Source organism: Lepus europaeus, chromosome 8 (assembly GCF_033115175.1).
Source record: "Lepus europaeus isolate LE1 chromosome 8, mLepTim1.pri, whole genome shotgun sequence".
NCBI classification, from domain to species: Eukaryota; Metazoa; Chordata; class Mammalia; order Lagomorpha; family Leporidae; genus Lepus; species Lepus europaeus.
In genome coordinates, this window is record NC_084834.1 from 56666132 (window position 1) to 56810310 (window position 144179).

Below are 144179 nucleotides of genomic sequence, written 5' to 3' on the forward strand. Positions count from 1 at the left end.
AATTATGGGGGCTGGTGATGTAGCATAGTACACTAAGTACACTAAGTAGTAAACTAAGCCTCCACCTGTGGTGCCAGCATTCCAACTGTTCCTGTCCTGGCTGCTCCTCTTCTGATCCGGCTCTAAGGTATGGTCTGGGAAAGCAGTAGAAGATGGCCCAAGTGCTTGGGTCCCTGCACCCGCATAGGAGACCCAGAAGAAGCTCCTGGCTCCTGGCTCCTGGCTTTGGATTGGTCCAGCTCCAGCCATTGTGGCCATTTTGAGAGTAAACCAGTCTGGATGGAAGACCTTTCTCTGTCTCTCACTTTCTCTCTGTAACGCTGCCTCTCAAATGAATAAATTATTCTTTTTTAAAAAATTGAATTATGAAATTAGAAGTTAAGTTTATCTTAGTGTAAAAAATTTGAATTCTGTGCCTAGTTTTTTTTTTTTTTTAAATAATGTGCACTTTCCAAGAACTTTCTGAAGGCCCCACAGATTTGGAGAAACAACTGCTCAACTTGGTAAAGATGTCAGTTCCAATCAAAATTCCAGCAAGGATTCTGAACACATAGACAAGCTTTTTGTAAAAGTGTATGACTAAGCATGGAGACTACAGATGCTCCAATAATTTTGAAAACTAAAAGTAAAGTAAGAGAAGCCAGTCTTAAAACTAGAAAGAACCCCAAGTTGACAGCAAATGAATGAGATCATTCAAGGAGAAAATGGACAAAATACTTGGAAGACATTTCACTGAAGGAGGCACTGATGGTCTACACACACAGGAGAAGTTCAATGTTGTAGCCACTAGGGAAAGGCAAAATAAGACCCCAGTGAGGTGTCACTGCACACCTATTAGAATGGCAGAAAAGGAAAAAGAAAATAACACTACTGAGTGCTGGCAAGGATATGGAGACACTGAATCTCTGATGCATTGCTTGCAGACAGGTCAAGTGTTAAAGGCATTTTGGAAAGCAGATTGGCAATTTCTTGCAAATTAAACATACACATCACAGACTCAACAACTGAATATCTTGGCCTTTTCCATTTAAATGAAAACCCTGTAGGGGCCAGCTGCCATAGTGGTGCAGTGGGTAAAGTCCATGCTAACTGCAGGTAACTTATATGAGCACTGGTTTGTGTCCCCACTGCTCTGCTTCTGACCCAGCTTCTTACTAATGGCCTAGAAAAAGCAGCAACAGATGACCCAAGTGCTTGGGCCCCTACCACTCTCATGGGAGACCCTGATGGTATTCCTGGCTCCTGGCTTCAGCCTGGCCAGACCCATCCATTCAGGCCATCTGGGGAGTGAGCCAGTGGATGGAAGATCTTTCTCTCTCTCTCTCTCTCTCTCTCTCTCTCTCTCTCTGTGTGTGTGTGTGTGTGTGTGCAACTCTTTCAAATGAATAAATAAATTTTAAAAAGACTCTGTACAGAAAACACTGCACATGGTTCTGCACAGCAGCTTTACTTGTAAAAAGCCCAGTCTGGAAATAACCCCAATGTACTGCAATAGGTGAATGGTTAAGTAGACTGTGGTGCACTGCCAGACACAAAAGAAACAGCTGTTAATGCAGGCAACAACGTGAATGAATTTAAAGGGCATTATGCTGAGTGAAAAAAAAATCAAAAGGTTATATAGAATATGATTCCTTTTACATACCCTGTGGGAAAAGGCTAGAGATGCAGAACAGGTTAGTAACTGCCAGGAGTTACATTTGGTAGAAAGAGGGGCTGGACTGCCTATAAAGAGGTTGCAGGAGGGAGATTTTTGTAGCTATAAAAGAGTTTTAATTTTGGTGGTAGTTACATAAAGTGAGGCAGAACTCCACGACCGCATCAAACCTATGTGCAATTCCCGGTAGCACCATGTAACCAATGGGGCAACCTCTGCAAGACCTCACCCTACTCTCTTGGCAACTTCCTACGTGCAAAAATCATTGTGTTAAACTACGGAAAATAACTAAAACCTCTTTGTGCCTGGGGTAACTGTGGCCCATACTATTTCTCAAAAAGAGAAACCATGAGACCGAGGGAGAGCCCACTATCCATTTTCTCCCCCAGAAACCTCTTATTTAAGGAATACAAACTTCATGCTTTTCATAAATACAACTTTAGGAACACAGTGATTTTTCTCACTATACTCACCTTCCCACCCTTCTACCTCTTCTTTCTCTTATTCCCATTCTTATTTTTTGCTAAGATCTATTTTCAATTAACTTTTTTTTGTTGACAGAGTTATAGACAGTGTGAGAGAGAAAGAGACAGAGAGAAAAGTCTTCCTTCCGTTGGTTCACTTCCCAAATGACCGCTACAGCCGGCGCTGCGCCAATCCGAAGCCAGGAGCCAGGTGCTTCTTCCTGGTCTCCCATGGGGTGCAGGGCCCAAGCACTTGGGCCATCCTCCACTGCCCTCCCGGGCCACAGCAGAGAGCTGGACTGGAAGAGGAGCAACCAGGACTAGAACCCCACGCCCATATGGGATGCCGGCGCTACAGGCAGAGGATTAACCAAGTGAGCCACGCTGGCCCCTTCAACTAACTTTATACACATAGAATTAACTGTACTAAGTAAAGGCTTCAACAAATTGTATGAAAAACAAACAAACAAACAAAAAACACCACTGTTCCTCAATAGTTGAGAAAAGGAGCTGTCCAAAGTCATTCTTAGAACCGAAAGGCGCCTGCAGCAGAAAGGTGGGGACTGCGGATGCATTCCCTTGCTTGTGGGGAGGGGCGCGGAGGCGGTGCCCGCACTGCGGGAGCCAGGAGCTCAGTGGCGGTGGCCCAGGTCAGCCCCACCCTCCGCCTCTCCCGGAGCGAGCGCCCAGCACCGCCTGGCCAGAAACCAGAGGCGCTCCCAGCCTCGCCCTGGCGCAGCGCTCGCCTCGGAGAGGGGAAGAACTTTATTTAAACCGCAAACATTTTTGGTCAGTGGGATTGAGTGAGTGTGCGGTGATTTGGATTCCCGCTGGATCCCGTCTCCACTTTCCTGCTCCCAAATCTGCAGGTGCAGCTGGGCGCCGCCGCGGGAGCGCGGCGGCTGCCCGATTGGTGACCCCGCCGTGTACCTTGAGCCCAGATGTGGATGGACAGGCGCTAGGGAGCGGTGCTACGGCGCGGGGCGAAAAAACGGCATGCAGGCGCTCAACATCACCCCAGAGCGGTTCTCCCAGCTGCTGCGGGACCACAACCTGACCCGCGAGCAGTTCATCGCGCTGTACGGGCTGCGGCCGCTGGTGTACACGCCCGAGCTGCCCAGGCGCGCCAAGCTGGCCTTCGTGCTCACCGGAGTGCTCATCTTCGCCCTGGCGCTCTTTGGCAACGCGCTGGTGGTCTATGTGGTAACCCGCAGCAAGGCCATGCGCACCGTCACCAACATCTTCATCTGCTCCTTAGCGCTCAGCGACCTGCTCATCGCCTTCTTCTGTATCCCGGTCACCATGCTCCAGAACATCTCCGACAACTGGCTGGGGGGTAAGAGTTGGCGCCACGCTCCTTGGCCAGGAACCCGCGCTCTGGGGTCCCCAACTGCGCACTCCGCACTCACACATCACCCTTGTGCCTCTCTAATGCTTCCTTCCTTATCACATGCATCCTGTGCCATTTCTTAGAACTTTTCCACCTATGGTCACTTGGAGATAAGTTATTTTGGGTGGGGTGGGGAGGTGTCCTTTCTCATTTGGTCCAGCGTTTCCTCCTTGTCCTGGAGAGGTGTGGGTCAGAGAAAGATTTTGAAAACATCCCGAAAGTGAGGTGAGGAGTTGCACTCTCTTCCACTTATTTTTGCCCCCATTCTCATCATTGCCATATTTTGACCCCTATTTTAAAGTAAGATAAAATATTTCAAATACATTTTTTAAAATTTGATTTAAAAAATCTTATTTCTCTCATTCCCCTAACTTCCAGTGGCTTTCCAGTTGCTTGTGTGGCTACCAGTAAGCACAAGAATATATATGGACCTACAAACTTTTTAAAACAAACAGAATCCATTTATAGAAAAATGTGTTGGATTAGTTCTTCTGAAAAGTCATATGAGCAGCCACACAAAGAAAGGGGTACAGAAAGCATATCCCCTCCTGAATTTCTTCTCTCTCCTTAGAGAGGCAGCAGGAGAGAGCTGCTTGGAGCCACTGGGTTAGGAGTGTGTAACCACTGGGAGAAAGAATAGATGCTGTGCTTCTCCAAATAATCAGCTCTTTTCAGAGACTGCTAGAGTGTGTCCTGAGGTGTTCTCCCCTCTGCTTACAGAGCACCTTGGTGCGGGGCTGGGGGATGCGCCCCATTTCCACAGATGAATGTATCCTTGTGGACACTTCAAAATTCTCAGAAAGTAGTTGGGAATATGAGACAAAGGAGACATTATTCCTTCAGGTTCTGTCACTTACAACCCTTTAAACTCTCAGAGGGCTGCTTTGTCCCTACCATTCTAAGTGGGATCTGCAGTTATTTCTCTGGCATTGTTTTTTGTTTTTGTTTCTTACCTGTTAACCTACACCAAGTTGTTGTTCCTGGATCAAGATACTAAAATCTCCTGTTCCTGTCTCATTTATAATACAAGTATTTCCCAAAAGAACGTTAAATATGGAGCACAATAGCCTTGACTTGAAGGTGACACAGAGTGTGGGATATTGTAAATTGCTATGGGACTTCTTATAAACTCAGATGAAGTCTTTGTGTTTGAGCATTTTAAAGTTGTCCAGTGCAACCAACTCAATAGAATTAATGGGAGAACAGTGTTTTGATCGTCATGAACTTGTTTTTCAAGAAAGAGAAGCAACAGTTATGTTGTACATGTTTGTGAAGGCAGTGGTGTGAAGTCCGTGTGTACTGCTGGATGATTTTAGCATCGTTGGAAAAGGTGAACACGACTAAATGAAATGTGTCCAAAGACCTGGAAGACTACTGTGGTTCTAATGCACATTAATTCTGCATGTCTGGGCTTCACATGTTGAATAAAGCATTAGGGATTAGAGAAGTTGGACAGTACAGTGAGGCAGGCATATAGCAGCCAGCCGTCCTGAGGAGTGGTTCCCAGAGGGCCACAGAGTGAATCTCCAGGGCTTTTGTAGGCACTACCAAAGGTTTTCTCAAGATTTCTCTTCTCCTTGTTTCCTCTTTGTGGGGGAACATTTCACTTGAGCATAAAGTGTGTCTGGGAAAATGCTTTAGAAAAATTTAGTCATACCATGAAATCATACGGTATTAGTTCTTTTCATGGAGTGTTTAACTGGGGTGTCCTAATGTTCGTCTAGGACCAGTTCAAAGGAGGGGAGAGAGCCTGCAGAGAGGCTGGGGCTAGGTATGGAAAGAGAATCAAGTTACATGTTATAGAGTAGAATAATAATTACAAAACTCCTAGATAAATTAACAAAAGGGAGTTTAAGAAAATGTAATTTAACAGTGAAACTGAGTGCATAGTTTATTATTTTATAAAGCTACTGCCAATGTCCTATGTGGCGAACCACTGTAGCCTGAGAATGCAGAGATGAACAAAGCTCATCTTCACTCTTGAAGGCCTCAGAGAGTAAGAGACACCTTTGAGAAACAAGAATAGGGTTTGATGGCAGAGGAGCTGCTTTGGCATAGGAGCCTGGAAGTCAGGAAGGAGTCCCCAGGTGGGCGGTGTTCATTCAAGCTGTGCTTTGAAGAACAGCTGAGACTGTCTTCGGCTGAGAGGAACGGAGCGAGTGTGTTCTGGGAACACGGAGCAATCCACAGTTGAGAAGAAAGATGATGATGGGTTCTAAGAACCCACGGGAATTTCGTAGATATCATCAGCTACAAAGTAGGCCTAGTAAAAGATTTAAACAGTCATTTTCTGGCCGGCGCCGTGGCTCACTAGGCTAATCCTCCACATGTGGCGCCGGCACTCCGGGTGCTAGTCCCAGTCAGGGCACTGGATTCTGTCCTGGTTGCTCCTCTTCTAGTCCAGCTCTCTGCTGTGGCTCAGGAGTGCAGTGGAGGATGGCCCAAGTGCTTGGGCCCTACCCTCGCATGGGAGACCAGGAGAAGCACCTGGCTCCTGGCTTCGGATAAGTGCGGTGCACTGGCCACAGCAGCCATTGGGGGGGAGGGGTGCACCAACGGCAAAAGGAAGACCTTTCTCTCTGTCTCTCTCACTGTCCACTCTGCCTGTAAAAAAACACACACACACACACAATACAGTCATTTTCTTACACACCAGTGATCAAAGACATTGAGTATCCTTGTGACAGTGTAAGGCAGTTCACCAACAGTGTATGTGTGGGGAATAGTGGGAAATGAGACACAGAGGTGGGTTAGTGTAACTGGGGAGGACAATTTATATTGAAATGATGGAAAAACCTAAAATGTGAATGCTACTCAGATGCCTGCAGGGAGGAGGTAAAGATCACCAGGAGGCAGAAGCAGCAAAAAGAAGAGTCTGCCCTTGCCTTAGAGGCCGGATAGCTGCCTGCAGGGGTGGCCGAGGTGGTGGTGGCAGTGGCTGTGGCCCTGGGGGCAGGGCTCTAGTGGTGTCACTTCTTCTCTAGAGGTTGTTAGTGTTTCTTTCTCCACTCACCACCCCCCATGGAGAAACGCTGAGAATACAGACTTCTATTGGCTTGTAACTGAAATTGAACATGTAAAGTGGAATTGGGTAAAAGAAAAAAATAATTTAGGACTGTGAGTTTGTGACTTCTCTGCAAAGCCTCGCCTTGTCAGAAATCCCTGACAGTGGTTGGGCTGTAAATGACTGGCTTTCTCTCAGTCCACATGTGTCTCTTGCTAGGGATCATCAACACCTCCTGGGTCAGAACCCACATGTCCACTAGATCACTAGGTAAGCCATTTGCATTTTGCAGTCTGACAAGAACTCAAGTAGCTAATGGTTCTCTCGCCTGGCTACATGGAGTCTCCTAAAGGCTTTAAACAGGTGTCTGTGCCAGTGCCAGTATAGACCAGTTAAATTAGCACTGACTCACAGAGCCCACTAATCATCCTTCAGATTGGTCCCTGTAAGAGGTATTTATTTCATGGAAATCAGCAGCTACAAAATAGGCCTAGTAAAAGATTTAAGCAGTCATTTTCCTACACACTATTGATCAAAGACATTGAGTATCTTGTGACAAGAGTGATAAAATGTGTCCCTAAACATTCAGCTTATATATATGAACTGATCCACAGCATATAAGAGTCGCCTAACAAGAAGACAGCTGGAATATAAGCCCTCTTATGCACCTTGTGTTACCCTTACATTAGCAGCTTATCTTTTATTTGCCAGTTGACTCTGACATCACTCCCCAGGACGTCTTGCAGTGTGGCTAGAAGGAGTCGGGGATTCTGTGGCCCCAAATGCTATAACTAGCATATGCTTCTAACTTTTCTTTCATCCCTTACATGAGTATAGGGTTGTGTTGCCATGATATTTGGGAGTCAGACCTGGGAAGTTCTCTCCGTTCTCTCCTCTGATCAACTTGTTCAGATGCCAGCAATGATTTTTCTCTTTCACCCTATTAGGGCAACCAAATTTGCCTATCCCTATCTGCAGCCTGCTTCTCATTTTTTTAAAAAAGATGTATTTATTTATTTGAGAGGCAGAGTTACAGAGAAGCAGAAGCAGAGAGAGAGATCTTCCATTTGCTGCTTACTCCCCAAATGGCCGCAAAGGCCAGAGCTGGGCTGATCCGAAGCTAGAAGCCATGAGTTTCTTCCGGGTCTCCCACAAAGATGCAGGAAGCACTTGGGCCATCTTCAACTGCTTTCCCAGGCCATAGCAGAGATCTTGATCGGAAGTGGAGGAGCTGGAACTCAAATAGACACCCAAAAGGGTTGCTGGCACTCCAGGCGGCTACCTTACCCATACGCCACAATGCTGGCCTCTGTTTCTTCTCATTTTGACTTACAATCCCTCCTTGTTTTCTCTCACCCTTCACATATCTGCATGCTCCTCCACATTCCATCATCAAACATGTTCTCTTTCTCCCAGCTGAACTCTAAACAAATTCATTAAGTAATGAAGATTAATTGATTTTATTTCTGACCAATGCTGCAGAACACTGCTTTCTAGGTTTCCATAAACTTCTATGTCCTTTCTTTTTTGTTTGTTTGTTCTGTATTTGTCTTTATGTTCTACCTTTTGATGATTTTCATGCTTTCTCTTATTTTTGCAAGTGATTGTCTGATGAAGTTTAGTATGCAATTTCTTTATTTTATCATTAATTTTTGCATAGAGGCTATGATTAGGATTCCAATTGCTTGGCTAATTAATCTGAAATCAACATGTAATCATTATCTTAAGCCATAGTCTTTCACCAGGTCTGAAGACAAGTTATTTACACATGGATATCAGCATCTGAGTCTCTCTCTCTCTCTCTCTCTCTTTTTTTTTTTTGCCCAGAGTCTAAGATATTATTAATGATGCTATGAGTCTTTTTAATATTCAGCAATTCCTAGGTAGCTACCACGTGTGTGAGGATATTGCAGGTGTTGAGAAAGCTGTGTCCTTGTGGAGCAGTCAGGATTCCATTAGATCAAGAAGGGGACAGAAACAGTCAAAGGAGTGATGAAGAACACAGGGGGTTTTGTATATATCAGAGTTCCAAGGTGCAAAATGCAAGCATTGGGCAGTAGGGAATCTTGGGTAAGATAGGAGGATATCCAGAGCCTGATGGATTTGAGTCCAAGAGTCTGGGGAGGGTCTAGGAGAGTAGAACTCAAGATATCTTGATCTCAATTAAAACTTTAGGCAGAGGGGGGTTAATTCTAAAGAACTCTGAGGTGGTAGAAAATTGTGTCTAATTGTTGCCTCCTTAGTGACTGAGCATTGCTAAGTTGATCTGTGGAGTACTTGGAGGAGAGGGTTGCATTAGTGGTCTTATTAGGAGCCAGCATAGTTCTGTGCTGACTTTCACCCTGCTGTGGGTACAGCTAGAGTCAAGGCAAGGAATGGTTTTCTCTGTGGGTGCACATAGAGTTCTGTGGCTTTTCACACAATCCTGCTGTGGGCAATGAAAAGAATTTTCCAAATGGTAGCTGACAAATGGACTTAAAGCAATTCCGGAAGAGGAGTTCCAAAAATATCCTAAGTAATGGCAGCACCAGTGAGAGAAGTTCACAGCCATATACACTTACACATATGAAGAGTACTTACTTGGGTAAGAAAATTAACTTTGTTAGAAGTTGATGAGAGAATTCTCCATCGGGCGGTGGTTCTCAATCTTGGTAATACATGGAAATCCACTGAGGAGCTGTTAAAAACACACGTGCCTGGTTCTCACTCCTAGGAATTCTAATTTAATCGGTCTAAGTGTGATGACAGGTATAGCATTCTCAAAAGTTCCCCAAATTAAAAAATACTGCAGCCAAGTTTGAGAACCACTGATGTAGTATAAGTGCTGACAGCATCAACATCAGGACCACTAAAAAGGCTGAAGGAAACAACGGATGTGAAGTTTTGGAATGGCACAGTGCTAACCACATGTACCAGCTCAGTATAGGCATTATAGTTTGAAAAGGAGCAAGGGGAGTCAGCTAGCCTGGAAAATGCAGAAGTGGGTTGTACAAGGAGTCCAACAGGAACTCTGAGGCAGTTATCCCGTGTGTTGTCTGTTACATCTTTGCTAATGCCATTTGGAAAGGTATAACATGATGAAGAGGTTGGAATATAAGGCATACAAGGAAAGACTAGAAACTGTTCTCTTGACTAGAGCTTAGAATTCCAGTTATAAATGAGCACATCTCATAACAAAGTTTTCCAGCTCTGTTTACCCAGGGCCCATGACTGGTGTCAGTGTGTGATGGAGTAGGTGAGACTCCCTAGCTTTGTCAGAACAGAACTTGTCTCTGTTTTAGTAAATCAAGTTTATTTTTTTAAAAAGGATTTTACATTATATGACCAGGATTTTACTAGAAAGAAGGGAGAGAAAGAAATGGCACTTACTGTACACAGCATGAAAAGTTAGGTGTGGTTTTAGAACTTCAGAGATGACAAATTGTGAAATGGGTAAGAGCAGGTTGTTGAATGTTTATTTGATGAAAAGATCTTAATTTTGGGGGGTAGTTTAGAGTGAAAGGCTCAACCTGAAATTTCTAAAGTTCCATTTTATTGTTCTTTTTGTGATTAGAAAGCATCATTTACAATTATTATCATAATTTTCCCTTTTCTATGATATTCCAGAGTTACTAGGGAAATTCAAATGTGATGAAATCGATGTAAAATTTGAAAGTACTGTGGGCTTTAGAAATATCTGTTAACAAGGGTAATCAAAGCTACATATAAAGAGAAGCATCTTTAAAGTGGAGAAAATATATAAGAAAACAAAGAGAGGCCCAAGAGCGATTGTACTTTAGAAGTAAAACCAGGAACTGTGCCACAGGGCTAGCCTCCGGGTGACATTCTGTAGAATCAATTCTATGCACACTTTGGAAAGAAAAGATGCTGTAAGTCAAGAAAATCACTAAATTCTCATGGGAGGTGAGAGGGTGGCAGTAGTGGCAATGAGATTTATGGAAAGATCATAGTTACCTAGACCAGCAGTGGCTTGCATTTAAAATAATGACAGAAAAGAATTTAGCAGTAAGAAAGTCTGAAATTTTTCACTGTACACTTAGGACGCATAAACAGAATCCTATTTTTAATTTGCTTTTCTAGAACATAGCTCAGCATGTTCCTTGGCCAGTGGCTGGCTTATTAGAATTCTTGTTTACAAGTAGAGAAGCCCAGCTTAAGCCCACATCCCATATTGTACAGGAGTGCCTGGATTCAAGTCCCAGCCCCTCTTCCCATTCCTGCAATGCTCACTCTGAGGGGCAGCAGGTTACTGCTCAAGTACTTGGGTAGCTGCTACCTACACAGTGCACCAGGATTGAAGTCCCAGTTCCTGGCTATTACAGGCATTTGAGGTGTGAACCCAGTGGGTGGGAGATTGCTCTCTGTCTTTCATAGAAATAAACTTTGTTTTAAAAAGGCTAAAATCATATGTTTCATGTTCTATGTTTTACCACAATGAAAAATAATTGAAAATAAAATTCCTGAGCTCACAAGGTGACAGAAGATACTTTCTGAAAATTCTGGGAGGATTCCCTCCAGTTTAGTCTCTCTTTCCGATAGAACCAAACATTGTGGTCCAAGCTGTGAAATCTTCTGCTCATGCCTTGGTCATGTGTTCCATAATGGGGGGTGCCTTGGGAAGACAGGAAGGAAGACTCAGAGGGTCAGGGAGGGCGGGCAGAATCACTCCTACCTGAATGACCTGGAAAGAGTAGGTTCACTATGGGAAAATACAGGGGACTCTCCATCAGGGCACTCTAGCACCCTGCATGTCTCCACAGAAACTACCCAGGGAAAGCTTAACCACTGGCTCACCTGAGTGTCAGTCAAATGCCTGAGGATACCTCCTCACAGTTTCTTAACCCTGTCTCACGGAGACTGACTGGTTCTCACACATCTGCTTAGTTTGGTTTCAGTTGAGCCCAGAACCTTCCACCTTGTATCCACTGAAGGCACACCTACAGGCTGTTGTGCACATCTGTAAGAATGCTTGGCTGGGTTTACAGATGGCTGCTCCCCAGCAGAGTGACCTGTTGCCCATGCTGGTTGTCAGTTTGCCCTTCAGACTTGGGGTCTTGCCTGTGGGACAAGGGCCAGAGGAAGCTGACACTGCATTGGTCTTGCTTCCTTGTATATGTAATCAACTTGCTGAATCCATTTGGGCCCATTGTCTCCTGACTGATTGTATGGAAGTGTGTTACAGCTTATGTTCCTCTTAGCCTCCAAACTATGGGCACACTTGACCACCAGACAGGAAGTCCTCCTGAAGGAAGGCATGTGGGGCCAACAGATCTATTCCATGGAGCCTGCCTCATATTTCTACTGCACTGAGTCCAGCCAATGGGGACTGTAAACTCCTTGAGCTTATGTCCTCTGTCTTTGATGTCTTCCCATATTGCCTAAGCCCTGAACTAGGGTTTTCAGGATGAACCTTTCCGTGTCTAACCTTTCCTCATTTGGAATGGTGTGGGCAACTCCCTCTGCTGCTCCCATTGTGTTTATATGTGGGTGCTTCAAAAGTTTCATGGAACCATAGATTTCAAATTAAACTTATATTTTAATTCCATTTTCCATGAACTTTTTAAAGTGCCCCCATACACTTCAAGGTAGACCAGCTTCCATCCTGCCAGTGGCCCCTGGTGCTGGGATTGCACCCCCCCCCCCCTCTGCTGAGGAATTATTAGAAAGCCTTAAATGGGGAGAGGCGGCAAGATGGCGGAATAGGCAGGAAGCACACTTAGTCCGGGGGGAGAGAAAGTTCAATATAAGTGGAGATACTGCAGGGTCAAGGAAGAGTAGCGGATGAAACAGCAGAGGAAACTCTTCCGGAACTAGTGATTCACAGTGGACCTGCGTGGAGAGCGTGGGAGCCCAAGTTCGGGACACCAGCGGCAGACTCAACGCACCAGCGCTGGAACGCGAGGTGAGCCGAACCTCCATAGCCCGAGATACCAGCAGGCAAGCGGAAAGAGGAGGCTAGAGGGAACGAGGCTTGAAACTCCGTGGGGAAAAGTTCACCAGGCTAACTAGAAGAGAGAGAAAAAAAAATAAAAAAAGTGACTGATACGGACACAAGTTTCTCTCTCTCCGCTCACCTCTCAAAGGCGAGCAAGACAGAGCAGGCGCCATTTTGGACATACGTCATAAGCAGGGCGACCTCAGGTCTGCACCAGCCCTGAGCCTAGCAGAAAAACCTGACTCTGTGGGGAGGGGTGAAATAACAGGAGATTAGGATCTAACTTGGCAACCCAGTGGGAGACTGCAGGAGAATTGGAGCCCACACTGAGGGCAAAAGAGATTCCCTGTGTGGCCCTCGGGAAAGAGCTTCCGATCTCTGGCTCCTGTGGGTATATCATTTGCCTGCTAACTACCTCCAATTACGTTCAGCTGTGCGGAATTACTTCCCTTTTAAATCAAAAAAAGAAAGAGAGATTTACCACACCTAACCTGGGAGTGTCATCCTTGACACACCCTCAACCCTGAGGAACCAAACACAGCTCTCAGTCCACACTCATCTCAAGCCTCTAAGGCTCCACTGAAAGCAGACAGTCCACTTAATATAGAGCCATAGTGTAACAAGAAAAAACACCACAGTGAAGAAACCAAATATCTCCAACATGCCAAACAACAAACGCAAAAACCAAGCTAACAAGAACAAGGAAGAAACTATGACGCCCCCAAATGAAAAAGACACCCCAATTCAAGATTATGAAGATGATGAGATCCAAGAAATGCAAGAAGCGGATCTCAAAAAATTGATAAGAACATTAAGAAGTTCTCAAAAACAAATTCTTGAACTACAGAAATCCTTCATGGACAAGATAGAAAATCTCTCTCTTGAAAGTGAAATATTAAGGAGGAATCAAAATGAAATGAAACAACTACTGGAACAAGAAACTCTGATAGTGACTAGAAATCATAATGAAATGAAGAGTTCAATAGATCAAATGACAAACACATTAGAGAGCCTTAAAAACAGAATGGGCGAAGCAGAAGAGAGAATATCAGACTTAGAAGACAGAGAACAGGAAAGGAAACAGGCAAACCAAAGAAAAGAAGAAGAAATTAGAAATCTAAAAAATATTGTCGGGAATCTACAGGATACTATTAAAAAACCCAACATTCGGGTTCTAGGAGTTCCTGAAGGCATGGAGAAGGAGAAAGGATTAGAAGGCATTTTCAGTGAGATACTAGCAGAAAATTTCCCAGGTTTGGAGAAGGACAGAGGCATCTTAGTACAGGAAGCTTATAGAACCCCTAATAAACATGACCAAAAGAGATCCTCACCACGACATGTTGTAATCAAACTCACCACAGTGAAACATAAAGAAAAGATCCTAAAAGGTGCAAGAGAGAAACGTCAGATCACTCTTAGAGGATCTCCAATTAGACTCACAGCTGACTTCTCATCAGAAACCCTACAAGCTAGAAGGGAATGGCGAGACATAGCCCAGGTACTAAGAGAGAAAAACTGCCAGCCCAGAATACTATATCCTGCAAAGCTCTCATTTGTGAATGAAGGTGAAATTAAAACTTTTCATAGCAAACAGAAACTGAAAGAATTTGTTGCCACTCATCCTGCCCTGCAAAAGATGCTTAAAGATGTCTTACACACAGAAACACAGAAACATGGTCACCAATATGAAAGAAGGTAAAGGAAGGAAACCTCACAGCAAAAGATCACAGGAAGCTCAATTTCTCTTTGACATAGAATTAAACTCTGATGCTCTGTTAAAGCAATGTGTTAAAGTAATCTATGATGTTCTCTTGATGTCTGTTAAATTCTAATTGTTCAAAAACAGCTGAATTTTTATTAAGAGCTATGGGTTATTTAAATACGTGCTTTTTTTCAAAAATTTGAATAATCACCTTGTAACAATGATCAAATTTGGTCTATGTTATGTCATGATTTTAAGAAATCTTATTTCAACCAGATATTTTGGATTTTGAGCCTTCTTGGCATTCTTGACAGGCATTCAAAAAATCAAAGTTTCAAACAATCTGGTCTCTAAAATTTCCAGTAAATCCTGGACTTTGGTTTTTCCAGTTTGGGCCCAACTGAAAAAATCGAAGGACCTATGTCTCTCATCTTATAGAGACACCAACTAATCAGTCTATTTGGAGTATATTAGAAGTACTGTCAAGATGTGATGTGGTACCAGACTTTAAGTTTCTATAATGGAAAATGCTATTAATACAAATGTTTGAGAATTAAAAAGTCTAATGATCTTGTGGTACTAGACATGATAGTTATCTTAATGAAAAAGCCCCAGAGGCTTAAAGGGTTAAATACTTGTAAAATCCTACAGGTGCTTTCAAAAATACTGTGAAGTAAGCAAGTGCCTCTTGTTGGTTGATGAGTTTATAATTTTAAACATGGCGACTTAAAGTCTTTTGTCATCCACAGTTATATATGATGTGCTGCTCATAAAACTAAAGCGTTGTTGGTTCTGTGTTTAGCTGTCCTCCTATAGGTTCCTATGGACTTTTTCCAGCCACTTTTATTGTATTCAGTACTTTGGGATGGCTCTATAAACAGATGAAGCCAATAATGTATTAACAGTACCAACTGAGAGAAAGTATGGTTAACTGAGGTTACTAAAAAGAAAAAGCAATTCAAATCAATTGGCAATCTACAAAAAGAGTTAAAGATTTTAAAAGCTATTATTAAAATTGCTATATTGGTCTATTATGCTATATTATATGTGTGTACATATTGTATGTCCACATGGGGAAATTTTATTAAGAGTTTTATTTTAAATGGCTTATAGATAAGATTGTCCATAAATTTAAGCTGCTAAAATCAATCAAAGATACATTTTAATTTGTGTGACCTGAATCTGTGTATCATATGTTTTAGACTTGTTGGTAGAAAGAAACTAAAAACATTTTAGATGGTTGTGCTTAAGTTTACTGGCTAAACAAACTACACCATGTTAGATATTTAAGAGGTGTTTTCAAATACATGATTCTTAAAATTTATAGAAGGCATTGGACCTTCTGGTAAATGTTTTCTTAAGTTGTTATCTAATGGTTGAAACGCTTTGCTAAGCATTCATGTGATATTGCTATTGTCAGCAAGCGATCTAGGACTTGCTCCCTCATTTCTCTATTCTAAGCCCAACTTGTTCTTTCATTTCTCTGTTCTCTTCAAGGTAGGAAACTAATTCTATTATGAAGGAATCTGTAGGATGCACAATTTAATCTTTAGACCTTATAAAAGAGATGGCTAACATTTTTCTGCAATAGCATAGCCAAAATAAGAACTCAAATAATAATCTCATAGCTAGATTCACTTCGCCATCAGCGAAGTATACAGTAAGTAGAAAAAACCTCCCTTTCAGACCAAAGGGAAAGAAAGTTTTAAAGTGAGAATATAATTTTCCTCATGGGCATTGTCTACCTTAGAAAAACTACTACAGAACATGCCTGTGACTATAGACTTGTAGTTCAGGCCACCGAAGATTAGAGATGGGAAACGGGCACTCCCTTGACTTGCATCCTCTGGTCTGCTTTAACACAAACCAGGAGGAAAGGAAAGCTCGGCATCAGAAGCAATGGGTGGCAGGCCTATTAATGGCTGATCTGTACAGTGATCTGCCCTCAAGGAGACCCAACAGGCCAGTCCACTGCAGTGGCTTTCAATGTGGTAAGCCTGGGCTTCAGCAGAAGTCAGCTTGTGAAGAGCCCTGGCAGCTCTGCCAAGAGTTGGATCACTGGAAATGGACCTGCCCTGGAGTCGAAGGATGCCCAGGTCAGAGCCACAGATCTAATTGGCTCTAAGCTGAAAAGCCCTTCACTCAGCCCAACTTCCAAAGTGACCACTGCAGCTGAGGGGATGGTCAAGTAGGGTCAGCAACATTGCAGGCAGAACTGTAAATTTCTTGTTAGAGATGCCACCTGCCTTTACCTGGCCAGCTCTCCTCCCAGGCCAGCCAAGTAATGAAAGTCAACAGAGTGCCTTCCCCTAGGAGGTTCACACCTCCCTTAGGATATACCCCATGTGAAGAGATAGATAGGTCTGGGCCTCTGAATTTACAAGGCCTAAAGCCCACCAGATTATTATCAAGCCGCTTCTGTCAGGTTCTATTTGACTCTCAATCAGAAAACTTAATTGTAGCTTAGACAGCACCTTTCTTAGCTCCTCTAATAATGACTCTGTCCTTTGTTCTAGACCCTGTCTAGTGCACTTGGGCCTCATTCCTTTGTAATCATAACCTCTACTCTACCACCAATGGCTCTACTCCCAACCTGTGTGTACTGATGGTCCTCTTCCCCACTTAATGCTGTATAATTGTTCAAACCTGGTAAATGCCACTCTTAGGATCATTGGTTACTATCCTCACTCTGTCTTTTATGACCTTGTCTAAATATGATCAGAGTCGGAAAACTTGGAAGGCTTCCATAGCCTTGGCAACTCATGACGACAGCCTAGGGTGGTTACTGGCGCCATAAACTAGAGTGTCAATTTGTTGGGTCAACAACAGGAGCCACTGTGCACTTGCTCCTCATGTGGGATCTCTGTCCTTAATGTGCTGTACATTTTTATTTAATGCTATAACTAGTACTCAAACAGTATGTTTCACTTTGTGTTTCTATGTGGGTGCAAACTGTTGAAATCTTTATACTAAATTGATCTTCTGTATGTGAAGAGAATTGAAAATGAATCTTGATGCAAATGGAAGGGGAGAGGGAGCGGGAGGGGGGAGGGTTGCGGGTGGGAGGGAAGTTATGGGGGGGGGGAAGCCATTGTAATCCATAAGCTGTACACTGGAAATTTATATTCATTAAATAAAAGTTAAAAAAAAAAAAAAAGAAAGCCTTAAATGGGCTTGAGGACTTCTTTGCAGGTCCTCTCAGTCTGCATCTCTAAAAAAGATTCAACACAAGCTAAACTCATTTCTTCTCCTATTGTAAAATCAAGATTCCAAGTGATTAATTCTAAAGTACTCAAGTAACTCATTGTTTTTATCTTTCTTTGCAAAACTAAATTCGTTCTTCCTGTTGCTGGGTTTCTGAGAGGTATATTTCCCACCACACAGAGAGAGCATTGACCTATTAAGGATAATAGAAATCTTAAAAGATAACGTGTTCTTATATCCTAGGAGAAATAGAAAGATAAAGAGACAGTTTTGTGTAGTGGAAATGAACACATATGGTGCACTCAGTCCTAGGTTCTAATCTTGTTCCACCATTAATTAGTTACTGTGTTAACTCAGTTGTAAGTTACATTGCCTGGTGTCAAATCTGCTGTTAGCGGAACAAGCAAAGAAATCATAAAAATAATGTCTGCTGCTGCCCCCCAGTGGTCAATGCAGCAGCAGCCTTTATGACAAAGATGTCAATTAGTTTTATGTTATGCAGTATTTTAAAAATATTAATGCATATCCAATTCTTAGAATATTCTTCAATATACTTCAATCTGAAGTATACAGTATACAGTATTCATAAATTTTCACCCATAAAATCTCACTCGAAAATCTCTTTTAACACATTTCTGAAAAGGCATTAACATTTGCAGAAGTTTCCCTTATGGAATTGAGATGTATTTATTACCTGTAAATGTTGCAGTTTGGTAAACACAGTGAGAATTTAGGACAATTATTTATTTTCTCTTTGCTGTACTTTCCTCATCTGTAAATTTGGAGAAACTTGTGTCTACCTTGCAAGGTTGCTATGAGAGTGAATGACCCCGGTTGTAAAAATGGCATGGCATTTAGCAGGTACCCAATGAATAAAGGCTGTTATTGCTGTTCACAGCTTCAAGATATCACTGTTTAAGGTGTTATGGCCATTTGTATGTAGAATAGATTTATATTCAGTAAGGTTGGAATACAGTTTTTTTTAAAAAAAAACTCAAATTATCTCTAATACACGAAGTATACATTTATACACAATAACTAATACTGAAATCCTTTTTGGTTAATATTGAAATGTTGAACAGTTTTCATGAAAATTAGCATTTCTATACACATCAAAAAAAACTACTTCATTTATTTCAGATGCAGTGTTATGTTTCTAGAAAAAGATAAGGTGGTGGTTAAAAAAAAAAAAAAAGAAAGAAAAGAAACAAAGAAAGAATTTTTCAGGCTGACACTGATTCTGTAGCTCCTTACAAGGCTCTGTGTTTTTCCAAAGCCACCCACGATGCTAGGCACAATGATGCCATGCCAGTATGAATACAAAGCTGTCCTACTAACTCATGCCCCTGTCTTGTAATTTAAGGTTTCTTCCAACCTCTCTATCTCACCCTCCATTGTGAGCACGTGCAGCCAGTTATCATGTGGACATTCTGGTTATCTAGCTCATGGCATGGAAATATGAGGACACCTCAGTTTGGCCACCAAGGTCAGGGCCTCTGTGGAGCAGTGATGTCAGTTCAGTGATTGCTGTCTTTTTCCCGTGATGCTGTTAGTAGTGCGGTGGGATCTGGTCAATCTTGAACACTTGAGCCTTGCTCTGTGCATCACAGAAGGGGGAACAATAAAGTTGAAATGGATGCCAGTCTCTCAACATGGAGCTTACCATGTGCCAGGCATAGTACAACCCTCATTTTACAGATAAGAAAATAGTTGCTCAAAGAAAAAGTGTTAGTGAGTCAATTGTCGACTCTGCACAATAAATCCTCAAAATTTAGAGAATTAGCGAAATCTTTGCCCGTGGCTCTGCAGGGCACAGTTTCAGCCTGGCTCACCTGAGTGGTTCCTATGCTAGCCTCTCTGGGGTCACTCATCTTGTACCCTGATGGGGGCTTATTGCTTTAGGGGACATGAGCAAGGGCCAGGCCCTCTCTCTCTGCCCCCTGCAGTTCCTCCCCCAGGACTTAATGAAATAAAACAAAATTCTGAGCAAGATACAGATCCTGTGAAAACTTCATATTACCTGTGAGTAGAATCATCAGGTATAAAATAGAGATCTCATTTTGTTTGCAAAATACTAAAGCAGCTGGTTAATTCAGTGAACACATTCAATTAGATTTTCAGTATTGAGCAGATAATGTGTCTGTATTTGATGCTTTGGAGACGTGATTAATTTGCTTGCTCTTTTTTTGTCTTCCTCTACTAGAATATATACTCCATAAGGTCCAAGACTGGTCTGTTTTGTTTGTTGAGTACTTAGTTTGTGGCCTAGCACATAAGAAATTCTCAATAGCATGTAGGAGATTCTCAAAATTTTTTGGAATGAATTAGTGGATATTATTTCACTTGTCAGTGTAATAATGTCTGGAGCTTTTTTGGAATCAGATGTATTTATTTTAGTGACATACATAAGAGTGAGATTATTTCTTGGATATATGTGTATTATGTTTGTCCTTTTTTGGTTGCAAAGAAATTATTTTACCTTAAATAATTGGAGCCATGACAAACTATTTTGTGGAAGAATGAAAAGAAGGATCTCTTTTGCATTTGAGGACAGTAGCATGTCAGCCTCATGGAAACTGAGTGGTGCCCAAAGCAGCAGGTCTAGAAAGTCAGCATGAAGAACTGGTGACTCCCCAAGGCTCTGCCATGACTGTGACACTGCTCTTCTCCAGCAGTGAGCAAATCCTGATTGCTTTACTGCAACAGTGTGTTTTTGTCTGTTTCTTCTGTATTTTTCTTACCTCATCTTTTGCCTTCCTCTTTACTCTTTGTACACTAAATAAATCATAGTGTTCCAGGTGGCCTAGGCCATAGATAGTGTCAAATTGAAGGAGACAGTACAGTGACCAATTCTAGTGCACAATAATTTTAAACTTTAATTATTTGTAACAGCATTTTAAATGTTCATAAAAAATGGAATTTAAAACTCAGTTTGAGTGCAAAGCAATTTGAGATCATGTAAATGAGGCATCTTCACAAAGACCATGGACAATGTATATTATGAAAAAACTATATTTATTTCAAAAATAGTTTGCACTAAGGTAAATTTATTTTTAATTCATTTTTTTCTATGTACTTTTTGAAATATCTTTTAAAGAAATTTTCAGATTTCATTAATTACTTAAAAATTATTTTTAAAATCTCTTTCTCCCATTTCATTCAGCTCTTTCTGTTATAATTATTGGCACTGCACAAAATTCTTTCTCACTTTGTAAGGTTTGTGTGTCTTTCCAGACCACCCCAGACTACAGTAGACCAGTATTAACACAAAATTGTGACTGATATCCCTCTCTTGTAATGCAGGACCTCAAGAGCCCTCCTCCTTTTTGTTTCAAATGCCTCATCCCATCCAGCTGAATTTACTTGATTATGAACAAGTTTAACCAGTTATCTTTTGGACTTCCCCTCTATTCTAGTGCAAGATTTTCTCTTTATGTTCTCTTTCTCTCTCTTCCTTCTTTCCTTCCTTTCTTTTTCCTCCCCTTCCTTCCCCCTTCCTCCCTCTCTTCCACCCCTCTCCCTCCCTCCCTCCCCCCTCCCTTTCTTCCTTCTCTCATCTACTTTCTATCTATTATCTATCTATCTATCTATCTATCTATCTATCTATCTAGGCTCCATCATCTCTATATGTGTCTTACTCACACAAATATCCCATCTCAATTTCTTGATATCTACCCTCACTGATGCTATACAATCTGGCTAATTAAATTGCTAGTAGAGGGAAATACCTAGCAAGAATTTCCCTTAGTTAAGGAGTGAACAGAGGAAGAGAGCAGGAGTTAGGAAAACTCATACAGTAAGAAACTTCATCCTTGTTATATTTGTTTGTTTTTAGATTTTTTTTTTTTACCTTCTTGAAGTTCTTGTGGCTCCCATTGTCACTCATGTCTTTTCTATGTCCCTTTTTGGATTCATTCCGAATGTGTCCTCATTCAATTTCCTTGTTCTTTTCCAAGAAGAAGGAATTTGATTGGCCTCAGTTTTGGGATCCATTATGATTCAATTAAAAAAGTGCTGGAGGCATGTTCAGGTGCAAAACATCATCAGTGTTGATGAGAAAGTGCAGTACCTTAGGCCGACATGATTGGCATGAGACAAAGAATGTAGTTTTTGCTTTTCTTAGGAGATATCTGGAGGTTGTAAAATGTAGTAGGCTTGCCTGGAATCCAGAGAGGTTAATTTATAGTTTCTTTTCAAATTGATCATGAAATTTTGAATTCATTGGAGGAACAGTTCTCCTTGATGTATTTACAAATTTCTTTTAATAGCAATTATAGGCATTTCATGTCAGATAAATGTGGTTGGTTATCTAAATTGAATTTGCTTCTATGCTTAGTGAGCCTCATTTTAAATGGTCTTTCTTGTATTATTTACATTCGTTTTTTTCATATGATTGTCCAGTGGTTCCATCACCACTTGTTGAATAAATTATCCTTGCTTCATTGTATTGCCTTGACTCCTTTGTCAAAAGTCAATTGACTATGGGCGGAGCCAAGATGGTGGATAGTGAGGACGTGTGCCTTAGCTTGGGAAAATAAAATTTCATAAAAGTGGAATTACTGTAGCCTCGGGAAGAGACTCAAGGAGAAAACTGCAGAGGAAGCGCTTCCGGATCTAGTGGAAGTGAGGCAGAGGACTTGCAGGGAGCCACCGCGTGGAGGGCCAACCAGGACAAGCCGAGCGGCAGGAGACGAGCCAGAGCCACAGAATCTCGCCAGCGCGGGAACCCGAGGAGGGTAAGACAAAGACCTCAGAAACCCAAGACATTGGGGGGGGGGGGGGAACAGAGGCCTCTCCCTTCACTCACCAAGCAAAACAAAGAGCACCTCGATTTTACATATGTAAAGCTCAGCCAAACTCAGTATCTTTAGCGAAACTGGAGAACACATTGAGGGCTGCATAAACTCTGTGTATGGTCCCAGGGGTAGATCAAACGAATACTCACAGAGGCTAGATTTCAACTACCCTCAACTCCACTCCCAACTGAGTCAAAAAAAAAAAAAAAAAAAAAAGAGAGAGAGAGAGAGAGAGCGAGCCAGCAAGGAGCAAGTGAGTGAGCAATCTGGGAGAGTCACTCTTTACACAGCCTTAAACCTGAAAAATCAAGCATAGCTCTCTGGCCACACCCATCACAGCCCCTAAGGATTCAACAAAGCAGACAGCTCACTTAGAGGCATAGTATAACGAGAAAAAAAACACCACAGCAAAAAAAAAAAAAAAAAAAAAAACACCATAAATTATCTCCAACATGCCAAACAACAAACATAGAAGCCGAGGTAACAAGAGCAAGGAAGACACTATGACGCCCCCAAGTGAACAAGACACGCCAGTGCAAGATTATGAAGATGAAGAGATAGAGGAAATGCAAGAAGCAGATCTCAAAAAAATGATAAGAACATTAAGAAGTTCTCAAAAACAAATTCTTGAACTACAGAAATCCTTAATGGACAAGATAGAAAATCTCTCCAGTGAAAATGAAATATTAAGGAGGAATCAAAATGAAATGAAACAACTAGTAGAACAGGAAACTGAGATAGTGACCAAAAACCACAATGAAATGAAGAACTCAATAGATCAAATGGCAAACACATTAGAGAGCCTTAAAAACAGAATGGGTGAAGCAGAAGAGAGAATATCGGAATTAGAAGACAGAGAACAGGAAAGGAAACAGTCAAATCAAAGAAAAGAAGAAGAAATCAGAAATCTAAAAAATACTGTCAGGAATCTACAGGATACTATTAAAAAACCCAACATTCGGGTTCTAGGAGTCCTGAAGGCATGGAAAGGGAGAAAGGATTAGAAGGCCTTTTTAGTGAGATACTAGCAGAAAGCTTCCTGGGTTTGGAGAAGGACAGAGACATCCTAGTACAGGAAGCTCAGAGAACCCCTAATAAACATGATCAAAAGAGATCCTCACCACAACACGTCGTAATCAAACTCACCACAGTGAAACACAAAGAAAGATCCTAAAATGTGCAAGAGAGAAACGCCAGATTACTCTCAGAGGATCTCCAATTAGACTTACAGCTGACTTCTCATCAGAAACCCTACAAGCCAGGAGAGAATGGCGAGATATAGCCCAGGTACTAAGAGAGAAAAACTGCCAGCCCAGAATATTATATCCTGCAAAGCTCTCATTTGTGAATGAAGGTGAAATAAAGACCTTTCACAGCAAACAGAAATTGAAAGAATTTGTCGCCACTCGTCCAGCCCTGCAAAAGATGCTTAAAGATGTCTTACATACAGAAACACAGAAACACGGTAACCAATATGAAAGAAGGTAAAGGAAGGAAACCTCACAGCAAAAGATCACAGGAATCTCAAACCAGATATTAGAAAATATCTTTGGCAAATGGCAGGGCAAAGTTACTCCTTCTCAATAGTCACATTGAATGTTAATGGCTTGAACTGTCCAGTTAAAAAACACCGATTGGCTGATTGGGTTAAGGAACAAAACCCATCTTTTTGCTGCTTACAAGAAACTCATCTTTCCAACAATGATCCATACAGACTGAAAGTGAAAGGCTGGAAAAAGATATACCATGCCAACAGAAATGAAAAAAGAGCGGGCGTAGCCATCTTAATATCGGACAACATAAACTTTACCACAAAAACTGTCAGGAGAGACAAAGAGGGGCACTATTTAATGATTAAGGGATCCATTCAACAGGAAGATATAACGATTATCAATGTATATGCACCTAATTACAGGGCACCAGCTTATTTAAAAGACTTGTTAAGGGACTTAAAGGGAGACTTAGACCCCAATACAATAGTACTGGGGGACTTCAATACTCCACTCTCAGAGATAGACAGATAAAAAGGACAGAAGATCAACAAGGAGACAGCAGATTTAAATGACACTATAGCCCAAATGGATCTAACAGATATCTACAGAACATTTCATCCTACATCTAAGGACTTTACATTCTTCTCAGCAGTATATGGAACCTTCTCTAGGATTGACCACATACTAGGCCATAAAGCAAGTCTCAGCAAATTCAAAAGAATTAGAATCATACCATGCAGCTTCTCAGACCACAAAGGAATGAAATTGGAAATTAGCAACTCGGGAATCCCCAGAGCACGTGCAAACACATGGAGATTGAACAACATGCTCCTGAATGAACAATGGGTCATAGAAGAAATTAAAAGAGAAATCAAAAATTTTCTGGAAGTAAATGAGGATAACAGCACAACATACCAAAACCTATGGGATACAACAAAAGCAGTGTTAAGAGGAAAATTTATATCAATAGGTGCCTACATCAAGAAATTGGAGAGGCACCAAATAGATGAGCTTTCAAGTCATCTCAAGGATCTAGAAAATCTGCAGCAAACCAAACCCAAACCCAGTAGAAGAAGGGAAATAATTAAAATCAGAGAAGAAATCAACAGGATTGAATCCAAAAAAAACATTACAAAAAATCAGCCAAACGAGGAGCTGGTTTTTTGAAAAAATAAACAAAATTGACACCCCATTGGCCCAACTAACTAAAAAAAGAAGAGAAAAGACCCAAATCAATAGGATCAGAGATGAAATGGGAAACGTAACAACAGACGCCACAGAAATAAAAAGAATCATCAGAAATTACTACAAGGACTTGTATGCCAGCAAACAGGGAAATCTATCAGAAATGGACAGATTCTTGGACACATACAACCTCCCTAAATTGAGCCAGGAAGACATAGAAAACCTAAACAGACCCATAACTGACACAGAAATTGAAACAGTAATAAAGGCCCTCCCAACAAAGAAAAGCCCAGGGCCAGATGGATTCACTGCTGAGTTCTACCAGACATTTAGAGAAGAACTAACTCCAATTCTTCTCAAACTATACAAAACAATGGAAAGAGAGGGAATCCTCCCAAATTCTTTCTATGAAGCCACCATCACCTTAATTCCTAAGCCAGAAAGAGACGCAACATTGAAAGAGAATTACAGACCAATATCCCTGATGAACATAGATGCAAAAACACTGAATAAAATTCTGGCCAATAGAATGCAACAACACATCAGAAAGATCATCCACCCAGACCAAGTGGGATTTATCCCTGGTATGCAAGGATGGTTCAACGTCCGCAAAACAATCAACGTAATACACTACATTAACAGGCTGCAGAAGAAAAACCATATGATTCTCTCAATAGACGCAGAGAAAGCATTTGATAAAATACAACACCCTTTCATGATGAAAACTCTAAGCAAACTGGGTATGGAAGGAACATTCCTCAATACAATCAAAGCAATATATGAAAAACCCACGGCCAACATCCTATTGAATGGGGAAAAGTTGGAAGCATTTCCACTGAGATCTGGTACCAGACAGGGATGCCCACTCTCACCACTGCTATTCAATATAGTTCTGGAAGTTTTAGCCAGAGCTATTAGGCAAGAAAAAGAAATTAAAGGGATACAAATCGGGAAGGAAGAACTCAAACTATCCCTCTTTGCAGATGATATGATTCTTTATTTAGGGGACCCAAAGAACTCTACTAAGAGACTACTGGAACTCATCGAAGAGTTTGGCAAAGTAGCAGGATATAAAATCAATCCACAAAAATCAACAGCCTTTGTATACACAGGCAATGCCACGGCTGAGGAAGAACTTCTAAGATCAATCCCATTCACAATAGCTACAAAAACAATCAAATACCTTGGAATAAACTTAACCAAGGACGTTAAAGATCTCTACGATGAAAACTACAAAACCTTAAAGAAAGAAATAGAAGAGGATACCAAAAAATGGAGAAATCTTCCATGCTCATGGATTGGAAGAATCAATATCATCAAAATGTCTATTCTCCCAAAAGCAATTTATACATTCAATTCAATACCAATCAAGATACCGAAGACATTCTTCACAGATCTGGAAAAAATAATGCTGAAATTCATATGGAGACACAGAAGACCTCGAATAGCCAAAGCAATCCTGTACAACAAAAACAAAGCCGGAGGCATCACAATACCAGATTTCAGGGCATACTACAGGGCAGTTGTTATCAAAACAGCATGGTACTGGTACAGAAACAGATGGATAGACCAATGGAACAGAATAGAAACACCAGAAATCAATCCAAACATCTACAGCCAACTTATATTTGAAAAAGATCCAAAACTAATCCCTGGAATAAGGACAGCCTATTCAATAAATGGTGCTGGGAAAATTGGATTTCCATGTGCAGAAGCTTGAAGCAAGACCCCTACCTTTCACCTTACACAAAAATTCACTCAACGTGGATTAAAGACTTAAATCTACGACCCGAAACCATCAAATTATTAGAGAGCATTGGAGAAACCCTGCAAGATATAGGTACAGGCAAAAACTTCTTGGAAAAGACCCCAGGAGCACAGGCAGTCAAAACCAAAATTAACATTTGGGATTGCATCAAATTGAGAAGTTTCTGTACGGCCAAAGAAACAGTCAGGAAAGTGAAAAGGCAACCGACAGAATGGGAAAAAATATTTGCAAACTATACTACAGATAAAGGGTTGATAACCAGAATCTACAAAGAAATCAAGAAACTCCACAACAACAAAACGAACAACCCACTGAAGAGATGGGCCAAGGAACTCAATAGACATTTTTCAAAAGAGGAAATCCAAATGGCCAACAGACACATGAAAAAATGTTCAAGATCACTAGCAATCAGAGAAATGCAAATCAAAACCACAGTGAGGTTTCATCTCACCCTGGTGAGAATGGCTCACATCCAGAAATCTACCAACAATAGATGCTGGAGAGGAGGTGGGGAAAAAGGGACACTAACCCACTGTTGGTGGGAATGCAAACTGGTTAAGCCACTATGGAAATCAGTCTGGAGATTCCTCAGAAACCTGAACATGACCCTACCATACAACCCAGCCATCCCACTCCTTGGAATTTACCCAAAGGAAATTAATTTGGCTAATAAAAAAGCCATCTGCACATTAATGTTTATTGCAGCTCAATTCACAATAGCTAAGACCTGGAACCAACCCAAATGCCCATCAACAGTAGACTGGATAAAGAAATTATGGGACATGTACTCCATAGAATACTATACAGCAGTAAGGAACAATGAAACCCAGTCATTTGCAACAAGATGGAAGGATCTGGAAAGCATCATGCTGAGTGAATTAAGCCAGTCCCAAAGAGAAAAATATAATTTGTTTTCCCTGATCAGTGACAACTGAGCACCAAAGGGGAAACCTGTTGAAGTGAAATGGACACTATAAGAAACAATGACCTGATCAGCTTTTGTCCTGACTCTAGATGTACAATGTAATACTTTATCCTTTTTAGTATTTGTTTTTGTTGTTGTTGTTCTAGTACTAGCAGTTGAACTCAGTAATTAACACACAATTATTCTTAGGTGTTTAAATTTTAACTGAAAAGTGATCCCTGTTAAATTTCAGAGTGGAAAAAGAGAGGGAGGAGATGCACAATTTGGGACATGCACAATCAGTCTTGCCCCAAATGATGGAGTTAGAAATGTGCCAGGGGATTCCAATACAATCCCATCAAGGTGGCATGTACCAATGCCATCTCACTAGTCCAAGTGATCAATTTCAGTTCACATTCGATGGCCTGGATAGGTCTAAGAAACAAAGGGATCACACAAACAAGACAAGTGTCTGCTAATACTAACTGATAGAATCAAAAAGGGAGAGAAAGATCCAGCATGGGAAGTGGGATACACAGCAGACTCATAGAATGGCAGATGTCCTAAACAACACTCTGGCCTCAGAATCAGCCCTTAAGGCATTCGGACCTGGCTGAAGAGCCCATGAGAGTATTGTAGGCATGGAAAGCCAAGATACCATGGAAAAGAAAAAAAAAAAAAGACCTAAATGAAAGATCTCTGTTAGTGAGATCCCAGTGGAAAGAACGGGCCATCAAAGAAGGAGGTACCTTTCTCTGAAGGGAGGAGAGAACTTCCACTTTGACTGTGACCCTATCGGAATAAGATCAAAGTCAGCGAACCCTAAAGGCTTCCATAGCCCTGGCAACTCATGACTAGAGCCTAGGGAGATTACTGACGCCATGAACAGGAGTGTCAAATTGTTAAGTCAGCACCAGGAGTCACTGTGTACTTACATGCCATGTGGGATCTGTCCTTAATGTGTTATCTAATGTGCAGTGATGCTATAACTAGTACTGAAACAGTATTTTTACACTTTGTGTTTCTGCGTGGGTACAAACTGATGTGATCTTTACTAATTATATACTGAATCGATCTTCTGTATATAAAGATAATTGGAAATGAAAAAAAAAAAACCCTGGTGTTAAATTGGAAATGGCATAGAAAATTAATTAATTTTTAAAAAATATTATGTAGGATCTCTGCCTTTAATGTGCTGTACACTCTTATTTAATGCTATAACTAGTATTCCAACAGTATTTTTTTTTCACTTTGTGTTGCTATATGGGGGCAAACTGTTGAAATCGTTACCCTATATATACTAAACTGATCTTTTGTATATAAAGAGAATTGAAAATGAATCATGATGTGATTGGAAGGGGAGAGGGAGCGGGAAAGGAGAGGGTTGTGGGTGGGAGGGAAGTTTTGGGAGGGGGAAGCCATTGTAACCCATAAGCTGTACTTTGGAAATTTATATTCATTAAATAAAAGTTTAAAAAAAAAGTCAATTGACTATGTTTCTGTGTTCTTGGTTTTATTCCATTGATGTATTTTTGTATTCTTTCCCTAATGCCACGTTGTCTTGATTACTATAGCTTTATGAGAAGCCTTACAGTTAGTTAGGAAGTGTCAGTTTCCTACCTTTGTTCTTTTTTTTTTTTAAGGGAAAGGGTTTATCGGGGGAACCCAAAAGACCAGAGGGAAGGGGCCAAGAAGGAAAAGAGGAGAAGGAAAGCATATGAGTGAGAGTAAGAGAGAGAGAGAGACCAAGAGACAGAGAAAGAGGTTGAGAGACAGAGAGAGAGAGAGATCAAGAGACACAGAGAGAGAAAGAGCACCACGTGTTCAGGAACAGGTCCTCTTAAAACTTTGCCAGGGGGCAGGCAGGGAAAGTAGGAGCAGCGAATCCTATTAGGGTGGGGGTGAAGCTGACACTGGTGGTTGGGCCATGGGTCACCTGGCTTCCAGCCATGGCGGCGGGGGCTAGAACCTAAGATGGTGTCTAGGGCATAGATTGTGCCTTAGATAAGACTGCACCATTTTACTAACATTCCCCCCTTTTGTGTTTTATAAAGCAAAAGTTGTACGGGATTACATTAGCCCCCAAAGTCCAGGAGTGGTAGAGGGATGATGATCTGTCTTCAGAACCACTTCCTGCTGACATGGGTCAATGAGGTACTCTTTGCTGGCATGGGGTGATGTCTCAAGCCACTGTCTCCTGGGTGGGTAGCCAAGTATATCCCTGTAGCAGCATTTGGTTGACCACCTGTTTAGTGAAGTCCTTGGTTTGTTCCATTATCAACTCCTGTAAACACTTAAACAGACATGGTAGTATAAAAGACAGGGTTAGAATAGCAACCAATGATCCTAAGAGTGGCATTAACCAAGTGATGAGAGGATTTCATAGAGGAGAAGAAATGGGGGGGGAGTCCTCTGGACCATTGTGAGGACAGTTGATGGATGTGGTTTAAAGATAACCCCAAACAAGACCGATAGAAAAGCCGTTCATCTTTTGCAGGTAGAGGGATTTGTCTGTAGAGAAATTCTAACAATCGTACAACATTATATGGGGGAGAGGACCATCACTACACACAGGTTGGGAGTAGAGCCATTGATGTTAGAATAGAGGCTATGATTACAAAGGAATGAGGACCCAGTTGGGCTAGACAGGGTCTAGAATAAAGAGCAGAAGCATTATTGGAGAACCTAAGAGAGCTGCTCTCCAAACACGAATATGTTTTCCTATTGAGAGGCAAATAGAAGCTGACAGAAGGGGCCTGATAGTAATCAGGTGGGCTTTAAGGCCCTGCCCGTTATGAGGCCCAGACCTATCCATCTATTCACATGGGGTGTGAACCTCCTTGGGGAAGGCACCCTGTTGACTTCCATTACCCAGTTGGCCTGGGAGGAGAGCTGACCAGGTAAAGGCACATGGCATCTTCTGCCTGCAATGTCACTGACCCTACTTGGCCATCCCCTCAGCAGCGGTGGTTACTTTGCAAGCTGAGCTGAGAAAAGGGATTTTCAGCTTAGATCCAGCAAGGTCTGTGGCTCTGACCTGGGTATCCTTTGACTCCAGGGAAGTTCCATTTCTGGTGATCCAACTCTTGGCTGTCGGAGCTGCCAGGGCTCTTCATAAGCTGACTTCTGCTGAAGCCCTGGCTTTCCACATTGAAAACAGATGCAGTCTACTTTTTTTCCTTTTCCTTCAATATTGTGTTAGCTATTCTGATTCTCTTGCTCCTCCATAAAACTTTAAGAGCTATATGTTAATATCCAGAAAATCCATAACTTGCTGAAACTTTGTCTTTCTCATAAAAAACATGCCCAAAACAGACTTTCTGTGTAGTTATAGTGGCTCTGCCCTTATCCTTCTCTCTGTAGATGAAGGTGTGTAATAAACGTACATTCTTTTATTTTTTAAGATTTTATTTATTTATTCAAGAGGTAGAGCTACAGACACAGAGAGGGAGAGACAGAAAGGTCTTCCATCTGCTGGTTCACTCCCCAAATGGCTGCAACAGCTAGAGCTGGACTGATCTGAAGCCAAGAGCCAGGAGCTTCTGGTCTTTTCACCAAGGTGCAGGGACCCAAGCACTTGGGCCACCTTTCACAACCTTCCCAGGCCATAGCAGAGAGCTGGATAGGAAGAGGAGCAGCCAGGATATGAACTGGCACTTATATGGGATGCTGGCTTAGCCCATTATACCAGAGCACTGGCCCCATAAACATATATATTCTTTTAAAGAGAGAGAATTAAGAAATACATATTTTTTATCATTTTCAGAAACTCTTGACTTAAAAGATGTTACTGACGAATGGGAAAATGAGTACATGAGAAAGGGATTTGATCACCTGTGGCCAGGGAGTGCAGTGGAGGATGGCCCAAGTCCTTGGGCCCTGCACCCCATGGGAGACCAGGAGAAGTACCTGGCTCCTGCCATCGGATCAGCGCGGTGCGCCGGCTGCAGCGTGCTACTGCGGCGGCCATTGGAGGGTGAACCAACGGCAAAAGGAAGACCTTTCTCTCTGTCTCTCTCTCTCACTGTCCACTCTGCCTGTCAAAAAACAAAAAACAAACAAACAAAAAACCTCAAGGAAGGGGCCTGCGCTGTAGCGTAGCTGGTAAAGCCGCCGCCTGCAGTGCCGTCATCCCATATGGGAACCAGTTTGAGTTCTGGCTGCTCCACTTCTGGTCCAGTTCTCTGCTATGGCCTGGGAAAGCAGTAAGAAGATGGCCCAAGTCCTTGGGTCCCTGCACCAGTGTGGGAGACCTGGAAGAAGCTTCTGGCTCCTGGCTTTGGATCGGCGCAGCTCTGGCCATTGCAGCCATCTGGGGAGTGAACCAGCAGATGGAAGACCTCTCTCTCTGCCTCTCCTTCTCTCTCTGTGTAACTCTGACTTTCAAACAAATAAGTAAATCTAAAAAAAAAAAAAAAAAAAAAAAAAAAAAAAAAAAAAAAAAAAAAAAAAAAACCCTTAAGGAAATCTTTAACATAAAAAATCCAGAGACTTAGGAGCCAAACTGTGTACTGGGCTATGTGAGCTCTGCATGGCTCTTATACATTTTTTTTTTTTTCATCAGGTTCAGCTCTAGGTAGAGGCAATGAACAGTATTTCAGTCCACAGTAATTACTGGTTTTTTGTTTGAAAAGTTCCTGACATACAGAGGAAAATCAAATAGGTTGTTGCATTGGTAGCAAGAAAATATCTTATTTTGGATCAGACAATACTGGTTCCTTGTAATCTGAAGAGGAAGCAAGAGCTCAGTGTAGGAGGCAAAGGAGAAAGGACACCAAGGAAAGAAGGTGCTCCTTTTCCAATAAACAATTCTGCCTCCAGTACAACACATCATAGGTCAAGTGGCTGGAGTGCCAGGTTGTAGATCATTACCTTGGTAACAAAAATACTTGATCCTAGGAAATAAAGTTCCCTAGAGGCAAAAGAGAAAGTCTCCATCCTGTTGTACACTTTCTTTTTTTTTTCTGCTTAAAATGTGGTTTGTGGGCCACCAACATGAGAATCCCATGACAACTTCTTAGAAATATTGTCTCCAGGAGGCTGGCATTATGGCAGAGCAGATTAAGCCACTGAGTCTAACACTGGCATTCCGTGTAGGAGCACTGGTTAGAGTTCTGGCTGCTCTTCTTCCTATCCTGTTCCCTGCTAATGTGCCTGAGAAGGCAGTGATGATGGCCCAAATAGTTGGGCCCCTGCAATCCACATGGGAGACCCAGATGGAGTTCCTGGCTCCCAGCTTCGACCTAGATCAACCTTGGCTGTTGTGACCTTTGGGAAGTAAACCAGCAGATGGAAAATCTTTCTTTCTCATTTTATCTCTCTTCTCTTCCTCTCCCTCCTCTTCCTACCCCTCTCTCTCCCCTTCCACCTTTCCTTGGTTCTGTGTTTCAAAATAAGTAAGTCCAAAGTTTATATGTATCTATATATATAAAATATATATAAAGTTTATTATATATATATATATATATATATATATATATATATATATCTGGCAGTATCCCTGACCTGCTGAATCAGAGCTATATTTTAACACAATTCCCTGAGTGATCCATATACACAGTAAAGTTTGAGACCTACTGGTCAATAATACAGCATTTCTGTGTCCCTTACTTCTGAAGAACATGGGGGGTAGATTAGTGTGGCCAGTGATAATAGGCCACCACTGAGCATTTTCATTTGTGAATATACTGTGGCTATATATTTCTCTCTAATTATATTTGTACCATGTAGGTAGGCACTGCAATAATCAGAACTTTCTGTTATTAAAGCTTATTTTTTATCATTACATCAAGGCGGGTACAGAATTTAAGACATGGTTATATTTACTTGCCTGCCTGATTTACTGACAATCAAAATTTACATGGCTCACACTAAGTGGGTGAAAATTTCCTCAAAGTTAATTCAGTTTTTGTGACATTATTTACCCTAGTTTTCAGAAATTATAATTTTCCCTAATTATAATTCAGAAAATTGAGTGCTTTTTCTTCTTTTATAGCCTGTATCTGGATTTCCAGATAGACATCTCTGGGATATTATTGCTGGAGTCCATGCTTGTGAATAGATTTTGATTGAGTTTTATTCATTTATTTATATATTTATTCCTTTATTCATTCAACTACTATTTATTAAATGCCTAATATGCTCAAGGCAGTGTTGAGGTTGGATATACCAGTGAGCAGCACACAGTGTTTTTTGAGTAGAGTTATTGCACACAGAAAACAAGTTGTCAGGAAAATGCAATTGATTCCACATGCCTGAAGTTTGAATCAAGGGAAAGTGGTGTGGGATGAAGCCAGAAGACTTATGTCATGCAGAGCCTTTTGTGCTATGTTAAAGAGTTTGAAGTTCATTTTGGAGCAGAGGTAGCCCTAGTCTGAGGCAACCTATTAGTTCATCATGAAGGCATTTGGTTGCTTCACAGTGTAAAAAAAACCTGAAATGTATTAGAATAGAAAATTCTGTGGTAAAACTTCTGGGTACATCATACCCACATATGTGTGTGTGTGTGTGTGTAATGATTTTCATCAAAACCACTTGAGGGGAATCAGGCTATGATCAGAAGCAACTTAAATGCATGAGAACTCAGCAGAACTGTGATCATGGTCCACTGCCACACAGTGGTGGTACTATGCTTTAGCCAATTCTCATCATTGGATTACCAAATTGGAGGAATTAACGTTGCAATTTATAAGACACACAACTAATGAAAAATTGATTTACCCATGGTTAATTGCTAATAAAACAATTAGTTTTTTTTTCTATCTTGTAATGCCTGTGTGTGGGTGAGATTCTGACACAGGCAGACTGTTGAGATTAGATCATGCCCAAAGATGGCAAGTGATCACTGAGTGGAAGAATGGCTCTCATCTTAAACAGAATCATTGCCTGGGGCCTCATAGCTCTCTGATTCTTTTGGTGACTGCAATAAGTAGAAAATTCAGTTAGTGAAATAAACGTCATGTACTCTTCTGGGAAATGTATTTTAATTTTTTTAACTGCTAAGTGCAGAGAATACTGTCTTGTAATATGGGAGCCTCACTGCTCAAAGAAGTTGTAGAGAAATCCCATGCAACAATATTTGAAAACAAATGCTGTTCAGAAAAACAGAGAGAAAGAAGCAGTGTTATGCGAAGAGGATAGAGAGATGCAGAAAAGAAGGGAAATGGTGGTAACTCGTTACCTTCCAAGTCTAACTGTTTAGATAGATAAATAATAGAATTATAATGGAAGTAAAATAAAAATTTATCTTGACTCAGAAAGTTTTGAAATAAATACATGGTTTGTTCATAACACATTTTTCCATGTACTTTTTTAAAAAGGTTTATTTTATTTATTTGAAAGACAGAGTTACAGAGAGAGAAAAGAGGCAGAGAGAGAGAGAGAGAGGTCCTCCATCCACTGGTTCACTCCCCAGATGGCCACAATGGCCAGAGCTGTGCCGATCTGGAGCCAGGAGCCCAGGGTGCAGGGGCCCAAAGACTTGGGCCATCCTCCACCACTATTCCAGTCCACAGCAGAGAGCTGGATCGGAAGAGGAACAGCCAGGACTAGAACCAGTGCCCATATGGGATGCCGACACTTCAGGCCAGGGCGTTAACCTGCTGCACCACAGTGCCAGTCCCTCATGTGTGTTTTGAAGACACATAATTTTTTTTTGCAAGTAGTAATTTATTTATTTGAGAGGCAGAGAGTCAGAAAAGAGAGAGAAAGGAAGAGAGCGTTCCCACCCACTGGTCAATGTCCCAGATGCCCACGATGGTCAAGGTTGGGCCAAGCTGAAGCCAGGAAATGAGAACTCTGTCTAGGTTTCTCATGTAGGTGACAGGGACCTAAGTACTTAAGCCTTCACTGCTGCTTCCCAGAGTGTGCATCAGCTGGAAGCTGGAATCTAGCCAGAGCCAGAATCCAACCCAGGCACTTAACTGCCATTTCAACCGGTAGGCCCAATACCTGCTCCAGCAAAGTAATTTAAGAGAAATCATACTGATGCTTTCAAACCATTGAAACACCTTGAATACTTAGTTCTTTCCTAAGGCACTTTCTCCACACTACTCATGAAGATCTTGTGGTTTGGGGACTGCTTTTCACGGTGGCTAACAGCTCAGATTGGCTTCATCACTTACTAGATAGGACCTTGGGCAAGTTACTTTATTACTTTCTGTTACTTCCTACAGATGGAGATAATGCCACTCATTTGTTATTGTTGCTATGAGGACTTTATGGAGTTTATGTATTCATGCTTATTAGAACAATAGTGAGCATATGACAAACACCCAATAAATGTTACCAGAGTGGAAGTTAGCTTTTTTTTTTTTTTTTTTTTTTTTTTTGACAGGCGGAGTTAGACAGTGAGAGAGAGAGAGACAGAGACAGAGAGAAAGGTCTTCCTTCCATTGGTTCACTCTCCAAATGACCGTTACAGCTGGCGTGCCATGCCGATCTGAAGCTAGGAGTCAGGTGCTTCCTGCTGGTCTTCCATGCGGATGCAGGGCCCAAGCACTTGGGCCATCCTCCACTGCCTTCCCGGGCCACAGCAGAGAGCTGGACTGGAAGAGGAGCAACCGGGACAGAATCCGGTGCCCCAACCGGGACTAGAACCCTGGTGCCGGCGCTGCAGGCGGAGGATTAGCCTAGTGAGCCATGGCGCCAGCCTTTTTTTTTTTTTTTGACAGGCAGAGTTAGAGAGAGAGAGACAGAGGGAAAGGAGAAGTTAGCTTTTTAACTTAGAACCTCATCATCACTGTGGTTCATTCATGACCTAGGCCAGTTATGGCATGTTTAAGACATAAACAAGGACAAAGGACAGAACCACAGAGAGAATTTCCGATGACTGCAAAAGCCCAGAAGTAAATAAGATTGGGGCAGGGAAAGAGATGCAGATTAATCATCTACAAAACACAAACTCATGACTAACGAGTTGGTCAAAGAAAAATGAAAGTGGGTCAGACATACAGACAAAAATGGGAAAGAAGGGGAAAGAAACAACAAAAAAACTGCAAGTAAAAAAAAATCTATGAGTAATCTATGAGTAAATTAGCAACCATTTTACTTATTATCTGTTTGAATTGATTGAGCTCTTTTATGCCAGCCCATGAGAACTGGTAGTGTACATTTCTTCCCAACTCCAGGGTCATTGATACCCTGTTGACAGTGGAAAATCGGCCATTTCATGGGAGTATTTACCCAGAGAAATTGTCAAATATTATGAATCAAGGGCTGTTTCTTCCCTTTTTGATTTGGAGAGCCAGCTGTTAACATTTAACAGCACATTGTTGCAGGTTTCCCCTGTAATATAGACAATAAGCAATATACAACAACATCCTGTGTATTGCCCACTGTCATTGCTTTTCTTTGGTCCTGTCTCAACTTTAACCTAGCATTTTTTAAAGGTATCTTGACCCAATTATCCTTGTCTATATTCAGACAGAATTCTTTGAAGTACTACTTTGTAATTATGTGTTTAATTGTGGGATATTATTTTATGCCTGCTCTCCTTCCAGGAAGAAGAGCAAGGACAAGTGTGTTTTCTTTGCACAGCCTATATTCCAAGAGTCTAGGGAGTGAGTGAACAAATGCATGCACGACTAGGAAGGTAGACTATAAAATATAAAAAGCAGTGTGGCAGACTTCTCAAAGCCCCCAACCTTGCAGTGGGAAGTGTTAAAAAGGTAGACCTTTAAGTGAAGGCTTTCTCCAGCTCGGTGCTTCTCAAACTTTGCTGGATATTAAAATCACCTGGAATCTTCCAAAGTCCTAAGGTTCCAGGCATACACTATAACTCAGAATCTCTGAGTGGGATCTAGGAATCAGTTTGAAAACACTTCTGTTTCTTCTAGAACTAGTATATGATAGGCCATGGAACCTGAGGCCAGATATTGGAATTCCCGGTGCACATGTCCTTGTTGTCTGGAAGGGAGTCTAAATATCCTCCTGGAAGTAACTGCTGGAAACATAATTTGTGGTGACTCTTACCATCAAGCAAGGATATACTGGTTTGAAGTCTTAATTATTACTTTAAAAAAGTTTATTTCACCTTATCCATATTGCAAAAGCTTTTTTATGTATGCCTTTTCTATCTTTCTCCTTTGCATTCCCTATTTTCTTACTCTTGCTTTCAAACTCTCTCAGGATTTCAAGTTCATAGAATTAAATTAATTAATGTGTTGTTATTATCATCTAGATAATAATTATCTCTTGTTTCACACACACATACATACAACACACACACACTTTAAAATCCTCATTCCCTGATTTTATTTCTCTCCCCTGCTGCACAGTGATTATAATCATGTGCTTGATATGTACCCTTAAATTTTTATATCCTTGTTATGTATGTTGTGTAGGTATGAATTGTTATTTTGTCCAGTGCTTTTTATTTGCCTTTTTTTAGAAAAAAAACTTTTATTTATTTGTTTGAAAGGCAGAGAGAAAGAAAGCTCCCATCTGCTGGTTCATTCTCTAAACATCCCCTACAGCCAAGGCTCAGCCAAGTTGATGCCAGAAATCAGGAATTCAAGCTGGGCCTCCAACATGGGTGGTGGGCACCCAAGTATTTGAGCTATCACCTGCTGCTTTACAAGGTGTGCATTAATAGGAAGCTGGAATTTGGAGCAGAGCTGGGACTTGATCTCTGATATGGGATTTGAGCAGAGCATCTTAACTGCCTTGCCAAATGCCTGCCCTTTCAGTACTGTTTTTAACATTCACGTTGCTGTAGTTACTGTAATCAGGTGATTTATCTAGTCATTTCAAAATGGGCTATTTTTGCATTCTGGAAATAATGGAGCCCATTATTTTTGATTTCTGCATTATTGTCCTAATGTTTAACCTGGGATCATTTTATTCTAATATTTGAAAGTCTAAATTTTGTTCTCAGTGGGGAGTGGAAATCAACTCAGTTATCTAAAATAGCATTTTAGTTATTAGACTAATGCAAATTAGAAGAAAAATTCCAAAATTGATGTAATTTTACTCTGGTGTACTTGTTTCCTGGCATGCATATGCATAGATAGTTCTTTTTTTATTTTTTATACTTAAATATATACAATCTTTATTATCTTCCAATAAAGCTGAAAAGAATTGGAAAAAATATATGGGACTTCTATATACAAATTAACAATATGTAGGTTGATCAGTAAAAAACTAGATTACTCTTTCATAAAAATCTTGCAGAGAATTGTTTACCAATAACTTCACTAAGGACCATGATACAAAAGCAACCAGAAAGTAAACTATCTGAAAATGCTTTAATAAATAAACATATAATCTCCTTTATATTACTCTCCTTACAACAATTTCTGGAAGTCAAATTTTAGACATCAACTAATATTTTAACATAAAACACGTTGATGGTAGTTTTATAACAATTTCATGCTGATTTGTATGCTGATACAATATTAGTAACCATAAAATGCAACAAGTATTATGGTCAAGATTAAAGATTCTAAATTACTAGAAATCTCTAAAATATGAAACATTTTAGGTATTATCACTGAATTTTTAAAAATGGGAAAATTTGTAAACTTTTAAAATTATCGGCTTATTTTAAAAAATATATTAAGTTCTAAAAATACGTATCAGGATGGGAGGCTGAAGGGGAGGCCGTGTCTGAGACGAGGTCGATGAGCAGCTGCCAGACCTCAGTGTAAGCAGGGTCACAACTAGGCTTAGTCATGGAAAGACGTCCTCCACGGACGCTTTCCCTCTCATTTATACTACTGCTTGTCTTCCCTAAAGTCCTTGCTTTGGCTCTAACTCCCAGTAACCCTTCATCCTGAATACACACTTTTTTAGCTTGTTCACTCTTTTTTGCCCCACAGTTATAAAACACTGTGCTTCGGTGAGCTATCAATCTGTGGAGGAGAAAAATCACAGAGGAATCAATGGTGAAACTTTACCCAAGTGTGAGAGCGCTAAACAATATAACCGATTAATCATTGTTTGCCCAAAAGCATTCTTTGTTTCTCTTCCAAGTTGAAGATGACTCTTCATACATTTCCTTTTTCCATATGGGCACCTTGGCTTTTAAATTATCAATGGCATAGCTCACAGCTTCAAGGGATGCAGCCCTGTGGGCTGAGGACACAGCAATGATTATGCTTGCTTCTGACACCGGAACTAAGCCAAGTTGATGGAACACTGCTGTGTGTGTGACTGGCCATTTCTGCCTGATGTCACTACAGATTTTCCTGACCTCGTTTTCTGCCATTGGTAGATAAGCTTCATATTCTAAGCTAACGACTTTCTTCCCTTCAAAGTTATTTCTCGTAATCCCTACAAACAGGGACACTGCACCACAGGGTGGAGAAATCACCAACTGCGAGACCTCATCCACGGAAAGTTTCTCAGCAGTGAATTTTATTATATCATTAGGTTTCTCTTCAACATCATCCATATCTTTCCTGCATGGCTTAAATGCACTAGCCTCCACTAATGGGGCGGATAACAGCAATTTCGTCTCCGGGCTGAAGCCGGAAGAACTGATCTCCAAGCTCAACATATTCTTGACGAACGGCAGATATCACCTGATTTCTAACATCAGCCAACCCAGGATGTCAAATTTCTGTCTCTTTCCACAGCTGCGATGCTTTTATTTCTTGGGGCACAGACATGGTCTCTGAACGAACTCCTGCTATTTCAGCACTCTTTGCAAAATACAATACTTCAACCTGGCACCGCTACACTATCGCTCCGAGGACCCCGGGACTGACTTAAAGGTGCAGAGGCCAATGGGCAGGCCTCATAGATAGTTCTTATACAGTAATTGAAGGAAGCATTCTAAAGCGTACAGGATTACTATGAGCTGTGATCCACCAGGTATAAACCTCAATATTTTTCATTTATGAGGCCCATAGTGCAGAGATCCACTCATCCTAAATCCAAGCCTTCCAAGGAACAACTGTAGCCCATATACACAAAGCAGCCTTTCGTGTTGTCCCATTTCTTAAATATGTGAGGAGAACTAAAGGGTGGTGAGACAGTTGAAGAAAGCTTGCATAATACAAGAGAATAAAACAAATGAAACCTGGAACACACAGACTATTTAGAGAAGAAAATTTAGAAATGATCTCATATCTGGAAAAACATTTCCTCATTTTGCCTTTAAGTCCTGAGCTTTTACAATGAATATAACCTTCAACACAATAATTTTTTAGCTCATATCTATAGAAGAAAAATTTATGTCCCCAAGCTCATTAAAATATTCTTTTTAAAATATTTATTTATTTGAAAGGCAGAGTTACAGAGAGGCAGAGGCAGAGGCAGAGAGAGAGAGAGAGAGAGAGAGAGAAAGAAAGAAGAAGAAGAGAGAGAGGGGTCTTCTATCCACCAGTTCGCTCCCCAAATGGTCTCAATGGCCGGAGCAGGGCCAGTCTGAAGCCAGGAACCTGGAACTCCTTCCAGGTCTCTCATGTGGGTGTAGGGGTCCAAGAACCTGGGCCATCCTCCACTGTTTTCCCAGCCCAAAGCAGAGCTGGATCAGAAGTAGAGCAGCCAGGACTCGAACCGGCACCCATATGAGAAGCCGGCACTACAGGCGGTGGCTTTACCTGCTACACCTCAGTGCCGGTCCTTGTCATTAAAATATTCTAAACAAGATGATATGTAGGAAAAAAGTCATAGTACAAATACAGTTGAACATCAAAATCACTAGTAGTAGTTTTGGAAAAATCTGCCTAATGTTGGTGAAAGAATATGTATTCTATTTGTTGGTGCCACTAAGAGAAGCATTGCATCATTTGAGTCAATGGGGCCCATTCTTAACAACTGACAATTCTCAAAGAAGGCTGGCTTTAAGAAGTTGCAAAAGTTGTGGGAGAATTCTTTAAATGTCATTCTGAGGCATCAGCAAGCTCTGAACTTGTTCAGGATATCAGTCTGAAAAAGCTAGTCATAGTGAAAAACTGAAAAGTATTCAGTCAAACCACTGCCTGCTGAAACTAATTTGCAGGCCACACTGATACAATGAGAAACATTACCTTTGAACCTGGGGGGCTGTGATTGCATGATGTGTTTTGGGGCACCATTCCAAGAATTCTATAAGCATGAACTTCAGAGCAAGTGAAGCTCGATTTTACGGTTTTTCATCCTACAGCAACACCTCGCTCCTCTGAAGATCCATTTGGGATTCCTTGCCTCAGCATGAAAATGAAAATCTCTGCCAGTTTCTGGGTGTCATGGTTTCCTTATGTTACCCTTCTGCCATCCACCCCACCCATGACATCACTTTCCACAACCACTGACCATGACTATATTTTCGACCTTCCCCTTTCAGCTTTCTTCACTCTGTTTCCTTCATGAATGACAAATCAAATAATTACTTTGATTTTGGTGCAAACTTTATATTTTTTAAAAAATATTTCTTTGCTGAGTGCTAGTTGATTTGCCTTGTTACCCATACAGAAGAGCAAACATAGAAACAATTTGATGGCAATCACTTTAATTTATTTCTGGAATCAGGGCAGCATTTTAAGCATTTGATATATTAAATGATGGTGTAACCGTCTTAGTTACATTTTAAAAAATGTATTGGGAATTTAATTTGACATTTTAAGTAGTGGGAAATTGGTTACAAGTATACATTTCCATACAAGATGTCTCATTGTCAGGAAAGGGTTGCTGATATTAAGTGGGGTAAATTTCTGGACTTAAGAAGATACTGAATTCGTAAATCAAGTACAAGCTTCTCTTGAAAGAAGTATCTTAATATCAAGAAAAATATTTCCAAGTAAAAATATGATTGCCCAAATTATACACAAATTAGAAGGTTTGGACAATAGAAACAAGAAGATCTCCATACTGTGAAACAAAGAAAATTTACACAACCAAAAAAAAAAATCAAGAACAGGTGTAATCATAGGAGAATCAATGCAGGGATTCCAACACCTGATTAGTAGGATTTATTTTTAAAAAAAAAGTATAGAGATGAAGGATCACACATACAAAACTGCAGAACAGTATCTCTCATGAATTTAAACACAAAAATCCTCAATATATTAATGGATAAAATAAAAATGCATAGAAAGGATTTCATACTATGACTAAGTGAGTTTTATCCCAGGTATGCAAGGATGGCTCAACCTTCAAAAGTTAATGTAATGTATATCAACAAGCTAAAGAGAAAGAAGAATATGATCATGTCAGTTGATGCCAGAAAAGCAAAAGGGTAATGAACCAGCAGAGGCAAGATCTCTCTCTCTCTCTCTCTCTCTCTCTCTCTCTCTCTCTCTCTCTCTCCCCTCTCTCCCTGTGTGTGTGTGGATTTTATCATTTTCAGATAAAAATGAAAATAAGTATAGTTTTTTAGAGTTCATGGAAAATTCTGTGAATTATAAAAAAGCTATGAATTTCAAAAAAATTTGCACCAACATAAAGCTACCTTTTGATTCCATTGTTTCCACAGATATGTTGAAGTACCAGCATAGAGTATTAAAGTTCCCAAGTCACAGAATAACTTAAGAGTGCTTTGTAATGATCTTATGCTAAATAGAAATAATTATCAGAGGGCTGAGATTCTAGAAGAGGCAAACCACATGCCTCTCAAAATATTTAGCAGTTATTATTTTCATCTTCAGTCTGTACAATTTAAATTGGCAGATTTTTCAATGGATGTTGTGTAAGTCAACTTTGGGGGTTGTAATCTCTTCTTTAAAGTTGCAGATGGTTTGCCTGTTGGAACCCCAGCAAATTACACTAGGTGCAGCTGGAGCTGCTGGAGTAGGAACAGGGCTGGAGCCTGAGCCCATCATCCTCCTCTGCATTGGGTCTGCCCTTCCATTCTCTGCAGCTCCGGCATTTTCATGCAGAAGCACAGTACTTAGAACAGTGATTGGAAGCCACCAGCCAGGAGCCTTCTGTTGAAGAATTCTATAGTTCTTTCCCCCATGCTTCTTAGTCGTGACTTGTGGAATGATTCCAATTTTACCACTCTCCCACTATAGGATGTGATTGAGGGGGGATGAATAGGATTCAAGATTTGATAAAGGTGTTCATTGCCAGCTGATTAAGAAGCATATAATCTATTAGGTCACTATTTCAAATAGTGGTTGCATACAGTAGCACTTTTATTTTAAGCTTGTTTATATTTAATGTTTATGTATTTATTTTCATCTATTTGAAAGGCAGGGCAAGAGAGAGGGAGGAAGGGAAGGAGGGAGGGAAGGAGAGAGAGAAAGAAGAAGAAGAAGAAGAAGGAGAAGAAGGAGAAGAAGAAGAAGAAAGAGAGAGAGAGAGAGAGAGAAACACTTCCATTCACTGGTTCACTTATCCAAATGACACAACAACCAAGGCTTGGCAGGCCAATGCCGGAATCCTGGAACTCCATCCATGTTTCCCACGTAGATGGCAGGAGCCTGAGCACTTGCACTATCATCTTCTGCCTCCCAGGATGAAGTAGCAGGAAGCTGGATGGGAAGTGGAGCAGCTGGGACTCCAGCACTCCAATATGGGATACATGCGGCATCTCAAGCGGTCACTTAACTTATTGTGTCACAACACCCACCCTACCTTTCTTTTATAAAATAGAAAATGTCTATTCTTTTTATTTTTTACCACCCTTTGAACAAATTCTTCAGAGTGGTTATTAACATTAGAGACTTTTATGCAATTTTAGCTCATCATGTCACTTTCTAAATTAATAGAACAATGTTTTTAATCTCTTCTCTAAATGGATACTTCATTGCTTTCATGCTGTCCTTACATATAGATTCCTTTTCAAGTCACTAGGACACTAGGTAGACTATAAACACTAATCAAAATGATTTCAGTTCCCCAGCATCATGGTTTGAAATGATGAGATTTTGAATCATTTGAATTATTGAGAATATCTCTGTGTGTGGTAGAGTTGCAGAATGGTAAGATACTGAATACCATTCTCATTACAAACAAAGGATTTATATTTTAAGAAAAATATAAGTTAGAGATAAAAATTAAAAATAGTAGGTATTAAACCAAAGCATTTGTTTTATCTAGTATGTAAAAAAAAAAAAACTATTGTGGTTTCTTATGCAAGAGTTGGAAGAAAAGGAGGTAAATTACTGTAGTAATAGTACACATAGCAGGAATATCATCAAGATAGTATAAATATATATGCTACATTTTAGGAAAACTACCTTCTAGGAAAAAGGTGGTAAAAAAGAAGTATATCAAACAAGTTACTTGATTACAAGCAACAGTAGATAACCGGGTAGCCTACAAGCAGGAAGCGTCTTGGAAGGCTGTTGAGGCTCACAGGATTAGTGTAAAGCTGGTGGAGTGGACCTATAGCAGACAGGGGACCAAGACTGCTCAGAGGGGCCAGCGCCATGGCTCACTTGGCTAATCCTCCGCCTGCGGCGCTGGCACCCCAGGTTCTAGTCCCGGTTGGGGCACTGGGTACTAGTGCTGGTTGCTCCTCTTCCAGTCCAGTTCTCTGCTGTGGCCTGAGAGGGCACTAGAGGATGGCCCAAGTCCTTGGGCCCTGCACCCATGTGGGAGACTGGGAGGAAGCACCAGGCTCCTGGCTTCAGATCAGTGCAGTGCCAGCCATGGCGTCCATTTGGGGAGTGAACCAACAGAAGGAAGACCTTTCTCTCTGTCTCTCTCTCTCTCACTGTCTATAACTCTACCTGTCAAAAACGGAAGAAGAAGAAAAAAAAATCTTCTCAGAGAATTCCTACCTGTTTTCTTTAGTAAGCTGTATCTTCCCTGCCCACAGTGGGGGAGATCAACATTCCAGAAACAAATAGCATTAAGAGGAATATAGTTGGATTCTAGATCATTAAAATATGAGCGATTTCCATTGCAGGCAGGCCTTAAGAAACATAACTCTGTTATTAAAATCAGAAAATCCTATGAGGAAAAGAAAGACAGCCCAAGAAAACACTGCCCTGTTTTCATTTATAATGAGCCCATTTTAAAAATTGCCATTTGTGGGAAGCAATGTCAAAAAAGGATGCATTCTTGGAAAATGGCTTAGACCTATGTAGTTCATATGGATGGGTAGGCTAGTGTGTAGAGCAGGCTGACTAAAGAACCAGAGAGAGGTAATAAAGAGCTGGGAAAGAAAAGGAAGGTCTGTGACTGAATCTTGGTGGAGGACAGACAAAACCAAAAACTTCAGTGCCTGTTTTGGTTCAGTCTTCTAGAACTTGAAAAATTATCTCCACATTAAAAAGGGCAAAGATGGTTAGAATGGAAATAAAAACCCAAGATAGGTGAGTAGATAGTAAGAGAGCATCTACCTGTAGGGTTTTGCAAATGAGGAGACAGGACACAGGAGCATCCATTCTAAGAGTGCACCCCTGGATAGCTATGTGCTCCCACTTGTATTTAGAGGGCACCAGCAAGCCCATAAGTCAGCAGGCACATAGGCAAGTTTATACTTAAAGATTTAAGTTTCAACTTAAAGATTTGGGAAAAGGAACTTAGTCTGGTGGTCTAAGATAGGGATTAGAGCTGAGTTGTAAATCTTCAGAGACAGGCCCATTTAGATGCTCCAGCAAATTTACAAATTCTTGAAAATACTCCAGGTACCAATTAAAGTCCATTAGCCCCCTGCTGCTCCCATTGCCACATTCCTCTAGGGAGGGTGTGCCCATCCCTGGCAAGTTTTGGCCATGCATTTATGCAGCATCTCTACAATACTTATTTTTGAAAGAATTCAAATCTACACCCCGGATAAATTACATGTCAGAACATTGAAGAAACTTGGAGGTCCAATCAGGGAAAACTGTCAGTAATTATTTAAAGTTGGTTGGAGATATGTTAGAAATAATAAGTTGAGGGCCGGCGCTGTGGTCCAGCGGGTTAACACCCTGGCCTGAAGCACCAGCATCCCATATGGGCGCCGGTTCTAGTCCCGGCTGCTCCACTTGCAATCCAGCTCTCTGCTATGTCCTGGGAAAGCAGTAGAAGATGGCCCAAGTCCTTGGGCCCCTGCACCCACGTGGGAGACCTGGAAGAAGTTCCTGGCTCCTCGCTTCGGATCGGCACAGTTCCTGCCGTTGCGGCCAATTGGGGAATGAACCAGCGGATGGAAGACCTCTCTTTCTCTCTGCCTCTCCTCTCTCTGTGTAACTCTGACTCTCAAGTAAAAAAAAAAAAAAAAAAAAAAAAAAAAAAAAAAAAATTTCCTTAGCATCAAACTTTCCTTATATTTTAAAAAAAGAAATAATGAGTTGAGCAAATATTGTCTGTGTTTATTACATGGGTAAGATGACAGAATACAGGACTACAGCTTAGTGCAGAATTCTCCAGTGAGTTATTAAGTAGATGATTTGTGAACATCTAAACAAGAAAACTCCCTCTTTGTGTGGGTGCATTAAGATAAATGAGAATGATGGAACAGAAAGAACTGGAGCCAGACGACCTGGACTCATGCTCTCCTGTCAATTCATAGTTATGCAAACTTGAACGTTTCATCTAACTCCTTTGAATTGCGTTATCTTTATCCAGAAAATTAGGCAATTAAATTAGATGTCTTTTAATGGTCAAGTTAGCCACAAAGAATACATCAGCTTTCTGTTTTTAATTTACCTCAGTTCTTTAACTCGGGCTACCCAATGATGAGAGAGCTGCCATTTATGCAAGAGCACATTCTGTGCTGGCTGTTTTTTGTCATTTTATGAAATATATCAGTCCTGTGACAGGTGAATGTTATTAACCCCATCTTATAAATGATGAAATTGAGACTCAAGAGTGGCTACCTAGTAGATCCGATGAGTCAGGGCCAGAGTATAACTTGGTATCAGGGAATCAGTCAACAAGTCAACTATACTGTTATCATAGATATAACTTATGTTATAGGTAACATAACTTATGTTATAGATAACATATATAACATAAATATAACTAAGAGGGGTAATACTATAATGAGATAATCTACAGTGAACACTGGAACAAAAATTCTTATTTGGATAGTTGTATTTGAAATATAATGATACTGAATCCATGTACATTTCATGAAAAGTTTCTTCCCATGTTCCTTTAGCCTTGAACAGCCAACATTTTCTACACAATTTGATTGGAAGAATAGAGAAAAAAAATGGTCAAATTTGCAAGAGAAGAAACAAAAAACCTCTGAGAAATATGCAGATTAGTAATTTACTCACATATTTATTTATTCAGGTATTCCATCCAAAACACGATTTGAAGTTAGCTAATTCATTCACTGTATAATAGATATTCAAGCAGTGAGATTAATAACATTGAAAGTAAATCTCACTTGGCATCTTAACTATCTTTCTAAACAAGGGAGACGGACCTGCTGAACTAGACTGGAGGCAGTGGATCTTAGCACTTCAAGTCTGCAATAAAAAATGACCACCAATGAAACACAATAGAAAGAATAAAAAAGTCAAAGAGGCAGAAGAGTTCGTGGTGAAAAAATGCCGGACTGACATGGACTGAATGGGAAGGCTGAGTATTTCCTGCAGAGGCAGGGATTTCCAATGCCAACAGTCCCTAGGGACCTGAGGAAGCTTTATAGTGTTCACAGTCAATGGAATCATTTCTTAGTTCTTAAAAAGCTGATAAGGAGAAAGATGGCACAAAATGAAAAATCTTTCTCTGATAGGGAATCTGATGATAATAAATCAAAGAAAGAGATGCTGCTGATAAAACAACTGGCTTTGCCAGAGGTCTTGATTCTTATCAAATAATTGGTATCCTAGACAGCAGTATAGAATTGATGTTCCTCATGGGATGGAGAGATGCAGATGAGGCTGATGTGGTACTGGCCAAAGAACCAGACAGAAAGTATCCTCAGTTTGTAATGGCATTTTATGAGGAGGGAATGGCTTGGTATCTTGTCTAGGAGATGGTGAAGCTCAGTAATCTAAATTTGAGTTTTAAATTCACTAGTGTGAAGACATAATGGCTTTTAATGAAGATCAAATTTGTTATGTTGATTTTGAAAGTGGTATCTGGAGTGTTGTGGGGATATTGTGGAGTTTTGTTTTTATCAGTAGCACTGGTCACTTCCAACAGTAAAATAAAAGCTTTCTACAAGCACAAGCCTTAACTTTGAACAGGGTTGAGATCTGAAAAACTGGATTAGGGAATGGGAAGACATAACGTTGGATCGTGGGTTGCCATTTGGAACTCCCAAGAAGGAATTAAAAGAGGAGTATCTAGAGTGATCTTTAAATATAATTTTCCCCCTAAGTTATTGGATAGAATGTGAGAGAATCTGGAGTTAACACAAATTTCTGTTGTTTCAGTTCGTTTCAAGTAAATTACACATTCAACAGAAGTAACAATTTGGAAAGGCCAGCACAGAAGACTTTCATAAACTTATTTAAGAAGAATGTGTTCCTTACCTTTAAAATAAATAGAATTTAAAAATAAAATAACAAAAAACAAATCCTGTCTCTACTCCCAACAACAGCTTCTGCTAATGTGCACCTGGGAGGCAGCAGATGATGACTCAAGTAATTGGGTCCTTGTCAATGAGATGAGAAACCCAGTGTGACTTCCTAGCTCCTGGCATCAGTCTGGCCCAGCACTGGTTGTTGTAGGAATTTAAGGAGTGACTGAACAGAATGGAGAGCTCTCTTATATCTGTACCTCTCTGTTTCTCTCTGTTTCTGTACCTTTCAAATGACCTAAATACATACAATCTTTAAAGTTAAATTTTTAAATAAAATAAAGAAGTATGTGTTCAGATCCAGGGAGGCAATATAGTTCCACAATTTCTGTCTAGGATAGGACTTGAGCATGGTGGATTCCCTTCTCTGTGGTCCACGGAGTTAAAAGGTCCAAGAGGCATATCAGGTGAGGGACAGTTCAAGGTACTAGGAAAGAAAAGGCTTAGGAGTGGCATGAAAGTTTCTTTCAAATGTATGAGGATCAGCTGTTTAGGAAAGGTAGTTGGTTAGTTCTGAGACTCTCTGAAAAATAATAGAAATGGATGGAATTGTACACTTCCCACTTTCTACAATTTTCAACCTTCTCCAGAGTTGAGTGGGATGCTTTTGGAGGTTAAAAACCTCCTGGACATTCATTCTCTTCATTTCTGTGAATATTTATCAAGGGTCTACTATGCACTACTTTAAATGCTGACAATACACAAATGAAAAAAATAAAAATTCTTGTTCTTGGGGTGTTTACATTTTACTAAGGATAGGAACACTTTTAATAAATAATAATACAAAGAAATTAGTAAAATTTAAGTATACTATCAATGTGTTAAAGGGTAAAAGAGTTATGAAAAAAAAGTGAGTAGAATAAGAGAGATGATGAATGGGGACAGATGGAATAAGACAGCCTGCAATTACAAATATGGTTGTTAGAAATGTTGGCCTCATTCGGCGCCGTGGCTCACTTGGTTAATCCTCCGCCTTGCAGCGCTGGCATCCCATATGGACGCCAGATTCTAGTCCCAGTTGCTCCTCTTGCAGTCCAGCTCTCTGCTGTGGCCCGGAAAGGCAGTGGAAGATGGCCCAAGTGCTTGGGCGCCTGCACCCATGTCAGAGACCAGGAAGAAGTACCTGGCTCCTGGCTTTGGATTGGCGCAGCGCCAGCTGTAGCGGCCATTTTGGGGGTGAACCAATGGAGGAAGACCTTTCTCTCTGTCTCTCTCTCCATCTATATCTCTACCTGTTAAATAAATAATTAAAAAAAAAAAAGAAATGTTGGCCTCATTGAAAGGGGGACTATATTCAGGGTTCTCCAGAAAAACAGGAGAGAGAGAGAGATACAGAGAGATACAGAGACAGACATAAACATTAAAAGGAAGTAGGAAGTACCTCATAGATGAAGAGTCCAACAATCTACTGTCTGCAAGGTGGAGGCCCAGAAAGCCCAATGAAGTAGCTCCAGTTCAAACCCAAAGGCCTGAGAACTGGAGAAGCCAATGAAGTAAATTCACATAGTGCACATCTCAGTCTGAAGACTTAAGAGCTGCTAACCCTGATGGCTAAGGTTAGGAGAAGATGATATTCCCAGGTCAAGCAGAGAGCAAATTCAGTCTTGCTTTGCCTTTTTGTTGTATTTGGTTACTCATTGGATAGGTTGATTCCCCACCTGCATTGTGAAGACAACCTTCTCAACTCAGAGTGTGGATTTACATGCTAATCTCTCCTCACAAACACATCCAGAAAGTACATTGTACCAGCTGTCTGGGTATCTACTAGCCCAGTCAACTGAACACATAATATTAACTTGACACATAACCACCCTGGTAACATCTGAGCAAAGACTTCAGTTAAGGATATAAGAGTGTTACCTTAGGGAACAGTACGCCTACTTGGAATGAGAAGGAAAAGCCATGTAAAGTCCTGTGCAGGAAATGTGCAAGAAAGTAGGCTTCCTCTGGAGGGATCTGAGTAGAGCATGGCAGAACCTTTTTGAGAGAAATTGAAAAGCACCCCTACTTTTGGGGCAAATGTGGATTGCATGACCTCTGAGCTGTCTTAATTCTTTATATTCTCTGAGTTTAGGGTTCTCTTGTGGTCAGATACGTTTAATTCAGAGCGATGAGCAGGATAGATTCAAGAGCTTGACACTTTGGCATTAGAGGAAGTAAAATCAGTTAAGAATATAATATAATCCATTTATATAGTCTTGAGCAAGCAGTTAAAGAAGGATTAAAAATAAAAAGAAATCTGGGAGTTTTTGATGGGAATTATTCTGTTGTAATTTGACAGGGTACCAAAACAGGAAAATAATCAAAGATTCTTTTGTAGTTTAGATACCAGACATTCAGTTCATGCTCACTTGATCTTCCCCAAGCAAAAGTCACATTGATTTTTTGAAAATGTATTATCAGTGACTAGATATTCCTGCATCTGATTTGCCTTATTGTGCACAGTTTCACAGCATTTAGAAACTTAAAATCCTAGTTATAATGTGTCTATAATTATACTTCAGAAACTTTTGAGCAATAACTCATAATTAACTGTGATCATTATAAAGAGACAGATAAAAATTTTACTCTTTCTGATATATGACTTTTCCTCTTTCTTTGCTGTAGGTGCCTTCATTTGCAAGATGGTTCCCTTTGTCCAGTCTACTGCTGTTGTAACAGAAATTCTCACTATGACCTGCATCGCTGTGGAAAGGCACCAAGGACTTGTTCACCCCTTTAAAATGAAGTGGCAATACACCAACCAAAGGGCTTTCACAATGCTAGGTGAGGCCACCAGGTGTGCCTTTCTCAGTGCCAATGCTGTTCTTCACTGCAGAGCAAAAAGAACCATATTTATCACAGAGCAGAGTGACTTCTTGTCTAGCTTATGGACATTGGGTGTAATTTGAGAGTTTCGGTTCTCTCATTATTGGACTCCTTTAGGCTTATACTGGTACTGAAAATCTATCATTTTGTGTATACTTCTTCAGTTTGTCTTAAATTTTTAAGCACTATATTCAGCAAATCTATGATAACCCACCACTAGTGTCATTGCCACATTAACTTTTTTTTAAGATTTATTTTATTTATTTGAAAGACAGAGTTTCAGAGAGAAGTTTTGCCAGAGAGAGAGAGAGAGGTCTTCTCTCTGTTGGTTCACTCCCCAAATGACCAAAATGGCCAAAGCTGAGCTGATCCGAAGCCAGGAACTTGGAGCTTCTTCCAGGTCTCCCATGCAGGTGCAGGGGCCCAAGAACTTGGGCACTGCTTTCCTATGCCATATCAGAGAACTGTATTGGAAGTGGAACAGCCAGGACCCAAACCGGTGCCCAGATGGGATGCCAGCACTGCAAGCGGCAGCTTTACCCGCTATACCACAGTGCCAGCCCTGCTTTAACCAGCTGCACCACAGTGCTGGCCCCACGTGAACTTTAAATAGAATTACTAAACTTCCCTCCTGAGGTCAGAAGGCTCTAAGCTAGCCAAGGGAGGTATATGTTGACAGGGGGACAAAAAATGTAATTTAAAAATGTAGAGAATAGGAGTGTTGCCCAAAGATGGCCCCAGTGGTAAGTGCATAATACCACAAGGTCACAGAATGTGTGAGGATAGTAGATAATAAACTCAGGAGATGCTTGACAAAGATAAATACCATCCACTTCATAATTTTGCTTCAGGCATTTGTGGATTCTCAGCTTGCCATGTTTCTGATGCAGCAAGTCATGATGAACACATACTTTATGGCAAATGACAAATTTGAGGCAAAGTCCTAAAGCCTTTCACAGTAAAATGGAAACATTTCTGATTTTAGTAATTACAATTGAGTCATTAAAAACCTTAATGTGTGTCACAGTGATTTGAATTAGTTATAGCCAATAATCAGAAGTTAGTAAGCAACTAATATAATAATCAAAGAAAGTATTTTTTTCTATCCTGCTGGAGAAGGAAGAATAAACATTTATTTCTTCTGTAAGAATTCAACCAGCACTGATTGGATTTTAGTTACCAAAAGAACCACTGGAGGTTTTGCAATGCTAAGCTCATTTTAAAAAGCTTGAAATGAATTGGTAAGTCAATAGGGGGGAATTATTAGTGTTGGTCATTTTCAAATTTATGTCACATCTTCCCTGCAAATAATTCAAAGATTTCTGACCTTTTAAAAATTGAAATCCTTCTAACATCAGAGCATCTGTGAACTGCCTGTGGTTGTGAAAAGTGGATAATGAAAAGAATACATGCAGGAGAGGAGCTGTTAAAAAAGAAAGCAAAAGAGAAGTAAAGAAAGAGTTTCAGCATCTAAAAGCAAAGTTGTTAATAGATGGTCAAGTTGGTTCCTACTCACAAAAGTCATGGGAAGAGAAGAAGGCTTTAAAATAAAATAGACCCACCTCCCCCCAGGGCCTCTTGTCCATTGTTTCCTGCCACCTGTGTTACACTGGCAGTCAGTCCTGAAAGTCTGTCTGTCATGCCCCAGAACTTTTTCCATGGGAGATATACCCGGCACCAGAAGTGATCACTGATGGCATGGTAATGTCCATCCAGCTCTAGACTCTCTGGCACTGAGTAGTTAAGGGCCTAGGAGGGTTGGCAGTGAATTAGGCCAATTATACTCTATGCCTCCAGAGTTTGTACTAATGATTAGAAAAATGATTGGACCTAACAACACTGCATGATTGTATATGATGACAACGAGAGAGTGAAAGGGGTGGGAAGGAGGGAAGGACGGAGGGAGGGAGGGAGAGAGAGAAGAGAGACTGACTTACATGCTCAGTGATCCAGGATCAGTGGATCATGTTGGCTTTACCAAGACACTGCCAGTTATTTGTTTCTTTATTATAAATCTTAGTTATGGCTTATGTGAGGCTCAAATCCTGAAAATCCAAAACAACACATTATTTGCTAGAAAATTCCACCCAATATAGAAAGAACGAGTAGAATTTGAGCTGAGAAATTTTCCTTAAATCACAATTGGTGCTCTTGGTTCTGTTTTTCTCTTGGTTTGTGACAATTCATAGATTGAATGCCCCATGGAACTTAATTTCATTTTTTACTTTGTCAAGAGCACATCATTAAAGCAATTCTTCTCAACAAACTTGTAGAGGACAGGGAACGTGGAAAGAGCACTTAGTTGCTGAAGTTATTTGTATTGATTTTCCAAATAAAGCAATTCCCTTATTTTGATGGTGAAGATCACTGCAGTTTTGGATTTTTAAAAATTTTTATTAATGTAAAGAAAACATTTTATGCATATGACAGGTACTGCTCTAAGAAAACAACCACACTTCTCTCACTCATCTTCTCCACCCATCCTCTTTTCTCCCTCCCCTCTCTTTATCAGTTTCTATAAAGACAAATACTCACAGGCTTAACTCACCAATAATCATTATATCCAATGAGTAAAAAAGTAGGAAGACCACAGTTCCACAGGGGTGTGAACAAGGGCTAAAATGACAATCATATTCCAAAAATTACCATTTTAATTCTATGCATTTTTTGCTATTCTATATTAACTTCCACACATCACAGAAACATATGACATTTGTCTTTTTGACACTGGCTTATTTTGGATTTTAAAAAGAAGTGATGGGGGTGGCGCTGTGGCATAGCGGGTAAAGCTTCCACCTGTAGTGTTGACATCCCACATGGGCACCAATTCAAGTCCCAGCTGCTCCACTTCTGACCCAGCTCTCTGCTATGGCCTGGGAAAGCAGAAGATGGCCCAAGTCCTTGTGCTCCTGCACTCATGTGAGAGACCTGCAAGAAACTCCTGGCTCCTGGCTTTGGATCAGCCCTGCTCCTGCTGTTGCAGCCATTTGGGGCTGAACCAGCTGATGGAAGACCTCTCTCTCTCTCTCTCTCTGCCTCTGCCTCTCTATATCTCTGCCTTTCAAATAAGTAAATAGATCTATTTTTTAAAAAGAGATGTAGGTAGGCTGGTTTATGTCATGTTTAAATGCTATTCATTTAACAAACATGGATGTGCTCTTGCTGAGGACTGGGAATTTTCCTTGGAATCTTATTTGAAGAAGCAAACAAATAATAAATGCCATTGTCCTTGCCCTCAAGGAGTTCAGAGAAATGAGCAAGAGTAATAAAGGTGCTTCACTGGAGGGCACATGGAGACAAGGCGGTAGTCATCTGTTCACTTGGGAATGGTATAGCCTGCAAGGTTCCTTTAGAGAAGGTGACTCTTGAGCCACAACCTTCAAGATGAGTGTACAGGTAGACAACTGGCATGGACTGGCCAACCCATAGTAAAAGCAGAGTGGATGGCATGGAGCAGCACACTGCTTTCATTGAACCAAATGCTGTTGGGTTTTTCAGTGAAGTACTAGAGTGTAAAGCATCCAGGGATGAACTGAAATAGGAGAGAGGGAGAGACAAATGAGATTGTAGAGAATTCCATGGACAAAGCCTTGGAATTTGGTTTTATGCCATAGGTAGTTCTCCTAGAACATTATGAAAGAGTTTTAAGCATGTAAATGTTTTTTATTTACATACACTCCCCTTCCTCTTCCCTCTCTTATTCTGACTCTTATTTTTAACTGAAATCTATTTTCAATTAACTTTATACACATATGGTTAACTGTATGTTAAGTAAGGAGTTCAACAATTAGTATGAAATTAAAAAAGGGTAAGTAAAATAAGATAAAATAAATGAAAAGAAAGGGGGAAATAAAAAAATACAAAAAAATAAGACTGTTCCTCAACAGTCAAGGCATGAGCTGTTAAATGTCATTGCTTCTCAAAGTGTCAATTTAACTTCTACAGGTTACATTTAGGTATTCTATTTGTTATCACAGATCAGGGAGAAGATACAGTATTTGTCCCTATTGGACTGGCTTGTTCCACTAAATATGATGTTTTCCAGCATCATCCATTTGCCATTTGTTGCAAATGAGCAGATTTCACTTTTTACTGCTGTGTAGTATTCAATGGTGTATCCCATAATTTCCTTATCTGGTCTTTAGTTGATGGGCATTTAGGTTGATTCCATGTCTTTGCTATTGTGAATTGAGCTGTGATAAAGCCTATAAGACATTAGCATAGACAAAGAGTTCTTGGAAAAGACCCCAGAGGTATAGGCAATCAAAACCAAAATCAACAAATGGGATTACATCAAAATGATAGGCTTCTGTACTGCAAAAAAGAAACAATCAGCAAAGTGAAGAGGCAACCAGCAGAATGGGAAAAATTATTTGCAAACTATACAACTGATAAAGGATTGGCAACCAGAATATATAAAGAGATCAAGAAACTCAACAACAACAAAACAACCCAGTGAAGAAATAGGCAAAGGACTTAAACAGACATTTTTCAAAAGAAGAAATCCAAATGGCCAATAGACACATGAAAAAATGTTTAGGATCACTAGCCGTCAGAGAAATGCAAATCAACACCACAATGAGGTTTCACCTCATTCCTATTAGAATGGCTTTCATACAGAAATCAACAAACAACAAATACTGGAGAGGAAGTGGGGAAAAAGGTATCCTTACCCACTGTTGGTGGGAATGTCAGCTGGTAAAGCCACGGTGGAAGACAGTATGGAGATACCTCAAAAACATAAATATAGGCCTACCATATGACCCAGCCATCCCACTCCTGGGAATTTACACAAGGGAAATGGAATCAGCATATGAAAGAGCTATCTGTACCTCTATGTGTTTCACAAATGTTTTTTAGAAAGATTATTCCAGCAGCAGTTTTGAAGATGGTGAGAGAATGGAAGAAAGAGCCCATGAGGAGACCATTGTGCTACTCTTGGGCAGAGGTTACAGAGTGCACTGAATACAGGGAGTGCTCACAGTTACAGAAATAACTATATTTATATTATATATATTTATATATGATATATATTTAGCCAAGTTATATGCTGATAATTTTCATTTTTTGCAGGTGTGGTCTGGTTGGTGGCAGTCATCGTAGGATCACCCATGTGGCATGTGCAACAACTTGAGGTAGACTTGGGGCTGGGATTGATAATCATATTATTGAAATAGTTTCCTATACTTCTTAATTATAATAATTTTCCTTCCAGCAAGAACATTACAAAAATATTGTATAACCTCAGTTGTTTCACTGGTGGTCATTCAGATAGAATAAAATAATTTGTTTTGGGATTTTTTCCCCTCCACTTTAATCTAGATCTTCTTGGTATTAAGACTTTCATGCTTAAAATAAAACTTACTAAAAGTACCAAGGTCAGTTCCTACATTTACCTGCAAGTGAGAAGCCTTTTCTTAATTACCTTTAATGTTTTGCTATATTTTAAGAGTTCAATTATTGCTCTGATTCTTTTGTTATTTTTAAGTGGCATAGAAATTTGTAATAAGTTGTCTACTTGTTAGTTGGGTCTCAAACAGTATTCTATACTTTGTGTGTCTGTGTGGGTGCAAACTGTTGAAATCTTTACTTAGTATATATTAAGTTGATCTTCTGTATATAAAGATAATTAAAGATGAATCTTTTTTTTTTTTTTTTTTTGACAGGCAGAGTGGATAGTGAGAGAGAGAGAGACAGAGAGAAAGGTCTTCCTTTTTGCCGTTGGTTCACCCTCCAATGGCCGCTGCGGCCAGCGCATCACGCTGATCCGAAGCCAGGAGCCAGGTGCTTCTCCTGGTCTCCCATGCGGGTGCAGGGCCCAAGCACTTGGGCCATCCTCCACTGCCTTCCCGGGCCATAGCAGAGAGCTGGCCTGAAAGAGGGGCAACCGGGATAGAATCCGGTGCCCCAACCGGGACTAGAACCCGGTGTGCCGGCACCGCAAGGTGGAGGATTAGCCTGTTAAGCCACGGCGCCGGCTTAAAGATGAATCTTGATGAAGAATGGGATGGGAGAGGGAGTGGGAGATGGGATGGTTGTGGGTGGGAGGGAGGTTATGGGGGGAAAACCATTATAATCTAAAAGTTGTAATTTGGAAATTTATATTTATTAAATAAAAGTTGAAAAAAATGTGCAGTACAGCATCATAGTCATATACATTCATATACTCATACTCACTTAAAGTTCTCCCCTCCCCAGCTCAGCTATAGAAATCCAAATAGGGTTATGTCAGCTGCTCAGTATCCTTGCCTTCTGTCTCTATCTCTTCCTTTAACTCCCTCCGCTCCCTGTCCACATTCAGCTGGCTGCCTCTGTCTCCCTTGGAGTTGATGAGAAGAATGGGGTTAAGTCAGGGCAGAGGTTCTTTGGAATCAGTGCCTTTTGGGTGCAGCTGATGCCTCTGACAGATCCTTTATTTTTGGGCTTCTCAAAGGCAGCATCATTGACAGTTCTGGCTGCCATTCTGTTCTCCAGCCATCTGCTCATGAAGACCCTTCAGCTTCTGCATACAATTTCAAGAACTGGCTCCTTTCCACTGAAGCTGGCCTCACCTCCTTTAGGATCCTCCATTGATGTAGCACTTTCGTTGATTCAATCCAGTTCCCTATTGTGAGGCCCAATTCTGGCCCATAGAAAACAAATGTATCAATTTTTTATATAAAGTAATTTTGTTATATGTTCTAAGTATATTCTCCATATGTAACTCATTCATTTGTAGGAAAAGCCAGACCATATTATCTGATTGGTAAAGCTGGTCCTCTCCCTCACATAGATCAGCCAAATTGGGTTTGCTTCCTGTAAAGAGAATGATTTCCTTTTCCCAATCAGATAAATTCTTAATATGCATCTCATGGCCACTTTCTCCCTCCAAAATTCTACTAGAGACAGTACAGGTGAGCATTCAGGGAGCCTTAATTTCTCACCTGGATGATATAAAGTGCGCTGTCATCTAGATTTCTCCCCAGTGTTTGCTTTGCTTTGTTCTCATCGGGCTCTCACTGAGAGTGATGTATTTGACAGTCTTCAGGGGATGGAAGCAAAGCAGTGGTTAAATTAAAATTGTTATTAGTTGTCTCCTCATGGTAGAGAAAATGTGAATTCACAACCTCCCAGCTCTTGTCAAAATACCTTCCTTGTAGTTCCAAGTTTACCCTGAAAAAAATATGCTGAAGACAGGGAAAAATCACAAGTCCTACTGTGGGTTTATTATGTGTGGATCAAGGTGGCTTCACTGGCACCAGACACTTGAATCATCTCTTTTTTTTTTAAGATTTATTTTATTTATTGGAAAGACAGAGTTACAGAGAGAGGTAGAGACAGAGAGAAGTCTTCTATCCTCTGGTTCACTCCCCAGATGGCCACAACGGCCAGAGCTGCACCGATCTGAAGCCAGGAGCCAGGAGCTTCTTCTGGGTCTACCACACGGGTGCAGAGACCCAAGGACCTGGGCCATCTTCTACTGCTTTCCCAGGTCACAGCAGAGAGCTGGATCAGAAGAGGAGCAGCCGGGACTAGAACCGGCGCCCATATGGGATGTTGGCGCTTCAGGCCAGAGCTTTAACCTGCTGCACCACAGCACCGGCCACTGAATCATCTCTTTCTTTAGTTACCATGCTGTGATTTGGATTGCCTGAGAAATGTAATTTTTCTAAGTTGGGAGGGTGATTATGAAAGAGGAAATAGGAATGGAACCTCAGCCTGATGCCTCAACCTAAGGCACTGACTTAGGCAGGAGAACTTTAGAGAAACATGTACTTGGAAAAGAGGATTTGAATTTGGTTTCTATGAAACCATCTGAGTGTGCACTTGGAAAGTCTCAGCTTGTCCGAAGTTCTGTGTGATCCTGTGTGGAGACTACCAGTCTGGCCTTAGGCTTTGGGATGTGTCAGTACCTGACCCCCACTGTCATGGGCATTGTAGACTCTGCCTACCTGGAGTCAGGATGAATTTGATTTTAACATCCTGTTCCCAGGGAAATTGGATCTTGAAATTATTTTTCAATATGTTTTATTGATTGTATGGTTGTAAATATTGTATTGTAAATAATACTTGGGTTAGAACTTGGAATATTTTTACTTTTGATGAATGACCAGAAAGTTTCTTTTCCCCATTCAATTGAAATTGAATATTGGTGATAAAACTGATTATTATATATTGGTAATAAAATTGGGGTTATGGGCAGTAATATCTCTAAAATCTAAGTATTCATCTGGAAAGTTCCAGAGTGACAAAAAGGACAGTAGTTTTGATAAATTCATGTTTTTATTCCTATCACTCAGACAAATGTCTTTTGAATATCTTTGAATGTTTAGTTTCTTCCTGAAATAAACTACTTTAGCAGTTTCTGTTATTCCTATTTTAAACGTGAGAAAATGAATCTATATAAAATAATAGGAATTGATCAACAGAATGATAAATCAGAAATATAGATTGAGTATCCTTCATCCAAAATGCTTACAATCATAAATCTTTCAAATCTGGAAGATACTTAGATTTATGAATGTTTGCCTAGATATTACTGGTTGAACATTCATCACCCAGAAATCTGAAATACAAAATGCTCCAAAATTCCATATTTTTTGAGTGTTTCAGAACTTTGCAGCATTTCAGATTTCTCATTTTAGGATTAGAGATGCTCGACCTATAGCATGAATAAATCAAATCAATACAACAAATACATTTTAAATATTTGTAAAAATTGACTGTAATTTGAATCCCAATTTCTCATTCATCTCAGAGTTTAAAAGCTGCTACTTTCTTTTTTAATATTTTTTTCAAGCAATCTGATTGATACAGTATGAAATTTCAATCTGATGGCTGTTTGAAATTTCTCTCTTCAACAATTGAAGCAAATTTAATACTAAACTAGCCAACATGCTAAGAAAAACATTTTTCATAAATAGTTAAGTAATTGTAGTGCTCCTGCAACCTATTGAAACGTGTGACTAGTGGAAATAAATATTGAAAACATTTTAAAAAATGAAAGTAAACACTTCATGGACTTCAATTCCATTTATAATAGAAGAGAAAGAAAAAAACCCGTGAGAACTTAAGCAGTTAAGTGAAAAACTAAATTCCACCATGTGTCTCATTGAAATTCAGGAGCTTCACAGCCAGAGGTTCAACCAACCACAGATCAAAAATATTTAAAAAATAAGTTACATCTTTACTAAACATGTACAAATATTTTCTCTTGTTATTATTCCCTAAATAATGCAGTATAACAATATGTGCCTAGCATTAAGTATGATCACTAACCTATAGATTTTTTTAAATAAAGATTTATTTATTTATTTATTTGAAAGGAAGAGAGAGAGAGATATCTTCCATCCATAGGTTCACTCCCTAAATGACCACAATGGCTGGAGCTGAGCCAGTCTGAAGCCAGGAGCCAGGAACTTCATCTGGGTCTCCCATGAGGGTGCAGGGTCCCAAGATCTTGGGCCATCTTCTGCAGCTTTCCCAGGTGCATTAGCTGGGAGCTGTATCAGATGTGGTGCAGCTGTGATTCAAACTGGTGTCTATATGGGATGCTGGCATCGCAGGCGGCAGCTTTATCTGCTACACCACAGTGCCAACCCCTCTACAAAAGTTTTAAAGTATGTGGGAGGATATTTATAGGTTATATGCAAATATTACACCATTTTACTAAGGTTTTGGTGTCTGTGCGGGTTCTGGAAGTAAACTCTCCAGATAAAAAGTGATAACTGCACATACCAGTGGCAAATTTGAAGTGACTTAAAAATGCTGCATTACAATAACACTGGACTATTTTCTGTTGTTTTGATGCTAATTACCTGTTCTTAATTGAATTATTCTTTTTACAAAGATTAAGTATGACTTCCTATATGAAAAAGAACACATCTGCTGCTTGGAAGAGTGGACCAGCCCTGTGCACCAGAAAATCTATACCACCTTCATCCTTGTTATTCTCTTCCTCCTGCCTCTTATGGTGATGCTCATTCTGTACAGTAAAATCGGTTATGAACTTTGGATAAAGAAAAGAGTGGGGGATGGCTCAGTGCTTCGAACTATCCATGGGAAAGAAATGTCCAAGATAGCCAGGTATGTCTAATGGAAGATTCACCTGTGTTCAAAATAATTTTAATGCGTTGTAGTGGAAGGGATGGTTGCAAGGGATCTCAGAACTCCTAAATAATTTATTCAGAGCATCATTTGTAATTCGTGCTGACAGCATGGACTGACTTGAAACTCTTGAGAGTTTTGTGTGGCAGGAAAAAAGGACAAGATCACCAGCTCCTAAATCAAAGGGGATGTTATAGCTGGAGAGAGGAACTTACTTGGATTAGAACAGGGTTGCATTTTCATCCGTATGTAAATAGGACATGGAAGGAAGCTGGGCTGGTGTCAGGATCCTGTGGTCTTGTGTCGGTCTCCTCTCTGCCATTCATCACCACCAGATATAGATCAGCCTTGTTCCCAAGACCTCTGCTTTCCTTATATATTCCAGGAACCATAACACCATCCTTATTTCATCCCAACCAAGGATGATGTCAAAGTACATGAGATGGTGTACAGGATAATCCTCTGGAAGTCAGAGTATGCCATTTATTTCAAATTATTATTATTGATATATTTTATTTTTATTTTGTTTCTGATCTTCTTCATGAATTGCAGTTTCAAAAGATAGTGTGCTGCTATGGTACATGTAGTCCATATAGTTTATTTTATTATCTATGCTGAGTGCCTATTATAAACAAAACCCTAGATGAAGTCTAGTGATTTGATGGGATTTTATGATTTATTCAAGTGTGCAGTGACCTCTAGTGCTCAGTTGGTATAAAGAAATCCTCCCTCTTCGTGTACAGGGACCTCAGGGCTATTGAGTTAGTGCTCCCAGCTCCTCAGAAGAAAAAGCCATCATTTTGAAATAAGAGAGAATGAGTGGGAGCTTTTGTAAACTTAAAGCATCATGCAAATGTGTAGATCCCTTGTACATGTAAATTTCCTTTATAAGAATATTAGATAAAATTAAGTCTCTGGTTAATCATATTATTTAGATGTATAGAGAGGAATGCATTTTAACTCTACCATGAGGCTTCTCATAGTGTTGCTATTTTGCTATCACAGACATGCATGTTCTTCAATATAAAGCTAATAAAGGCTTAGTCACCGAAGTTAGACTGCCTAAATTCAAATCCTAGGAACATGTTTTAGTACCTTCTGATTTTACAACTATGTGTGCATCTCAGCTTTTGCATCTGCCGAATGGTTCCTTGGGAAGGAGAATAACATCATCCATGCCAAGCATTCAGTGCTGTGCCAGACCTACAGTGTTCCCTTAAATATCCTTAAAATATTCATGACGTAAGAAAGATAACGATGAGGGTAATAACAATGGGAAAATATGATGCATGGCCCACAATTCACCTATCATAAACTTTTATATTTGAAAAATTATGGTTGAGTAGACTAGGCTCTATATTTATTCAATGGCTCTACAATCAGTTTAACCAATACAATGTTTGTTTCTGGGTCTAGGAAGAAGAAGCGAGCTGTCATTATGATGGTGACAGTGGTGGCTCTCTTTGTAGTGTGCTGGGCACCTTTCCATGTTGTTCACATGATGAATGAATACAGTGAGTACTTGTCATTCTCACTTGATAGACATTCTAGTTCATTTCCTGCTAGAATGGACAATGAATGATTGGAATTTGTTGTTATTCATTTGAATAATCAAATATCAGATACCTAATATGTTCCCATCATTTTTTTCAAGATCACCAGTTCATTGTGAGGTAAATAATTATGAACAATATGACTAAACCTTTACTAATTACAGAATAAAGAAAAGCTTTGAGATTCTTCTCCCAGGTTACTCCTTCTGTCCTCCCTAAGCTATTTAAATACTGGGAGAGTTGTAACATCTTATGTGTGTTCCCTGTTTAGAACCCTGACTGGAATCATGAATTTAATCATACACTTCAGTTTCAGTCTGACCTGCAATTCATTCTCCCTAATAACATGGTCCTCGACATGATTGTGTTTCTGTAATGCAAATGAACATTTAAAAGGTGACTGTGACTTGGCAGTTTACGTGAAGCTTGGAGTCATCCAGTTCAAATGCTATGCCTCCTAGGGTCAGCATTAAGGTGTAGTGGATAAAGCCTCTGCCTGCAATGTTCCCATCCTATCTGGGCGCTGGTTCTAGTCCTGGCTGCTCCACTTCCGATCCAGCTCCCTGCTAATGTGCCTGGGAAAGCAGCTGAGGATTGTCCAAGTGCTTGGGCTCTTGCACCTGCGTGGGAGACCCGGGAGAAGCTCCTGGTTCCTGAATTCCACATGGCACAACTCAGCTGTTCTAGCCATTTAGGAGTGAACCAGCAGATGGAAGACCAAACTCTCTTTTTCTATTTCTTTCTCTCTCTCTCTCTTTCTGTGTGTAACTCTGCCTTTAAGATAAACAAAATAAATCTTTAAAAAAAAAAATGCTATGCCCCTGATATGTGCTGGGTACCAGGCTATGCTTATAAGCTTAGATTATCTAAATATTTTATTTTATTTTAAATTTTTTGCCAGGCCAAGTTAGACAGTGAGAGAGAGAGAAACAGAGAGAAAGTTATAGACAGTGAGAGAGAGAGACAGAGAAATAGGTCTTTCTTCCGTTGGTTCACTCCCCTAATGGTTAGGCTACAGCTGGCGCTGCGCCGATCCGAAGCCAGGAGCTGGGTATTTCCTCCTGGTTTCCCATGCGGGTACAGGGACCCAAGCACTTGAGCCATCCTCTGCTGCCTTCCCAGGACACAGCAGAGAGCTGGAGTGGAAAAGGAGCAACTGGGACAAGTACCCGGTGCCCCAACAGGGACTAGAACCTGGGGTGCCAGCGCCACAGGCAGAGAATTAGCCAAGTAAGCCACGGTGCCAGCCCTAGATTATCTAAATATGAAGACTCATCCTAAAGGTTATTTTTGTTGAGACATCAAGTGCTTCTCCCAAAATGCTCTTGAAAACTTTCCATACTTTTAGCCCCTTGTAGAAGGGTAAGTTTTTGGTAAAAACAGATGATATGCTGAAATTGTATTCTATGTTCATTAAAACCAATATGAGTTCTAAAGTGTTTCTTTACTTCAGGTAATCTTGAGAAGGAATATGATGATGTCACAATCAAGATGATTTTTGCTATAGTGCAAATAATTGGATTTTCCAACTCCATCTGCAATCCCATTGTCTATGCATTTATGAATGAAAACTTCAAGAAGAATTTTTTGTCTGCAGTTTGTTATTGCATAGTAAAAGAAACCTTCTCTCCAGCACGAAGGCATGGAAATTCAGGAATTACCTTGATGCAGAAGAAAGCAAAGTTTTCCAAGAGAGAGAACCCAGTAGAAGAGACCAAAGGAGAAGCATTCAGTGATGGCAACATTGAAGTCAAATTATGTGAACAGCCTGAGGAGAAAAGAAATCTCGAACAACATCTTACCCTCTTTAGTTCTGAACTTTCTAAGAATTCTGCTTTAGGCAGCGGCCATTAATTGTATCAATATCTTCATAATTAATGTTGTTCACTTATAATCCAAAGAGGAAGTTATTCTGAACAAAGTTCAAAGATTTTTTTTATACTTCAGCGGTTGACAGGAAGAGAGCAAATCATTTGTCCACTGAAAATGGCATTATACATGAAATTACAATTTTGAAAAATTACTAAACCAAGCCATTTCTCTTGACTTACAGAAATCATTTCTCTTGACTAACAGTTTTTCCCCATGCAGTGAGTATTATGTTACTTTCTATTTATTGCTAAATTAAATGAGAAACTAACTTTAAAATCGTATCTTCTCCCTTGAATATTAAGTTGTTAATCAGACACTGTAATGTAATTTTAGTGCCCTATTAGAGATAGGTGTTATAGTCTCTTGCAAATGAGCTCTGTGCTATAATCATAAAATCAGAGAAAGTGGAGAAGCAGACAAATGGCAGTTAAATCAGACTGAGAGGTGGATGCCTGCATGGGAGCTTCTTACAGCCTTCAGGTGACTGTTTCTGTAATGACTGGGAAGTCACAGATCCTTTTTCAAGCCTCTGTTTTTCTTTTGTTAACTGGCGGTGACACTTTTTCTACTTCATAGAGCTGCAAGAACAAAATGAGACAGGAGCAGAAAAGCCCTTGGTGTTCACCAGCACCTTCACGTTCTGGAGAATTATGGAAGCTCTTTGGCTTCACCCTTTCTGTTGCCTTTTCTTCCTGAGACCCCAACCCTGCCCAGATTTCTTCCTTGTGCCTGTTTTGTTGCTGATTTCTATAACCAAAAGAAGGATGCTTTGGGAGCCTCATTTATGGATTGACCATAATATACTTAGACCAATCTATGTCAGATGTTTACAGTGTTAAGCCTCTATTTTCACTGGTGGGGTGAAAGTTTCTTACTATAAAAGAGATTTTATGTATAGTTCAGAGATAACAGAGTGAGTGAGTGGACTCTAAGCCCAGAAAATGTCAGGAGGAGTAGAGTTCCCCACCCATGTTCTGTCCCCCAGACTCCCTTAACCTCCAGCCTTCTCTCCTCAGTGTTCTTTCTGATGCCCCAGCCATCATGGATCCAGAGGCCACCAACACCGGATCCTATCTTTGCCCTTCAATATCTGAGGTTCTCTAAGTCCATTCACAACTAAAATGCTGCTTCTGTCTCTAGCATGAATTCTTCCAGCCTGGTAATAGAAAGGAAGAGAAGCCCAAGAACTCTCAGGAGATTTCACTGGTGAATTTTCAAGATGTGGGAACCAAGGAACTCAGGCAGTTGTTATCCTAAAGATACAGACATTTAATTTTTTATGTGTCAGTGAAGCATGTATGAAAAAGACAAAGATAAAACAGTTTATGATATTAGGAAAATTGTCAATATGATACAGGAAAAGTGTCAGAGCAAAGAATGAGACTGACTATTTGGTTTTTATGGAAGTAGTCTAATTATGGATTACTTATGTAAGCTGTCTACCTGTTATGTATAGTTTCCATGTACCAAAGCAATGATTGTCATTAAACTATTCAAAACAGTCAGATTCACTGTTCGAGTTATATTTATTTATCAGACAATATTCATGTCATACTTGATCCAAATGTGATAATGAAACTATATAAACAGCTATTGACCATTCATTATTAAGGTTAGTGGCTTTAAGATTCTTAAGTATTGCAGAGCATCATCTAAACACATTTAGATACCACAATAAACCATTACAGCAAAATTTCCAGACATTTTGTGAAAGCTTTTTTTTTTTTTTTTCCTTTTGCTCACATTGGGTTAATGCTGTTTTAGAAACAGAAATAGTTGGGGCCGGCACTGTGGCGTAGCAGATGAGGCCACCGCCTGCAGTGCTTGCATCCTATATGGGTGCTGGTTCGAGTCCTGGCTGCTCCACTTCCAATACAGCTCTCTGCTGTGGCCTGGAAAGGCAGGGGAGGTTGGCACAGGTCCCTGGGTCCCTGCAACCATATGGGAGACCCAGAGGAAGCTCCTGCAGCTCCTGTAGTTGTGGCCGGTTATGGAGTGAGCCAGTGGATGGAAGACCTCTCTCTCTCTCTCGCTCTCTCTCTCTCTCTTCTTATCTCTGTTTGTTAACTCTGACTTTCAAATAAATAAATAAAATTTTTTTAAAAAGTAACAGAAATAGTTAGAGTGCATTTTTTTAATCCTTCAAACATGTAATGCCTTTGCTGTGTCATGAAAGTTCAAAAGAGCAATATGGTGTGCTTCTGTTACAGAGAAGTTCCTACTAGCAAACACAGGAGCTCTGGAAACAGTCCAGATGACGGTGGAAGATAGCTTGTGAATCCATAGGGAGATGCCCTGTTTATTGCCTTTTTTCCCTCTTCTTAACTTCACAGCCCCCTTTTGCCGTTGGTTCACCCTCTAATGGCCGCTGAGGCCGGCGCATTGCGCTGATCCGAAGCCAGGAGCCAGGTGCTTCTCCTGGTCTCCCATGGGGTGCAGGGCCCAAGGACTTGGGCCATCCTCCACTGCCTTCCCGGGCCATAGCAGAGAGCTGGCCTCTCATAACCTTTTTATCAGGCATCTGTTTTCCCCTTATTTTCTCTGCCATAGGCTGTCACTCATTTTATTCCATCCAGTTTTCCTTTCCCTCGTGCTTGGAATGAAAATTGAAAAGATTACTTTTGATGCAGGACATAGGGTTTGGGGAAAGGCATGGAAATCTGTATTTCCATTTGTTAGTATTCGGGTAAATGTCTATGGAACAGCAGAAAAAGTTTGTTTCACAGCTTAGCTCTCTGAGCCTCTAAACCTGGATCATTATGAAAAAAGAAGAAGCTTTGTGTAATTCTGCTCTCCACAAAGAGCACTCCCCTTCTCTTTTCATAGTTTGGGATGGGTCAGGACACCAGCAATATTCATGCTAGTTTAATTAAAGACTAATTATTAACTCCAAAGCCATCTTAAAAGTAACCCTGTTGCAGGTCTTATAATACCTTACTTGAAGACTTACTATAAAATACCATAATCAATAGAATGTGAAGTTGACCTAAGAGTAGATATTTTGCTAAATGTAAAACAGATATGAGAAGTAGGTGCACAAATATATGGTTGATTTACTTTAGTAGAGGTGGCAATTCAATGGGAGAGTTCAATGGGGTAATTCAATGGAGGAAAAGACAACCTTTCCAACAAAGGTTTCTAAAATAGTTGGATACCCGAGCACTACAATAAGATTTGGATCCTTTTCCTGTATACCAGTGTTAACGCATAAGGCATCATAGAAGGAAATCCTTGTGGCCTGCATTAGGCAAAAATTATTTAGAACACTAAAAGCAGGAAACATAAAAGACAATTGTTGAAATTAACACCATCAAAATTAACATTCCTGCTATTTGAGAGATACTATCATGAAAATGGAAAGATAAGCTGCATATTATAAGAATGTATATACGCAATGTATCTGGTAAGGAACACATACACCTTTTGTGTAAAGATCTCTTTCAACTCAATAATAAGGTTGGCAAATTATTTGAATCAATATTTTACATAAAAGGATACACATATATCCAAGCATATGAAAAGCTGATCATCATTAGTACTTACACAGTGCAAAACAAAGCTATGACAAACCATTGCATACCTACTAAGATAACTAACATTAAAGAGTGTTGCAAGGATGCCGAGCAACTGGAATTCTCCTATATGGCTGGTGGGAATACCAATGACACAGCAAGCAGGGAAACAATTTGCTGATAAATAAACTATACACTTATTCTATAAGCTAGAAATTCTGCTTCTAGATGTTTTCCCAAGGGGAATTAAAACACACTTTCATACACCTTACATGAATGTTCACAGCAGCTTAATTGATAATAACCAAAACTGAAAACAACTCATGTGTTTATCAACTGATGAATGGGTAAATTGTGGTAAAACTATCCAATTGAATAACAATATAAAAAGAATTAACTATTGATCCACACAACCAGTATCAATTTCAAAAGAAGTAAGCTAAGTGAAAGAAGCCAGGCAGAAAATCCTATGTGCTCTATGATTCCATTAACATGAAATTCCAGAGAAAGACAAGATTGCATGGAGTAGAAAACAGGTAGATATTTGCTAGGAGCTGGTTATGTTTAAGCAATTGAATGCAAGGGGCATGAGGGGCATTGCTGAATGTCAGAAAAGTGCTTGTGGGGCCTGCACTGTGGCACAGTGGGTTAAATTCCTGGCCTGAAGCGCTGGCATCCCATATGGGTGCTGTTTCTAGTCCCAGCTGCTCCTCTTCTGATCCAGCTCTCTGCTATGGCCTGGGAAAGCAGTAGAAGATGGCCCAAGTCGTTGGGCCCCTGCACCCACATGGGAGACCTGGAAGAAGCTCCTGGCTCCTGGCTTTGAATCAGCGCAGCTCCAGCCATTGTGGCCATCTGGGAAGTGAACCAGCAGATGGAAGACCTCTATCTCTGTCTCTACCTCTCTCTGTAACTCTGTCTTTCAAATAAATACAATAAGTCTTTAAAAAAAGTGCTTGTATCTTGATTCTGGTAATGATTATTTTATGCATTTGTCAAAATTCTTGGAGTTGTATACTTTAAAAGGATGGATCCATTGTATCAAATTGTACTTTGATTTTTCAGAGTACATAAGGGAGTTTCATTTTGCAGTGTAAAAATACCAACTCTTCATAGTGTTTCCTAGACATACCCATCATCTGAAAATCAAAAATAATAAAGACTGGTAAGGATGTGCAGAAAAAGGTACCCTTATACACTGTTGGTGGGAATGTAAACTAGTACAAGCATTTATGGAAGACATTATGGAGATTCCTCAGAAATCTGAAAATAGATCTATCATTTGACCCAGCAATCCCACTCCTGGGAATCTACCCAAGGGAAATGAAATCAGCATATGAAAGAGTTACCTGTACCTCTATGTTTTTAGTAGTTCAATTCACAATAGCTAAGATATTCATCAACTGGTGACTGGATGAAGAAAATGCAGTGTATATATACACTATGGAATACTACCCAGCCATAAAAAGGAATGAAATTTTGTCTTTTGCAACAAAATGGATGCAAGTGGAAACAAGTATGCTTAGTGAAATAAGCCAATCCCCAAAAGAGAAATATCAGATGTTTTCTTTGATATGTAGCAGTTAACATAGAATACAAAAAATATTTAGGAATTAAACAGATATTTTTTGATTTGATGGTTGTTTTTAACTCTTATTTATCCTTTTAACTTGTTGAATATTATAGTTATTAGTGCATTAAGCCTTTGATTATAGAGTGGAATGAAATTATGTATTTGGAAAAATTAAAGGGAGGAAAAAAGGGGGATTGATAGAGGGAGTGGGCAAAGGAAAGCATTAGGGTTATCTTAGAATTGTACCTATGAATTAGATGCTCTCTTTATATTAATAAAAATTTTAAAAGAATAAGATCTGCTATAGTAAGAAAAGCCTTGGAAAAGCCTCGTTTAATTCATCACTCTAATGCCTGGAGGAAAGACAGTAGACTACTAAAAACTTTAGGAACTCTAAGTGCTGTGCTGTGCTGGATGTAGTATCTTTACTAGAACAAGTGCAACATCTATTGATCAGAAAAATACGTTGTTTTAAATGCCTATTAAAAGGAATAATCAGTAGTAGTTAACGTTGCATGGGATAGGTAACACTAAGGGTTCCATTGTGTCAACTAAGATTATGTTTATTGATTTGTTCTTTCACAGTCCAAAGATACATGATGTATGTGGATGCTAAACAGAAGATCATATTGGTTCACTATATTTATGACCTTATATTACATAGAATTGATGAGGAAAAAAGTGCAAGGTTTTGTCAGGATACATGTACCCTAGAGAATGGGAGAGAAAGAAGACAGAACTTAGAGCCTGCCACATTGATTAATTCTTTAGGGGTGTTATACTCCAGGAAATGCCAGGACATATTTTTCAAAGTAAACAATAGGTTTTTGTACTTTGAACTTCCAACCAAGATCAAGACAAGAAGTGCACTGCTCAGTAGACTTCTTTGCGTTTGAAAGGCATTATAATCTATTTTAGGGCAATCTGCTTTATTATTGTATTGGTGAAGTCATGGGCTGCTGGATCTCAGGATGCCCCAGAAAGGCTCTGGTCATAATAAAAGCAGCTCTATCTTGGACCTTATGACACAGAAAACCCAAAAGTTCAGTTAGCAATATGAGAAAAGCCTCTCCATGGATGATATGGCCATATAATCCCACAGTACTAAGGAGTCCGTGTTAGATGAAGAGTCCATGTGGGACCTCTGACAGGTCTCAATTTAGGAGTTATAGGATGTATTTCTGGATTTGCAACAGAGAACTACCATCAAAATGAAGCACCTCACATGCTACTGGGTCCTGCAAGAGATTAAGTGACTTACTATCCAGTGACCATGTGTCCCAAACTTCTTACCATCAGCTGGGTACCATCATACCTAAAAAAACATAAGACTGAGCAGTCTCAGAAGTAATTCATGCGAAAATGGTAATTGTACATCCAGGATCACTCACAGGGGTCCCAAGGGCACAGGTAGCTGCATAAACTAGCGGCACACCCCTTCCCCACCACATCACTCACACTCCTTCCCCCATGCAATACTTAAGCGCCCAGGTGTGATGACTGAGGCCCCCCAGCAGCCTGCTGCCTGCTGTGCATGACACGGAGCTCTTGCTTAGCTTCTTGTTTCTCCATTCCTCAAGGATCATTAGGTACTTTAGAAAACCCTAATAAATGAAGGAATGTGATTAAGATAAAGAGATAGAAAGCCAGCTGGAGAATAATTGAACAGCTCAGGGAACTGAAGAGAACTTTAGAGTGAACTTTATTTTTTTTTTAATATTTGTAAAGTGATTTAAGAAGATATTACTGTCACGAAACCCTTAATACAGTGCACTACAAAAGCAAAAGAATTTGATTAATAAAGCTCTTAGAGGGGGCGGAGCCAAGATGGCGGATAGTGAGGACGTGTGCCTTAGTTTGGGAAAATAAACTTTCATAAAAGTGGAATTACTGTAGCCTCAGGAAAAGACTCAAAAAAAAAAAAAAACTGCAGAGGAAACGCTTCCGGATCTTGTGGGTGAGACACAGAGGACTTACAGGGAACCCACCGCGTGGAAAACCAACCGAGACAAGCCGAGCAGCAGCGGCGGGAGAGGAGGCAGAGCCACAGAATCTCGCCAGCGCGGGAACGGAGGAGGGTAAGAAAGACAAAAGACCTGAGAAGTCCGAGACATTGGGGGGAGGGGGAACAGAGGCCTCTCCCTTCACTCACCAAGCAAAACAAAGAGCACCGCAATTTTACATATGTAAAGCTCAGCCAAACTCAGTATCTTTAGCGAAACTGGAGAACACATTGAGGGCTGCATAAACGCTGTGTATGTTCCCAGGCATAGATCAAACAAATACCCACAGAGGCTAGATTTCAACTACCCTCAACTCCACTCCCAACTGAGTCAAAAGAAAAAAAAAAGAGAGAGAGAGAGAGAGAGCGCGTCCCAGCAAGGAGCAAGTAATCCGGGAGAGTCGCTCTTTACACAGCCTTAAACCTCAAGAAACAAGCATAGCTCTCTAGCCACACCCATCACAGCCCCTAAGGCTCCAACAAAACAGACAGCTCACTCAGAGGCACAGTATAACGAGAGAAAAACAAAAACAAAAACAAAAACAAAAACAAAAACACCACAAATTATCTCTAACATGCCAAGCAAGAAACATAGAAGCGGAGGTACCAAAGATAAGGATAGCACTATGACGCCCCCAAGTGAACAAGACACGCCAATGCAAGATTATGAAGATCAAGAGTTAGAGCAAATGCATGAAGCAGATTGCAAAAATTTCATAAGAACATTAAGAAGTTCTCAAAAACAAATTCTTGAACTACAGAAATCCTTAATGGACAAGATAGAAAATCTCTCCCCTGAAAATGAAATATTAAGGAGGAATCAAAATGAAATGAAAAAATTAGTGGAACAGGAAACTGCAGTACTGGCAAAAAATCTCAATGAAATGAAGAACTCAATAGATCAAATGGCAAACACATTAGAGAGCCTTAAAAACAGAATGGATGAAGCAGAAGAGAGAATATCGGAATTAGAAGACAGAGAACAGGAAAGGAAACAGTCAAATCAAAAAAAAAGAAGAAGAAATCAGTAATCTAAAAAATACTGTCAGGAATCTACAGGATACTATTAAAAAACCCAACATTCGGGTTCTAGGAGTTCCTGAAGGCATGGAAAGGGAGAAAGGATTAGAAGGCCTTTTTAGTGAGATACTAGCAGAAAATTTCCCAGGTTTGGAGAAGGACAGAGACATCCTAGTACAGGAAGCTCAGAGAACCCCTAATAAACATGATCAAAAGAGATCCTCACCAAGACACGTCGTAATCAAACTCACCACAGTGAAACACAAAGAAAAGATCCTAAAATGTGCAAGAGAGAAACGCCAGATTACTCTCAGAGGATCTCCAATTAGACTTACAGCTGATTTCTCATCAAAACCCTACAAGCCAGGAGAGAATGGCGAGATATAGCCCAGGTACTAAGAGAGAAAAACTGCCAGCCCAGAATATTATATCCTGCAAAGCTCTCATTTGTGAATGAAGGTGAAATTAAGACCTTTCACAGCAAACAGAAATTGAAAGAATTTGTCGCCACTCGTCCAGCCCTGCAAAAGATGCTTAAAGATGTGTTACATACAGAAACACAGAAACACGGTCACCAATATGAAAGAAGGTAAAGGAAGGAAACCTCAGAGCAAAAGATCACAGGAAGCTCAAACCAGATATTAGAAAATATCTTTGGCAAATGGCAGGGCAAAGTTACTCCTTCTCAATAGTCACATTGAATGTTAATGGCTTGAACTGTCCAGTTAAAAGACACCGATTGGCCGATTGGGTTAAGGACCAAAACCCATCCTTTTGCTGCTTACAAGAAACCCATCTATCCAACAATGATCCATACAAGCTGAGAGTGAAAGGCTGGAAAAAGATATACCACGCCAACAGAAATGAAAAGAGAGCGGGCGTAGCCATCTTAATATCGGACAACATAAACTTTACCACAAAAACTGTTAGGAGAGACAAAGAGGGGCACTATATAATGATTAAGGGATCCATTCAACAGAAAGATATAACGATTATCAACGTATATGCACCTAATTACAGGGCACCAGCCTATTTAAAAGACTTGTTAAGAGACTTAAAGGGAGACTTAGACCCCAATACAATAGTACTGGGGGACTTCAATACTCCACTCTCAGAGATAGACAGATCAACAGGACAGAAGATGAACAAGGAGACAGTAGATTTAAATGACACTATAGCCCAAATGGATCTGACATCTACAGAACATTTCATCCTACATCTAAGGACTTTACATTCTTCTCAGCAGTACATGGAACCCTCTCTAGGATTGACCACATACTAGGCCATAAAGCAAGTCTCAGCAAATTCAAAAGAATTAGAATCATACCATGCAGCTTCTCAGACCACAAAGGAATGAAATTGGAAATTGGCAACTCAGGAATCCCTAGAGCACGTGCAAACACATGGAGATTGAACAACATGCTCCTGAATGAACAATGGGTCATAGAAGAAATTAAAAGAGAAATCAAAAATTTTCTGGAAGTAAATGAGGATAACAGCACAACATACCAAAACCTATGGGATACAACAAAAGCAGTGTTAAGAGGAAAGTTTATATCAATAGGTGCCTACATCAAGAAATTGGAAAGGCACCAAATAGATGAGCTTTCAAGTCATCTCAAGGATCTAGAAAATCTGCAGCAAACCAAACCCAAACCCAGTAGGAGAAGAGAAATAATTAAAATCCGAGAAGAAATCAACAAGATTGAATCCAAAAAAACATTACAAAAAATCAGCCAAACGAGGAGCTGGTTTTTTGAAAAAATAAACAAAATTGACACCCCATTGGCCCAACTAACTAAAAAAAGAAGAGAAAAGACCCAAATCAATAGGATCAGAGATGAAATGGGAAACGTAACAACAGACGCCACAGAAATAAAAAGAATCATCAGAAATTACTACAAGGACTTGTATGCCAGCAAACAGGAAAATCTATCAGAAATGGACAGATTCTTGGACACATACAACCTCCCTAAATTGAGCCAGGAAGACATAGAAAACCTAAACAGACCAATAACTGACACAGAAATTGAAACAGTAATAAAGGCCCTCCCAACAAAGAAAAGCCCAGGGCCAGATGGATTCACTGCTGAGTTCTACCAGACATTTAGAGAAGAACTAACTCCAATTCTTCTCAAACTATTCAGAGCAATCGAAAAAGAGGGAATCCTCCCAAATTCCTTCTATGAAGCCACCATCACCTTAATTCCTAAGCCAGAAAGAGACGCAACACTGAAAGAGAATTACAGACCAATATCCCTGATGAACATAGATGCAAAAATTCTCAATAAAATTCTGGCCAATAGAATGCAACAACACATCAGACAGATCATCCACCCAGACCAAGTGGGATTCATCCCCGGTATGCAGGGATGGTTCAACATTCGCAAAACAATCAACGTAATACACTACATTAACAGACTGCAGAAGAAAAACCATATGATTCTCTCAATAGACGCAGAGAAAGCATTTGATAAAATACAACACCCTTTCATGATGAAAACTCTAAGCAAACTGGGTATGGAAGGAACATTCCTTAATACAATCAAAGCAATATATGAAAAACCCACGGCCAACATCCTATTGAATGGGGAAAGGTTGGAAGCATTTCCACTGAGATCTGGTACCAGACAGGGATGCCCACTCTCACCACTGCTATTCAATATAGTTCTGGAAGTTTTGGCCAGAGCTATTAGGCAAGAAAAAGAAATTAAAGGGATACAAATCGGGAAGGACGAACTCAAACTATCCCTCTTTGCAGATGATATGATTCTTTATTTAGGGGACCCAAAGAACTCTACTAAGAGACTGCTGGAACTCATCGAAGAGTTTGGCAAAGTAGCAGGATATAAAATCAATGCACAAAAATCAACAGCCTTTGTATACACAGGCAATGCCACGGCTGAGGAAGAACTTCTAAAATCAATCCCATTCACAATAGCTACAAAAACAATCAAATACCTTGGAATAAACTTAACCAAAGACGTTAAAGATCTCTACGATGAAAACTACAAAACCTTACAGAAAGAAATAGAAGAGGATACCAAAAAATGGAGAAATCTTCCATGCTCATGGATTGGAAGAATCAATATCATCAAAATGTCTATCCTCCCAAAAGCAATTTATACATTCAATGCAATACCCATCAAGATCCCGAAGACCTTCTTCACAGATCTAGAAAAAATGATGCTGAAATTCATATGGAGACACAGAAGACCTCGAATAGCCAAAGCAATCCTGTACAACAAAAACAAAGCCGGAGGCATCACAATACCTGATTTTAGGACATACTACAGGGCAGTTGTTATCAAAACAGCATGGTACTGGTACAGAAACAGATGGATAGACCAATGGAACAGAATAGAAACACCAGAAATCAATCCAAACATCTATAGCCAACTTATATTTGACCAAAGATCCAAATCTAATCCCTGGAATAAGGACAGTCTATTCAATAAATGGTGCTGGGAAAATTGGATTTCCACATGCAGAAGCTTGAAGCAAGACCCATACCTATCACCTTACACAAAAATTCACTCAACATGGATTAAAGACTTAAATCTACGACCCGAAACCATCAAATTATTAGAGAGCATTGGAGAAACCCTGCAAGATATAGGCACAGGCAAAGACTTCCTGGAAAATACTCCAAAAGCACAGGCAGTCAAAACCAAAATTAACATTTGGGATTGCATCAAATTGAGAAGCTTCTGTACCTCGAAAGAAACAGTCAGGAAAGTGAAGAGGCAACCAACAGAATGGGAAAAAATATTCGCAAACTATACTACAGATAAAGGATTGATAACCAGAATCTACAAAGAAATCAAGAAAAACCACAACAACAAAACAAACAACCCACTTAAGAGATGGGCCAAGGACCTCAATAGACATTTTTCGAAAGAGGAAATCCAAATGGCCAACAGACACATGAAAAAATGTTCAAGATCACTAGCAATCAGAGAAATGCAAATCAAAACCACAATGAGGTTCCATCTCACCCCGGTGAGAATAGCTCACATTCAGAAATCTACCAACAACAGATGCTGGAGAGGATGTGGGGAAAAAGGGACACTAACCCACTGTTGGTGGGAATGCAAACTGGTTAAGCCACTATGGAAGTCTGTCTGGAGATTCCTCAGAAACCTGAACATAACCCTACCATACAACCCAGCCATCCCACTCCTTGGAATTTACCCAAAGGAATTTAATTTGGCAAATAAAAAAGCCATCTGCACATTAATGTTTATTGTAGCTCAATTCACAATAGCTAAGACCTGGAACCAACCCAAATGCCCATCAACAGTAGACTGGATAAAGAAATTATGGGACATGTACTCCATAGAATACTATACAGCAGTAAGAAACAATGAAACCCAGTCATTTGCAACAAGATGGAGCAATCTGGAAAACATCATGCTCAGTGAATTAAGCCAGTCCCAAAGAGAAAAATATCATTTGTTTTCCCTGATCGGTGACAACTAAGCGCCAAAGAGAAAACCTGTTAAGTGAAATGGACACTATAAGCAACAATGAACTGATCAGCTCCTGTCCTGACTTTAGATGTACAATGTAATACTCTATCCTTTTTAGTATTCGTTGTTGTTCTTGTTGTTCTAGTACTATTGGTTGAACTCAGTAATTAACACACAATTATTCTCAGGTGTTTAAATTTTAACTGAAAAGTGATCCCTGTTAAATCTAAGAGTGGAAAAAGAGAGGGAGGAGGTGAACAATTAGGAACATGCTCAATCGGACTGGCCGCAAAAGGTGGAGTTAGAAATGTGCAGGGGATTCCAACACAATTCCATCAAGATGGCATGTACCAATGCCATCGCACTAGTCCATGTGATCAATTTCAGCTCACAATTGATAGCTCTGATAGGTCTGGGAGTCAAAGAGATCACACAAACAAGATAGGTATCTGCTAATACTGATAGAATCAAAAAGGGAGGGAAAGATCCAACATGGGAAGTGGGATACACAGCAGACTCATAGGAAGGCAGATGTCCTAAACAACACTCCGGCCTCAGAATCAGCCCTCAGGGCATTCAGATCTGGCTGAAGAGCCCATGAGAGTATAGCAGGCATGGAAAGCCAAGATACCATGGGAAAAAAAAAAAAGACCTAAGTGAATGATCTCTGTGAGTGAGATCCCAGTGGAAAGAACGGGGCCATCAAAGAAGGAGGTACCCTTCTCCGAAGGGAGGAGAGAACATCCACTTTGACTATGACCCTATCAGAATAAGATCAAAGTCAGCGAACCCTAAAGGCTTCCATAGCCCTTGCAACTCATGACTGGAGCCCAGGGAGATTACTGACGCCATGAACAGGAGTGTCAAATTGTTAAGTCAGCAACAGGAGTCACTGTGTACTTACACCCCATGCGGGATCTGTCCCCAATGTGTCGTCTAAAGCCAAGTGATGCTACGACTGGTACTGAAACAGTATTTTTATACTTTGCGTTTCTGTGTGGGCGCAGACTGATGAGGTCTTTGCTAATTATATACTGAAGTGATCTTCTGTGTATAAAGAGAATTGGAAATGAAAAAAAAAAAAAACAACAACCTGGTGTTAAAATGGAAAAGGCATAGAAAATTAATTATTTTGAAAAAAAAAATTATGTAGGATCTCTTTCTTTAATGTGCTGTACATTGCTATTTTATGCTATAATTAGTAATCCAATGGTAGTTTTTTCACTTTATGTTGCTATATGGGCAAAATGTTGAAATCTTTACCTAATATATACTAAACTGATCTTCTGTGTACAAAAAGAATTGAAAATGAATCTTTACACGAATGGAAGGGGAAAGGGAGCGGGAGGGGGGAGGGTTGCGGGCGGGAGGGAAGTTATGGGAGGGGGGAAGCCATTGTAACCCATAAGCTATACTTTGGAAATTTATATTCATTAAATAAAAGTTTAATAAAAAAAAAAGCTCTTAGAAATTGGAAATAGACTGCTGAAATTAAAAATAGGTTATTTACTCATCCTTATCTCTCATATTTTTAATAGATGCCTCTACAACACTTTTTTTGAAAGTGTTTTCTGAAGCATGTTTGTATGTGAAGCCTCTTGAGGCTATGTTTGTTATTCAGGATGCTGTCTGGAAACAGAAGGCACGTTCAGGCTGAATAATTCTAGGAGAGATGAATACAATTGGTTATTTGAAAAGGAGTGAGCAAGTGAGCAGAGTATAGCCAAAAAGATTTCTATAGTACATAATCACTAACAATAAAATAAAACAACACACTCTTACCCCTAGGCCTGAATGAGAGACAAGAATAAGATGAAAGAGTAAAAGAAAGATAAAGGGGCGGTGAAGGGGGAAATATTAAGAGAACTGAGTGGACAGAAATACTTCATGGGAGCTCTAACCTGAGGTGGAGGAATGCAATGCTGCTCGTTATGGCATGGGCCATGAACATACATTTGGTAGGCTGACTCCTTCTGCCCTCTGATCTGCTGTGGTCTCCACTCCCCAGACACAAACTACAAAGGAGCTCCTGGGTCCAGAAACGAACATGATGATGTAGGGTAAACAGTTCTGGGTGGGAAAACTGGAGATAGCTGGTGTTTATTTATCCATCAGCTTTTCATTACTGTAGCTAAATTATTTGATAGGAGCCACTTAGGTAGAAAGAAAGCTAAATTAGTATTTATGGCTTCCAATTTTGGAGGTTCACAGTCCTACATTGGCAGCCCCATTGGTCTGGTATCTGTTGAGGGCAGAAAGTGTGCAGAAGGAGGATCACATGGGGATTCAGAAGCAGAGACAGACACAGGAAGCTTGCACATCTTACATAACCAATGCTCTTATGGAAATGGCCTTCCAAGGCCACACCCTCAAGGACCTAAAGACATCCTACTAGGCCCACCTCCAAGACACTATAATCAGAACAAGTTTCCAACCTAAATACACTAACAGTAACAATTAATTTATAAGACTCTGAGGTTTAAACATTAGCTCGGGGGCCGGCACTGTGGCGTAGCGAGTAAAGCCACTGCCTCCAGTGCCGGCATCCCATGTGGGTGCTGGTTGGAGTTCTGACTGCTCCACTTCTTTTTTTCCAAGCTAAATAGCTTTTTATTTATTTATTTATTTATTTATTTATTTAAAACTTTTATTTAATAAATATAAATTTTGAAAATACAACTTTTGGATTATAGCAGCTTTTCCCCAAAAAACCTTGTTCCCACCCACAACCATCCCATCTCCCGCTCCCTCTCCCATCCCATTGCCATCAAGATTCATTTTCAATTATCTTTATATACCGAAGATCAACTTAGTATATACTAAGTAAAGATTTCAACAGTTTGCACCGACACAGACACAAAAAGTATGAAGTACTGTTTGAGTAGTAGTTATACCATTAATTCACGTAGTACAACACATTAAGGACAGAGATCCTACATGAGGAGTAAGTTCACAGTGACTCCCATTGCTGATTTAACAATTGACACTCTTATTTATGATGTCAGTAATCACCCGAGACTCTTGTCATGAACTGCCAAGGCTATGGAAACCTCTTGAGTTCAGAAACTCCGACCTTATTTAGACAAAGCCGTAGTCAAAGTGGAAGTTCTCTCCTCCCTTCAGAGAAAGGTACCTCCTTCTTTGATGGCCCATCCTTTCTGCTGGGATCTCAAAGAGATCTTTCATTTAGGTAATTTTTTTTTGTGCCACAGTGTCTTGGCTTTCCATGCCTGAAAAACTCTCATGGGATTTTTAGCCAGATCCGAATGCCTTAAGGGCTGATTCTGAGGACAGAGTGCTGTTTAAGGCATTTGCCATTTTATGAATCTGCTATGTATCTTGCTTCTCGTGTAGGATCATTCTCTCCTTTTTAATTCTATCAGTTATTATTAGCAGACACTAGTCTTGTTTATGTTATCCCTTTGACACTTAATCCTATCATTATGATCAATTATGAATGGAAACTGATCACTTTGATTAGTGAGATGGCATTGGTACATGCCACCTTGATGGGATTGAATTGGAATCCCCTGACATGTTTCTAGCTCTACCATTAGGGGTAAGTCTGAGTGAGCATGTGCCAAACTGTCTATCTCCTCTCTCTCTTATTCCCACTTTTATATTTAACAGGGATCACTTTTCAGTTAAAATTTAAACACCTAAGAATAATTTGTGCTAATTAAAGTGTTCAACCAATGGTATTAAGTAGAACAAAAAAAAATACTGAAAGGAATAAAATAGTAAGTTGCTCCTTGACAGTCAGGACAAAGGCTAATCAAGTCATTGTTTCTCATAGTGTCCATTTCACTTCAACAGGTTTCCTTTTTGGTGCTTGGTTAGTTGTCACCAATCAGGGAGACCATATGATATTTGTCCCTTTGGGACTGGCTTATTTCATGAGATATGTACTCTATAGAATACTATACAGGAGTAAAAAAAAACCCGAAATCCGGTCATTTGCAACAAAATGGAGGAATCTGGAAAACATGCTCCACTTCTGATCCACCTCTCTATTATGGTCTGGGAAAGCAGTAGAAGATGGCCCAACTCCTTGGGCCCCTGCAACCATGTGGGAGACTTGGAAAACGCTCCTGGCTCCTGGCTTTGGATCAGTGCAGCTCTGCCATTGTGACCAATTGGGGAGTGAACCAGAGTATGGGAGACCTCTTTCTCTGCCTCTCCTTCTCTCTGTGTGTGTAATTCTGACTTTCAAATAAATGAAATAAATCTTTGAAAAAAATAAATAGGCAGGCGCCGCGGCTCAATAGGGTAATCCTCTGCCTACAGCACGGCCACACTGGGTTCTAGTCCCATTTGGGGTGCCGGATTCTGTCCCGGTTGCCCCTCTTCCAGGCCAGCTCTCTGCTGTGGCCAGGTAGTGCAGTGGAGGATGGCCCAACTGCCTGGGCGCTGCACCCACATGGGAAACCAGGAGAAGCACCTAGCTCCTGGCTTCAGATCAACGTGGTGCGCCAGCCACAGCGGCCATTGGAGGGTGAACCAACGGTAAAGGAAGACCTTTCTCTCTGTCTCTCTTTCTCACTGTCCACTCTGTCTGTCAAAAAAAATAAAAATAAAAAAAAAAGAAAAAGAAAAAAATAAACATTAGCCTGACTTCAGTGAACCAGATTGATCAAATTGTAAAAGGTGCATGCCTGGACATAGGTTGGTTATGCCTTCATATTTTAACGGTAGTTTAAAAAATTTTAAGTACATTTCCTTCAATGCATCTGAATCAGTCATATTTTATCTTTTTGATGATACCAGTGTTTCTAATTAAAATTCTCATGTCTATCTTAGACATCATCTTTCTCTTTGGCATCTCAGTCACTGTATTAAATCTAACAGAAACTCTCTATCACATGTTTGGGTGTGTGTTGGTTTCCTTCAGTACTCTTTGAGTTTGAGGATTAGCTTGAGGATTCTTACCTTTATTTTTTAAGTTATTTATCAAACATTTCTTTTATTGGATTTTTTCTAGGTTCTTAAAAAGTTTATTTTTATTTATTTTAAAAGGAGGGAGGGAGAGTGGAAGTGGGGGAGAGAGAGAGAAAGAGAGAGAGAGAGAGAGAAAGAGAGATCTTCAATTCCTTAAATTATATCTTCCATCCACTGTAACGGCCATGGCTGGGCCAGGCCAGGAACTCCAGCCAGGTCTCCTACATGGGTGGCAGTGACCCAAGTACTTAAGCTGTCATCTGCTGCCTCCCAGGATGTGCATTAGCAGGAAGCTGAATAGGAAGCGGAAGCAGGATTGGATCACAGGCACTCTGATATGGAATGTGTCTGTGTCCCAATTGGCAGCTTAACCTGCTGCACCACATTTGCCCCTTTCTTCTATTTATTTTATTTTCTTCTAGAATTTCTATTATGTGCATGCGATGCTTCCACTCTTCACTTAATTTCTCATTAATGATTTTTTCATCCTCTAAACATACTTGATGACTTCTAGAGAAGTTTCTTATCCACTTTGACTTTTGATGCCAGTTTTTAGTATTTTTATTTAAAATTTTAAACTTTCATATCAACTATATTGACTTTTTTATTTAACTGTTAGTTGCTTCTTCATGACACCAGAACCCTTGTTAACATGTAAATTCATATTTTATGCATATTTTAAGTCCTTGATATACTCATTCTATTTGTTTTTCTTGACTACTGTTAATCATAGAGTCTATCATCTGCCTTTAGTAGCAACTGTGTCCTTTAGATATCTCTAAATTATTCTTTAGGTTTTATTCCACTTAGGGTATTAAAGCTTTTGGTTGGTACAGTTCAGAATGCCTAAATAGAGCATGAATTTAGGCCATGCATCTTCCCTCTCTGTGAGTTTATAGGAAAGGGAAAGAATGGCTGTGTCAGTTGGCCATACCACTCTGGTTTATTCCTTTCCTCCTCAGACAACCCTGGCCATCTTACTATCCTTATCCTGTCAGCTGAATTCATTTTTTCAGGGATGATGAAGCTCTGCAGATTTGTACCCTATCCACTTATCAATCCAATAAAGGTCCTTCGTCTGCTGTTTCACTCCTCAAATGGCTGCAACAGCCAGAGCTGAGTTGATCTGAAGCCAGGAGCCAGGAGCTTCCTCTGGATTGCCTACATGGGTGCAGGGGCCCAAGGACTCGGGACATCCTCAGTTGTTTTCAGGCACATTAGCAAGGAGCTAGATTGGAAGTAGAGCAGCCCAGATTCAAACCAGTGCCTATATGGGATGCCAGCACTGCAGGCTGAGGCTTTAACCCACTGTGCCACAGTGCCTGCCCAGGTACAACATATTTCTGAGATTCCCTCTCTCTCCACAGCTCTCCCTTTCAAATAAATAAATAAATACTTAGGAAAAAGAAGAGCTTTGTAATCTTGGAGGGATGCTCCAAATAGCCTTGAATTCCTTCTCTGGGCCAATTCCCACTACTTACATAGTTAGTCATTTTGGAATATGGGCAGAACATAAACTAAGGTCTTATCCTGGGTTCACATACCCACCTCTGCAGTTTGTTTGTTGAATTGGCTTGGGTAAGTCACTTCATCTCTTTGAATCTTACTTTTCTTACTCATAGATTTAAGTTATAGGAAAAAGATTCAATGAGATTACCATAATTAAAGAGTTTAAATTGTAAAACTCAGAAATATAGGAGAGCGGCAAGATGGCAGAATAGGAAGGGAGCACACTTATAGTCCAGGAAGAGACAGTTTAATAAAAGTGGAGATACTGCAGATTCAAGGAAGAGTAGGGGAAGAAACAGCAGAGGAAACTCTTCTGGAACTAGTGATTCACAGTGGACCTGCTTGGAGAGCATGGGAGCCCACAGTTCAGGACACCAGTGGAAGAATCAACACAGCAGCACTGGAACGTGAGCTGTGCGGAATTACTTCCCTTTTAACAAGAAAGAAAGAAAGAGAGAGATATTTACCATGCCTAACCTGGGAGTGTCACCTTTGGCACAACCTTAAACCTGAGGAACCAAACAGAGCTCTCAGGCCACACCCATCTCAAGCTTCTAAGGCTCCATCAAAAGCAGACAGTCCACTTAATACAGTCATAGTACAACAAGAAAAAACACTGCAGCGAGGGAAGAAGAATCCAAAGAATATCTCCACAATGCCAAGCAAAAAACGCAAAAACCACGGAAACAAGAACAAGGTGGACATTATGACACCCCCAAATGAACAAGACGCCCCAAGCCAAGATTATGAAGATGATGAGATGGAAGAAATGGAAGAAGCAGATCTCAAAAAATGTATGATAAGAACAATAAGAAGTTTTCAAATACAAATGCTTGAGGTGTGGAATTCCTTACTGGACAGGATAGAAAATCTTCTACGAGAAAATGAAATCTTAAGGAGGAATCAAAATGAAATGAAGAAACTAGTAGAACAGGAAAGTGTGATAGTGAAGAGAAATCAAAATGAAATGAAGAACTCAATAGATCAATGACAAACACGTTAGAGAGCCTTAAAAACAAAATCAGTGAAACAGAAGAGAGAATATCGAACTTAGAAGACAGAGAACAGGACAGTATACAGTCAAACCAAAGAAAAGAAGAGGAAATTAGAAATCTAAAAAATATTGTTGGGAATCTACAGGATACTATTAAAAAACCCAACATTCGGGTTCTAGGAGCTCCTCAAGGCATGGAGAGAGAGAAAGGACTAGAAGGCCTTTTTAGTGAGATACTAGCAGAAAACTTCCCAGGTTTGGAGAAGGACAGAGACATCCTAGTACAGGAAACTCATAGAAACCCTAGTAAACATGACCAAAAGAGATCTTCACCACGACACGTTGTAATCAAACTCACCACAGTGAAACATCGAGAAAAGATTCTAAAATGTGCAAGAGAGAAACGCCATATTACTCTCAGAGGATCTCCAATTAGACTCACAGCAGACTTCTCATCAGAAACCCTACAGAATAGGAGGGAATGGCAAGATATAGCCCAGGTACTAAGAGAGAAAAACTGCCAGCCCAGGATATTATATCCTACAAAGCTCTCATTTGTGAATGAAGGTGAAATAAAGACCTTTCATAGCAAAGAGAAATTGAAAGAATTTGTCGCCACTCGTCCAGCCCTAAAAAGATACTTAAAGATGTGTTATACACAGAAACACAGAAACACGGTCACCAATATGAAAGAAGATAAAGGAAGGAAACCTCACAGTAAAATATCACAGGAAGTTCAAAGCATATATTAGAAAATATCTTTGGGAAAGTGGCAAAGTAAAGTTACTACTTATCAATAGTCACATTGAACATTAATGGCCTCAATTCTCCAGTTAAAAGACACAGACTGGTTGAATGGATTAAGGATCAAAACCCATCTATTTGCTGCTTACAAGAAATATATCTTTCCAACAAAGATTCATGCAGACTGAAGGTGAATGGTTGGAAAACGATATTCCATACCAACAGAAACCAAAAAAAAGCTGGCATAGCAGTCATAATATTAGACATAATAAACTTTAACACAAAAACTGTTAAGAGAGACAAAGAGGAGCACTATATAATGATTAAGGGATCAATTCACCAGGAAGATATAACACTTATCAATGTATATGCACCTAATTACAGGGCACTGGTTTATTGACAAGATATGTTTAGGGACTGAAAGGGAGATTTAGACTCAAATACAATAGTACTGGGGGACTTCAATGCTCTACTCTCAGAGATAAACAGATCAACCAGACAGATCAACAAGGAAACAGCAGACTTAATCAACACTATAGCCCAAATGGATCTAACAGATATCTATAGAACTTTCAATCCTACATCTAAAGAATTTACATTCTTCTCAGCAGTTCATGGAACCTCCTCTAGGATTGACCACATACTAGGCCATAAAGAAAGTCTCAGCAAATTCAAAAGAATTAGAATCATATGATGCAGCTTCTCAGACCATAAAGGAATGAAGCTGGAAATTAGCAACTCAGGAATCCCTAGAGCATGTTCAAACACATGGAGATTGAACAACATGCTCCTGAATGAACAATGGGTCATAGAAGAAATCAAAAGAGAAATCAAACACTTTCTGGAAGTAAATGAGGATAACAACACAACATATCAAAACTTATGGGATAAAGCAAAAGCAGTGTTAAGAGGAAAGTTTTTAGTAATAGGTGCCTACATCAAGAAATTGGAAAGGCACAAAGAGATGAACTTTCAATTCATCTCAAGGATCTAGAAAAACTGCCACAAACCAGACCCAAATCTAGTAGGAGAAGAGAAATAATGAAAATCAGAGAAGAAATCAACAGGATTGAATAATAAAAAAAAAACATTACACAAAATCAGCCAAACGAGGAGCTGGTGTTTTGAAAAAATAAACAAAATTGACACCCCATTGGCCCAACTAACTAAAAAAAGAAGAGAAAAGACCCAAATCAATAAAATCAGAGATGAAAAAGGAAACATAACAATAGACAACACAGAAATAAAAAGAATCATCAGAAATTACTACAAGGACTTGTATGCCAAGCCCATTTCTATCAGAAATGGAGATTCCTGGACACATGCAATCTACCTAAATTAAACCAGGAAGACATAGAAAACCTAAACAGACCCATGACTGAAACAGAAATTGAAACAGTAATAAAGGCCCTCCCAACAAAGAAAAGCCCAGGCCCAGAAGGATTTACTGATGAATTCTACCAGACATTTAAAGAAGAACTAACTCCAATTCTTCTCAAACTATTCAGAACAATCAAAAGAGAGGGAATCCTCCCAAATTCTTTCTATGAAGCCAGCATCACCTTAATCAATAAGCCAGAGAAAGATGCAGCATTGAAAGAGAATTACAGACCAATATCCCTGATGAACATAGACGCAAAAATCCTCAATAAAATCCTGGCCAATAGAATGCCACAACACATCAGACAGATCATCCACCCAGACCAAGTGGAATTTATCCCTAGTATGCAGGGATGGTTCAATGTTTGCAAAACAATCAGTGTGATACACCACATCAACGAATTGCAGAAGAAAAACCATATGATTATCTCAATAGACGCAGAGAAAGCATTTGATAAAATACAACAGCCTTTCATGATGAAAACTCTAAGCAAACTGGGTATAGAAGGAACATTCCTCAATACAATCAAGCAATTTATGAAAAACCCATGGCCAGCATCCTATTGAATGGGGAAAAGTTGGAAGCATTTCCACTGAGATCTGGTACCAGACAGGGATGCCCACTCTCACCACTGCTATTCAATATAGTTCTGGAAGTTTTAGCCAGAGGTATTAGGCAAGAAAAAGAAATTAAAGGGATACAAATTGGGAAGGAAGAACTCAAACTATCCCTCTTTGCAATTGATATGATTCTTTATTTAGGGACCCAAAGAACTCTACTAAGAGACTGCTGGAACTCATCGAAGAGTTTGGCAAAGTAGCAGGATATAAAATCAATGCACAAAAATCAACAGCCTTTGTATACACAGGCAATGCCACGGCTGAGGAAGAACTTCTAAGATCAATCCCATTCACAACATCCACAAAAACAATCAAATACCTTGGAATAAACTTAACCAAGGACGTTAAAGATCTCTACAATGAGAATTACAAAATCTTAAAGAAAGAAATAGAAGAGGATACCAAAAAAATGGAAAAATCTTCCAAGCTCATGGATTGGAAGAATCAATATCATCAAAATGTCCATTCTCCCAAAAGCAATCTATAGATTAATTGCAATACCAATCAAAATACCAAAGGCATTCTTCTCAGATCCGGAAAAAATGATGCTGAAATTCATATGGAGACACAGGAGACCTTGAATAGCTAAAGCAATCTTGTACAACAAAAACAAAGCCAGAGGCATCACAATACCAGATTTCAGGACATACTATTAGGACAGTTGTAATCAAAACAGCATGGTACAGGTACAGAAACAGATGGATAGACCAATGGAACAGAAGAGAAACACCAGAAATCAATCCAAACATCTACAGCCAACTTATATTTGATCAAGGATCCAAAACCAATTCCTGGAGCAAGGACAGTCTATTCAATAAATGGTGCTGGGAAAATTGGATTTCCACGTGCAGAATCATGAAGCAAGACCCCTACCTTTCACCTTACACAAAAATTCACTCAACATGGATTAAAGACTTAAATCTTCGACCCGAAACCATCAAATTATTAGAGAACAATGGAGAAACCCTGCAAGATATAGGTACAGGCAAAGACTTCTTGGAAGGACCCTGGAAACACAGGCAGTCAAAGCCAAAATTAACATTTGGGATTGCATCAAATTGAGAAGTTTCTGTACCGACAAAGAAACACTAAGGAAAGTGAAGAGGCAACCGACAGAATGGGAAAAATATTTGAAAACTATGCAACTGATAAAGGGTTAATAACCAGAATCTACAAAGAAATCAAGAAACTCCACAACAACAAAACGAACAACCCACTTAAGAGATGGGCCAAGGACCTCAATAGACATTTTTCGAAAGAGGAAATCCAAATGGCCAACAGACACAGGAAAAATTGTTCAAGATCACTAGCAATCAGAGAAATGCAAATCAAAACCACAATGAGGTTTCACCTCACCCCGGTGAGAATGGCTCACATTCAGAAATCTACCAACAATAGATGCTGGAGAGGAGGTGGGGAAAAAGGACACTAACCCACTGTTGGTGGGAATGCAAACTGGTTAAGCCACTATGGAAGTCAGTCTGGAGATTCCTCAGAAACCTGAACATAACCCTACCATTCAACCCAGCCATCCCGCTCCTTGGAATTTACCCAAAGGAAATTAAATTGGCAAACAAAAAAGCTGTCTGCACCTTCATGTTTATTGCAGCTCAATTCACAATAGCTAAGACCTGGAACCAACCCAAATGCCCATCAACAGTAGACTGGATAAAGAAACTATGGGACATGTGCTCTATGGAATACTATACAGCAGTCAAAAACAATGAAATCCAGTCATTTGCAACAAGATGGAGCAATCTGGAAAGCATCATGCTGAGTGAATTAAGCCATTCCCAAAGGAACAAATATCATATGTTCTCCCTGATCAGTGGCAACTAACCGAGCACTGCTGAAGTGAAATGGACACTATGAGAAACAGTGAGTTGATCAGCCCTTGTCCTGACTATTGATGAACAACTTAATACTTTATCCCTTTTAGTGTTTTTTTCCCTACTTAATACTATTAGTTGAACTCTGTAATTAACACACAATTATTCTTAGGTGTTTAAATTTAATTCTAAAGTGATCCCTGTTAAATATAAGAGTGGGAATAAGAGAGGGAGGATATATACAATTTGGGACACGCTCAATCTGACTTGCCCCAAATGGTAGAGTTAGAAACGTGCCAGGGGATTCCAATACAATCCCATCAAGGTGGCATGTACCAATGCCATCTGACTAGTCCAAGTGATCAATTTCAGTTCACAATTTCTCCTAATGATAGGTCTAAGAGTCAAAGAGATCACATAAACAAGACTAGTGTCTGCTAATACTAACTGATAGAATTAAGAAGGAGAGAATGATCCAACATGGGAAGCGGTATACACAGCAGACTCATAGAATGGCAGATGCCCTAAACAGCACTCTGGCCTCAGAATCAGCCCTTAAGGCATTCAGATCTGGCTGAAGAGCCCATGAGAGTATTTTAGGCATGGAAAGCCTAGACACTCTGGGGAAAAAAAAAAAAAAAGAAGACCTAAATGAAAAATCTCTGTGAGTGAGATCCCAGTGGAAAAATGGGGCCATCAAAGAAGGAGGTGCCTTTCTCTGAAGGGAGGGGAGAACTTCCACTTTGACTATGACCTTGTCTAAATAAGATCAGAGTCAACTAACTCAAAAGGCTTCCATAGCTTTGGCAACTCATGACAAGAGCCTGGGATGATTACTGATGCCATAAACAAGAGTGTCAATTTGCTAAGTCAACAGCAGGAGTCACTGTGCACTTACTCCTCATGCAGGATCTGTCCTTACTGTGCTGTACAATGCGAATTAACACTATAACTAGTACTCAAAAATATTTTACACTTTGTTTTTCGGTGTGGGTGCAAACTCTTGAAATCTTTTCTTAATATATACTAAATTGATCTTCTGTATATAAAGATAATTGAAAATGAATCTTGATGTGAATGGAATTGGAGATGGAGTGGGAGATGGGAGTGGTGCAGGTCGGGGGGAGGTTGTGTGGGGGGGAAGCCATAGTAATCCATAAACTGTACTTTGGAAATTTATATTTATTAAATAAAAATTTAAAAAAAAAGCTCTTAGGCTAACCTTGTGGAACACTGATTCAATTGTTCTAATTGGTTAAAATCACTTGTTGCAAGCTGCCCTGGTTCATTTCCTTATGTTTTTCTCTATAGTGTGATTTTTGCCTTGATTTTGGATGTTACATTACCCTTGTTCAGTGTTCTTGGTGCTACACCCTGGTTCTATAATTTTTTCACCTGGATTCTCTGTCTGTCATGTTTTTAGCAAGGAGATAAGTGCTGGAAAGTCCTACTCACCATCATGCTGACATTTTTTTTTTCAGGGTCATTCTTCTCACTCTTCATGGTCACTTGGTTTATTTTAATAATTGTAGTTTAGAGGAACTTCCCTTTGTTTCGTAACACCTACAACTTTTCTTCAATGTAGTCTTCGAATGCTCATATCTTATAGATTAAATCAAAATGGTTTGTCTTGGTTCCATAAAATTCAAGAGTATGGTTATTATTTGCATTTAGATCTAGCTTATGATCTTTTTATACAAGTTGTTCATGGTGAAAATATCTGACTTACAGACATAAATAATGGTTAATATGGGCTAGTTCACCACCTATAATTTCATATATTACCATTTGGGTATAATGAGACATTGATGATTCATTATTCTTTCCTTGGAGTTGTCTTCTCCTTACTTAGACTGAAAAGCTGTGGGATTTATTAGCATCTAAAGGTCCATTATCTACCACATGAGCATTATATAGGAGTGTGAGGTGGTTGCTGGGGTCTGTTCTGTACCTGAATTGTCTTTTCAGAATTAATCGTGCCATCCAACACACCAAAGACCACACCCACCTCCTCTTTTGTTGGCTTTCTCAAGAGATCCTCATAAAACCTGACCTAAACATTAATGTGAGAAGGAAGCACAAGAATGAGAAGAGAAAATGATTCTGTGACAACTAGAGACAGCCTCAGGACCTTCTCTAACTTTTTTTTTTTTTTGACAGGCAGAGTGGACAGTGAGAGAGAGAGACAGAGAGAAAGGTCTTCCTTTTGCCGTTGGTTCACCCTCCAATGGCCGCCGCGGTAGGAGAAAGGGACATGTCTGGAGTTGCCAAGTCCTTCCTTCTATAGTAAGACAAACTCCTGCTTTCTCTTGCACACAAGTAAAAACAGAAAATAAAATATTTTCATACTATTTTAGCCTTCATCAAACCAGAAATATTTGAACTCATTTCTTGTGTTCAGAAATTGCAGTGTCTTCTGTGCAGTTTAACAAAAGAGAGTACTATGTGAGTAACAATAGTTACAGCATCTTTTGGTTGTGAATGGAGTGTGTGTGATTCGGTCTTCTCTTGGAGAAGAATTGCTATGACTCTTCCAGATGAAGAGTTATTTGAGGCAAAACCTTTGCTTTGCATATTTTTCCCACAAGACTCATTGTACATATGTTGAGTAATTCAAGACCCAGAATCGAGGCTAAAATTACATTTAATTTCACACTGCTAAAACTGGGACAGTCCCATCCAGATCTAGTCTGTTCTCATATGATTTTATTGATTGCTTTTTTAGCATTTCATAGTCTTCTAATACTTGTGTTTTTGTGATTGATTGAATCCTAAATTAACAAAAGTATGAAAGAATGAAAACCATTGTGGCTCTTAAAGGTGACTGCAGAAGTAACCTTTGGAGGAACTCTAGCAGCTAGCTGTGAGCTCACTGTCTCCAGGCTCTACCAGGGCATCTTGATCAGCACTTTTCTGACAGATCGTTGCCAGGAGAGATGGTTGAAGTGGCTAAAAGACACAGCCTGCCCTTGCAAAATATGAGTCAGACTCTTTTAAGTAGTTCTGTTTTTGTTTTTTGATATGCAGCCTTGCCCCTTTGGTGTACAGAGCTCAGCCAAATGGAAAAAGTTGCATAAGGAGCCCAATAACATTCTGGGAAGGAAAGGACAGAAGATAGCCCCTAAACTCCACTCCTTACAATGTGGAGTTAGGGAAATGTGTCTCATCATGATGACATGACCCTAATCAGAAGCCGAGGGCACAAAAGAACACCCTTGGGACCTTAAAGGAAAGGAGCAATGACCTCAGCTGATGATCCAAGGTTCAGAGCCTGGGACTGATTCTTGCACAAGGCAAGTTCAACATAGGAAGCCTCTCTAGAGTCAACCAGAATAAAGTCTCAAGGGTGATGACAGAATTGGATAAAGATCCAGGCCAGTAAGGACATCCCTATAGGTATAAATTAGCAGCTACAACCTACTCAGGACCCAAGTAGCCATGTGGAAGACACTGTCTATTGTTTGGAAAAGGAGCTTGACTCTTTCTGGGCTCCTTAAATTTCTGAGGGCACAAGGAAAGAACCTTGATTAACTGAATTATAACAAAGATATGTGAACATATTTGTATCCTGAGCTGGTGAGTGAATACACTCAGGCTATGAAATCACATTTTATCAACTACAATCACAATTTATGGAACCACTATATACCTTGTCTTAGTTCAGGTGCTTTTAAGAGTTTAAGAAGTTTACAGCATAGTACCTTGTCCACAAAAATTTACTGCTAAGTAAAAGCAGTCAAAGAATAAGGAAGCATGCTGAAAGCATTAGTTGTGCATGACTATTTATAATTCAAATATAGTACTCACAAGGTAACAGACTTTATTCTTAGTGTTTAATCTCTACTAAATCATTTAATCCTCACAACTGTTCTATTAGCTCCATTTCACAAGTGAGGACACAGAAGCACAAAGAATTTAAATAATTTGCTAAAACTCACATACTGGTGAGTGGAGGAGGAAAATCTTAAACCTGTAGTCTGATTCCAGAGCCTGTTCTTCTAACTACACCGTTTGGCCACTACGCATGAGTTCCACAGGAGTTCAAAGCAGATGATAACAAATTCTGGGTACTATAGGTAAATGAACAAAGGTAACATAACATTCAGAATCAAGGAAAATTATATTATAGAGAGAAACAGATAAGGAAATTCATTAGGGCAGCTTACAACACATGTGATTTTGACCAATTAGGATAATTGGACTGGTCAGTGTTCTATAAGGTTAGCCTAAGAGCAGACAAACTTTTAAAAAGAAAACTGCAATCAGTTCCCTAACAGGCAAGCCATGTGTATTTAGGAAAGTATATCTTCACATTAACCCTATTAGGCTGTTATTATCCTCCTTTTATCCAGAAGGCTTCTGCAAGATACTAGAGTTCATCATTGGGAGGTATCTCTCTCCCTCTCTAATTCTGACTAAATAAATAAATAAGTCTTTAAAAAAAGAAAGTATATGCTCTTGTTAGTCATGAAGAATATTAAAATATATAAAAGGAAAAGATTTTGTAGCAAGAAATGGTGAGGGTATTCCAGTATGGAGCAGGACAAGTTGTTAGGGACATAGAAGCTAGTGTACTTGGAAGAATCAAGAAGGTTAGGTTTGGTGCATGGCTATAAATGAAGTGAGAAGAACATGGGAGGAAGGCAGGTGGTCAGGTGCAAAGCACACTTGGGGCAGAACTGTGAAGTCCACAGCTGGAGCTGATAGGCTCTGGTGTCTTGACTCCTTCTCTGGGTAGCATTGCCTGCCAGGCTGTGTGCCAAGATACCATTCAGAACTTCCTATAGGGAGCCTCCTTGGCTCCTCATCTGCCCTAGTGAAATGCGGGGGGCATTACTGACCACTGCACAACTGTCTGTTTATCCCTCCAGATACTTTCATTTTTATTTTGTAGGACCACTTAGTGCATAGGACTATTGATTTAGTGCTACTCAAGCAACTAAAATGAATACTACATCATTAAATTTCATAGAAGTAATTTAGACACTGGCTCAGTATGATTAACTCAACAAGATGATATTTCTGGGCATCTTTAATGGTTTAAGCAAAGGCAGATTGATTTCTTTAGGCTACTCTTTGTAGGTGATAGAATAAAGAACTTTTATAGAAGCCGTCAAGATTTTGAACACTGTGTTCTTGCCAGAGACCATCCAAAGGCAGATTAACTTCATTTTCATCCATCTCTCTCATCATCAGTCCTACTCTAGCCTTTTGTTTATATTCATCCAGCAAATATTTAGTAAGTTCTGGGGATACCATTGTGAATGAGATGCTATTCTTGGCTTAAAGGAACTTACAGAAACTAACAGGAGCCGAGTGGCTAACTCAGCGGTGCAGGCAGGGAAGTCTGGACTAAGAAGGTCAGATGTTAGTGGATGCAGAGAGGGGTGAGTTGTGCCAGACACAGAAAGCAGCAGATTTAAGATCAGGGCAAGGCAGAGTTCAACACATCTTAGGAAATAGAAACAATTCTGTGTGTCTGAAGAAGCTATTTTTATGTGGAAAGTGACTTGGGGGGCCATAGTACTTATATGATGAGATCAATGAGACATTTGGTTGGTATACTGAAGGTCTTTTTTGCCACATTAAGATTTATTGATTCTATTATGAGAACATGAGGACAATAAGCAGGGATGTAATAAAATTAGATTCGTCTTAACAGAAAAAAATCCCAGTTGAAGTTCAGATAATGGTGTGGGAACAACTAGGAAGGAGCAAGAGTGAGCTAAGTAGTTGCAAGGCTGCAGTACTCAGTAAGGTGAGAGACACTGACAGCCTTGCCTTAGGTGAAGGCAGTTAAAAATATATGGTGAATTAATAAGTACCAAGAAAGCAAATTCACTTGATTACCACTTGGAAGTCACGGACAGGGAGAGAAAGGAGCCAAGAGGATTTCCACCTTTGGTCAGATGGGAGGAATGGCAATAACGCATCTGTGATAGGAAATACATTGAATTTGACTTCAGTAGGGCCTACCATATAGATATTTTTGTTCGGTCTTGACTACACTGACCTGAAGACGGTGGGCAGGAGTATAGGGGTGGTCTCAATTACTGTGATGAATCTGGGCACTGTCAGCAAAGAGGTAGAAACTGAAGCCAAGGAGGTGGATGAGGGTGGTCTAAATCATGCAAAAAATAGTCTGTAGAGAAGAAAGTCTTGAGCCAGACAGGTAGGGAGCACTAACTTTGAGATGCTAAGCCCATAATGCCCAGGAGGCTGTTGGTGATCTTGCGAAGACATTCAGGAGGTGGGAATCAGAGCTAAGTGTGGTGAGAAATGCCTGGGGAGTTGGGATGCAGAGACATGAAGAGTAAGCAAACTCTTACTAGAAACTCAGGAATTTAGGGAACACGTTGTTGTTGCTGTGGATTCATTCTGAGAGGAAGAGCGTGGTGGGGGCAAGAGGCATGGAGTCACCACACAGACACTGGGAGTCAAGTGAAAGTGGGCCAGAGGCAAGCAGCTCACAGACTTGTTTATTTCAGTTGGTACAGCAGCTTATATAGCCGAGGCAGCCAATCCAGTCAAGGGGCAGTTTATGCCCTAACCAATCACAGCCTATTGCCAGGTAGGCTCCATTACCAGATGGTTTCAAAGCCATTCCTGACTAATTGACGTTCCCTTGCCAGCGGCCATCTTGGCATGGCCTTCTCATTCTACCACAGGTTGTTAAGATGATGTATCTGCGGGGTTTTTTTTTGTTATTTTGTTTTGTTTTGTTTTGTTTTTCAATAGGAAAGATAAAAACCAAATCCCAAAAGAAAATGGTACTTAGTTAAGCAATTGGAATTTACACTTTAAGATCTTTCTTGGCCACCAGTGGAGAAAAAACTTAACAGCTCCAAGGGTTGTGAGAAATAAAAGGCAACTGAAAACTTAGTGTAAAGTGTTACAGTAAATTAATTTTCCCCACTCTTATTCCTCCTGTACTGGGTCTGGGAAATGGTGAAAAATAAAACTTGTGAAGAGCAAAGGAATTTAGAAGAATTTGAAATTTTAATCTTTTCTTTCTTGTAGATTGAATAATATTTTTCCATGTAGCTCATTGTCCATCTTGGCTTGCCAAAACATAATAAATGATCCTTTGGTTTAAAAAAAGGCTAAAAATCATAATTAATATTCACAAAAAGTTCTTGAATAAATACTAATAACTTTTCACATAGAGTATGTTACAGACAGTTGAAAACATAAGGTAATATTAATTATGAAATTTCACAAATTTATTTAATCCTATTTTATAAATAAACAATACACATGCAAAGATATTTATTTATTTATTTATTTTTTGACAGGCAGAGTGGACAGTGAGAGAGAGAGATAGAGAGAAAGGTCTTCCTTTGCCGTTGGTTCACCCTCCAATGGCCGCCGCGGTAGGCGCGCTGCGGCCGGCACACCGCGCTGATCCGATGGCAGGAGCCAGGTACTTCTCCTGGTCTCCCATGGGGTGCAGGGCCCAAGCACTTGGGCCATCCTCCACTGCACTCCCTGGCCACAGCAGAGAGCTGGCCTGGAAGAGGGGCAACCGAGACAGGATCGGTGCCCCGACTGGGACTAGAACCCGGTGTGCCGGTGCCGCAAGGCAGAGGATTAGCCTAGTGAGCCGCGGCGCTGGCCCATGCAAAGATATTTTTTATTTTAGTGCCTTTTCTATAAAGATACATAACTCATGTAGTTTTGTTGCATTATCTGTAAAAGTGTGTTAACTAATGGTGTTCCTTTTTTTCAACAGACTAATCTCTGCTTAAAAATAGTTACTTCTGGCCGGTGCCACAGCTGAATAGGTTAATCTGCCTGCGGTGCCAGCACACCGTGTTCTAGTCCCGGTCAGGGCACCAGATTCTGTCCTGGTTGCTCCTTTCCCAGGCCAGCTCTCTGCTGTGGCCCAGGAGTGCAGTGGAGGATGGCCCAAGTGCTTGGGCCTTGCACCCGCATGGGAGACCAGGAGAAGCACCTGGCTCCTGGCTTCAGATCAGCGTGGTGCACCAGCTGCAGTGTGCCGGCCACAGCGGCCATTGGGGGGTGAACCAACGGTAAAGGAAGACCTTTCTCTCTCTCTCTCTCTCTCACTGTCCACTCTGCCTGTAAAAAAAAAAAAATAGTTACTTCCTCATCTACGTGTTACAAAATGCCATAAATACAGTCTTAGAACTATTTGTTCACCAAGGGCTTCCCCTTCTTAACAGACCTTTATTCCACTTTCCCTGTGGAGAGCTTCCTTCTCTCCCACAAGGAGTCCGCCCATGATTGGATTTCATCAGCCTTGAGCATTTGCCCCACACACTCACAAGACATCAGTCTTTGCCTAGACATTTTTATTTTATGCTTTTAAAGACAGATAGGTACTAAGAGACTCTCCTCTATTTTTGAACTTGGTGGTAATGATCTATGACTTATTTTCCCATTTGTAGTCAAGGATTTCCATGATCTATTTAGACTCTAAACTCATTTATGCTCTTTTGCTTAATATACTTAGTGATGAGGTTAAACAATTGACTAATGCAACAAATATTTATTCACGTAGGCCAGGGGCTGTGGTTAATCTTGAAAGCACAATGATGGACAAAATAAGGTTTTACCATGTCGTAGAGAAAGACATTTAAAGAAGGAAGTTTACCAAATACATTTAAGATGCTATCTTCAAATTTTGTCATTGTTGAATGCTCTCAGAGAAAGGAGCAGAGATTTTATTGAAGGGAAAACTAATAGAGGAGATCAAGACCACCTGAATGATTATTCCCTAATGTCACCACTTCAGTGTAACAAAAATATCCACCCTCACCACTGGTCATGACTGCTATAGCCCAGACTGTTGAATAGGCAGCATATACCCTCCATGTTCCTACCACTGACTCTGTTTTGGCCTGTGACTTGCAATTGACTAATAAAAAAATGAAAAGCAGAAAGTGTCCTGCTATCCACCAAGAGAAAAATAAGCTTCTGGTAGCTGCAGCAAGGGACATGAGCAGGGGTGATCCTGATCCAAAATCTGAAACAGAGCTGGTCCAACTGATCTGCAAATGCATGGATGGGAGATCAATGGTGATGGTTGGAATCTACCCATATCTTGGAATTATTCATTGTCCTCCATATACCAACTGAAACCTCACTAATCCAATGAGCCTTGATCAAAACAAAGATGTATGTATCATGAGGATGGATGGGAATTGTATTCCAAGTAGGAGGAACAGGATGAGTGAATCCAGGCCCAGAAAGGCTTAGGATGCACTGCAAGTTGTTCAATTAATAGTAACACTTATTGAGAGGGGCATAACACTTGCCTGCACTAAGCAGGAACCAGAGTATCACAGCAGAGTTTGTAATCACACAAGCATACTTCAAAAAGTTTGTGGAATAGGACTGACATTGTCGATAGTAGGTAAAGCCACCATCTGTGATGTGGACATCTCATATGGGCACAAGTTTGAGTCCTGGCTGCTACACTTCCAATCCAGCTCCTTGCTAATGGCATGGGAAAAGCAGCAAAAGATGACCCTAGTATTTGGGCCTCTGCTACTGAGTAGAAGACCCAGATGAATTTCCTGGCTACTGGCTTGAGCTTTGCCCTGTTCTTGCTCTTGCAGCCATCTGGGGAGTAAACCAAGCAGATGGAAGATTTCTCTCTCTGTCCCTCCCTCTCTCTCTGAAACTCTTTCAAATAAATAAATAAATCTATTTTTAAAAAAGAATGAAATTGAAAGATGAGTTTATTTTGGCTCAAAAACTGTTGAAATTTATCTATAGTTTTTTACAATACACATTTTTGGTGAACATTTTGAAGACCCTTAAGGGTTTAACATTGATCCTGCAGGTAATAAGAGGCCAGTGGAAGAGTTTAAGCAGATAAAAGGTTTACATTTTAGAAAGACTGATTTAGCAATAATGTGGAGTATTTTTACAGCAGGGCAAGAGACAGAGATAGAATAGAATAGCACCTAGAGGGGAACACAGGCCCCAGGGAGGGGGCCCATCATCAACGACATTATCTTTCACAGAAACTGGTATCTGTAATAGTTTTCAAATTGAGCTCAGGGGAAGTTCTCAAAACTTCAAATCCACTGACCTTTTCAACCAGTTTTCAGGAAAAGTAAGGCTCTGAATGCATGATCAGTTCTGAAAATCAATTAGCCAAATGCAAATTCCTTTAAAGGCATTTAACTGACTGGCTAATTTCCTCCTCAAACCATTTGATGATAATAGAAATAGAGTATAAGCTAGCATGCAGGTGCAGGAGAAGGGGACCAGAGGCAGTGGTAGCCATGGGGGGAGTACAGGCAGTACTAGGGACCAGGTGAGAGGTGGCAGAAGGAACAGTTAAGCTGTCAGGAAATTTCCAGGCAAACAATCTTGGTAACTTAACAAATTTGCTTCTGCAAATTGTCTTTCATTGATTCTTGGTGAGTTCTTCAGTTTACCAACTGGAGCCCCTCAGGAAGCAAACAGTACACATATGAGTGTATGTCAAGAGAAAATTTAATGAGAGGACAAATTAGAGGGAATTGGGCAGTGTTAAAACCAACTGGGTGTGACGAAGCATCAAGGGATGAGCAAGGCTCGAAGAGACAACAGGTATGCCTGGCATTTGGAAGAGGGGATGCCCAACAAGAGTAAGCTACTGCTTATTCTGCTAAAATTTCCAGTGCTGAGTCCTTGTTGAAAACTGTGTCCCATGGTGTTTACCGGGCTTGCAGTCCAGGTGGTGTAGAGCACCCATGTTCTCATGTGTGTGTGTGTGCACATATGTGCAAGTGTGCATGCATGTGTGCAGGCAGAAGAAAACAGGGATGAAAAAACAAGGAATTTTGACCTCTACTTGTGCTGCCATTAGGAAATCTCAATTATTCATCTATGCCTTATATTAGAGTTTCTTATAACAACGACATGGGAAAAAGACTCACACTGGAATGTACAAAGCAATGCAACACAGTTTCTGCTGAGGCATGTACAATGAAGCTGGGGGAGAAAAGTCATGCATAAGAAGACAAAAACAGTTCAAGGTAACAAGTACTAATCATAAATGAGGGCACTAGACAATGAAAACCGCAGGAGTTCAGAAAGCAAGGAAAGGAAGGTGGAGATCATGATTCTCTTTAGTTTATCTCTCAGCATTCGTGAATTATGTAGGTGAACATTTTCCTTCTTTTATTTCAGACCTAAATGTGTGGTCCATCCTTAGGTAGCACACTGAAGTTTATGTTAGGCATTTTATGAAAATAGACTTTATCCCTGGCTCCATTTTATACTGTGGTCACTCTCTCTTTGCTACAATTGTTCTTATCTAATATAGTTATTTTAATGTACTTGCTAATTGTTAGCTAAATGACCTCAGATTAAATTTTTAACTTTTCTGAGATTCTTCATTTGCAAAAATTTAACCCAACATAATTGAATGAGAATTTATACTCTTAGTGCATAGCAAAATAAATAGGGCTTAATCTGAAGCTCCTCATGGTAATTTTCTAGTCTGACTCTTATCTTTCACAAGCAGATAAAGGTCAGGGTTGAGAACAAGATGCAATAACTGCCCCATACCTAAAAAGCAGCTGCTAGCGCAGAGGTCTCAATGAAGTCAGTGTTATTCCCTGATGGGGAGTTTCTGGAAATTTGAGGGGTAATTTTGGCTGTCACGGTGATTGAGGGGGTGGGAGTGCTACTTCTGACATTTAGTGGGAGGAGGTGGAGATGCTTGACGTCCCACAATGCACAAGACAGTCTTGCCGAGTAAAGGGTTGTCCCACTTCCCCCACAACCTTCAATTGTTCCACAGGTGAAAAACCTCTTTTAATTTTCTGAACCCAGAACTTCACATCAATGTACATTTGAGGAAACTTCAAAAAATCATGGAAAATGTGATTGAGAGATAGGTTTTGTTTGGTGCCAAAACCAAATTTTAGAGTATTTTCACAGTACACATTTTCAGAAGTTTTGCACCAAAATAAACATCTTTTAAGCTTTCCATGAACTTTTAGAAGTATATTCATATAAACACTAACTATTTCTGGTATATCTTTTATTTCTCCTATAAGGAAATTGTCTTCTGTCATTTCACTATGATTATTAATAACCTGGGTTAGTCATTTGATGTTTTATCTATGAAACTGGATTTAAGAAACATGTATATCAAAAGACAAATTTTTTGCATTTTCTGTGACTTAAGGAACGCTTGATTTTTGCTCACTTTTTAAGTAGCAATTTTTGTTGCAATTTTTGTTCCATACAACTTACAAAGAAGAGGGTTTCAGAAAATTGTATTTCTTTTACGTACAACTTTTGCTAAGTTTCAGAAGCAATAGTTGTATTTATATAGGAGAATTGTTATTGCGTGAAGACCTAATTTCTAAGAAAACTTATTTAGAATTGACAATTGCTAAAGGTAAAATCTGTGTCAATTTTAATATGTGTCCAAATGGCATTCCCCTTGGCTTTTCTGAGGGTTTCTCTGCAAATTCATTCCTTTGGATATGTGAGCCTGGACAGTACTGTAGAATAGGACAAGAAGAAAAGGGACAGTATTAACTATTCATGTTGATTTGTTGTAAAGAAATCATATATCACATTTTAGAATCCCTTCCTAGGGTCAATTGTTAAATCAACTGGAGTCACTGTGCACCTGCTCCCCGTGTAGGACCTCTGCCCTTAATGTGTTGTACTATGAGAATTAATAGTGAAACTACTACTCAAACAGTACTGTATACTTGTGTGTCTTTGTGGGTGCAGTCTGTTGAAATCTTTACTTAGTATATACTAAGTTGATCTTCTGTATATAAAGATAATTGAAAATGAATCATGATGAAGAATGGGATGGGAGAGGGAGTGGGAGATGGGATGGTTGCAGGTGGGAGGGAAGTTATGGGGGCAAAAGCTGCTATAATTCAAAAGTTGTACTTTGGAAATTTATATTTATTAAATTAAAGTTGAAAAGAAAAAAAGAAGTAAGAAATAAGTAAAATAAAATATGTTGAATAAAAGCAAAAAATATATATAAAAAAAGAATCCCTTCCTAATGAGAACCCTGGGGAAAACCTTCTTTCTGGTCTTCCTGTCACCTCTAGATGTATTCTTTTGCATTGATTTTTTTAGATAACCTGCGTGTTTGGTTATATTTCTCTTTCTTGCTCTTCTTTTTTTTCTTAAAAAAAAAAAAGAAAGTCAAAATTCAGTTGCCCAGTTTGCAGGTACCTGTATTTAGAACTTTATGCAATGCATTTGGGGAAACTTATGGCTCTAATGTATGTCTCTACTTTCTTGTTTCTTTATGCCATCTTCTGATGTATGCTATCTTACTCTTTTATATGCTCCAGATAGGATGACCTAAGAAAGTGAATGAACAGGTAAGTTTATTGAAATGAAACAAAGGTTGAAATGCAAGTATGGCACACATACACAAATACATCTAATATGTGATATAATCTAATAATGTATATTTCATTCTACATTGCTTTTAAAAACAAATGTAGCTCTCTTTGCACAAAATTGATTTTAGATTTAGTAATGGATTACAACCAGCAGTTTAAAAATACTGCATTATGATATAAATTCCACCACGATAAATATTATGTATATTTTGGTCTTTCAAAATAGTATGTTGTTGCTATTTATTAAATATTCTCTTTATGCAAGCAAACTTAAACTCTGCCATATTCTTCTCCATTAATCTACCTTTCCTGTTAGCAATATAAACATTCCATAATTATTTATGGAAAAAGAAATCCTATGGCTTGTGTTTAAGAAGGAAAAAAGTAGCAGAATGAAGTATTGATTAGGAACATGAATTTTGAGGCGCACTAGGGGATTTGGATTCTAGTCTTGGAAATCACAAGACGATTAACTGTGGGCAAATTGTTTAACTTATCTTTGTCACATTTCATTCACTTTTAAAAATGGGAAACAGAGACTGGCGCCGCGGCTCACTAGGCTAATCCTCCGCCTTGCGGCGCCGGCACACCGGGTTCTAGTCCCATTCGGGGCACCGATCCTGTCCCGGTTGCCCCTCTTCCAGGCCAGCTCTCTGCTGTGGACAGGGAGTGCAGTGGAGGATGGCCCAAGTTCTTGGGCCCTGCACCCCATGGGAGAGCAGGAGAAGCACCTGGCTCTTGCCATCGGATCAGCGCGGTGCGCAGGCTGCAGCACGCCGGATGCAGTGGCCATTGTGGAGTGAACCAACGGTAAAGGAAGACCTTTCTCTCTGTCTCTCTCTCACTGTCCACTCTGCCTGTCAAAAAAAAAAAAAAAAAAAAAAGGGAAACAGAGTCGTACTTCATAGAATTGTACTAAAGATAAAATGGGCGTGTACATTTAAAGTTATCAGAATATTGCCTGGCAATATGTATCACATGTAATTTCTTATTTAGCAGTTAGCCCAGCAGAAATGAAATTTATTCTCTCACCCTGGAGTATCTCTAACCCTCCAAATTATGAAAAATAGAGTACAAGTGCCCTCATTTTCTCAAGAAAGCTGCAAGTTGTATCTCTGTGGGCCTGGTCAGATGTTGCTGGGCGGAACCGTTGTCCATCCTGACATCTACTCCTAACCTGCAGATTCTTTGAGTGAAATCAGCAAAAAGCACACCTAGGACTGAGGGACATTTAGCTTTTTTCTCCTTTCTCTCCCTTCAGCTTGTGAAGGACCCCCAAGAGAAAAATCACAGAAACACTGGACATTTGGCGGGGGGCACCATTCTTCAGCCATTAGAGGAGGACTGAGTGTCATGGAGGAGCTTTGGGGAAAATTCGACGGGTGATCCCTAAAGTTAGGAAAGGCAAGTACAGATACTGGTCCCTCTTCTCCCTTTCTCAAGAATTCAGAAGTCATGGAGCTGGGAGGAAGTTTGTAAAGGCAAGGCAAAAGGTAAGGCAGTAGTGAGAGCAGCCTGCACTTACAGAAAATATGACAAGAACAGGGGGGAAGTCCCTATTGGTAGGGACCCCTGAAAGTAAGTATATAGGCTCAAGCCATTTTGAAACGACTCTACCCAGTGAGGTCTCCTGTAAGGGAAAGATAACTGGATGGGAGGCCCAATGAAGTTAGAATCTGAGTGAGGCTCAAGAGCATTCAGTTGCAGAGTATATTGCTCATGTCAAAAGATTACAATTCAGAAGTTTCATGGAACCCCTAATAAGTCTAGGAAAATGCCACTATTTTAATATCTGTACTAAGAGAGATCATGTTATCCAGCCAATGTAAATCCATTAAATTTGAAGAGCTTGGTCCTTTTTTCTTTAAGCCCTTTTTCTCCTGTTCTGACTCCGGAGGATTCAGATGGTGGAAAGGAAAGCAGAGCACCAGGGAACAAAATTTAAAAAGTGACCATGTTGTGGTTTTCCTCTGGAAAGGGCTAAGGAGGAAGACAGAAAAACTCTAAATTGGATATGAGATTGCTGTTTGAGGGGCTGGAGTTCTGTTGCAGTGTATTAAGCACTGCCACTGATACAGCCTCCCATATCAGAGTGCCAATTCAAGTTTGAGCTACCCTGCCTCTGATCCACCTTCCTGCTAATGCATCTGGGAAAGTCACAGAAGATAGCAAAGTACTTGGGACCACCCACACTGGAGACCCGGATGGAGTTCCAGACTCTTGGCTACATCTTGGCCCAGCCTAACTGTTGTGGCCATTTGGGGAGTGAACCAACAGTTGGAAGATCTCTCTCCCCCTGCCTCTCTCTGTCATGATCTTTATATGAGGGTACTTCACAAAGTAGATGGAAAATTGAATTAAAATATGACTTTATTTTGATGCAAAAAAAGTCAAGATTCATGCATGGTTTTTCCATAATAAGCATTTTCCATGAACTTTTTGTAGACCTGTTGTACACTCTTCCTATGCTGGAACCCTGATTAAGTGGTGAGAAGGTATTGAGAAGGTAAGAGTTCTATGATTTTATGTTTATTAATCATCTCATGTTTTGAGCATGTTTAAAATTAGCAAATTTTTTCCTTCCTCCTACCAAAGACTCGGGGACTCTGCTGTGAAAACCTTGCAGGATTCCAAGAGGTAGACTCCATTAAATTATGCTCTTCCCCTATTACAGCAGAACCCAGAAAAATTTCTCACATTAGTTCCATGAAAACCTCTCTGCTTACTTAAAGTACTCATTGATTAATCACACATGCCCCAAATAATCTCCTTCATTGTCTAATGTAACACCGGCACAAGAGTGAAGCCTCCTACTTTAAGAGCTTCCCACAAGAGTTGACCCACACTTGAAGGGGAGAGGATAATACAAAGGCAAGACTTAGGAAGGATAATATTAGTGTTCTCTCTCTATCACAACAATATGATATTTTAGCAAGATAAATGTATTTTTTAGTTTCAATTTCCCGTTCAGTGGTCTACATAATCCTGCACGGTTGTTGCAAGGGTTTTTATTGGCCATGTTTATCACAGTGCCAACTGTGTGGCACTTGCAAGTTACAGCTGATTCTGAATTACCACAGTAGATTTGATATTCTGTGTGTCAGGATGACCTCAAAACCTGGCAGCAGCAGAGAAAATTGGGAGTTCTTTAGACTACAAGAGAATGATAAATGAGTTCACGTTCTAAATGAAAAAGCACAGACACATATTTTAGGTTTTAAAAGCAGCCTAAAACAGTGACACAAATGGAATTGGCCTGCAGCTTCCTCTGAGCAAAACCAATGTGCTCTTTGAGGTCTCAGATACATTTGATGGGTCAGAAGATCTAAGTTATTATTAGAACAGAGAAAATTATTTTTTTGCAACTGATACAATTTTTATAGAGACATATCATCCTAAAGAATATTCAGGAAAAGATAGGATAGTTTTTAACAAATCATGTTATTTTGAATGTGGGTGGGTGGAAGAAATGGATTTATAAGCTACTGTAAGACGCAAAGACACAAACAGCATAATTGCATCACAATTGGAGACAGGCCATAAAACTGATGGCTAAGCCCAAAACAAATTATTTCCATATATTCAGTTAATTTTAAAATTTTATTTATTTATTTGAGAGGCGCAGAGAGAGAATGTGAGAATGAAAGTGAGAGAGGAAGTTCCCTTTCACTGGTTCATTCCCCAAGTACACACAAAAGCCAAGGTTGCGCCAGAGCTGGGACAGGTCTTCCATGTAGTTACCAGAAACCCTGTTACTTGGGCCTTTAGTATGACCTCCCAGGATCTGCATTAACAGATAGCTGGAGTTAGAAGTCAGAACTAGGAATCAAAACTTGATTCGTCAATGTGGGATATGGCATCCTACTTGCTAGACTAGATGCTTGCTCTTTACAATCTTTAAAAGTAGGTATATACAGTATCTGTCTGGAAGAAAAAGACAAACATAGCTTTTGAGTTGGTACAGTTGACTATTTGAAAGAAAAATTAATTCATATTGTCACCTTACACAGTACACCATTAAATCCTAACTTTATTTAAATGGTATACAGGCTACTTCAAAAAGTTCATGAAAAATGTACTTAAAAGTTAAGTTTATTTTGCTGCAAAAAAATTGAAATCTGTGATGGATTTTCAAAGAGTTCATGGAAAATATGTGTGATGAAAAAACTACGCATGAGAGAATGAGAAGATGCATTTGACTTTCATCCCAAGTCATGCCTTCCAATACAGCTTTCCTGGAAGCTAAGTTTCTGTTTTGATCTCATCTCCTGACTTCCGTAGCTTTCATCTGATGGTGCTGAACCAGTGCTGGGTAAAGCAAAGGTCTAGCATTTATCAAATCTCTCAATGTTCAAAATAATCATTTGCTTAACATTTTTGAGTTACTCGTATTATTTTACTCATGCCTTCTCAGGAACTTCATCGACAACTATGAGCAGCCTCATTTTGTGGAAGAGTACATTGATGCTGAAATACCATAAGTAATTGAAAAAAACTGCATGAGTAGTCAGTGTAAAAATAAAAGGGAAAAATAAAAAGTAGGTGAAAGTAGAATTCATTATTATCAAATCTCTAAAAGAGAATTTTCTGAGTTTAAAAAAAATACAAGTATGTCCACTTTCAACATTCTTATTCACAAAATACTGGAGGTTCTAGCCACTAAAATAAGGTTAGGAAAGGAAATTGAAAGCATACAATTTTGAAAGGAGAAAGAAATAAAACTGTTCCTATTTACTGGTGACAATATTATCTATGTAGAAACCTCTTAGAATCGATGAGTGAGTTCAACAAGGTCACAGGATACAAGGTCAACACATAAAAATCAGCTACTCTTTGTATACTAACAATGAAAATGTGGAAAAGATTAAGAATATAAATTCTATTTAAAATCACTCCAAAGAAAACAAAACAAAACACCTAGATACATACTGGATAAAACATCTCAGGATCTGTTGTTGAATGTTGAATACCGGTGACAGAATTTAAGGAACACCAACATGAAAGAATGGCCTTCTGTATTAGGGTTCTCCAAGAGAAACAAAACCAACAAGACACATATACATACAGAAATAGTTATTTTAAGGAAATTGGCTCATGGGAATGAGGTCAAAATCTGCCTATAGAGTCCAACATCTAATGGGGGAGGTTGACAAGCTGAGACTCAGACAAGAGCTGCTGTTCAAGTTCAAAGGCGGTATGCCAGACAACCAGAAACCGGAACAGCCAGTTTGCAGATGAAGTCCTAGGGCAATCTTTATAGGAAAATTCTCTTGTTCTCTTGACTTGTTTGTTTGTTTTTGGTTTTTGGTTTTTGTATTCAAATAAAGTCCTCCATCTACCTTATGGGAGGCAATCAGTTTTGCTCAAAGTTCACTGATGTAAATATAAATCTCATTTTAAAATGCCCCTCACAGAACATCTAGAATAGTACTTCACCAAATATATGGGCGCCATGGCCCGGTCAGGTTAACACATCAAATTATCACATCCAATGCATTCTTGGAGTGGAAAATTCGACACATAAAGTTATCAATTCTTTAAAACTGAAATATAGATCCAATGCAGTTCCTGGCAAATTCCAGCAAGGATCTTTATCGACATAAACAAACTTTTTAAAAAACTTTTATTTAGTAAATATAAATTTAGAAAGTACAGTTTATGGATTACAATGCCCCCTCCCCAATAACTTCCCTCCCACCTGCAACCCTCCCATCTCCTGCTCCTTACCCCATTCCATTCACATCAAGATTCATTTTCAATTATCTTTATATACAGAAGATCGATTTAGTATATATTAAGTAAAGATTTCAACAATTTGCACCCACACAGAAACACAAAGTGTAAAGTACTGTTTGAGTACTAGTTATAGCATTAATTCACATTGAACAACACATTAAGGACAGAGATCCTACATGAGGAGTAAGTGCACAGTGACTCCTGTGTTGACTTAACAAGTTGACACTTTTGTTTATGGTGTCAGTAATCTCCCTAGGCTCTAGTCATGAGTTGCCAAGGCAATGGAAGCCTTTTGAGTTCGCCGACTTCGACCTGTGCTTCGGAAGTCTTGTTCTAGAAGTCATCCCCTACCCTTATGTCTCAGAGTGTTTCTGCTATATTTTATTCCAGCAACTTCATAGTCTCAGTTCTTAAATTTGGGTCTTTGGTTCATCTTGAGTTGATTTTTATATTTTGTGAGAGGCATGGATCTGATTTCATTCTTCTACATTTTACATCCTGTTTTGCCAATACCAAATGCAGGTGAGTAAAATAAATGTCAGTTATTTTAAGCTAACATGTTTTGGAGTAGTTTGTTGCATAGCAATAGAAAATGAGAACCTACTGCCTAACTCTAAATCCTAGATTTCTTTCTTACTGTTATGATAGAAGGCATGTATTTTCTGTTATTTCTTCCTCTCTGCACGGAAGCATGTGCAGTTTTATCTTTATCTGTCATGCACACACTCTCTCTGACACACTCACATACAGAAAGATTCTAAGTTTTACAATTACTTAAGACTTGTATCAAAACAAAGATGGAAATCAGCCGCAGAATATCTGAAAAGAAATTGTTCCAGTAACATGTAGTTCAACAGTGTGAATGTGCTTCCCAGCTCAAGCTATCAGTTGATGCCTTATAGCAAAAGAGCACATCTGGAGGTGACACAGCTGATTGTGAGTGATGGCAGGCCTACCAGGACCAAGAGATGGTGTTTCCAGCAAACATTAGCATCCTGTTATGACTCACTATGTCCTTGGGCAAGAGAAAGGCATGGCAGCATCTGTTTCCTTTTCTTTAAAATATTAGAGGTGTTTTGTTCCTACCATGCAGCATCAAAAGAACAGATAACTAAGCAAAAAGAGTTGCCAGTAACCCTGATTCTACTGGCTACATGTAGAAGATATTGAGTTACAATTAAGTAAATAGTGCAGTATTCCTATTTTTATCCTCTGGCCTCACTTTAAAGCAACAAATATTGGATTTAACAGTGTTATATACTTGGGGTACCATGTTGGACAAAGCATAACCCCAACCTCAGGAAGATTGCAGCTGAAGGAGAAAGAGATCATTTCAATATGGATAATAAAGGCTACAAGGGAGTGAAATATGGAGGGGCTCTGAAATCCAAGGGTTCATAAGAGCTGATTTCCAGGAAGACTCTCTGGAGTAAGTGTGATCCGAATCTAGACCTGAAGAAAGATGGAAGACTTGGAAGTGGAGATGGATGGGACTCTGTGTGTGTGTGTGTGTGTGTGTGGTATGTGCAAGGCAGGGCAGAGCAGGAGTAGGCCAGAGCTATTTCATTGCAGGGGTTATAGGATACCCAGTAGATCAGAAGCAAGACTGCAGCACCTTTAGGGAAATAAGTATCACTTTCTCCCTTGTTTGGCTGTTAAATTTTTATTTTATTTTTATCATTATCAATAGGAAGCAGTGTTAAGAGATGGGACCAGAGATGTGAACCCCTATCTAATCATGGAATACTTAGGAGATTCACGGAAGGCCAATGAACGAAGCTCGTTGTTGTAGCTGTGCTTTAGGGAAGAATCCCTCTGCACCATAGCCACTAGTTGAAAGGGGCTGTACCCAGTTCCATGCTATTGAAGAGGACAGTCACCTTTTTAGTCCCCTCCATGCAGCCCCTCCCTCCTGTCCTGGGCTGAGAGAGATGGCAACTTTCCTGCATGGTCCTCTGAGTGTTCCAACCAATCATGCCACCCCTTGTCAGTTTGTTGAGCCTAGTACAGCAGCCCTGAATTCCTCTTACCATCTTTTGATTAATTGTTTTCTGCTAAATATTGTGAGTAAGGAATGAAAAAGGATTATCACATTTATAATAGCTAACTTTGAAATAAAAATCAGGTAAAAATATTTTAAAAAATCGTAAGTTCTGATCATCCCTCAAACATCTTCATTAATGCAGTTGATTCTTTAAAGGTAAGACTAAGTAACTAACAGAAAGAGATAAAATGCACAATGTTTAAAAAGTTAATATGCATTACTTCTAAATACTCAAAATATCACACCTATCTTCATTTTGTACTGTGTAACTAATACTTTTCCAAATAAGTCTTGGAACACCAGAAAGTTTTAAACATACTTTCAAAGCCTATTTCTAATATTGGCATTTAGCAGACTCATTTATTTTGTGTTTCACCACTGTTAAAGTAAGAAGATGCCAATCAGATGCTTCTGAAAATGAAATCACAGCAAAAACTGTTGAGTTGAGTGGCAGTGAGGCAAGTGTGGAGTGCTTCTGAGGCGGAATTCAGAATATGCTTCAAGGTTAGTGAGGCCCAGCAAGAAGAGAACCCATAAAGGATTAACCTGAATGTTGGTTACTTCCTGATAGTGACTGAAAATAATTACAATGAGCAATTTGTTTTGTTGTTTGGAAAACATTACCCACATTCTGTAAAGCTAAAACATGGGATTATTTTTTTTTTAAGATACACATAACTCCCAGCTGCTGGTTCACTCCTCAAATGCCTGTAACAGCTGGAGCTGATCTGAAACCTAATCCAGATCCCAGAACTGAATCCATGTCTCCCACATGGGTGACAGGAACCCAGCTCCATAGCTATCACCACTGATTCCCAGGAACCACAGCCACAGGAAGCTGGAGTCCGGGTGGAGCTGCAGTTTGAACCCAGTACTGCCATGTGGGACATGAATGTCGTCAATCCTAGTCTAAATGCCTACTCCCACATGGAATTCTTAAGGAAAGGTATGTTTGTGTGTCTGTACATAAAATCACACACAGTTCGTTGTAGCAGTTGATGAGCTGGAAACACCCGCCACTGTCACTTTTTGTGTTCCTCTTAATGTCATGAAATATGGTGTCTATTGCCACAGAATGGAAAATCTTTCAAGATATTAGGAAGTGGAAAAGCAAACTGGTTCTGAATGCACCCTGTGAAGTCAGGCAGATGTCCACCTCCTTTTTTTTTAAGATTTATTTTTATTTACTTAAAAGACAGAGTCACAGAGAGTGGTAGAAACAGAGAGAAAGGTCTTCCATCTGCTGGTTCACTCCCCAGATAGCCGCAACAGCCGGAGCTGCACCAATCCGAAGCCAGGAGCCAGGAGCTTCTTCTGGGTCTCCCACATGGGTGCAGGGGCCGAAGGACTTGGGCCATCCTCCACTGCTTTCCCAGGACATAGCAGAGAGCTGGATTGGAAGAGGAGCAGCCGGGACTAGAACTGGCGCCTATATGGGATGTCGGCGCTTCAGACCAAGGCTTTAACCTTCTGCGCCACAGAGCCAGCCCCTGTCTACCCTCCTGTTAGCCAGTGCATCATGAATAAGTCATCCTCTCTCAGTACTGATTCCCTCATAGAAATATAAGAATATCAACAATAGTACTTACAGACAGTTGTTCTCAAGAGACTGGAAATGTTTGTACTCTATGTTCTCCTTAATTGTAGGACTTTTCCTCTTGCAACATACATAACAAATAAAGAAGGAAATGTAATCCCATGGGTTTGACTAAATAGAAATCTGCCTTGATCATTTCCTAGTTGTATGGCATTGTATCTGATCATTAATTTCTCTGATTTCCGCAGGTGACCTCATAAGATGGTTCTGAAGATCAAAGATAATGCATATAAATTGAGACAAATGACTAATTCTCAGGTAAAATGTATACACGGCTTGAACACTGAGCATGCGCTAGGTGATAGGGTCAAAACCTCTCCAATCTGATGTGGAAGAGGAAAAATCGAGGAGAAAATCTTGGTGTGGTCAGTATAACCATGGCAGAAATGTCAGTCATTTCAGTGACTCACATACTGAGCTAGGTGTTTTACATCCACAGATCTCTAACTCTCACTGTCACCACATGAGGTTAGCAGGGGGAAATAATGCTTTACAGTGCCTGAATTTCAAGTAAGTTTGGGTCCTTCCTCAGGAGAAAGAGTATAAAATTTTGCAAATACAAAATTGGATACCAACACAGCTATTCATTTGGAATGGGAAATCATTAAAAAATTACATTTTTACAAAAAGATTTAATTACTTGAAAAACAGACAGAGAGCGGCAAAAAGAGAGATCTTTATTTGCTAGTTCATTCCCCAAATGGGCAGATCCAAAGCCAGGAGCCAGGAGCCTCTTTGAAGTCTCCCATGTGGGTACAGGATCCCAAGTACTTGGGGCATTTTCCACTGCTTTCCCAGGGGCATTAGCAGGGAGCTGAATCAGAAGTGGAGTAGCCGGGACTCAAACCAGCACCCATTTGGGATGCAGGCACTACAGGCAGAGACTTAACCTAGTACAACACAGTGCTGTCCCCAAATTACATACTTTTTAAGAGATGATTAATACCACAAAGATCATGAAATCAACATAATGAACATATGCCATGTTTTCACATACATTTTTGGCTGCATAATCTCTAATCACCTCTTTTATGATGTTACTTATGTTGTTAAATTTCAAAGCTGGCTGGCCGTTTTCAACCTTGCCTTTATTATTTTCTTACACTGACATTGGGCTTAACCATGTGACTAGATGTGGCTAACAGGATGTTTGCAAATTTGAAGCAAGTAAAAGCTTAGAAAGGGCTGGTACAGTTAGAGAGACATCCGTGGCACAGCCCAGACATCCTGGTTGTCACAGCTGAAGTCAATACAGATTAGTCTAAACTAAGCTAGGGAGCCTAGATATAGGAGGAAACTAAGAACAGGAGAACCATCTGGTCAACTTCCACCTAACCACATTCTAATAAGCATTAATGCTTATTGTTAAGTGACACTAAGGTATTGCAGTTGTCACACATTATTCCTGAAAAAAAGTAACACAGAAAGAATGGAAAATTCATCAAATATTGATAAGTTAGATAGCTTAAGTTCATGAGCTGAAAGCTGCACCTCCCTTTCTCCATGTTACCATATTGACCTACCTGTCAATCAGATGACCTTTCTCCAGGAAGTACTTCCCTTTACCCGGGACTGTGTTCTAAGCTCTTAAGAAGCCAGGTAAAGGGGAAGCACAGGCTCTTTCTCCTCTTGGCCCCTAGCGAGCAGGATACGGAAGTCCCTCTCTACCCTTCCTGGACCACTCTTCCTAACTGAAGCCCTCATGTGCCTGTGTGTTCTCATTCTGTAATAAAGCTTATCGCATTGCACATGATGTTTGTGACTGTACTCAGAATTCTTCTCTAAGTAAAAGGCAAGAGTCTGGAATAGAAATTTAGGCCCAACCTAGCCCACACCACTATCGTTCATCCAAAAAATTTTTCATTGTTGTTGATTCAGAGAAGCGTCTTTTAGGGGTGGTTGTGTGGTGCAGCTCTTGTGTTGATGCTTGGGATGCCTGCATCCAATATCAGAGTTCTGGTACCTCTGCTTCTGATCTAGCTTCTTGATAATGCACACCCTTGAAGACAATAGGTGATGGCTCAGGTCACTAGGTCCCTGACACCCAGCTAGGAGATTTAGATAGAGTTCAGAGTTTCTGGCTTTGGTCTGATCCAGCCCTGGCTGTTGTGGGCATCTCTCTCTCCCTCCCTCCCTCTCTTTCTCTCTCTCTTTCTCTCCATGTCTCTATGTCTTTCTAAATAAATAAATAAATAGTAAATAAAGAAATAGAAATTTTAAGACAGAAAAGATTCTTTCCCAATGTTAGAATTACTTTTGTCTTCTGAATACTCCTTATGCCGGTACATTTTCAATGACCATGTCTCCAAATGATCTCATTGGTCAGCCTTCTAATAATGATCTGGCTAAGTTTAGAAATAAGAGAAAACTCCTCTCACTAGTAAGCTACAGTACTGTCTTTACATCTGTGATACCATAGTGGTATATATCACCCCCCCCCCTTGTATCAATGGGAATTTCACAACATGCAAGGATGTAGAGGTGAATTAGCTGGCGTCTCCAAAAGCAATATCTTCATGAATTCATGACTATGTGTTGTTAATTAATGAGCTGTGATTTCAATCAGATACACTTGTTCCTAGGCTATCAGAGCTGCACATTCCAGCTCTACAATGACAAGTGGATTGTGGACTTCATTCTATCGGAGCACTTTTCAAGGAACAGCTGTAAGAAACTAGAGACACAGATGAACATGGAGCATATTTTTCTTAGTCAAATACTGAAAATGGAGCCAAAATTTTTCTCCACTCAACTTCCTATTTAGTCGACAGCACTTTGTCTTTATCTTCTGGGTGTGAGAAGATGCAAACTAAAAGAAAACAATATCACAGCAGTCTAATTTACCTTCTTGGACCTCTGGTCCTCTTATAAATTTAATGGGCTTCATCTTTAGAAGCCATGCAGAGCTCAGGGCAAAATCTTTCATTACTGAAATACCAAGAAATCATTAAACTTAAAACACAAGTGATATCAAAAGAAACCCATTGTACTCTTGGTGTCCTGAAGAGAATTTCAGCTTGTACCTGAACTTTAAACATACAGATTTGTAAAAGAAACACAGATTAATGAAATTTTTAATTATTTGAAAAGCCCAAGTTGAATAACCTTAGGGGAAATATGGCTAGTTAATTTTTAGTGCAATTTTGACTCACTTCTTTACATGAAAAGGCCTTATTATTGCGGCCTTGGACCACTGAAAGGAACAGGTGACCTTGGAGAGGCTATTTTCTCTAACAATAAATCAAATGTGGTTGCTAAGAAATTGCTTTTAGGGGGAAAAACTCATTTTTACACAAAATTTGCAATTGCAAGGTACCTGTTTCACTTTAAAGACTACCAAGTTTGTTCAAAAACATGAATTCATTTTATAGCATGAGGCAGCCTGATAAAATCCTGGTAAGTAAGTCACATGTCTCTACAGTTTAGATACAAGGAGGTGACAGTTTGTGATGACAGCTTCACTTACAAAAGGCCACACAGCTAATAGGAAGCAGAGCCTGCATTTGAACCCAAGCTTCTTTTAGCATTAATCTTCTTCTGTATTAGTCATGCATTTTATTTTTTGTATTCCATGATACTTGATATCTTGGGACCTTGATTATTCTGAAAAGACTCCCCTCCAAGGCTAATTACTTGAAGAAGTAAACTTGCTTTCCATGTTCAAAAAAAGCTGATCCAAAACCCATGCTCTGCCTCCCAATACCTCTTTTGAAAAACTCTCGAACACCCACCCAATATTTTCCCTGTCCTAAATCATCCAGAGCCAAATACTAAACAATTAGAGACCACTCCTATAGTCTGGAGCCTGTTAAAATAGTTCAAACTAGTCAAACCTAGCCTGATTACCTTGTCTTGCCTATCCTTTCAGAGAGAGAGAGAGAAAGAAAGAGAGAAAGCAAGAGAGAGAGAGAAAGAAACACAGGAAAGGCTTTTTTGCCCACACTTTGCCTTCCCTCTTTTTACCTCCCGACTGAGCAGAGTACTTTCTCGTGTGGCCATGCGTGCTGTGGCAGGCCCCTCTTCTCAGTAAGTGCAAGGAATAAATTCCTCCTTCAAAGGCCTCATTTCTATGTCTGTCACTTTACCGCACCCTATAAGACAAATTATCAGTACATTGTCAGACATCCTACCAGGTCAACGTCATACCCTGTTGATAATCAGAATTAGCCTTGCTGTGTTCCTGAACACCAAAGGGGAAAAGCTACTTACAGGGTCCTCCAGAGCTCCATGTAAGGATGTTCAGGCCTCAGAAAAATAATTTCTGTAGGACTTATGTCCTTATTGCTTGGTTTAAAATGCAGTTTGAGATTCCTTGACCTCTGTGAGGTATAGATTTATTAAAGAATATGTGTAGAGAAGAGGTGCTTCTGCTTTTTTTTTTAATGATCTAAACAATGCACTGAAGATTCATTGATTTGTCCAGGCATCACTAAATTCTGTTCAGTTCCAAGAACCATTTTTTGAGTTATTTCTTGACAGGTGTATAGTTTCTGCTATTTCATATTTCTTAGCACAAGTTGATGGTACCAATGCTGTCATTACAGTGCCTTGGATTTTTAGAACTGATTTGATGAGGAAAATATAACTCTCCTTGCCTCTGTTTTTTTGCCCAGTGTCATTTTTCTGATGCTAGCTGCATTGTTACCTTTTGATGCCATATAATCCATCATACCAACCATGAACATTGATTGCTTTCCAATGACTCACAGAAAGTTTTTTTTTTTATGTCTTGTTAAAGAGACATATAAATGCAGGTCTTGCCCAATCTATGAAGGAAAACATAAAATGTGTTTTACAGTTGTGTGAAATTTATTACCCAGAACTTTGTAGTAATAACACAGTTTCCAACTCTATCTTCTCTGAACTGATTAGGCTATAATCACTGTTTTCTTAGAATGTTCTCTCTCTCTCTCAATGTCACCTGCACTCCTGGTTTATACACACTACCTTCAGCAGGGGCAGACAAGGGATAAGTGAGTGCAGGGAGAAAGGCAAGGCGTGTCTGACCTCATCTGGTACAGTTTGAGAGCACAACCTCATAATCTGAATCAGAGTTGAGAGGGGTGTTGGAATGGAAAGGTACTTTGGCTTTACAATGTATTAGTCTTGGACACTTTCAGCTGAGATAGGTGTGGCCTACACTCAACTGTATGTGATGGGGAGCCTGCAAGGGAAGGATGTGACCAACTTGGCTATCATACAAGCTAAAGGATGCCTTCTGCCACCCCTGCTCCTGCCCTCAGTGCTGCGGACAAAAGGTAGCATCCTGTGAAGATGAGAGCGCAGTGATGGTTCACATGTGCAATTTGAGGTCAAAGCTATACAACATACTGAAGACCTAAATTCATTCTATGCCTGACCAGAGTCAGATTCACTTCAAGTCAGTGTTCTAGCACCATGCTGGTGGCTAAATTTCTTGTGATCCCATGAAAGAAACACACTAGTCAGCAAAGGGCTGCTTTCCAGGAATCCTTTTAGAACCAGGACCTCACCACATAGACTTTAGGGACCACATCACAGACTTACCTGCAGAGAGTCTCAAGGTATCTAGTGACTGCATCTGTGGCCAAAAGGACCTGATATGGTCTGAGTGGAGAGAAACAAAAAACAGGGCTCACAAAGACTGGGTTCAGAACATTCTGTCTGGTAGCTCTTCAGCTCCATCTGGTTCCAGGCATCAGAAGGTCTTGGAAATGCTAGGAAAGGTATTCCAAAGGTGTGAGGCCTGCACAGAAGCCCAGCTCGTGAAACCCCTCGACCACTACTTTTTTAAATAATACTTATTTTATTTATTTGAAAGGCAGTGTTACAGACAGAGAAGGAGAGACAGAGAGGAGAAAGAGCATCTTCTATCTGCTGGCTCACTCCCCAAATGGCCACAACAGCTAGGACTGGGCCAGGCCAAAGCCAGGAGCCAGGAGCTTCATACAGGTCTCCCAAGTGGGTGGCAGGGACTCAAGTACTTGGGCCATCCTCTGCTGCTTTCCCAGGTGCATAATCAGGGAGCTGGATCAGAAGTTGAGCAGCCAGGACATGAACCAGCACCCATATGAGATGCCAGGGTTGCAGGCAGTGGCTTTACTCGTTACACCACAACACTGGCCCCACTCAGTATGTCTTGATGATAGTCTGATTAGACGACAAGTAAAAGGCCCAAAATATGTGCTATAAAACCTCACGTTTTGTACCAGAGATCATGCATTTGTCCTTCCAAATCTGTTTCTGCCCATTTTTACTGACTCTCTGTCCTGGAAGGCTGACTGGTGAGGAATGAGGAGCAAGGTCTCAGTGCCCTCTGACTTCCAACTGGATCTCCCCAGTGGGAGCCCCGGCTGGGGAATCAGAGGAATGTGAGGAATTGAAGTTAAGTAGTACAAAGAAATAATACTGCATTACTCACAACGTCTGACACACGGTTGGCCACAATATTTTGTGATTATTATTAATAGTAGTAAGAATAAGTAACCTTGGTAGTTTGGGCAGTAATTCTGTTTACCATTTATTTATTTATTTATTTATTTTTACTTTTTTTTTGCCGTCTGATTATTACTGTGCCTGTGTGACAGAATTGTTTGGAAACTAATTTTGATGAATAGAGCCTATTCAATTTCTCCTGTGTTGTAAGAAAATTAATTCTAATCAGTTAAAAGACTAGTGGCTTAGCTACTGCTTTATCAACAGCTATCTCAGTTTTGCCTAGAGAGATGAAATTTTTCATAAATAAAATCATTCTTCTAATTATGAGAATCTAATTGATATACATTTAGCAAATAGCATTGATTCAGATGTATTTTTACCTAAATTTCAATCTTCACTTGAATCTTGGCTTCTAATTTCAAGAAGGTAAATGTAGCTGCAAAGCAAAATATTGTACCAAACCTGGTACTTGGGCTGGTGTTGTGGTAGAATGGATTAAGCCACATCCTGAGATGCCAGTACCCCATATTGGAGTGCTGGTTTAAGTCTCAGCTGCTCTGCTTGAGATTCAGGTTCCTGCTAATGTGCCTGGGAAAGCAGCAGAAGATGGCCCAAACACTTGGGTCCTTGCCACCAACTTGGGAGATCAGGATGGAGTTCCTGGCTCTTGGCTTTAGCCTGGGCCATTCTTGTCTGTGTTAGCCATTTGAAGAGTGAATCAGAGGATGGAAGAGTTCTTTCTTTTCTTTCTTTTATATATATTTCCATCTCTGCAAAGTTAGGAGCATCATTAATAGAACTTAAAAAACAATCTTTTTGGGGCCGGCGCTGTGGTGCAGCACGTTAACGCCCTGGCCTAAGGCACTGGCATCCCATATGGGCACCAGTTCTAGTCCCAGCTGCTCCTCTTCCAATCCAGCTCTCTGCTATGGCCTGGGAAAGCAGTGGAAGATGGCCCAAGTCATTGGGCCCCTGCACCCACGTGGGAAACCTGGAGAAAGCTCCTGGCTCCTGGCTTCGAATTGGTGGCGCAGCTCTGGCCATCGCGGCCAATTGGGGAGTGAACTATCAGATGGAAGACCCCTCTCTCTCTCTCTCTCTCTTTCTTTCTCTGCCTCTCCTCTCTCTGTGTAACTCTGACTTTCAAATAAAAACAAACAAACAAACAAAAAAAACAAAAAAAGAAACAATCTTTTCATTCAGTTGTCCTTTTGAATTTTCCATTCATTGTCATTTGCCTTTTAAAATTTCTCCACTGGCTTATTAAATAGAAACTGGAGGTAATCACATTTTGTAATTCTTTGATTTTCAAAATGAATCATAAAAAATGTAGATTAAATTATAGATCGAAAGGAATGGAGTTGATCAGAAATTCTTTGCATTTTGTTTTTGTGAAAAGTACTGCATCCAACAGGTCTCTGTCACACTGGTGGATACTTTCTCCTCCCAGAAGGAAAGCATGATTGAGTTAAAAATCCTTTTAAGGTAGTAATGGAAAACAGACACACTGTATTTTAATACTATTGCCAAAGGCCCCCTTTATAAAAATAACTTATCTTAAACCCACCAGAAAATATTGCCTAACTTGTGCATGTCAAAGTACCTTTTGTCAGTAGAGGTGCAACGATTTATAGACCCGATGATGACTGTGAGAATGTTGACATGACAGCCTTTCTCCTAGCTACTAGCCAATTCCCTTCTCCTCCAAGGATGGAAAGCAGCAGCTGGAGGGCCCAAATTCTCTGTTCTCACTGTTATCACTAGTTGGATAATTATACCTGGTAGAATTGCCTAGAAACTCCACAAGACAACAAAGGAATGCCCATAGTCAGATAAAGAGACCTTAAACTTACTTCCAATGAAATGTAGGTTATCTGAGGCCTCTCCGCTTGTGAAAATTTTCCAATATTAAATAAATGCACAACTCTCTGAAAAATGGAGCAATGATTAGTCTCTAAAAAGGAACAGTCCTGCTAATGTAAAAACATAGCTTATAAGTATTATTCAATGTCCATAACTCAAAATTCCCTCTCATAAAAAAATTAAGGTGAACAACATAAAGGTAATTAGTACTGAATGTTGGAAATGAACTGGATTTGAAGGTTATTGCTAAGGACCACATTTTTCAAAAGAACAAAATGACACAGAGGGGTAACAACCTGGCCAATGCTGACAGTATTGGACTTCGGCAATGGCAAGGTTTGTGAAGACTCACAGGAGTACAGAGTGGCAGGAAGATTAGAGCTTACTTGGCAGGGCAAATTTGGTTCCAGCCCTGGTTCTGTCACCTCCACGTTTGTATTCAGGGAGTCTCTTAACCTAACTGAGCCCCTGTTTCATTTTCTTATTTTTCAGAATGAAGCATAGTGCTTATCATGGATTAAATAAAATAGTGCATAGGAGGAATAGTTTGGAGAACCAACAAAGATGCTGCTTGGGACACAGACATCCCCCATCAGGGTGCTTTGGTTTACCCCCTTGCTCTGCTCCTAATTCCAGCTTCCGGCTGTTGTATACCTTGGGAGAGAGGTGATGGCTCAAGTGCTTATGTTATTGCCATCCATGTGGAAGATCTGGATTGTTTTCCAATTTCCTGAATTTGACCAGGCCCAACCCCAGCAATTGCAGACATTTGAGGAGTAAACCAGTGGATAGAAGATCTTTCTCTTCTGCCTCTTACTCCTCCTCCACTCCTCTCCATACTCCTTATCATTCTCCCTCTTCTTCTTTGCCTTTCAAATAAATAAAATTTGACAAGAATAGAAGAAAATCATCTATAAAATTCATATTGCATAGCAGATGTATTCAGATGTATTTGAACATAGCATAGATTATCTTTTTATTTCTCCAATAACGCAGTTTCTGAAATACAGGATTGTACATAGGATCCCACTAAGGACACTGAACAAAGGGAAATGAGCAGTAATCATTTTATTTTTTTAATCTATGACCTACAAAGTTCTTACTTTCAAAGCAGTGACTCATTAGTACAAGGCTCAAAAAACAGAGAGGGAATTGAGGTGGGGGTTTCCTAACAAAGCAAAACACAGCACAGATGAGTAGAACAACACACATATATGTTATATACACACATATAAAAGTCTCAGCATGTGAGTGTAGCTAGACAGGAGACTGCAATCATAATCGATTCTACTCCCATCTGACTCATAAGCAACATTAAGTAACTTCCTGTGCTTTCCTGAAATGAGTTCTGCCTCTGCCCACCCCAGCACCCTGTGGCCTGAGAACCCGGTTCTAATGCAGAAGTTGAGTCATTACCTTTATTTTAAAGACCGTTTCTGCCAATAGATTTCTTCATTCAATTTCAGCAAAGAAAGATTCACAAAGTCAGGGTGTTCCACTTGAGCTATCTCTTATGTTCCCTGGTGCAGGTGCAATACCACCCTACATGTAAAGCTGACATCAAAGAAATAGAAGTAAAAAGAAATAAAAAGGTAATTTTGAAAAGTCATATAACAAAAGAAAATTAGTATAAAATTCAAAATAAATGAAAAATAGAAAAATACCAACATTTCTAAATCCCTTACATTTGAATTTGGCTGCAATTTCTGATTTGCAAAAGGAATTAGTGATTCACCTTGCTTCATAGTGGCCTACTATTAATGTGCTAAATTTCTTTTGCTTTACTTAATCACAAACTTTGAGGGACTTGGGGGATGGAAATTAACCATGTAAAGATTTTAAATTGTTTTTATTCCTTTTAGTTCTATGTACTAGGACATATGAACTTTAATTTATTTAATGTATTTAAGATTGAAAGAAAAGATAATTTTCTTAGTTAAAAAGAATCATAGTGGGGCTGGCGCTGTGCCTTAGTGGGTAAAGTCTCTGGCTGCAGTGCCAGCATTCCTTATGGGTACCGGTTCAAGACCTGGCTGCTCCGCTTCTGATCCAGCTCTCTGCTGTGGCCTGGGAAAGCAGTGGAAGATGGCCCAAGTCCTTAGGTCCCTGCACCCACGTGGGAGACCTAGAGGAAGCTCCTGGCTTCTGGCTTCTGATCGGCACAGCTCCAGCCATTGCGGCCAATTGGGAAGTGAGCCAGTGGATTGAAGACCCCTCTCTCTCTGACTCTCCTTCTCTCTCTGTATAACTCTGACTTTCAAATAAATAAATAAATCTAAAAAAAAAAAAGGAATCATAGGGACTTGCAGAATGATGCAGCAGGTTAAGCTGCCATCTGCATCCCATATGAACATCAGTTCAAGTCTCTGCCGCTCCATTTCTGATCCAACTCCCTGCTAATGGCCTCGGAAAGTAGCAGAAGATGGCTCTAGTGCTTGGGCCCCTACCACCCGTGTGGGTGTCCGAGATGAAGTTCTAGGCTCCTGGCTGCAGCCTGGACCATCCCTGGCTATTGTGGCCATTTGAAGGAATGAAACAGCAGATAGAAGATTGTGTGTGTGGGTGTGTGCATGTGTGTGTCTTTCACTTTCTTTCTGTAACTCTGTCTTTCAAATAAATAAGTCAAGTCTTTTTTAAAAAAAGAATTATAAATTCACAAAAAAAAACACAGGAAGAACAAAATTTGATTTATCATATGTAAAAAGTCAATTGTGGTGAGCCTATTCAGCTGTAATATTTTAAAATATTTCAAAAAGAGTTATGTTCAAAATGGAAAGTTTGGGGCCTGTGCTGTGGCTTAGTGGGTTAAGCCACTGCCTGCGGCACCATCTGGGTGCCGGGTCAAGACCTGGCTGCTCCACTTCTGATCCAGCTCCCTGATAATGTGCCTGGGAATACATGGGAAGATGGCCCAAGTGTTTGGGCCCCTGCCATCCACGTGGGAGACCTGGATGGTGCTCCTGGCTCCTGGTTTTGGCCTAGCTTAGTGCTGCATGTTGTGGCCCTCTGGGGAGAGACACAGAGGATAGAAGATCTTTCTCTCTCTCTCTTTCTCACTCTGTGTGTGTATGTGTGTGTATGTATCCCTCTCTGTAACTCTGCCATTCAAATGAATAAAAAATTAATCTTTAAAGAAAAAAGGAAAATGGGAAAAGCAGAAAAGGCTTATGGAAAGGAAGACCATAGGAAATGTCTTATGGTGTATATGTGTACATTAGATAGTTCTGGTGCAACATTGTGGCTATGATTTGAAGCAGGTTTCAATCATGTTTGTACAGGCACAGCCTGACAGTCTCTCTGGAGCCATATCACATACCTGACTATGTGGCATGGGAACCCACTTGGTACCGGCACATGCGTCATCTGGAAATGCCGGAGAGTCAGCACCCATAGAGCACATAGTGCTACTGCTTCCATATCCTCCGTGGACTGTTCTGACACATATTTTATATAAAGTTCCTTAAAGGTGCTGCTGAGTGCAGCATCAGGTGACTGTGGAAGTGACTAACACATCCTTACACTGGTTCCCTCCATTCCTGGTTGGCTTCCTGTACTAGTTATCTGTCTGAGTCTGTTTTATGTTACTATAATAGATTAGCATGAACTGGATAATTTATAAGGAAAACAAATTTATTTATCCCAGTTCTGGGGCTGGGAACTCCAATATCCAGGCGCTGGCCTCTTGTGTGGGCTTTGTGCTGCATCAACCCGTGGCGGACGATAGGAGGTAGAACAGAGTGCCAGAAAGGCAGGGAACAAGAGGGGCCTAGCGTTGGTTTTGCAGCAAGCACAGTCTCATGATGACCAACCCTTCCCCATGATAATGACACTAATCCATTCGTGAGGGCTGAGCTCTCACGACCCGATCACCTCCCCACACTGTCGTCCTAAGGATTAAGTTTCCAACACGTGAATTTGGGCAGTCACATTCAAAGCATAGCACTATATTTTCCATATAACAAGTTACTTTAAAATTGTGTGGGTTGAAACAACAAGCTATTCTTCTTATACTTTATGTGATCAGAAGCAGCCTTGCTGGAAAGTCCTGGCTCAGGGTCTCTTATGAAGATGTGCTCGAAAAGGCCTCCTGGGCTGCATTCATCAGGAAGCCGGAGTGGGGCTGGAGGGACCACTTCTCAGCTTTCTCTTGTAGTTGTGAGCAAGAGCACTCGTTTTTCTCATCTCGTGGCCCGCTGCTCACATCATGGCTGCTGGCTTTCCCCAGAGTGAGTGACCCAAGAGTGAGGGTAAGGGAGAGTACCAGCAGGAAGCTAGTTTGTCTTGTATGACCTACTTTCATAAGGGATATACCATCACTTCTGCAGTGTGTTATTGGTGTAGTGTGGGAGGGGACCACACAAGAGTGTGAACATCAGGAGGCAGGAAACATTGGGCCATCTTGGGAGTTGGTTACCACACTCTGTAAGTCACTCATGATCTCTGGATTATCTCCAGAAACTACTTTGCTAAATATAGTGTGTGCATGTTTGTGCCTCTCTTACCCAAAGTCATATGTTTAAACCCTCATCCCCAAAGTGATGGTATTTGGGAAGTTATCAAGCCATGAGACTGGAGCCTTCATGATGGCATTGAGTTCCCTTGTAAGAAAAGCTATTGGAGTGAAGATTTGGCATAGAGGCTAAGACACCCACATCCCATATCAAAGTGCCAGGGATCACTACCTGGTTCCAGCTCATGACTCCAGCTTCCTACTAAAGCAGACCCCAAAGGCAGCATTGATGGCTCAAATAATTGGGTCTCTGCTGTTCATGTGAGACACATGGATTATGTTTCTAGTGTACGAAAGAGTTGTGCCACCATATCTGTTGTCTCTCAATTCACAATAGCTAAGATATGGAATCAACCCAAATGTCCATCAACTGATGACTGGATAAAGAAAATGTCGAATATATATATACTATGAAATACTATTCAGCCATAAAAACCAGTGATATTCTGTCTTTTGCAACAAAATGGATGCAACTGGAAACCATTATACTTAGTGAAATAAGCCATTCCCAGAAAGACAAATATCATCTGTTTTCTCTGATATGTGGTAGCTGATACAGAAAACTATGTATATACAAATATATAAATATATATTTATAAATATGTACATAAACATACATACATAATGAATGAAATGGACATCTTGTGATTTGATTGTTTTTAGTTCTTTTTAATACTTCTGTGGAACTGTGGTCTTTCTACTTTTTACCTGTTGAATACTGTGGTTTGTAGTGCTTTAGGTCTATAATTATAGAGTAGTTTGAAATTATGTTTGTAAAAATTAAAGGGAAAAAAGCAAGGAAGGGAGGAGAAGAATTGATGGAGGAAAGGAAGTATGCTCATCTTAGAACTGTACCTATGAAATTTGTTCTCTTTATATTAATAAAAATGTTTTAAAAATAATGTTCGGCAGCCATTGGCAAAGTTGCTGCCTGGACTACCTATATACCATATCAGGGTGCCTGGTTCGAGTCCCAGCTACTCCAATTCCAATCTCTATTTCCTGCTAATGTACATCCTGTGAGGCAGCAGAAGATGGCCCAAGTACTTGGGCCCTGACACCCACATGGGAGATCTGGGTTGGTTTTTAGTGTCCTGACCTCGGCCTGGCTCAGCTTTAGCTGTTGTGGGCATTTGGCGTGTGAACCAGCGGATGGGAGATCTATGTCGCTTCGTGTTTCTGCCTTTATAGTAACAGTTAAAATGAAGAAAAGGCATTTTTAAAGATGATATTTTGGGGGTGGAGTGATTGTGGATAATTTTTAATTTTTCTATAGTTTTCTGTATTAAAACTATCATAGCACTTAAAATTTATTTTTAATTTTTGGAAAGGGTCTTGTGGCTCAGCAAATTAAGCCACTGTTTGGGAGGCCAGCATCCAATATGAGAGTACCAGTTTGAGTCCTGGCTGCTGTGCTTCTGATCCAGCTGCCTGCTAATGGGTCTAGGAAGGCAATAGATGGTGGCTCAGGTCCCTGGCATCCATGTAGGAGATCTGGATGGAGTTCCAGGCTCCTCAGCCTGACACTGCCCTGGCCATTGTGGCCATCTAAATGTGGCCATTTAAATCATTTAAAATTATTTTTAACTTTTTAATTAACATGTCATGCTTATACATTTTTATAGAGTATGTGCAATATTTCAATAGCTGTATATAGAATAAACTTATATAATCAGTAAATTAGCATTATATATTGCTTTAAAAACAATTTTAGTAGACAAACTCTCTTCTGTCAGGAATCATTAAGGATATTTAGAAAAGAGCCTAAGTCAAAGCAGTGCAAAGGACTCCTGTATTCAGTCTCCCTAGGCAATAAGATGCTGTATCTACCCAATGATTTCACATACAAAGAGGTGTGAACTCTAGGAGTCTATGCCCAGGAACACAGGACACTTACTCTGCTGGCTGGGCTCCATTCTTTTAAGTATATTAAAACTGAAAGATATGGAAGCAACACCTGTAACCAAGTCCCATGATCTTGCCCTTGTTTCTCTGTTACTTTTCATATATTTCAAATGAATATAAACCTCTAAACAGTAACACACCAAGATGACCCTGATATAAAGCAATCGGGATTGGTTCTTACTATTTTTCTCCTGTCTTGGAAATGACAGGCAACATTGTGTGGCAAAGCAGGTGATACAATAGGAGGATCGCTGAATCCTCATTATCTTCCTAAACTAGCTTCTGCCCTGTTCAGAGCTGGTGGACTTGGGGCCAGATTGTTAGAAGATGGCTGGAACCCTGTCTAGCGTACTTGGGCCTCATTCCTTTGTAATCATAACCTCTACTCTACCACCAATGGCTCTACTCCCAACCTGTGTGTACTGATGGTCCTCTTCCCCACTTAATGCTGTATAATTGTTCAAACCTGGTAAATGCCACTCTTAGGATCATTGGTTACTATCCTCACTCTGTCTTTTATGACCTTGTCTAAATATGATCAGAGTCGGCAAACTTGGAAGGCTTCCATAGCCTAGGCAACTCATGACGAGAGCCTAGGGTGGTTACTGGCGCCATAAACTAGAGTGTCAATTTGTTGCGTCAACAACAGGAGTCACTGTGCACTTGCTCCTCATGTGGGATCTCTGTCCTTAATGTGCTGTCCATTGTGATTTAATGCTATAACTAGTACTCAAACAGTATGTTTCACTTTGTGTTTCTATGTGGGTGCAAACTGTTGAAATCTTTATACTAAATTGATCTTCTGTATATAAAGAGAATTGAAAATGAATCTTGATGCAAATGGAAGGGGAGAGGGAGCGGGAGAGGGGAGGGTTGCGGGTGGGAGGGAAGTTATGGGAGGGGGAAGCCATTGCAATCCATAAGGTGTACACTGGAAATTTACATTCATTAAATAAAAGTAAAAAAAAAAAAAAAAGAAGAAGATGGCTGGAATGACTGGGCCTGTCCTGGAAATCTCCCCACTACCACACAGGCAGGCCATTATGGACAGCTACCACCAGGTGGCACCAGATTGCAGCTGGGACCAGAGTAGATCCAGACCTCTGTTGTCAACTGACAGGATGCATAGACCCAAAGGACAATGTCACATAACACAGTCCTACATTTTAACCTTGAATTGTGAAAGCTGTAACTATTGATTTAAGGCAATATTTTACTACTGTAAATGAAAGACATCTCTTACAGCTCAGATGGTGTCTCAGTAATGCTAACTTACATGAAGACCGGATAATAACACATTAATTTAATAAAAGATTTGAGTTGTCAGATTCATCGAATGTAGTTGTTAGAAATGGAGGAAACTAAGAAGCTAACAATACTTTTTTAAAGATAGATTTTGGTCAGGATGAAAAAAACTGAATTTTATTAAAGAAACACCTTTTCTAATTATAGAAACATGTCTTGGTATCTAGTAAATTTCTCTTGGTTTTAACTGCAAATCCAATTGCCTTGCCAAGTTTCCCATGTTGTCAGTGAGCAAGCAGACATCTGTGCCTTTAACATTGTGTGCTTTGGTTGCTCTAGGCTCAGGCTGCAGTGCTGCATCTACTCTGACACAGGTAGACAAGGGCAAGGCTCACAGCCATCATCTGTCTGGGAGTCTGCAAGTACCTGCAGTGCTGAGATCAGTCTATTGACTGAACCTATGATATAATATCACTCTCCACTCATCTAAACACAAATTTAAGGGCTTGTGTTGTGGCATAGCAGGTAAAGATGCCTCCTGTGACACTGGTATCTCACATGGGTGCTGGTTTATATCTCAGCTGCTCCACTTTCAATCCAGCTCCATGCTGATAGCCTAGGAAAAGCAGCAGAAGTTGGTCCAAGTGCTTGGGGCCCTGCATCTCTGGAGAAGCAGGTGAAGCTCCTGGCTCCTGGCTTTGACATGGACAGTGTTGGCCATTGCAGCCATCTGGGGAGTGAAACAGCAGATGGAACATCTCTCTTTATATCTCCCTCTGTTGTACACAGAAAAACCCAAACACTCCACCAAAAGATGTTAGAATTGATAAGGCAATTCAATAAAGTCATAGACTACAAAACATAAGTCAATGGAATAAAATAGAGAGCCCAAAAATTAATCCATATACATAGAGTCAACCAATTTTTGATAAACGTGCTCAAACCATAGATTTGAGTCAGGATAATCTCTTTAACAAATGATGCTGACAAAACTGGATGTTTATATGTAGAAGAATGGAATTAGATCCATACCTCTCACCATATACAGGAATCAACACAAGATGGCTCAGAGGCCTAAATTTAAGACCTGAGATTATGAAGTTGTTGGGAGAAAATGCAGGGGAAATATTCTAAGACATTGGTGTAGGGGATGACTTCTTGGACAAGACCCCCAAAACACAGGCAACAAAAGCAAAATCAAACAAATGAGACTATATTAAACTCAGAAGCTTTCACACAATCAATAGCGTGAAGAGACATACAACAGAATGGGGGAAAATTACAAACTATGTATCTGACAAAGAATTAATATCCCAAATACATCAGCAACTTTAAAAAAACGCTACAAAGAAAAACAACCAATCCAGTTGAGAAATGGGCAAAGGTCTTGAATAGACAGCTCTCAAAAGAAGAAATACAAATAAATACAAATGGAAAACAAACATATGAAAAAATGCTCAACCTCACTAGGCATCAGAGAAATTCAAATCAAAATCACAAGGAGAGGAGCCAGCACCATGGCGCAGTAGGTTAATCCTCTGCCTGCGGCGCTGACATCCCATATGGGCACCGGTTCTAATGCTGGCTGCTCCTTCTTCCAGTCCAGCTCTCTGCTGTGGCCTGGGAAAGCAGTAGAAGATGGCCCAAGTCCTTTGGATTGGCGCAACTGGGGAAAGCAGTAGAAGATGGCTTTGGATTAGTGCAACTCCGGCCATTGTGGCCGTTTGGGGAGTGAACCAATGGAAGGAAGACCTTTCTCTCTGTCTCTCCCTCTCCCTGTCTGTAATTCTACCTCAAAAAATATTTTAAAAAAATCACAATGAGATGGCACCTCACCTCTGAATGGCTAAAATCTAAAATATTGAGAATAACAAATGCTGACAAGAATGTGGAGAAAGGGGAACACTTATGTACTCTTGGTGGGAATGTAAATTAGTGCAGCCACTGTGGAAAACAGTTTTCTTTAAAAATAGATTTCTTTAAAAGCTAGAAATAGACTTGCCATATGATCCAGCAATCCTACTGCTGGGTATATACCAAAAAGTTTTGAATACCACGTATAAAAGAGATACCTGCACTGCCATCTTTATAATGATATTGTTCACAATAGCCAAAATTTGGAATCAACTAAGGTGTCCATCATCAGATGAATGGATAAAGAAAATGTGATTATAAACCAAATGAAATATTATTCAGCTACAAAACATAATGAAATTATACCATTTGCAGGAAAATGGGCGCAACTGGAGAACATCATGTTGAGTGAAATAAGCCAGACCCAGAAAGACAAATACCACAGGTTCTGCCATATTATATATGAGAGCTAAAATTCTAAAAACAAACAAAAAAGAAATTTCTGTGTGTATTAGGATCCTGCAAATATAGTTTTGTAAAACTTTGTTTTAAATCTTTGTCAAAGCAACGGTTAACAATGTTACACTACTATAATTTTAATGATCTGTGATTACTTTAAAGTCTACTGTATATGGGTGAAATGGTAATTTTTAATTCTATTATTGTTTATAATTATTGTCAGACTAAACTAGGTTCTTTTGCTTTTTACTTGTTAAAATTCTTATTCTGTGAAATATTAAGCCTTTTTACTGTAATGTAAATTTAAAATATGTTATCTCAAAAACTAAAAATATAAAGAAAGACAAAAGGAAAGAGAATGGTAGAGAGAGAGGAGGTGGGAGTGAAGAGGGGAATATCATTACATTCTTAGAACTGCATCTACAAATCACATTAAATCTGTTAAAATCCGACTAAAATTTAAAATTAAAAAAATTTTAAGTACAAATTAAAAAGTCAAATTAATTAATGAATTAATCTTCATTAAAAATCAATGTAGAGTGTCCCCCTTGCTTCCAGCAAGGTTGGTGTGTCTTTTAGCAGAGACACACCAACATAAAATCAGACCAAAATCTTGCTTATGTGATAAAAATTCAAAATATGTTAATATGGAAAAAAAAGTGTAAGCTTGTTTTTCATAAACTGTCTAACTTGCCTTACAAATTTTGTCCCTTTAAAAAGTCATGGGTTTACAATGTTCCTTTGAATGGCATTCTCAGAGAAGTGTGTCTACTCAGGATTGGTAGACACTGCTGAAGTCTCATTTTTGCCTTCTTATGGTGAACATAGAGTGCGTGGGTTTAAGAACACAGTGCATATAGTACTAAATGGCTAAAAATATCCTTGCCAGCCACAGAAAGATCAGCATTGTAAATTTAAATTCCAAGCAAACCCACTGCCTTCTGCTTGTTTACTCTTAACTCCTTTTTATCAAATTGGGCTGAGAGGTAAACATTAATAAAATATGTAGCAAATTTCTTCAGTTCTATAGTAAGAAGTCTTGGACTGTGCACAGAGGGAAGGATTCTTCATCTTTTTCTATCCCCCATTACTCTTTTGGTTGAGAAAGACATTGCATTTTTCATGCCAAGCATCAACATTCCACTCTCGATCCATCAGCTATTTTCATAATCATCATAAACTACAACTGTCTAACTCTTCTCTTTCATCTTAAGTCTTCTGTTCCTGAAGTGAAAGCAGAAAAACATGGTCTACATGAGTTCCATAAGACTCCCCTAAAGTTTCTTGTATCTTCAGGGGTGTGGTAGCTCATTGACTGTAGATATCAGCTTTTAATGAAAATTCTCTCTTAAACATGGTGAGCAGAATTCTTACCTCTACTTTTACAGAGGCAATTAAAAGTTATGTTAGAATTGGCATGTGGGCATCAATATCAGTGTAAAGTTAAAAAAAATATTTTCTTAGCCATAATCCAAGGGTTTTTCTTGGAGGGAATTTATTGTTGGAGCTTATGCTTTGACAAACTTATATGGAGTCTCTGGAGCTGTATGTTGGCTGGCACCAGGGCCAATTACAGAAGGAGTGAGACAGTTCTACTCTATGTTTAGAAGGGGAGAGACTTCAGACTTCTCAGAAGGGAGTAGGGGAGAATAGGCGGATCAGTCCCTCAGGCTGGTAGTTGAGAAGAGACAGAAAACTATGTTGTGAGTTTGGAATGCAATACCATGTGCTGTGCTGTGCAAGTTCTCCCTTGATGCCATCCACACACAATCGTCAGTGAATTTAAATTGCTCACTTGTGCTTTACAGAGAAAGGTTCCTACTTGGAAAACTGAAGAAGTTCTGAGTCTAGCTTGAAGGCTAGTGTAAGTTGAAAGCAGCCACTGAAGAAGGGATTATAACACAACTACAAAGTATTTCAGTGATGTGACTGGTCAAGCTGAGAAGCATTTTCTTATCTCAAGCACCACATATCTCATAATTTGCATGAATAGAAAACAAGCTTATATTTCCCAGCAAGGAATCTTTACAGCATTTTAAAGAGATGCTATACTCTGAGTGTGGCAATGAACAGGACTTGAAGAAAGCAACATGTAGCATGGTGCATGGTGCCAGCAGTGCCTTATACCTCTGAATATACCAGTGATTTTCATTTAAGGTGGTTTGGTTTAAATTTCTCACATGTGTAATGAAAATTCTTTTGTCTTTTTTTGATACAGTGGGTAAATCTGATTATTGTCAGAAGATCAATTGGAACAAGAAGAATCCAAGAATGAGAGAGCAAAGAACCTGGTAAGAAAGGTCATTTGCCTTCCTGTCAGCCTTGTTCTGACTCGTATCCAAACTGTAGCTTCAGCACCGGACTGGGCCCCCAAAGCAGAAGTCTAGGACTTCCCTATGAAAGAAACATTCTATCAGACATCACCTGGCCCTTGGGTGTGGAAGAGCCAGCCTACTGCAGATTTGGACATGGAGGACGAGTTGGGGAAGGCGTTCTTCATGACTGGAGGTAACTGGGATGCAGAGTTAAGAAGTGATTTTTCTGCCTAAAGGGTGCACAAGGAACCACTAGATTCTTTCCTAGTCTAAACACATGGGCTTTACTTTTTCACTAGCTTTGACAATTCCTCCTTGGCCTTACTCTAATTAACTTCCCCCACCCACTTATCTACACTTCCCCATTCATGAGGTTGGCTGAAATCATCTCTTCTGCCTTTGGCCATACTAACCTAATCAGGCCTCCCCTGTATGTCCCTGGAGATTGCCTGACTCTAGCTCTCCTCTGGTGTGCCATACTTCTTTCTCTAGATCAGTTTAAGGGTATAAGCTTGGACTCCTGACATTTCATCCCTTTTCACACCGTTTTTCAAAATACAGGCAAATACTTACTGTGTTCTAGCCATCATGTTGTATCAGGTACTAACTTTGTCCATTTGGGATCTTTGATCCCATTTACCACTGAGAGAGTTACATAGACTTGTGGGTGGTAATGACTGAGACCTTGCCATGTAAGAAGATAATGGCCATGACACAGCTTGGAAGAGAGTGGGAACACAGAATTGAAGAAGATGATTACTGATATTGATGTTCACTTTCTCCCTTTTTAAAATATCTCTGTTGTGCTTTCTTCTATCTCTTAAAATCAGTGGAGGAGTCATGGCCGTAATTTACAAGTGGTTCAAGCTGAGCGGCCATGCTGGCTCCTAGTCTCTGGCATGTGGCATATGAAGGCTTGAGTAGGGAGAGGTCAGCTGTACAGCAGAAACTTACTTTGATTCCCAAACTCTTACTTTTTCTAGGACTCCCTCCAATGTGGCCTTTACCTACCCTTCAACAAGACACTTTTGTAAGTCACTGAATGATGTCTACTTTCTTAGAACACTGTGGGAAATTTCAGGCAGTTCTTTAACTCATCAGGAGTGTTGGCTTCCAACCATCAGGCTCTCTAATTTTCCCCCTAGCTAAGTTGATGCTTCTTCCTGTAACATTGCAGCACCCCAGGGCTCAGTGATGGAATCTCTTCTAACTCACTGTGTTGGTGACCTCATGTAATCACATTGATTGAAGTGTCCTCAACATCCAAATGCTTCCCAAATGTCTGTATCTGTACTGGACTTCTCTCCTTCAATCCCAGCTAACATATAAACCCCCCTACTTGATGGCTCTACCTGGATGTCTAATGTACCTTTTTTTTTTTCAAGATTTATTTATTTATTTGAAAGAGTTACACAGAGAGAGAAGGAGAGGCAGAGAGAGAGTCTTCTATCTTCTGGTTCACTTCCCAATTGGCCACAATGGCCAGAGCTGGGTCAATCCGAAGGCAGGAGCAAGGAGCTTTCTCCGGGTCTTCCCACATGGATGCAGGGGCCAAAGGACTTGGGCCATCTTCTACTGCTTTCCCAGGCCACAACAGAGAGCTGGATCAGAAGTGGGGCATCCAGGACCTGAACCAGAGTCCATATGGAATGCCGGCACTGCAGGCAGTGGCTTAACCCTCTACACCACAGCACCAGCCCCATCTAATGTACATTTTAACATAGCATAGCACACACTGAATGCTCACTCCTCCTCTTTAAACCTCCAACCCTCTCTTTTCAAAGGCTGCTCCATCTCTATGAATGGCTTCCTATCCCAGTACTCACAACAGAAACTTAGAGTTTATTTCTAAATTCTCTTTCTCTCATGCCTCATATCCACTCCTTCAGCCAATGCTGCTGATCTGACTTTCAATTAATTATACACCACAAATATTCCCACGTTCATCAGAATCTGTGTTTGAAATAGTCTCCTAAGTGGTTCTCTGTTTCTATTCTTGCTCCATAAGAGTCTATTCTCGACATAGCAAGTAGAAAAACTTTTGAAAACAAAGTCAGTGAACATAGGTTAGTCTTCTGCTCAAAACTATCCAGTGTCTCTGAATGGCTCCTAGTGAGAGCGAAGACCTAGCACTCCATGTAATCGGCCCCTTTTTTCTCCTCTAACTTCAACCTATCTCTCTCTCCCTCTCATCAGCACACTGCCTCTCCAGGATGTTTACTTTGGCTTTTCTGTCTGCTTGGAACACACATACTCCTCCCCCACCCCCCCAAACACACATACACACCAGAAATCCACGTGTTCGCTCCTTTATCTCCTGTGTATCTAGGCTTAAATATCACTGTCTCAATGGAGCCTTCTCTTACTTTCAAGTCCCACACCCCTGCACCTTCTTGGTTTCATGTTTCTGTATATCATTTATCATCATCTGACACATCCTATGTTTTCCTTGCTTGTTAATGTTCTGTCTTCAATCGATTTTATGCTCCACCAGGGCATGGGATTTTATCTTGCTTGCTTCTGGCCCTCACCTAGAATAGTACCTGGCTTAATAGATAATGGTTAAGGGAAAGAATAACAAAATAAAATTGCAATTTCCATCCTCCTCCTTAACCTTCCCCAGTCTACCCCCCAAACAGCCACAGTTAGTCATGCTACTCTCAGTAGGCAGTTTCTCACTCATTTGTATGCATAATGGTGTTATCTTACAAGTTTCAAGACATTTATGTATTTAAAAGAAATAAAGTTGATGCAGTGGGAAACAGTAATGGGAGAGCTAAAGTTTCAGAAAATCAAATGTAAATAAAAAGTTTAAAAATATATAACTATTAAAGCAGATTTGGGAGAAAAATCACACTTAGGGGATATAAAAGTCAAAGTAGACATTTAAAAAATCATCAACATGTAGGTATAAGCTTATTTTTAAAACTTGGAGCCAGATGACTGATTTCCATTCTTGATACTGACCTGCTAGGAAATAATTAGATTATAAATTTAATAGCAATTTGGAATCAAGACAGACTATGTTTTAAATATTTGGAAATACTTTTCTTATTGAGATAAGGCCAACTGAAAAGGTTTTGGGAATATCTATGGCATGTAGTAGGCTCTGGTGGGTGGTAGCAATGTTTAATGTATATGGCATTCACCATTGTTTGGCTAAAACGTTACAAAATGCAAGCAATGGCACTGAACAAAGGAAAACTCGGTATTAAGCAGCAACATCCCAATAAAGTATCTTTTTTTATTTTTCTTTTTTGATTTTCATTTTATTTGAGAGGAAAAGAGAGAGAGAGAGAGAGAGAGAGAGAGATTCCCCAGCCCTCGGATCCTTCTTCAAATGCCCACAACAACCACGGCTGGGCAAGCCAGAAGTCAGGAGTTCTGAACTCAATCCAGGCCTCTCACTTGGGAGCCATCACCTGCTGATCCCAGGGTGCACTTCAGCAGGAAGTTGGATTGGAAGCATGGCAGCCAGGACTCCAGTCAGACACTCTAACCTGGGATGTGGGCATCCCAAGCGGAAACAACCACCGTGCCAAACAGCTGCTCCCAAGGTTCCATTTTTAATCAGAGGTAGCATGACCTGACTTTGTTACATTAAATGAGTTTACGGAATGCACTTTGTCTATAGTTCATATGTAAATGAATTAAATCATTGATATTTTCAAACATGGTTTTGAAAAGCAGATCCCAAAGACTTAATTTTCTTTCACTGATAATCTGAGATTGAAGCTGGGTCCCAGAGGTTGAGATCCTTCAGTGCAGGTTCCAGTTTGCTACTGATAACTAGGGTCACCTGAGGGAAGATAACAGATCAACATCCTTAGTTGTCTTGCTTCCTTGTTATAGTCACATCTGTCATATACTATTTCTGTCTAACAGTCACAGAGGCTGCAGAAAGCTCAAATTGCCCTGGGAATACTTGAGGCAGTACTACTTCCTTCTGTAGACTTACCTGGGTCATCCTTGGCCTACTCTTCTCTTCCCTTCTCTTTCCCTAGCCCACTGGAACCACATCCTACTGGAAACACTCTTAATTAAGCAGACACATTTATCCTATTTTACATTACATTTATACATGGCATTTCTATAAACATGAGTACCAAAAAACTTGCTTATAGACCCTAAGACAGGAGTTGAAAATTAAATATTACATCAATAAAGTATTTTTAAGTATATGCTATATATTGATACCAAATCATTGGAGAAATGTCACTGCAACAATGAAAATAATTAAGACTATAATTTGAGTTAGAATGTTATTGGTTAAAATTATTTTTTCTATCATGTTTAAATTTCCTTTATCTAACTAATTTGTTTAGAAAGCTTTTTACCTCTCCTTTTCCTTTAAACATTTCCCCTGTTTCCCAGAAATTGCGGAAATCATTGTTTTCCTTAATATAGTTATAAGTAAATTAGCAGCTTTTTAAGCATGTAATTTGTGAAAGAAAGAAGATGGGAGGTTACATGGCAGTGTGTTTGTCCCAAGATAATGTTCAAGGAATATTCTAAGCTCAGCACCAGCTGCACACAGTCCCCGGATCAATGGTATTATAAAAGAGCCACGTCTAAAATGTGCATTCCCACCCTTGAAAGGAAATGTAGACAGATATTTTCATATTGAACTCTCAGGTTCATTTCCCACACCAGGTTTTTACAACATTGAGCACATTTGAATTGCCAAAATTAAATGACTAGAAAAGCAGCCTCCTTTAAAATTTTCCCACCGAAATAATCATCCCCTCTTCATTTTTTTATGCATCAAAATGGGAGCCTCACAGTCTTGCATAAGTACCTCCCTGCTAGAACTGCCCTTAAGACAGGAGCTACTTTTGTATGTTCATTTCTGTCATTTAAATGTCTTTTGTTACTTTGAAACTCTTTAGAGTGCATTGTACATAGTCACCAATCTTGAGAGATTTTGTAAAACTTTAGAGGAAGCATAATGAAATAGTCATCAAAATTGTCTGTGCTTCTACAAAGGGTTGAATTCAGAGTTAAGTGAAGTACTTCATCTAGAAAGTGTCACTATGATGTGGAGGAAATGAAATGAAAGCAGTCTTTCTACAATGAGAAAACTGAGCCCCAAAGAAATCTTATAAATGCTTAGTAGTTAAGTCTTTAAATATGAGTCATGACCCATGATTAGTGAAGTATTCCTCCTTAGCTTTCAGTAACCATGAAGGTAGTTTTTATAAAAGTAGTTTTTACCCTACTACTAGTGATAGCTAGAAAAGATAAACTCCTACACAGAGGAGCCGTAGGCATGCCGGAGGAGGAGGTTACGATCTGTGTGGGAAGCCGTAGGTTGTCAGGGCACGTCTTAGATCCAGACTGGGCTCCTACTCATCTAACATTAGCAAGTACCAGCTCCTCTTTCATTGCTTGTTTGACCTATCCTCTTTCTCCCTCGAATCCAACACATACTCTCATAAAACAGCGTTTACAGTTCTTATTAAAACACTCGAGTTTGCACCTAACTACATCAGCACACAGCATAAGTCAAGTTCTCTTCACACATGTCTTCTTATTCAAGCTGAGTGTTCCTGTAAATACCTCAATGAGTTTTTCCATTTCAAAATGAAGATGCTGTGTCACTAGATATATCAAACTCATCATTTCATTTGAAATTCTCCAAGGCCTTGGATCATATTGTTCAGAGTTTTTTCCAGGGAGATCATTCCTCTCATTGCAACACTCAGTTTAAGATTAAGCCCTGAATTGTTTTACCCGAGAACACACTCTCCCAAAGAACCACTTACCAAATTAAAATGTATTTTGCATTTCTTTCTTCTCTTAAAATTGAGCAAATTAACTTTCACATATTTATTAAATTTTTTAAATTAGCATGTATTCCATCAAAGACTAAATAATCTCACATTTCCAACATATTATGTGTGTTTTGTGTAATGGAATTATATTAGTATTTATGTCTTTATTTACACACTCTGTGTGTCTAAATACATGCGCAGTGCTATATAGAAAAGTAAATGACAGCAGCACATGACATGTTCACAACCCTTCTCAGTGATTTTGACAGTTTGGCCACCTCCCAAAGAGGTCTCCAGGTATTCAGAGCTGACCTGCAAATCGGGCAGATGGAGATGATGGCCTACTCTCACAAGCTCCTAAAGGGCTTGGAAATGATGACAGGCCCTGTCTCTGTCTCCTTAGGCACCTTTTGTTACCCATTAGCACCAAGTAGTTAAACTGAATGTGATGCTTCCTTCACCAGGCTCAGCCTTTTACCACAACGCAAGGATGTTCTCCTTCTTTATCTGCAATTTTGGAACAAGCTTCTTTGGCTTAATTTCCAGAAATCAGCCCTTCTCAAAATATCCTGCCATTGGACTCTGACAATCCATGGGAAGGGTGCAGAGGACAGAGGTCTCAGGCTGTTAGATTCCAGCTCGCTGGCCCTACAGTCACTCAACTGCCATGGCAGGCGGAGCTGACCTTCATAGGCTTGTGAAGTTCTGAGACCAGCAGCCCTGCAGCGTGGCCCTTAAGCTCTCCTTCAATGGCTTGGCAGGGGTAGAGGGTGGCGCTGCTCTCCTTAATATCTGCATTGCAACTAAGACCAGGGTATAATTTCTACCAAGAATTTCCTGAAAAGTTGAAAGTAATGGAAAAATAACCCAGAAAGTAGCTTACAACTGCTACGAAAGATGCAAAAAGGGCCTTTGTAACTCTGAGTAGCCCGTGATCAAGGCTGGGTCAATCCCCCCACTCATCTTCTATCCGAAGACCAGTGTCAATCCAGTAATACTAGCATCTGCTCTACCTGAAACAACCTTCCCCAGGAAATTATGTTTTAATTAACTTTCCAGGCTCTGATGCAACACAGTGTCACACTTTTGCTTAATACCTTCATGCATGATCTCAAGCCCTTCTTTCTTTGATCAATACTACTAATAAATGGCAAATAGACAAAATCACACTCACAGAGGGAACTTCTCCAGTCAGAGATAGACTGGGATTTTGAATCCACAGCTTTTACTTTGCTTTACAATTTCCAATTATTACAGAATTATTTCATTGAACTCTTTAAGGCAATTTTCAAGTCTATCAAGACCAATGCCACACTCATGTTTACCTTGATTGCTCTTCTTTTTGGCAGGTGTAGTTTTGCTGTAGACTTCTAGTTATCACAAAAACGAGTCAGAAGCTGTTTTCAGTTCATACCAAGACCCTTTACTTCCAATATGGATGTTCTAGGACTGTGAGGATATAGGTCCAAAGACAGGCCCTGAGAATTAAATGATTTCTCTCAGGGTCTTTGGCCTTTTTTCACCTTCTGCTCCTCACACCCAACAAGACTAAGCCTCACCTTAATCTCCACCATGGGATTCTCCTAAGAGTGAGGTGGGAAGTTCTGTTCTCATCTGTTCAAATTTCCAATTATATAGAGAAACAGGAAGTACAGAAACAGGCAATAAATTTTAACATCTCATCTCAAAGAGCTCTGGGCCCCAATGATCTTACTTGCTCCTCACTCACAACTGACTCCAACCTGTGAAAAGTGACTTTGACCAACCATCCTGAATGCTCTGGCGTTGGTTCTCTGGAGATTCCCCCAGGAACTCAACATCCTGATTCAGTGCTACAATTAAGTTTTTTGTAATAATCAACAGATCGACCTCCTGCCCAGAGTTAACCCATTCAGTACTCCAGTAGCTCTGTCAGCTAAAGCCACATCTGGGTTGAGACATTTCCTGCCAAGTTTCTAGTAACCACTAAGGAGAAATGAGAAATCTTGATATTCTCACAGCAGGATGAATTAGGAAAAGATGAGTCTCCAGTGTCTTTCCAGAAGCAAGACAATGAAAGAGATCCGATTCCACAAAATATAGTCAATTTTGAGAGCTGGGAATAACATAAGTTTGCCATAGCTCCTGAAGTCTGACCCAGAAGACAAGAACTTGGTGGCAGAAATAAGCAAATTCTCCGATTCTACCTAGCAAATGCCTCACACATCATTTAGTTTCCAATGGGGCACCTTACTCTCTTATCTTGTGTACAGGCCACTTTTCCTAACCCCTTCCTCAGGAGTGAATGAGTCACAGAGGGAGAGCTACTTCCCACTGAGAGTTCACAAGGGCAGTGTGGTGGGAACATTCTGCTTCTTCTTGAGGATGCTGGTTCTATAGATATTTCAGCTTTTGAGCAATCATTAAGTTGCAAATTTATATGCACTATTCATACATAGGTTTCATTAATAAAAAAAAGTTTAAACATTTTTAAAAAGGGTTACCACCTATGTGGTTCTAACACTGAGATCTGGACATAGGCCTGCATTTGCTGTGGGAGGGGATATCTGGTGATAACCTATAACCATGAGACAAACACTCCTTTTGACAGCACCCTGGTCACTCCTTTTCCCACATCCTAGAAGAAGCCACAGACAATATCTGAATGAATCTGCTCTTCAGGACAATGACACTGACCAGGCAAGAAGACTTGACGACCTGCTGGTCTGGAACTAGAAGGACTCTAGGAGCAAAAGGAACAGTGACTTCTTTGTTATAGAAGATGACATATCTTTTACTGGAGCCTCATCAGAAATCTCAGTAATCATTTTTTGCAAAATTTGTAGTCACAAAGAAAAAAAAAGTCTATATTTTTGGAGGTTCCTTGCAGGTTATTGACCCAACCTGGGAATATGACTTTCTATCCATTCTCAAAGGATGGCTTTATTTCTATGACAAAGACAACATACTTACTTTGGCTCATTTGGGGACTGGAAACATTCAAGAGGAGTGGTAAGGCAGAATGGACTGAAGTGAATAAAGAAAGTGATGAGCAGAAGGAAACTGTAACAGAGAAATCTTTTAAGTGTATCTTTGGATCTATCTCTTACCCCAACTGACTCTAGAACTCTTTCATGTATTTGCTTAACAGGCACGATAATCACAGTATAGGATAGTGGGAAAGGTAAGGGCTTCTGAGACTCACAACTAGGGTTTGAATCATAGTTAAGCTAATTACCAGCTAGGGTAGCCCCTCAATGGATACCTCACTTCTTTGCTCAGCTGACGTTGGGTACTTAAATCTACTCATGCTCAAGTCTCCAATCATTGGTTAATGCCAGTGTTGAAACGATTAAGCAATGTGGGCACTATCGCCTCTGCCTTTCTCATCTTCATCTTCTTCATAACATGTGGGAGAGTAATTTCTTTTTTGCTAATGAATGTAAAGAATAAATGAGATAGTGCAGAGCTTCTCAAATGTTAAAATTCAGCAGTGAGATTTACTCCCATATGTAAAGATCTTGTTAAAATGCAGATTTTGATTTGACACATCTGGTAAAGCCTGAAATTCTGCAATTCTAACTAGTCCCCTGGTGATGCCAGTACTATTAGCCAAAGATCCTACTTGAAATATCAGGGGGTGACATTTGTAAAGCATTTGGTACATGACTGATGATTAGAAATGGTTACCAATCATTATTCTCAATGATATCCTCACCAAACATATATATGTATTGTTTCTATTTGTAGTTAATTATCATGCTGCACAATAATATTATTGAATTATACAAGTTAATTTTCTTGTAAATTTGAACTGATTTAAACAATTCTATACTTATTTTTCAGCTCTTTATTGTACGTTTTTATATTCACAGTTTTAAAAATCAGACATAATGATTATGCTAGCCAGTTGGTTTTATGACATTTTAAATGCTCTCTATTGTAGTCAATAAAGGAGAGATCATAATTTGTTGGATTACACAAATGTTCTTAGTTTCACTCAGTTAGACATTACTACCAATGGTAATACTTGTTAGCTTCATTAAGGTATGAAATATGCCACCTATATTGTCAGTTACTTTTATAAAGAAGACAAAAAATGGAGAAACATATACCAAATTTTATGAAAATAGTTGTCATCTTTGGAAATTACAGTTTAATCTCGAACGTTACTTTTCTCTCTCTGCCTTTCCTTCTCTCTGTGTAACTCTGACTTTCAAGTAAATAATAAATAAATTAAAAAAAAAAAAAAGAGTGGCCAGTGCTATGGCATAGTTGGTTATCGCTCTCCTGGCCTGAAGCGCCGGTATCCCATATGGGTGCCAGTTCGAGACCCAGCTGCTGCACTTCCGATCCAGCTCTGTGCTGTGGCCTGGGAAAGCAGCAGAACATGGCCTAAGTCCTTGGGCCCCTGCACCCACATGGGAGACCCGGAAGAAGCTCCTGGCTCCTGGCTTTGGATCAGCGCAGCTCCATCTGTTGTGGCCAATTGGGGAGTGAACCAACAGATGGAAGGTCTCTCTCTCTCTCTCTCTCCTTCTCTCTGTGTAACTCTGACTTTCAAGTAAATAATAAATAATTTTTTAAAAAAAGTTACTTTTCCATTTTCTTTTTTCTTTCCTTACACTTTCATACTGCTTTGGTTTTGCATACTTCCTATTTGATGTTTTTAATTTAAAAATTAAAACTAATTGAGTGTTTGGCTATCTTTGACTTTCTGGTACCCTAGCAACTTTGCAAAATACATAAATTTTTCTTAAGAGTACTTCCTCTTGGACCAGTGCTATGGCGTAGCAGGTAAAGCCGCTGCCTGCAATGCCGGCATCCCATATGGGCGCTGGTTCGAGACCTGGCTGCTCCACTTCCGATCCAGCTCTCTGCTATGAACTGGGAAAGCAGTGGAAGATGGCCTGAGTCCTTGGGGCTCTGCACTTGCATGGGAAGATCTGGAAGAAGCTCCTGGCTTCATATCGGCGATGCTTCGGCCATTGAGGCCAACTGGGGAGTGAACAGGCAGATGGAAGACCTCTCTCTTTGCTTCTCCTCTCTCTGTGTAACTCTTTCACATAAATAAATAAATATTCTAAAAAAAGAGTACTTCCTCTTAATGTCAAATGTTAAATGTTTTCATAGCACAGTGATTTTGCTTCCAGACAGTGTTTCCTGAGGCCTGAGACTCCCTGGCAGTGAATTAGACATTCAGGCATTTAACTTTGTAATTCTGCTGGGAGTCTCACTCTTCTTGGTCTTGACACTTTGGTTTACTTCTGAAATAGTTAATGTAATTCCATCAGTAGAATGAGCACAATCAACTCAGAATAGACACAGCTGTGGGACAATGGTAACTCATATTTGAGGGGGTACTTTTCCT

At 40.0% G+C, this 144179-nt stretch overlaps 2 protein-coding genes across 2 annotated transcripts; one reads left to right on the forward strand and one right to left on the reverse strand.

Annotated features, from left to right (window-relative positions):
* The first annotated feature begins 3114 nt into the window (after window positions 1-3114).
* QRFPR (pyroglutamylated RFamide peptide receptor) lies at window positions 3115-65143 on the forward strand. The gene is made up of 6 exons (XM_062199102.1): window positions 3115-3454; window positions 51450-51608; window positions 56724-56785; window positions 61480-61715; window positions 63153-63250; window positions 64743-65143. The coding sequence occupies exons 1-6, from the start codon at window positions 3115-3117 to the stop codon at window positions 65141-65143; spliced, it is 1296 nt and encodes a 431-aa protein (XP_062055086.1).
* On the reverse strand, window positions 39411-39998 carry LOC133765550 (molybdopterin synthase catalytic subunit-like). The gene has a single exon (XM_062199101.1). It carries the CDS (start codon window positions 39996-39998, stop codon window positions 39429-39431), a length of 570 nt encoding a protein of 189 aa, XP_062055085.1. The 3' UTR covers window positions 39411-39428.
* Window positions 65144-144179: the final 79036 nt, after the last annotated feature.

Bases quoted from the DNA above. Each gene is read 5' to 3' on its own strand.
- QRFPR (XM_062199102.1), top strand. From the start codon at position 3,115: ATGCAGGCGCTCAACATCACCCCAGAGCGGTTCTCCCAGCTGCTGCGG. The intron at 3,455-51,449 runs GTAAGAGTTGGC...TCTTTGCTGTAG, and splicing joins CTCCGACAACTGGCTGGGGG to GTGCCTTCATTTGCAAGATG. The intron at 61,716-63,152 runs GTATGTCTAATG...TTCTGGGTCTAG, and splicing joins GAAATGTCCAAGATAGCCAG to GAAGAAGAAGCGAGCTGTCA.
- LOC133765550 (XM_062199101.1), bottom strand. From the start codon at position 39,998: ATGTTGAGCTTGGAGATCAGTTCTTCCGGCTTCAGCCCGGAGACGAAA.